The 144,179-nt window shown below is 39.8% G+C and overlaps 1 protein-coding gene across 1 annotated transcript; it reads right to left on the minus strand.

Annotated features, from left to right (window-relative positions):
- Nucleotides 1-4,647: 4,647 nt before the first annotated feature.
- Nucleotides 4,648-120,295, minus strand: fndc5a (fibronectin type III domain containing 5a). The gene is made up of 5 exons (XM_028819515.2): nucleotides 119,584-120,295; nucleotides 46,354-46,469; nucleotides 35,775-35,973; nucleotides 7,130-7,219; nucleotides 4,648-4,810 (listed from the first exon to the last, which is right to left on the minus strand). Exons 1-5 carry the CDS (start codon nucleotides 119,651-119,653, stop codon nucleotides 4,671-4,673), a joined length of 615 nt encoding a protein of 204 aa, XP_028675348.1. The 5' UTR covers nucleotides 119,654-120,295; the 3' UTR covers nucleotides 4,648-4,670.
- Nucleotides 120,296-144,179: the final 23,884 nt, after the last annotated feature.

Below are 144,179 nucleotides of genomic sequence, written 5' to 3' on the forward strand. Positions count from 1 at the left end.
TACCTGCATTTTTATCTCTTTAATATTGTTTCTTTATCAGTATGCTGCTGCTGGAGTATGTGAATTTCCCCTTGGGATTAATAAAATCTATCTATCTATCTATCTATCTATCTATCTATCTATCTATCTATCTATCTATCTATCTATCTATCTATCTATCTATCTATCTATCACTGTAAATGTTTTAATATGAATGACATATCAAGATTTCCTTTTGTGCCTGTTATTTGCAGAATATGTACTACATTACCTTTCTTGTCGCCTGTTAAATTTTACATGTTAGAATTGTTATACCAATTTTTAATACCACTAACCTTGTTCCATTGCATAGTCCATCACTCATACATAAATTACACAATAACATTATGATACATCCTTCTTTCAACAGCAATTCGGCCGCTGGAAGACCGGACGGTGTTAGCGTTTGTAGATATTCTATGGGATATTGTGATTTGATGTTTTCATCTTCCACATGATCACCACCAACTGCTTGAGCATAGTGTATTGATACACATTAAATCAATTTGCCGTGTACCTGATTGAGTTTTCGTGTTAATTCGTTTGACTTCATTTCACGCTGCCATATTTAGATGAATAGGTGATTTTAAACTGAATCTTCGTTAAGTGTGTGTGTTCATAAGTAAGTCCTTTAATGGACTAGTGTCTGTCCAGGTTAAGTGCCGGAATGTACCTGATGACCATGGTCATATTTGTAAGTAGGGCGTGACTTGAAAGAATCTCATGGCAAAAGTTTGTGTCTCGCGGGACTTCCTTTCAAAAAGTCTCTTCAAAAAGTCCCGTCTCGTTGCAGGATTAGTCTCGTCTCGTCACAAGATTTTTTTTTATTATAATAGAGAGATGTAAAATGGATGTCTGTTAGCTTCAACTATTGATGTTGTGTTTCAGTTTAATGAGACAATGTACAGAATTGTGTGTGAGATGGTGTCAGTCAGGCTGTTTCTGCATTCAATTGAATCGACACACAGCACAGATGTGGTGTAGCTGTGCGATGCTTTTGATGGATTTCTGGGAGGATCAACAGTAACGCACTAGAAGCTGAGGGTGCATCAGCACCTCCTGTTTTGCATTAAGTGTCACTTTCTAGTCGCTTGTGCTCCTTGGTTCTAAAGGGGACTCCTCACACTCCCATCCCTTACCCCCTGCTGCTGACTGTATAATTGAAGCAGCAGTTAATTATCTTGTTATGTATTGCAAGATGCAGACTCTGAAACTGAACTGGTAAAAGTGGATTGAATTTAATTTCATTATGAAGTGCCCCATGTATCTTGGGTTTCTTGCTGACATGAATTCATTGACTGTATGAATTCTACATATTTTCAATGTAACTGGAAAAAAAAATGTGGAGGATGTAGGTCAGTGCAGCACCAGGGGAATATCTTGACCATCTGAAATTCCGAATTTAGGTAAAGTGTCTGAATATTTCAGTTGAAACAGCTACATTACTTTCACATTCTGTGCCAATAAGCACTGCTGTGACAATGAATATTCTTTACTAAAGTGTGGTATTATTAAATCATAATCCTTCTTTAATGAATTGATATTTCATTATGGTATTAACAACCTATGCTCAAACAAAACATTATGTGATTATATCTGTAACTGTCTTAATATTCACCTTTAGCAACCCCCAATTAGAAAAAGTTGGGATGGCATGGAAAATGCAAGAAACTAAACAGTTTCTGATTTGTTTTCACCTTCTTTGTGCAGATTTCAATTTTGCAGTAAATGTGGAATAATTGCAAGTGGCTAACTCTCAGTGGCTGACACTTTTTTTTTTTTAGGATATCACACATTGTCTTTGTATTTTTCTTTTTTCTCAAGACTTTGATGTTGATAGTTGCTATAAATGTTTCATACAACGTCATAGTTCAGAATTATGTGGCCATTACTTTTTTGATCCTAGCTGTATTTGGTACAAAAATGGCAACTAATTTTGGATGACTTGCCACTCTATTTCTAGGTGCACACTGTCTCAGTGTGTCAATTTAAAACTGCCACTTATTGATGTATCTGTGTAATATCTGTTCATTGTTTGTCCAAGTCGGGGTTCCAATGACAAGAACCCACTCAGGCAACGTCAGATGCAAGTGAAGAACCAGCCCCTCATGGTACACCAGTCCATCTTGGGGCACTTGCACTCACATTCCCAAACTCCCCCACTTGCTAATATATGGGAGATTTAGAGTTGTCAGTTCATATAATGTTGCACACGTTCAGGATGTGAATGGATATACAGTAGGAGTACCCAAGGAAAAATTCACAAATATGGAAGCGAGTTTTTACAAATGTTGAAGGTGGATGCCACCTTTTTTTTCCCAGCATAGCTAGAAACGACAGCATTTTACAATCTTCCTCTGGCTGCATTGCTAATTAAATGTTAAGATCAAAAGCAGAAGAATGCTGCTTATGTCATATTTTGCTAGCACCTTAACAATTACAAACACTTTTGCTCTCATGTTCCAGCTCCATGACCTTCATGCAAGACCTTCTGCCTACCCACCCATCTTCTCAAGTCCTGCTGTGCTTACGTTGCTTCATTATACTCACAAACCGGTAATTGCTGTCATCAATCTTACAAATGATAAAGAAGTTAAATCTTGACATTCATCGAATTTTAAATCTAAACTTGTAGAACTCATTTTATTTAGTGACTTGCTGCCGAACGTTTAATTGTATCTTTCCTTTCTGGATTACAGTCTCTCAACAGTATAGAGATGAACTTACTGTACATGTGATAGGCGTGAGTCTTGCCTTACTGCTGATGCAGAATTTCTTTCTGTGTCATCTTCTTGACCTCACTGCTGTCTTTCTTTGGATTGTCCACACATCCCTTCATTTTCTAAAACTAAACCGTCCTTTGCTTTTGATCATTTTACTTGACACCAAACAGGCCATCATTTTGTTTGAATTATTAAGAGTTCTTGCCTTCCCCACCCAGTGTGGTGGCATCTTGACCTCAGTGATGTCTTTGTCACAATTGCCGTCGACTCCCTTCTCTTGTCTAGTTAATTACAAGTAAGCCCGCGATTCGCTAGTGAGTCGGAAATCCAAGAATGGCAATCAGTTTTTGTTCCGTCCGATATCTGGTTGGATGACATATTATGGAGGGTGGGTGTGTCTGGGGAAATGTCATTTAACTACATAAGCATATCTGTAGTAAAGCGGTCTCGTTTTGTGGAGATGTGATTCCGTTGCCTTTGCTGACACCGACTGCTGGCAGAGTGGAGCACAGCAAGTTTAGTTTACAGGTTGTGGTGTTCGTGTGCCAGCCACTGAGTCTGGGAAGCCGCTGGGTTAGAGTCTGTAACCGTTATGTGGTCTACAGTATATTACTGGCACAGTGGATTAGAGCAAGTGTAGCTCACAGGTTGTGTTGTTTGGGCCCCACCTGCTGACTCTGGGAAGCCGCCGCGTTTTGGATAGTCGCTGCGTTTGACTCTGGGGCGGACGCCGCCGCGCTTTGGGAAGCCGCTGCGTTTGACTCTGGGGCGGGCGCCAAACTGAATGACCGTTATGTGATCTACATTACTGGCACAGTGGATTAGAGCAAGTCTAGTTTACAGGTGGTGTTATTTGGGCGCTTACTGGTTGTGTTGTTTGGGCGCCACCTACTGACTCTGGGAATTTGCCGCGTTTTGGGAAGCCGCTGCGTTTGACTGTACAGGTTGTGTTGTTTGGGCGCTCAGAGGTTGTGTTGTTCGGGCGCCACCTACTGACTCTGGGAAGCCGCCGCGTTTTGGAAAGCCGCTGCGTTTGACTCTGGACTCTGGGGTGGGCACCAAGGCCGCAGTGCGCATGAGCCTCGGTGCGTCTGCCGTGCATATATTAACTGTGGTTTAGTAAGATAGATAATTGACCTATTGAAATGAGCCACTGCTGGATGTTCTTCAGCCTCTCTGCTGGCATTGGTGGTGAATCAACATCTGTAGGTACACCAAACTTGTTTCAATTTTAATACTTTTACTGACAACCCCAGCTTCAATTCAAATGTTTTCCTGGGTGTGCAGGATGACTGCTTTAATGATATTTAAGACATCTGGATTACAGTATCTGGTGACCTCTTAGGTTCTTGGGTCAGTTTGTCCACAAAGTGGTATGCTGTGGAGATCCTATCACAATTGTGTGTCTTTTCATGTAAGAATTGCCAAGTGCTGTTCTTCAGCTCGAGGCCATGTGACTACACAATATAAGCACCCTTCAGTAGCCAAATAGCCCCAAATCTCCATATGTGTGACATTCTGTGAAGATGACTACACTTTGATCCTCCCCTTCCTCAGACTACTGCCTTTCTGAAGAAGGAGTTTCTTAATGCTTACTTGGATTTGGATCAGGACCCCAGTATGCACTTGTATGGTGCTGTACTGGGATGCTTTGCTGCCAATCATGGTGATTTTACCCAGCACCAATAATACCCTTGTGTAAATTAGCTCTTTTTTTTTTTTTTTTAATCATTTGCTTATACATCACCTGTTGTATTATTATTATTATTTTTAGACACAGCACTTCTATTGTAAGATCTGAATTTCATATAAAATTTACTAAGACTAATTGTGATTAATTTTTTGTTTCATTCTGAGAGTAAGCAAGTCTTAGAGCAAATGTGCTGTACAGAGAATAAGAGGTGCCTACCTGCACTTGCATGATGTCTTTTACACTTTGCTCCTTAGGAGCCCACCAGTTGGGTGCTCAGGTGTGCTGCATTCAGATGAATTCTTGGCTTTATCCTTGTTGTTATTTGGTTCATTGTCTTTGATGATGTCATATTGCCTACAGAAAAGGGCAATCACACCTGCACAAAAGATATGAATTGCTTTAGCTTTTCATTTAATTATGAGACCTGTTAATTTAAATGTAATTCTTTGAAGGGAGCCTTTCACACTAGAAAAGTAAACTGAACTTCTAGTGCCTCTCAAGGAAAGCTGCCTTTCATTTTATTCTGCAGTGCATTTGACCGTTTAGCTGTGGTCTTACATACTTAAAATTGACCTCAAATTATTTCATTCAGTTCATCTAATATTTACATCTTATGACAGATTTTTTTTTTATCAAACACATACTAAAAAAGACTGTATGAAGACTTTAATAAAATAAACAGAAGCAGTCGTTCAACTGTAGGAAATATAATCCAATCACAAATCTCTACATAAAACTCAATGTTTAAAATATTTCACAACATACATACATTTACAGAACTGTTTAATAAACCCCGCAAGCTCCAAGTTGGTTTTCTTGACAGAGTTTCCCACAAGGAGAAAGAACAAATACAGTAACCTTGCATGCCCAAGAAAAATCAGTCCTACAAAGCTTATCATCTTCAGAGCTCTAGTCTCTCTGGAAAGTTTTATGTTTTTGAAATGTTAATGTGGAAAACGGGTTAACTTTTGAAGCATTTTCCTTAAAATGTCTTAATAGCAATCCCTCACATGTGCAGTTAGTCCCCTGTTACTTGGGTTATGTGCACAGCCATTGAACCTTTTTTTTAATAGAGGTTATGTCTTCAGTGGCTTCTTGTTTCTTCTTACAGTAGCTCTTGGACCAAATGCAATAGTCCAGTGGAGTCCTCATTTGTCTCAGTTGGTACTTTATGTGAATGTGTCATGGTTCTCAACATAATGGGCCTTGTTTCTTGAAATGATCCAGAGTGTGAGGTTCAATTAAAATGTACCCAGAGGTAAGTGACAGTTTCTGTCATATATTTAAAGTAATTCTAAAAATGGTGTAATGATAAACAACACTTTACCGTTAGTAACATTTACATGTGTTTTCAGTTAGATTTACTAAAAAGAGCTCTGAAGGTAGTGTGATGAAAATATTCTTCACATTTGGTGTTATTAATTTTTAGACAGTGACAGTGAAGGAAAAATTTAAAACAAATATAAAGTGTTAAAATTGCAAGGTGGTAAACAAGCTTTATTAGTGTGAGGTCTGGTTAAATTAAATTAGTGTTTCCATAGTTTAAATGTTCATTAATAAATCCCACATAAATTCCTTGGAGAAAACACTTTGAAGACCATGCCGAGAACAAACAAAATGAAAATATCACAATGGTTCTTTATTCACACACACAAGAAGAATCCCTATGTTTGGATTGGACAGTTGATGATTTATGTTGATAATATCAAGAGTTAGCTGTGGTCTTTTAGAAGCATCTAGAACAGAATGATCTAAGCACCCAATTGACAGACCTATTACTGGAAAGGTGTGATAAGAAATCCGGATCTGGATTGAATTTAACATCAAATTCAAACTCTTTGTAGGACAAGCAAAGTACTCAGTGACTTCATCGAGTTGCTCAGAGTTTTCTTCATTGTGTGGATTAGGACATAATATTGACTTGTCACAAGCTGGGCCTTCCACATAGAGGGGCATTTGTTGAAACCCCTTGACTATAGACACATCTTCATTGAGCTAATTCTGTGACTTCTATAGCAATGGCTGTACCAGTGATGATTGAGGTGTGTCATATTAAAGGGGATGAATGCTTTATTTTGAGTTTTATATTTGTAATTAATTTATTGCTTTAGCTTTAAGGAGTGTTTTTCTGTCTAACAGTTTCAAAAAAGCCAGATTAAACATGCAGTGATTCAATGTCGATTAACAAATTGTGAAAACTTCCCAGGGGGTGAATACTTTTTATAGACACTGCATTTGTACAGTAGATTTGCACTCATTACAGTTTTCTGTGGTGGTGGTCTTGCACCACTGCCATATATACAGTATGTATTAATATGCTGTTCATATCAATGTTTTATTGCTTTTGCCAATGATGCCACCTGTAAATAAATACCAAATAAAAGGCACAGAACATTAATACATCTTTAGAAAATGTTTCCCACCTAAACAATTCAATTTTATTAATTAAAAACGGGTAAAGAATGTTAAATGGTTTTCCATCCAAAAATGATAGAAAGTACTTTGAATCTAACCGCTGTAATAAATTCATACAAATTTAACTTGTGTTGTAAAGTTTTAAAATAGCAAATAACAGAATGACTGTGTATAAGGTCTTAAATGGAAAATCAAAATACATTGGGCAAATATCTGACACAACTGTGCATAACAGTATTTTCCAAAGCCAGAGGAGATTGATCAGTTGACCTGGACTCACCTGCCCACATTATTAAGACAACAACGATGATGATCATTTCGCCTGCTCTCAGCTGTGTGCTCTTTCCAACCTCCTTCATTGTCACCTCATCTAATATAATAAAACAGAGAGTGGTGCTGTTAAGTGGCCATAAGTTTGAGAATAATGAGAGTGATTTTCACAGAACTTCGATTTTCATGATGATTTCTTGGTAATTAATTGTCAGACGCTGCACAAGAAGCTATGATACAACTTCACAGAGCTGAGCAGGTTAATCCAAATTAAGTCTGGTTAACTTTAAATGCATTTCATTTTAATTTGCACAACTTCATATAGACATTCCTTTAGATCTCACACCCTCTCATCTCCACATCAGTGTAAATTAGAGGTGCGTACTGCACTGAATTCAGATCTTTAGTCTGTGGATAAAACCTCCAGCTCCTGGAGAAAATGTAGGGATGGTACGTCTACACCAGTGCTACTTTGACATGAGCTTGCTTGCCATTTCTACTCTTTGCCCATAGCAATTAGCAAAGCTGTTAAAATTTCACTGTTGAATTCGGATTTTCCCATTTTCCACCCAAATCCTAAAGCATTCCACTTGATAGTTACAGCACCACTGACATTGAAGTTTCTTTTATTGGTGGTCGGTTGGGCAAAGGCCATTGTCTTTTTGCTGTCCATATGCCCGTGGGTGGATTCATTCTTACATGCTTGAGCCTGTTTATGGAGCTCATATTTGTCACATGATGAGCCTGTGATATTTCTTTTGCCCCTCTATCCTTTCAGACAAATGGTTGTCATATGCTATGATTTTGTCTATCAGTTCTTCAGCTTGATTGCTTCAATGTGGAACATACACTGCATGGTTCATCAATAAGGGCTCAAAATACTGAAGCAAGACTAGATGAGGTTGAGGGAACAGTGAAAGGAGAAAACTACAGAGATGCCCTTAACAAAAACCTCATCCAGAGTGCTCTGGACCTCAGACTGGGTCAAAAGTCAGTCAGTCAGTCATTATCCAACCCGCTATATCCTAACACAGGGTCAAGGGAGTCTGCTGGAGTCAAAAGTACACCCTCCAATAGGACAATGACCTTAAACATAAACCAATGACAACAGAGTGATGGCTTAGGGAATATCCTTAATTTGCTCAACCAGAGCCTGGACTTGAACCCAATCAAACATCTCTGCAGAGACCTGAAAAAGTCCATTGAGAGCCATTATCCGACCTGATGGAGCTTGAGAGGGTCTGCAGAGAAGAATGGCAGAAAATCCCCAAATCAAGGTGTACAAAACTTCTCACGCCATAATCAAACAAATTTCAGGCTGTGAAGTACTGAATAAAGGATCTGAAAATTTGTGTCCAATGTGATATTTTAATTTTTTATTAAACTCTCTTAACGTTAGATCCAAGCATCACTCGGGCTGTAAAAAGAGCGCTAAAAGCATTATTCCCAATTGTCACTCCAGCAACGGTATAGACACATTTCACGTAAAGCCCAAAGACTACTCGGGCTGTAAAAGCGCTAACAGCATTAGTGCCGAGTGTTACTCTGGTAACAGAATATTTGTGTCCTGCGTAAGCGTCAGGCCCGAGCATTACCTGCACAACAGTGTAGATGTGTCTTGTCCTAGCCTCATAATGGCATCTTGTAAAAAGCGGCACTCATCAGCAGTGATGATGAAGTGAATCTGTCTTCAGGCCGTGAGATTGAAACGATCAGTGAATCTGAAAGTGACACGTTGCTCACACATGTGCTTTGTGATGTTCATATTATTATTATTAGTGTTGTACACATTTTTGCACATTTACACATTTTAAATCATTTCTCAAGCCAAAAAATGCAGCGCTTTTTACATGTTTTTGAAGGAAAAAGTAACGCTAAGGAGGCTAATAAATTTGCAAACATTTTTAAATCCCATTTTTGCTATGTCATCCTATGGTATTGCTTGTTGCTTGATGTGGGGAAGAAATTTAAGTTTAATTTGAATTAAATGATTATAGAACAAGCCTGCAACATAGCAAAATGTATTAAAAATGGAAGGGTCTGAATTCTTTCTGAACCCACTGTTATGTAACTGCAGTGCTTCTTATACACTTTTTAAATTTTTACTTATAATGTTCCAGTGGACAATTTCCATTAAAATGTAAGAAAAGTTTGAAACATGACATTTTATGTTTTGAACATATAGTAAATTGGAAAGAGCCTCAGCTGACAGAATTTAGAATTTTTACCTTTTGATTTTTTTTAGTGTGGAAATAAATTCCATCTATGTATTCTGTATTCATGCATATGCTAATAGGGCCCTTTTCTTGCTACTTTGTTCTACCACAGGGTGCCACTTAGCAATCAGCATTCATTTTCTGAACCTACCATTTTCAAAACATTGCTGTAGAGCACTAGGCCTATCCCAACAGGAACCTAGTTGAGAAGCCAGTCTTTTGTAGGACATGCTCTCGGCATACTCACTCATTTCAGATGTGCTCTAGGAAGCTCACACAAACCTCAGAAGAACATGTAAACTTAGCACAGACAATCCTCAAGCCATGTCCTGGGGCCAGACACTGCCTGCTGCACCGCCATTCGGCGTTATAACAAATTGAGATTCATTTAAAACCATTTAACAAGAGATTGTCGTCTAGGCATGTTACCTTCTGGAAATATTATGATAAATGATAAACATACTCATTCATATACAGATAGCTCAATGGAAAGAATGAACATAAAGTAATAAATAAAAATTTAAGTAGGAAACATAATCCTGCTGCCTACTGAGTCTGCATATATAGGGTGAAATTACTGTCCATGGATTGAATATCTCCTCCGCTTTCACCATCTATCTATCTATCTATCTATCTATCTATCTATCTATCTATCTATCTATCTATCTATCTATCTATCTATCTATCTATCTATCTATCTATCTATCTATCTATCTATCTATCTATCTATCTATCATAAAAGCCTTTTCTCTGGTGCCCCTTCTCTCTCTTGCTTCCTCTGAATCTTTAGCCTTGATGCAAGTGAACAGTCATTCAGCTCTCGTCTTGAATCTAGACTACGTGTTTCACTGGGGGGGGGGGGGGTACCAGACTTTAAACTGTACCCTTAGACCTGGCTGTACAAAGACTTCCCACAAACCTCTGAAGTCTAAAGGCCCCTGAAATATTACACCATAGGGCTTGAAGAACCTTTGATAAGGTTAGGTCTCAAATACAGTACCTCCATGGCCTCACTCTGTCTATTAATGACTTGGATACCTTGGCTCTGGAATAGGTTACCCAACTTATGAGTGTGCTGTGTATTGTTGGGCCCCCTCTCTCTTTCAAGTTTGTACACTTACATTGTGTATTTATTGACCTGCAAAACATCCATCCATCCAATTTCTAAAACAATTATCCAGTTCAGAGTCATAGGATGCAGATACCAATCCCAGGAACACTAGGTACAAGAAAGGAGCCATGCTTGAAAGAGCTTCTAGTCCATCAGCAGGTGTACTCGCTCACACACAACATCTTGTTAGTTTGGATTCATCCAATAATGTAACATAAGTTATTGTGAGACCACAGCACTGAACATTGTGTTAATGTGTGGCCCCCTGAAAAACATAACTCTTTTGATTTTTTTTTCTAGGGTGTGATGAATGTTTTTACAACTTCAGGTTGTGGTAGCACAGGATATGAATAAGTGTTTCTTCATGGTGTACCAAGGAATGGTCTAACTGACCTAATACAAAATGTCTTTTTAGGTCTTAAAGAGCCTAACACTCCGTTTCAGATACCTTCGTTTTTAACTATCAACTGATTTGAGTAAAGTAAAACAATCCTTTACAGCTCTTAATAAACACAATATCTCACCCAGTGTATATTAAGTACACATGGCCTGGGTAGTAACCCGATGATCAAACCCACTAAGATCTTCTATGCTAAACTTGAATGTAAAATGGACATAAACATTCAAGTGTAATGTGAATCTAAAATATGTAAGACACAATTGACCAGAAGCCGTTTTCACAATTACTGAAATGATGTTTAATCTCACTTTCATATGACAGTGTGGTCAGGTCACTGCTTTACAAAATATTAATGCTTTGATTGTTATTAACGTGCTCTTTCTGACACATAAATTTTGCCTTTTCTGTTACACTTTTACAGTTTTTCAAATAGAAATACCCAGTCTTCACCGGCAAAAGAAAGGGGTCGTTCTGATTTGCAACATAGCTCACTACTTCCATCTTTTCTAAATCAATAACAACAATCACATTACATGTATGGATTTCATTTTCCATGTATCCTTAATTAAAACCAATAAGGAGTTATTCAATTAGTATAGTTTGCAACAGAAAGCTTCTCTTTATTCGGTTTCTTGGGATTATTAGGGTAATTTTGTTTTATCTGTAAGTAATACACATATAGTACCTTCAGAAAGTATTCAGACACCCTCACTTTGCTCACATTTTGTTATGTTGCTGCCTTGTGCTAAAATCATTTAAATTGTTTTTTTGCCCTCATCAAACAACACTCAACATCCCAGAATGACAAAGCAGAAACTGAATTTTAGGATTTTTTGCTAATTTATTAAGAATTTAAGGCTTAGATGTGACATTGACACTTGTTTTCAGACCCTTCACCATGAAATCTGGCTCAGATGCATTTGAGAAGTTTCTACACCTTGTCTGGAATCTACCTGTGGTCAGCTCAGACGATTGGACATGATTCGGAGCAAAGCACACCTGTCTGTAGAAGGTCTAACAGTTGACAATGTGTATTAGAGCAAAAACCAAGCCATGAGGAGAGCAGAGACTGGGAGATTAGAGAAGGTGAAGGGAAAGCAGAATGGAACAAATGACAGAGGTATCCTTAGAAAACCTTATGCAGTTCACTGTGGGCCACAGACTGGGCAGAAGGTTCACCTTTGAACAAGACGCTGACCCTGAGCACAAATGAAACGTAACACAGGAGTGGTTTAAAGACATCTCTGGCAATGTCCTTGAGAGCCCAGACTTGAACCCAATCGAGTATCCCTGGAGAGACTTGAAAACTGCTGTTCACTGACAGTTTCCACCCAATGTCCCAGAGCTTGAGAGGATCTGCAGAGAAGAATGGCAGAACATCTCTAAATCCAGGTGTGTGAAGCTTGCCATGTCATACCCAAGAAGATACCAGGCTGGAATTGCTGTCAGTGGCACTTCAACAAAAGTCTGAATACTTGTCAATGGCATATTTCTGTTTTTTATTTTGAATAAATTTGCAAAAATCTTTAAAATCTTGTTTTCACTTTGTTATTCTGGGGTGTTTAGTGTTGCTTGATATGGGGTGTTGTGGGGGGAAGAATTTAAATGACCAACACCAGGCTGCGACAAAACAAAATGTAAAATAGTGATGGGGTCTGAATACTTTTTTTAGGGTTCTGTAATTTGTGACCACAGTACATGCATACATGTGTCAGAGGGGGACATTTTTTGTGCACTGGGTGGTTCCATTAGGCACCCATTGTTGGGACTGAGGGGTGAGAAGTTCAAAGGCTTTCTGCAGGACGTAGGTATTTGCCGTATTGCAAAGGAGTCACTTTGGCTGGTTGAGATTATAAACAATACCAAGTTGTGATAACAGAACCGCTCCTTCCTTGGAGGATGTCTGTATTTACCTGAAATTAACATGTTTGGCAATATTGGTTTCTAATCAGCAGATCTGTACTCATTAATGGTTGGTAACAATACATTTTGTTAACTTGTGTTTTCATTAATTGTTAAACCCAAGAAATTTAGATGTGCCATTGATTAAACTGATTGTCCAGGACTGACAACAGCAGGGACTAAAGGAGATTTAAACTCCTGGGCAGCAGAAGGAAAGGACGAACGGTCCACTAAGAACGCTGCCAAGATACTCGCAGAGAGCACAGGGGCTCGCTGGCAGACTGGGGTACGTGGCTGGTACGATGTGAGAGCACAAGGACGGCAACACTTACTTCCAGGGAGGAAGAGACCGCTCCACAAGGAGACGCCAGTTGTGAGTCCAGCGAGAGAGGGAAGCCGCATGAAAGGACTGAGCAAAGCTGGCGGACAAGAAATGAGGCGTGCCTAGGTCACAGCAACATAAGGAGTGTGAAAAAAAAGAACGACGAGGAGACGCTGACAGGGATTCCACGATTTGACAAAACGTCTGTTGGGAAACGAGTGTCCTGTGAACAGAGTGCATCGGTGGACAGTTGGACGATTAATTGTTGGGGTAACACAGTGCACAAACTGGACTCGGCACCATTAAAGGTTGTATCCTCCAATTCTTGTTTTTAACGGACTTTTAGAGTGTGGACTGTGTGTTTTCCTTTTTATAAAAAAAGGAAATTCGTTCCTGATATTTTTAGATTTTGTTATGTTCGTTTATCTTTTTAATGTACTTTATATTGTCTTGTGTAATAGAAGTTACTGTTGCTTTTCCTGAAATTAGTGTTGTGTCTTTCATTGTGTTTTTACTCACCGCCCAATTTAAAGAAACCTGTGTGCTATTATCAGTAAATTTCAAGAGTTCCCAGTCACTTAATAAAACTGGGTGGCATAGTCAGATATTTTAAAGGTGTCTAAGTAAGATTACCTGTAAGTGTGACCAGACACCTGTCACACATATAGCGACTTGAAATATGAACACCATCGCAAGACACTGTACACAAGGGACATCAAAGAAAATCAAATTTTATTTGTCACATATAAATTAAATGTAGAGTACAATATGCAGTGAAACACCTAAACGCCTTCTTTAAATATGCCTATACGAGTAATAGCATATTGCAATAAATAAGCTGTCTCACATTTATGAAAAGGGGCAGGCTGGGTTGCTGCTAGAGCTGAGCTGCAAATGTAACTTGGTGAGATACAGCAGTTTGTGTATTTCACAGTTTCAGGGAATTACGATTTATTAAACAAAATCTTTTTTCTATTTTTAAATCACTACTGAATTTTCTTGTTCCGCCCCATGTCTTTTACCTACATTAAGATATTGAGTAGTAGGGTGCCCTACCACTGTAAATTTCTCCACTGATGATATTCTAATAAAAATTACATTTGGTGGAAGCTAAATAATTAAGATAATCTGATTCTACCCATTTCATTGAGGATGTTAAATGCTTTTTATGGCTTTTATTTGAAAGTCCATCTATTAATTTTTTGAACCCACCTTCTTTCTTACATCTTACATCTTTCTTACGTTGTGCATTTGGATGTGCATCTCAATGGGTCTTGTGATGGACTGGTTCCCTTTAATCTCTGGGGCTGGTTCCTGCCTACAGTTCCCCATCATCCTAAATTGGTACAGAGTGCCTGTGAAACTTATGTTATGTCATTGAGTCATATTTTGCTGTAGAATTACCTAACCAGCTGAAATGCATACACCTTTTAATTGCTTTTGCTAATATTAACATAGGTATGCTATCCCATAAAATGTAAAAATAATATACTACTTAAATCTGAACCAGTCAAATTAAGTAGACTTGAGAGAGCCAGGAGTGGTCCCAAGTGATTGTGTTATTATTGTATAATGTTTCAATAAAGTATGTGCGACTGCAATAAAAAAAAGATTACCCTGCTGTTACACTTGAAATATTATTCCTTCTAAAATGTAACATCTAAAGTCATTTTCTTTTTTATTGCATACTTTTGCCTTTCTGCTTACTAATATTGCTTTAGTAGAATATATTCATATTTCATCAGAGATGTCATATAAGCCTGTTGTGATACACCTGGAGTGATGTACTTCATATCATAAACTCCACTCACAGTTACCAGACAAGAAGGCAGGGCTTTGTCTTTGGTGGGACACATGCAGCTATGTACTGTATGCTTTTTTTTTTGTTGGTGGACAGTTAATCCTGGAATAGCCTAAATGATTTAACTTGTTTCACATGTACACCCCAGAATACTTAACCTCTAGAATCCTTAACACTAAACCTCTGAGACACCTTAACAATGGCTGAGATCCACTTTGTTTTCAGGTTCCCCCACTGCAAGGCCATGATGGAAAGAAAACGAAGACCAGCAGCATCTGCTGAGTGGTGAGCAAATCACAGAGGCCAATAATGTGATGAAGAGCACCATAATATGAAGAAGAGGAAGATGAAGAGCAGATCATCTGGTGAGCATCTAGCGCAGGATACAGAATGTAAACATTAATGCCTACTGGAGGTCTGTGTGTTTCATGAGATTTAAAAATGGAATCTACCACTCCTCCATTTTTCTAATTTATGGAATGCATATACACACACATATGTGTAGCAGTGCTACTATGAGTTAAAACTAAATCTCCCAGCAGTCCCTGCAGGAGCTGTTGGGGTCAAAGGTGATCAGAGGGGTTTAAAAGGAGGGCAGGTGTCCGAAAAGAAAAAAGAGTTTTTTGTTGTTGTATTTGGTGTTTCGTTTATCTGTCGGACTGCCTTCTGTTGAATAAGCCGTATTTAGTTTTTGTGTCCTGGATTGTGTCATTGTTGGGGTCTGGATCGTCTTCTGTCTACCTGTGTGCTGAGGACTGATTGTGGATTCATTGGCTTCCCCACAAGAAAAGGAGCGCTCCTGAACCATCCATCCGTCTTCGCCCTTACAGTGTCTACCAGTAGGACTGTTTTTCATTCCCTTTCAGCGTGCAGATCTCTGGACTCACTGTCGTCATCTTTCATTGCATCCGGTGTTGTTTCCATGGACTTTGCTGTGTGGAGTTGTTTGTGTTTATATGTTTAATGTAATATCGCTGTAGGGGTACAGGTGTGGTATTATTGTTTTCATTTATATTATTTAATTTCATTATATTGTTAATTGTTGTTAGTTCCCAGTGTGCTTTATTTTGTCTCTGTTTTTGAATGTGTGCGGGTTGGGCCAAGGCTGGGGGCGTCCCTGGGATCTCCTCTACAAAATAAATAAATCACCATCATATTGATGGTGTGAATCTTAGCAGCACCGGACCACCCGCTGTGTTTGAGAAATATGTAACATAGCAACATAACATTCTCTAATTTCCTTGTTCCAGTTTAGAGTTGTTGGGGGTAGGATCACAGAAGAATCAGACTCAAAGCAACAACCATCTCTAGGAAAGGTGCCAGTCCACCACAGGCCCCGTCGTACACACTCATACGGGCCAATTTAAAATGGTCAGTTAAATTGTGTCTTTAGGATGTGCAAGAAGAGCTAGTGTACTCATAAGAAAAATACAATTTCACAGACAATGTAGAGAACATTCAAACTCCACAAGCCGCACTTAAGATGCAAGATATGTGAGGTAGCAATTCCAACCACTCCACCTTTGAAATAACAAGCGGTGTGGCAAGTTAGAGCATTATCAGTCATGTTTTCTGTATTTCGTTTCTCACATTTTCTAACTGTCAGCAGCTAGATTTTCAGTAGAAGGCCTTTCAGCTACTACTTGATGTCATTTTAATTCCAGCACCTCATTTACACTGATACAATTAGGCCTCTAATTAAATGACTCACTCATGAGACAATGTGCTTTTTTTTGTCAGTCTGACCTTATTTTGCTTAGCTTCGCCATTGAATGCATGTGACATTGAATTCCCCAGCAGCATACTGAAATGCATGGTTTTAATATTCAGTTTCTAGTCCTAAATTAAAGTGGCACTTAATAACCCAACATGACAGAAAATTCATCTCTATTATCTTTGATTCATAAGATGATCTTGACATGAAATGCACTGAATATTTAACTTCAAGCTTTGAATATGAAATATTATATTGCAGCCACAAGGAAAACAAATTAGTAGTCTAAACCTTCATGGTCTTTAATTTATAGGCTAACGTTACAATGATAAAAATAAGCAAAATCACGTATGCTACTCACTCGTAGGCTTTCTTGTATTTATCTCATTCCACAATGAACGATAAGCTGCTATTATTGGTGACATCTATCCTTCAATCTATCTTGTGAACATACTTGTTTCAGTTTACATTTACTTATTTGCCTGACTCCTTTATCCAAGGCGACCTGCAACATTTATAATTCAATTGGTTGCATTACTTTTGGTTTTCCAATTGGAACACAGGCCGGTCAAGTGACTTGCTCATGGTCACACAGTCTCAGTAGTGAGATTTGAACCCACAACCTCAGGGTTTGAAGTCCAAAGCCTTAACCACTACACAACAGTGCCTTCTTGTTTAGGGTTATTCTGGGCCAAAGCCTATCATGGTGGGAACAGTTTCTGCATGGGGTACTACTCTGTTCCATTTTGTTGGCAGCATTTCATACAAAATCTTCCTAATGATGCTATTGACCCATAGTAATTGCTCAGTATCTACCCTCACAGTTAGGGCATATCTTGACGTTTTTAGTGTGTCAGCCAGATAGACCATCATAGGACACTCTCATTTACACATCCTCACTCTCTCATACACTCAATCAATTTAGAGTTGCCAGTTAACTTTACCCTCACGTCTTTGGATTGTGGGATAGCATCAAAGTGCTCCGGGACAAGTCCACGCCAACAAGCATCCAGGCTGTCAATCAAACCCAGGAATAGGAATTTGTGAGTCAGCAGTGTTAAGCACTGGGCATCTTTGTAAGCCCCTTAAAGCATATTGAAATAGTAAACACCAAAGGAAATCTTACATTTAGAGGCTCTAGAACATGTGAAGTGGAATGTTGCTCTCCCGAAGATCGTCACAGCTGGGGAAAATGTTGGCCTCTTATAAATGAACAGTATGTTATTTTGAGTTATTCATTTCACATTCTTGATTGGCCATACCATACGGTGAAAATCCATGTTATTTTGCTTCTCTGCATTGAGTTAATTTCAATTGCAGTTAAAATCTCATTCATGAACTCACACATGATTCTACACTACACCTCCATTACTTCTTAGATGAATTAGTGCCACTCTCTCCAAGTGTTTCACCAGTAGTTGGGTATTTGTCTTCCTACACTGGCTACAAGGAGTTCATAATGTTGCTGCCTGCCTGCTTAAATTTCAGAAGGTATAACACCTTTGTTTGAGGTCATCCACCTGAAGCTAAGTATGTTTGGGCCCGACCTGTACTTGGGTTGGAAGAGGTATTAGTGAAGCCAGCAGGGGGCGCTTACCTTGTGGCCTTTGTGGGGAATCCTAATACCACTGTGCTGTAAATATGGAACCATTCTTTGGATAAGATGTAAAACCAAGGTCCTGACTCTCTGCTGTCATTAAAGGTCCCTGTGCATCTTTTGAAAACGAGTAGGGTGTAGCCTGACGTCCTGGCTAAATTTCCTCATCCATTCTGGCCCTCTAATCATCCCCTGTCTCTAAATGGCTATCTCTCTCACACCCCTTCAGCACCTAATAGCTCATCTGTGGTGAGTATACTATACTGATGCAATAGTGGCTGCTGTCAGATCATCGAGGTGGGTGCTTCACAATGGTGGTGGTTGAAGTGGTAGCTCTCTGTCCTTGTAAAACGCATTGAGTAGCAAGAAGAACACTATATACATGTAATTTATCATTTCTACAGAATGTTCCGTTATATAGCACAATGTGTAGAGTGCATGTCCAAGGAGGTTATGGTCAAGATTTATAACACACTGGTCAGGCCTCAACTGATGTTGTCCAGGTTACATAAAGGACATAGCAGTGCTTGAAAAAGTGCGCAGAAGAGCGACTAGGCTGATTCCAAGGCTACAGGGGATGAATTATGAAGTAAGGTTGAAAGAGCTCCAATTTTTAAGTTTAAGCTAAAGGAAAGAGAAGACCTGATTGAAATGTTTAATATTATGAAGTACATTGGATCGAGACTGTTACTTTAAAATGAATTCAAGAACGTGGGGACACAGTTGGAAACTTGTTAGGGGTATATTTTGCACAAACATTTGGAACTTTTCTTTACACAGAGAACCATAGACATATGGAATAAGTTAACAAGTAGTGTGATAGACAGTAGGACTTTAGGGACCCTCTAAAACTAGGCTTGATGTTATTAAGGAAGAACGAAGTGGATAAGACTGGTGAGCTTTGTTAGGCTGAATGGCCTGTTCTGATCCAGATTGTCCTTATGTTCTTAAAAAACTTCAGAAGCACTGCCAATGTCCATTGGCCTGGGCACATGACCACTAGCAGGCCCTTTGAAGGATCCTGGCTTGGATCGGTGTAAGGTGCAGGGGAATGCGAGTGCCAATGGTATTACCTTTCACCCTAAATGAGTGGTGCAAAGTGGAACTAATTGTGTAAAAGTGCAGACAGGCTAGCAGTGCACAAGGCATATGAGAGAGAATGGAGCTGCATGGAAGTAGCTGTGGACAATCAGGGCATCATTGGAAGTAGGTGACAGTGGTTTTGGCTGTTAAATGACCCTTAGGAAGCAATATTCCTTACTTTCCATCCTCAAAAAACTTCAAAAGGTTACATTTTGGTTAAAAAAAGGTTTGATGTGTTTTTACTCTAATTCACATGCTGTAGTGCACAGCAGGATGAAATTGTGTTACCTGGCCTAATTATGTGTAAGAATAGTCAACAAGAATATGTAACAGAAAATCACCAATTTACATGCTTATATACAGTACATGCAACCTACATTACAGTACAGTATATACTTTTACTGTAACTTAATAGACAATAACAGAAGTTAATAATAGAAGCCAGCAAAAGTAACAATTGAAACAATTTTTGAAACTGTATCTGAGCTGAAACCCTGATTTTTCATTCATCACTAATGATAACATTATTATAACAAGGAAATTTATAAGCAACAGGTACTGCTTGCCAAAAGCAGGCATTTGTAGACTTCTACAAATGACTAGATGAAAATTGTGATAAATCTGTACTTTTTTTTTTTTAGTGCATTTCAGACCAATACAAAGTGGATGATTACTGTTACTGCGGTGGGTTGGCACCCTGCCCGGGATTGGTTCCTGCCTTGTGCCCTGTGTTGGCTGGCATTAGCTCTTGCAGACCCCCGTGAACCTGTGTTCAGATTCAGCGGGTTGGAAAATGGATGGATGATTACTGTTAGAATTGTACAGGCAGTTACTGTTCTATTGCAGTTTCTTCCAAAATAATCAAATATGATCCGTCTATTGAAATGCACACTCATTGACAGAACCGTGGAGTCGGTACACAAAACCTTCGACTTCGACTCCAACTACCCTATTTGTAATTAGACTAATTACTGCGCTGACTGAAAGCACACAACATACAAGATACAAGGCTTTTTATCACCTCCAGCGTGAATCATCACGCTACATTTTAGCGCTGTTAACCTGTTAAAGTTTGGATTTAAAGGCTGTAGCAATGCCATTGTGACAGTTTTATATTGTTAATTAATGAAGTTACAAACATTAAGTAACATTAAACAAAAGAAAGAACTTCCTAAATTAAAAAAGGTGTTATTTTTTCAAAAGGCTAGAAAAGTAGTGTAATTGAATCATTGTGTGCGAAATTGGAAATTTAATATTACAATTTACATTTAGTTGGATCATTGCTGATGGTGCACCAGTCAGTGTTGGGGATGAAAGAGCTCAGCTGAAAGGCAAAGCTCTTGATTTACTGGTCGAGTTTTGTTCCTAAACTTACTTATGCCCACGAGCTTCAAAGTAGTAACAGGAGAACACAGATACAAGCGGTGGAAATGATCTTCCTTTGTTGGGAGTGATATGGTGAGAAGTGCAGACATTCAGGAGAAGCTCTGAGTAGAGCCACTGCACTACTTCATTGAAAGGTGCCAGTTGAGGTAGTTTGGGTATCTGATTAGGATGCCTCCTGGGCATCTCTCTGTGGAGGTGTTTCAGCCATGCCCAACTGGGAGGAGATCTTGGGCCAGACTCAGGATACACTGGAGAGATAATATCTCACAACTGACCTGAGAACAGGATGTTGGAAGGGGATAGTGGGGAAAAGGGACACCTGGGCATCTTTGCTTAGACTGCTGCCCCATGACCCGGACCTGGATAAGAAGTAGAAAATGGTGAATTGATGAATTCTATTTACCATTTTGTTTCTGGACTTGTAAACTTATTTTACCATCATTATTTTTCTTCTGTTACATTGTTATTGTTTTTGTTCTGGGCACCACCATTTTGTGGAGCAGTTTATAGGATGCTTGAATCCATTGTTAATTTTGCACTTCCCAAAAGTCAGTATTTGTAATGTCAACAGCATGATGATGTATAAACCAGAGCTGTGTGGACATTGAAATCCAAATTTATGAAAAATTCTTAAAAATAAAAATTAACTTTTTAGAATTATTAGAAAGATTTCTGGCTAGGGTTATTATGATTTCATTTCTGGTTGCCATTTTAGGGTTTGTGTGCCAGTGAGGGGCAACTCCACACTCGCAGTTGCTCTAGGGAGCCTCTTGAACCCGCTACCGCCTATAATGTACCCGAAGAATGAGCTTAGCAGATAAGGATACAACACACAAACATAGCAAGGGGTATGTGAAATAGTGCCAGTGCTTTTATTTAATATCCAAACAAAAGTGCAAACAGTGCAGTGCTCCATTAGTCAATAAATACTCCATAAAAATGGTGTAAAGTGGAGGTTAAAATAATCCATTACATAATCCAATAAAAGCAAGTTAAAGTTACTTTGCAGGAAAGTGTCCATAAAAGCCATGAGCCCTGGTACAACCCTTGAAAAACTGACACCACCCCATCTTACTTTGATCGAGCCTTGCAGCACATAGAGACATCGACCAACAGGCACAGACACCTTTCTGTCCTGCTTGGGCTCCCACCACCCATCTCATAACATTCCACAGGGTGCCCTTGAGCTTTCACTCTCTGACTCCCGCTGCCTTCTCGGACTTCTGTGGCAAAACATCTGGAGTAAGTCGGTTACTCCTGCTTCCAGGCTGCTCAGCAGGAGCAACTCACAACCCCCTCAAGTGTCGGCCACATGCTTCTCTCCTAGGGCTCCATTCCTGTCCACCTCCTTCCTTTCTTTCTAGCACTTGCTGGCTCACTCCTGTCCTACTCCTATCTATCCATTAACCTCCATCATTTCTTTTTCTCTTTTTCCATTCTCTTTTTTTTTTTTGATACCCCTTTTCCTTGTGCTGGCTCCCCCTTATATGCCCTCTATATGGCACAGTATCCCAGTTGCACACGGCAGAAAGCCATTGAACCAATTGAGACAGACGGCACCTTCACGTTGAGGTGTGTCTCGCCCCAATTACCTCACTAACCTCCCGGAGCTGCACAAGCACGCACACCCACAGGGATCAAGCCAGCCATTCAGTTATTTCTTTATTTAAAAACAGTCCACTAATTTCTCAGCCATGGGCCCGCTATTCCACAGTTTGTCCCACTTTCCTGGTTTTTGACCTACTCTGGGATTTTGATAACGATTGTATTTCCTGGTCCTAGTTTGGTCTTTGCCTTTGTGGCCTGCCAATGATTTTATTCCTCCTTGGCAGAACAGCCAGTTTCATGATTCTTTAATTATCCCTCAACTGACAAGGTTACCCCAGGTTCCTGTTTGTTTCAGAGTTCTCTTCAGGACACTACCATATGCTTACAGCCCTGGAATGAAGCCATCTCAGTTGATATATATATAACACCCCCCCCCCCCCCCCCCCCCCAACTCAGAAGATCACATTGGTCCTTGAACCTACTCTCAAATGCTGTTTCAATGTTATATTTGTATAACTAGTTGTGTTTAAACTGTATAATCTGTCTTGTTAAATGAATAGCTGGTTATCTTGTACTCTGCCTTAGTAAGACACTTTGTGGTGATATATATGCATTCTCAATGCTTGCTCCATTGTACACTCAAATTACAAAACTTTTCCACTTGGGCTAATGACCCACATGCACAGGTAAAGTCTGAATGCCAACAGCAGATTAGTCATTTTACTGCAGCTTGTCATTCAGTAATTAAGAGGGAAAGCTCCCTTCTCTTGAAGCAAAGATGGACAACTCTGGCTTTTTTTCCTTCAGCACTGTTACTCATTTCTTGTTCCATTTCCATGTGCACAGCATTCTCTGTAATGACGACAAAAATATATATAACTTCAATGACTTAATCTTGACATGAACCAAGTATACAGCATTCTCCAGTCCGTTGACAGAAATATATTTTATTTCAATACCTGAGTCAAGTAAATATTTTAACTGAGAAGATGCACCACATGATTTCAAATGTGATAGATTTCTAGACACTTTCTGCTGAAATGAGTCATATTGTAATTGCCTACTAAGAATGGCAATGGGGACATTTCATAAAAATGGCCTGCCTGGTAATGAGTCACTGCAAATGGCAGCATTCATTTGCTGAACTAATTGGTGGCTATGCCTGGCAGTATGGTAAAAAAATCTGTAATTGGTCTGGTAGCCATCCTTAGGTTGCATTAAACAAGTCTGTTCATTCATCAACAATTCAAAATTCTTGTAATGAGAAAGGCTCTACAGTGACAAAAGCAAAATCTGTCTAAATGGTAATGCAGGGTTCCTGCCATTTTTTCACTTTTCAGCAAAACCAAAGAAGCGCAGAAAGGAACAAAATGTTCTGTCCTCATTGTTCACCAGCTTTGCAGTACAGCTTTATTTACAAGAGCTGATAATTAACAAATTTATATGCTAATGTGATTCTGGCAGCCCTTAGCACCATGCTGGCTAGTCATAGCGTGTGGTGATTGTGTGACTGTCATTGCTAAAATTGTCCTGACCATTCTGGCCTATTAGCTTCTGGGCTCTCTTAGTAGAGCATCTCCTGATAAATGCATACACTAGAGTGTGCTTGTGTGTGTCCCAGGACAGACTGGTGTCCTATTCAAAGCTGGTGCACCTGATGTAGCTCTGATAAGCTCTGGCTCTGTGCAACCCTGTTGTGGACTATAGTAGTTAAGGAAATGGAAGGGCAGACAATTAAAAGTTGGATGCAATCAAAAGTGATGTCTATGATGGGTTATCATTCCATGCAGGATTGTTTTGTGCCTTACACCAATTACTGCTGCTATAGTTTTCAGCTTCCTCTGGCCTTTCGGTGGCTTAAGTATGTTAGGAAAATGGATGGATGAATGTATTGTATTGTACTTGAATCCTTGTTTGCACACTTGGAAATTTCATAGGAGTTATATTTGGTTTTGACCCAGGGAATTGCAGGGATATCTTTTCCTTAATTCAGCTTACTGGGAAAATTCTGGAATAGCCTGCATGTGTAAAAGAAGCCCACATTGCTGGGAGAAGCCATTGCTTTCTTGACTTTTGTGGACCTTTATAAGGAAAGCACAGCAGAACTCCACTTTCTCTGCAGGCTGAAGAGGGCAAGCCTTCTATACCATGTCCTCACCATCTTCTATAAGGGCACCATCGAAAGCGTCCTGATCAGTTGAGTTACTTTCTGGTATGGGACTTGTAATGCATCTAATCGCAAGTTCATACAATGAATAGTGCATAATGTGGAAACTGCCATCAGGACATCCCTCCCTACCATCATGGATATGTTCACAAATTCCTGCATCTGTAAGGCTTCCAACATTGTGGGGGACCCACCCATTATCTCAATTCCCTGCTTCCTTCCAGCAGAAGGTATCAGAGTCTGCATATCAATACTGCCAGACTGTGCCCCGACAAAATAGGCTCATATCTAATTGGTTTTATGTTCTGTATTCTTTCTTCATTGTGATTAATAAAGTATCTATCTATCTATCTATCTATCTATCTATCTATCTATCTATCTATCTATCTATCTATCTATCTATCTATCTATCTATCTATCTATCTATCTATCTATCTATCTATCTATCTATCTACTGTACATCTCTTACCATCGTTTGTTGTTGTTTGTCAGTATGATGTTGAATTGCACAGATACAGTTCTTTGTTCTTCATTCCCTCATGTAAAATCACCCACCCCGTCTATTGCTATATTGTCACATTTATTGTCTAAACATTGCACTGTGACCATGAAAAACATAATTTCATACCACTTGTGACAGATAGGGGGCGCTATCGCTCCCTTGAACCCTCAGATCAGACACCAGATAAAAGTCCAACAATTGTTTTTATTTGGACAATAATGTGCACAAATCACCCTCCACTCCACTATTCTCATAAATCAACACAATAATCAATAAACAATAATAATCCTCCACTCCCAGACGCGTTGCCACCCTTCCTCCCGACTCAGCTCACCCATCTGGGATCTCTCACAGTCTTTTATAGTCCTTGACCCAGAAGTGCTTCTGATTCCTCAGTCCATGTGACTTCCCAGCACTTCCGGGTCAGGTGAAAACTCTTCTTCATCCCCGAAGTACGTCATTCCCTCTGTCGCTGTGACTAAGACGTACTTCCGGGTTATAGGGAACATACAAGTCATTGAGCCTCCCTGTAGCGGCCTCTGGTGGCCCCCACGGTATCCAGCAGGGTTGTGAATAGAAACTCCATTGTCCATGATTCCCTGCTGGCATTCGGGGCACCTCCATTCTACAGGGAGGGCTCCATCTGGCGGCCTGGAGGTATTGGTCGGGATGAATGGCCGGCCATATCCCACACACTGTAAATTATATAACAATGTATGAGTATAAATGCAAGTAAAGCTCACTTGAACTTTACCTTTTTTTATCTACTTATTCTTAATCCAGGAATTTTCTTTTGATTTTGATTACAGGGATAGTGCAACTCTGAGAACTATTTAATTGGTGTACCCACTGGCACTACTGTTCCTTGTACAGGCCAAATATGGATTAACGGTCAACTCTTAATCGTCTCTTGTGAACATGAGTAGTGGGCTTCTTTCCATGGTTTGTTACTCAGAATGCTGCTGGGTTAGGCTGTCTACCTTTTCATCCTGGAGAAAGGAAGTTTAAACAATGGAAGGAAGTCTGAATCTCACATTAAAATATTCAGTTGTAGTGGCATGGATAATAAGAAACATTTCCTCAAGAAAAAGCCAAGCACCAGTTCCTATTAAGTTATTATTTCCAAAATCGAGAGTCGAGGTTTAAAGGACTGTAAAGTGCTACTATCAATGATCCTTCTTGCTAAGTTATTCCATGTGACTCCAGGGCCAACATTTTTGCAGAGCTAGGTGAAACTACAAATAGCACCCTGCAACCCACTTTGCTTTGAGTGGAATCATCACTGCTAAACCTTTACTTAGAAACCCGGAGACATGAAAGAGGAGCCAGGAATAGTGAGAGTGAGATATGGAGGGTTTGAATTTAAAAAGGTGAGTTTACAATTCTCCATCGCATAGTCAAATGGTTACTTAATTAAACTAAGATTATTTTCTGTAGCTCTCTATTAATCTGCCAGTCTAGTAGGTAGCTTACAATGATGATGACAATTTAGTAAACATGTTACCAAGGTAGCTACATTTCATTTAGGCTATTGAAATAAATTTAAAAAATTAATATAATCACAAGATTCAATGAAACTGAAGTATAATAATTTTCTTTAACATTTAATCATGATTCGTATTTTAGGTAGTCTCGCTTCTTCTTCCTCTTCATCTTTTCCCACTTATATGTATGTTGATGTGCTTGATCAGCTTTCTCTATACATCTCAGTCCTGCATCATCTCCCCAGTCAAAACCTTCTCCTTCAGATCTTCTTTTACTTTATCCATCCACCTCTGCTTTGGCCTCCCCCGCCACCTCTTCCACTGTACTTCCATTTCCATTACTCTTTTGCCCATATATTCAATGTTTCTCCTCATTACATATCTGTACCACTTCAATCTACTTTCTTGTAGTTTCTTAGATATCTCTCCCACTTTTGTTGTACCTCTGATTGTTTTGTTTCTTATTTTCGGTATCCCCACACATCCAGTTAAACATTCTCATTTCTGCCACATTTAACTTCTCCTGTGCTCTCTTTGCTGCCCATGTCTCATCTCCATACATCATGGCTGGTCTTATCACTGTCTTAAAAACCTTACCTTTATACTTTGCCTTGATTCTTTGCTCACACAATACTCCTGATACCTTTTTTTTTTAACTTTTCCACCCACACTGCACTCTATGGTTTATCTCTAATTTTAATTTTCCGTCTTGGGCTACCACCGATCCTAGAAATTTAAATGTATCCACTCTTTTCAATAGCTCTCCCTGCAGGCTAAAATCTAAATCCTGATCATTATTAGACCTAATGTATTCTGTCTTCTTCCTATTTCTCTTCAGTCCTCTGTCTTCCAAAGTCCTTCTCTGTTCTTCCAGCGTCCTCTCCACATCCTCCTTTTCTGTGTTACACAACACAATGTTATAAGCAAAAGCATGCACTAGGGGGATTAGTCTATTCTATGATTCAACACATCCATAACCAGATCAAAGAAGTAAGGACTTCAAGAAGATCCCTGATGTAGACCTACTGTAACTGGGATTGTTTCTTTTACCCCAACACTGCTTTTAACCTGAGTCATCTCTCCCTTATACATATCTTTGACAATCCCACATACTTCTCTGGTACTTCTATCTCTCTCATGCACCTCCGGATCTCTTAACATGACACTCTATCATAAGCCTTCTCCAAATCAATAAACACCATATTCAAACCCTTCTCTGCTTCTCAGTGCTTCTCTATGAGCAGTCTCAATGCAAAGACTGCGTCAGTTGTTCCTCTCCCCTCTCTTGCAAATATATACAAATAATTCCATATAACTCTCCAATCAAGGCACAACCTAAGAGAGACAAACTATGGAGGAGTTTTTCTAGCATGCCCAGAATGGATGTCGTAGATGGTGGTGAACAACAATGGATGATATCTGCCAAGCTTTAATTCTATTTTCAATGTAAACTCACTGGGAGATAATTATAGTTTGAATTAAATCAGCCTTTACAATGCATTGAAGAGCTGCAGTTCTGTTCTCATTTTGTTCAATTTTATTTTGTTGCGGCTGTATGTCTTATGCTACACCAGTCTGAGGATTATTATTTTTATTATCTATGCTGTAGCCTATGATTTTTTTGCCAACCGAGACAACCACCCCTTTTGTCACGTTTATGACAAGCCAATACCCATGAAAACAAAACTCAAACTACAAACCTGCTCCTGGAGAAAATAGAGAAATGAGAACATTCCTCGTAAAGAGATGCTCTGAGAAGTGAGTACAGTACATCTGAGGATTTAGAAGACCATTCGTGTAGGTTGTTTGACGATAAGACTAAACATCATAATATAAAACAATATATTCAGTTAATTGAAATTGGACAGTTGTATTGAGTCCAGTTGTTCTAAAGTGAGAGTCTATATTATTTAAAATAAAAACCCCACCCTCAAATTTAGCAACTCTGATTGGCCGCCTAGTTCATCTAAATGGTAGAGCTGGCCCTCAATGAAGAAATACCTCATAATAATTGTGTGTAATTTACCCTTAACTAGCTTCAGTCTATACTCGCTGTGTTCTTGTTGAATTAACTTCAAACTAAGAGCTGATCCATTTCATGTAGTGCTGGAGTCAGTCTGCTCACTACTAATAATGTCATATAGTTAGGAAAAAAATACATTAAATAAAATGAATTGGATTATCTTCTTATAGTCAGGATGTCAGTGGTTAACAATGTTCTTAGAGATGTTCTTTCTTAATTTATACTCACCTTAGTAGCGAAGTCTGCCTCCACATTCTAAATCCAAACATCACATGGGAAAAGTTTCACTCGGCAGCTACCCAAGTGCAGGTGTTTGGACTGTGGGAGGAAAACATTTAATGCTAAGGACTCTGCAGGCTATTTTTATTATTCATAAAGGGATTTATTTTTTATTTACGAAGTTAGATCCTCACTGTCAGTTTTGCTGTACTGTGGGTTCATCTTGCCAGTTTTCAGATAACTCCATTTCAACTCTAAAACCGAGGGACTCCACATCAGCTCTGTGGTAAACAGTTTATGAGCCTGCAGCATTTCTATGCTTCCTGACTCCTCTGCATTCAAGTCATGTTGTTGGCGGCTGAAATCATAATAACAACCGCACTTCTGAGACTACCTTGACATAACCCGTGCCAAGAAGCCTTTGAAAAGCAGTCAGGTTCTGCAAAGCACTAATAAACTGCACAGCTCCAGGGGATGGCGGACCTGCTGGGTAACGAATCTTCCTTTTGGACTCAAGGGTACTTCCGTCAAGTAATTGTGGCAGAATCAGCAAACCAAAATGATCTGGGTCTTTGCTGCGCTTTGTGTGGGGCCGCACCTGATCTACTTTTGTACTAGACATATTTTTGATAATGCTGACTCGTCAATGTGTGCTGCTTCTCTGTGAATTATTAATAATTTATATTGTTAGTGAATAACACAAAGACATAATAATCCAGCCTTACAAAAAATAAACATGAACAAAAAGGTGGTTCAAACAAAGGCATTATTTTTATGGGGCTGCAAGCTTCCTCAATATTTTTTATTATGCTAACAGATATTATTTGCAGTTTGTTCAGAAATTATTTATTTGCCCAGTACTAAGGGAGCTGCATGGTGTATAAAACTCATTTACAGTAGGAAACAGATGATGCTTGCTGAGGTTTTGCTACTTTAGCTAAAAGCCTAGTTGAGCAGCTGGAATAATGATGGCTGTTTGATGAGCATTACTCTGACATCAGTTAAGTTTATCTGAATATACAAAATAATAAAATGTCTGGTGTCTGGAATCTCTGCGGTAGTGTAATGTCATCCGGCATCCATGAGAGGGCTGGAATGTCTGAACAATGGCAACAAGAATGACAAATAAAGATGAATGTAAGGGCTAGAATGTCTGATGAATAGAAGTTACTAAGTGTATGATGTGATCAAAACAGACAGACTTACCATTGTGTCCATTTTACTATACCACATGAACTTCAGAACAAACCAGGTCGCCCACCTGACACTAAGCATGTTGAGATCTGGCCAGTACATAGATATATAGATAGACAGGCAGATCTTCACTTGTCCCCAGGGAAATTTGACATTTTACAGAAGCTGTTTAACTAGTAGTGAAAAATGTGGAGCTTCTGTAAAAAGGATGGGAGACTATCTAGGAAAATCTTGGGTTGCTGATAGAAGAGGTGCTGGTGAGACAATCAGGTAGCACTTACTCTGTGGTCTATGTGTGGATTCCTTTGCTACAATACATTGATGGGAATACTGTGCTACAAAAATGGAGCCATCCCTAGGACAAGACAAAAATCCCAGTTCTTGACTGTCTGTGGTTATAAAAATCCCTGGGCACCTTTCGGAAAGAGTAGGATTTATCTAGATGTTTTGGCTAAACTCCCCATAATGGCTCCAACCATTCTGGGCGCCTAATCATCTCCTACCTCTAATTGCCTATCTCTCTCACCACTTCACTGACTAATAACTAATGTGTGGTGTGCATACTGGTGCAATAATGGCTGCTGTCGTATTATCCAGGTGGGTGCTACACATTGGCGGTAGTTGAAGTGGTTCTTCCTCTATCTACTGTAAGCGCTTTGAGTAGTGAGGAAAGTGCAATATAAATATAATTAATTATTATTATTAAATGGGCATTTCACTGTGCTAGCATTTACATAAGGTTTACACTTTTAATGCAAGAATTTTCATTTGTACCTAAAACATACTGTGAATCCAGGAAGTTTCCTGACCCCTTCACTTTATCACACATTTTGTTATTTTTCTTCTTTTTGATAAAATCGTTTAAATTATTTTTTTTCTGAAATCTGATGGTGCTCAATGCCCTAGAATTAAAAAGTGAAAACAGGATTTTAGAAATTAAGAAATATTTCGGTGACATGACCAACAATGTGCAAATTGCCTACAGAGCTTAGAGCCAGGATTGGGTCGAGACAATGCTCTGGGGATGGCTACCAAAAATTCCTGCAGCATTGAAAGTTCCCAAAAGCACAGTTGCCTTTATATTTCTTAAATGGAAGAAGATTGGAACAACCACAGCCCTTCCTAGAGCTGGCCATCCGGCCAAACTGACCAATTGTAAGAGAATGGTTAATATTTAAGAACACAAAGATCATTCTGGCTGAGCTGCAGAGAATCTGTGTGGAGATGGGAGAAACTTCCAGAAGGACAACCATCACTGCAACACTCTTTAGGGCAAAGTGGCCAGACAGAAGCTTTTTCTCAGTAAAAGACACAAGGACACCTGCTAGGAGTTTGTAAAAAGCCAGCTAAAGCACTTCCAGACTGTGAGAAATAAAATTATCTTGTCTTATGAAACCAAGATTAGTGTCATGTCTGGAGAAAACCAGGCACCACTCATCACTTGTGCAATGCCATTCCAAAGATGAAGCGTGGTGGGATGGACTGGGAGACTAGACAGAGTTGAAGGAAAGAAGTAAAGAGATACCCTTAATGAAATCATGTTCCAGAATGTGCTCGACCTCAAACTGGGAATAAGGTTCAACTTCTATGGAGCAATGACCCTAAGCACAAAGCAAAGACTACATAGGAGTAGCTTAAGAACAACTCTTGGAATGTCCTTGAGTTGCATTGCCAGTTTAGCATCTTTGGATATGCATGACAATAGATGTCCACTGATGTTCTCTATCGCAAGGCTGCTGAACCTTTAACAGCTTCACAAATCTTTTCTGTGTCTGTGTTATGTTATGTCATCAGTGTGAGCTTCTCCGTGTTCATTGTGTTAACTGTGAAAGGAGGAATTGTACCGACAAGAGTTTGTGCTCTCGTATGTCTTCCATTTTAACATTTCAGCTTGTTAATAATAAACATTAGCAAATAAAGTAGTTCAGTGTGGTTTCATTACCCCTTTATGGTGGTTTGCACAAAGCGGCAAATTGCAAGTCACAACGCAGAAGCTTCAGAGGTTAACCAAATTCAAAGCCAGAGTGCAGCAGTACAGCACCGGTTACAATGGGATAACTTAAAGTCATATGCGATTGCATTCGCTTTCTTTCGTCTCTCATACTGCTTGATCCCCTTCATTTTGGTGTCTACATCAGTTGCCTTTTTTGCTGTAAGTGAAAGACAAATGTAACAATGTAGTCAAAAAGGTTACAGGTAATAAACTGAGATCAGGGTGAATGAGTCATGGCACGCAGAGCTGGTGTGGCAAAGACTGTCATTTCCCTGTAAGACACGTAGGTCATAAGTCAACATCTACCTGTAGCATATACTATGTGTATCTCAAAAGCCAGGGACTTGATCTGATGCTAATCCATTTTAAAACACACTGCTACTCACACCCACAGCAGGCCAATTTAGAGTTCCCATTTGACCAGATATGCACATTGTTGGGATATGAGAGAAAATCTGAAAAAAAACACGCAAATTGGCAATGAATGGACATGTGTTCACTACCAGGTCCCTGGAGAAGCAGCATTAGCCATTGCTGCACCTTACTGTCCATCCAGCCACTATCTGAATCTGGAGTCTATTTTCGAATCATGGGCACGAGACAGGAGCCAAAACTGAAAAGCCAATCCATTGTAGTGTTCCTTCAATTGCATCAAGTCATTTTCAAATAACTTAACCCTTAACTTTAGACATAAGAAAAACAAACAAAAAATGGACAAACTGCAGAGCTCCTAAAGGGACAAGAGCAAAAAATAATCTTAGTTCTTATGTGCATGAGAAAGGTTTGCGTGCTCCCAGATCTTTTCACATGTGCAGGTGTTCTTTTCGTGTTCACACAAGATGTATTTTGCATGCGTGTCTTCAATGTCCATAACCCATTTGACGAAACAAGCCTCTAGAGCTCAAAATTCATGTCAGATGTTGTTTGGAAACGAAGTACCAATGTTAGGTTTCAAGTACACAAGTAGCGCCTTTATAGGAAAGATCCAGCTTAAAATATAGGTCTGTAAATTCCATGTCAACTTTCCAATATGCTACACAATAAAACTGTTAAAGTTACATAAGCAGAACATGTCTAAATGGAAATATATGGAGCTATAAGGGTTACGTGTATCCCACAATCACTATCACGTGCATATGCAAAAAAATCTTGTGTGCACACAAAAAAGTTATCATGAGCTCAAGAAATAATTTGCATTTTTGCTTATGTCCCTTTAGGGGCTCTGTATCAAACTTATTACAGTGACTGCCATTTGAATCCTGGGTCCTAGAGCTGGGGAAGCCACCACCATGCAACTAAACCCTTATTGCATGAATCAAAAATGTGTCTTTCTGAGCTAAAGGACACCCATTCAAATAATATAATGTGATACTTAATAAGACTAGAAAAAATCTGAAAGTACCTTTCATGCCAGCCGATGGAGCATGAGATAAAACTATCAAAAAGTGCTTTGCAGTGCTAATATTGTAAAGCTTGACAAAAGTACCCTAATTAAGAATATTTGGTGATTCAATAAGGAAGTCAACCCAACCTTACATGTGGTAAGCACTCTGGTTGCTTGATTGCACAGATATGAGCTCCAACTCAGCAGCGTGGAGTGAGCAGCATGGAGCCTCTTAGTCTCTCATTCAGGCCCTTTACTTAGGCACCTATCAAAGCATATGCGCAATGCATCAGTTCTCTTAACTCAAGCATCAAATCTAACGTCCATAACTGTCATTGCAGATAACCGTGAGAGGATCTATAGAGGTGGGGCGGCACGGTGGCGCAGTGGTAGCGCTGCTGCCTTGCAGTTAGGAGACCCGGGTTCGCTTCCCGGGTCCTCCCTGCGTGGAGTTTGCATGTTCTCCCCGTGTCTGCGTGGGTTTCCTCCGGGCACTCCGGTTTCCTCCCACAGTCCAAAGACATGCAGGTTAGGTGGATTGGCAGTTCTAAATTGGCCCTAGTGTGTGCTTGGTGTGTTTGTGTGTGTCCTACGGTGGGTTGGCATCCTGCCCGGGATTGGTTCCTGCCTTGTGCCCTGTGTTGGCTGGGATTGGCTCCAGCAGACCCCTGTGACCCTGTGTTTGGATTCAGCGGGTTGGAAAATGGATGGATGGATGGATGGATGGATCTATAGAGGTTGGTTTCCCTCACTAGGTTTTACAGAAGACTGCTGATTCATGACATGTTACAGATCCCAAACAGTCTGAAATTCTGTTTTTATGGGAAGAGATACAAGGCTGAGTGCTTCTTGACTGAAACACTGTGTTTTATAGTAATGAAGGAGAAATCCTTGGTTGCTGCATTTGAGAAGATTTCTACTTCAGTTGAGTATAACTTGTATCTTCTTTTACTTTTATGCAATTTCCAAAAGTAAATGGATACTTTTCCTTGGATATATTCTGCTATTCGTGTCTGTTACTGAATTATCAAACCAGAAAACAAATGGGCTATGCACTTATGCAAAATGCTTTGCTCAGTCCATTATCTGCAATACAAGCTTCTGCTGCTTTAGGAAAATTCACATTTCTGAAGAATCTGGAATGATTTTCAAATGTGTGCTGCTGGGGCTAACGTCTACAGAGTAAACCCAAGTGGCCGGGTAGCTGCTGTTAGAGTTTTGATTTCTGTTTTTATTTTTTATACTTTTATTCCCATTGGTTTCTGAGATCAAACACTAATTTTAGGGGTTTTCTAAACTCCTTAAAGGATTTTTTTTCTGAAAATTCCAGTCACTTAAAGATCCATCAAATTACTTAAACATTTTAATCTGCCGCTTTGTGTTTTTCATGATCACCGCTGTATTCCTGTTGTTATTACCATTTAAGAGGTTCTGCAAAAGTTATGACCTTTAGGCATGATGCCAATGGATAAAAGGTCTTCCAGGAATTCACTTCCTTATCCCAGTTGTGGACACCCTTCTTCAAATTGCTCTTTTCTAAAACTCTTCTGGCTTTTTCTTTTGCTTTGAAATTTTGTCCACGATATCTTGTTTCTCGTTTTGGCCTTGGTGTTAATCTTTTTTCTGTTAACTCAGCTATTCTCACAATCATTTCTCAAATCTTGCTAGTTCACTGCCATAACAGTGGTAGCCTGCAGGACAAGATGGGGCTGGATGTTTGAGGGCGGGGCTGGACGTTGGTGACACGCAATCCCAGTCTTAGTCCTGTCTTTAGCCTTCCAAAATGGAGCGGAGCTGATCTTTAGACTGCAGTGAAGCGTACTTGTCCGTTCTCACGTGAATGCACGAGTATGTATGTCGTCTCACATTATCCCAGGCATCACGCTTCCAAAACAGATTGTCGACTAATTGGAAAAACCCATGGAAAAACAATAGGACATTCTTTTGAATGTGAAACTGGAACTTATAAAGTGTAAGTACAGTGCTTTTTTAAACATTATTTAATGAAGAGTAATGACACTTATAAGGGTTTGTTATGCTATGATTAAACTAATTCTGTCCATTTCATGAGATTTCAGCAATAGTCAGGCAAAATAAGGTCATTTTTAGTGCCAAGGAATGTTTAAAATGTTTCCACTTAAATGAATTGTAATTTGATGTTCATGTTATGAAAATTCATTTCCTGAAGGTTTCCAGGATTAAATCCTTTTTAAAGCTGGGACTCCTGCACGCCTCCTCTATTAGTGCCTACTCAACTGATTTATTAAGATGTCCGCTAACATTTGACTGTCACTGCTTCAAGTTGCAGTTACTTGGCTTACATTGCAGAGGTTGTAATATCACACATATGCAAAATGAAGGTAGCCTAACTTATCTTAAGTTGTTAATGACACATTATGGCTGTATATAAAACAGGAGAGATTCTACATTTACTTGTAGTTTTGATATATACGTAAGTCCCCTTAAAATCCACACTTCTTGAGTGGTTTTGTCAAGGGCAGGTTTTCCCAGAAAGATGACTGGACCTTTACACAAGTATGGCTGTTGGTTACTTTCTACAACAGTGCTGAAAAATAAGGAGCAATCTGAGTTCCCTCCCACCATCATACCTTTGCTTTTGGAAGCCAACTTTTCAGCTTCTTTTGGGGTCTTGAAGAGGACAGGCTCACTGGCAGGACTAGGTCCACTCAGGCTGATGGACTGCACCTGGACAATATATTCGGTGTCATCTTCCAAATCCCACAGTGCACAGGAGCGGGTGGTGGTATTGACTTCCTGGATGAACCTGAGCATGCGGACGTCTTTCTTCTGTTGAGAGAGAAAGCAGTTTGTAGGGTGAGTATTGGTATAGAAAACGACAATTTACCTCAATAGTAAAATTGACTCATTTGGAAAAAATTAGAAAGGTGGTCATGATGGAGCTCTCGGGGAAAACGAAAGGAGGCGGAATCTGTTTCTACATAAACGAAGGTTGGTGTACAGATGTCACAGTACTAATCAAAACATGCAGCCCTCACTTAGAGTCTTTTTTCATTGACTGTAATCCGTTCTATTCACCGCGGGAGTTTTCCTTGTTTATTCTGGTTGGTGTTTACATCCCACCTCAGGCCTGTGTTAGTGAAGCATTTAAACACGTGGCTGACCAGATAACTAACATGGAGCACAAACACCCGGACTCCCTGCTCATTGTTCTTGGTGATTTTAACAGAACAAACCTCAGGCAAGAACTGCCAAAATTCAGTCAGCATATTAAGTGTCCTACCAGGGACAAAAACACACTGGACCACTGCTACACTACATTAAAGGATGCTTATCTCTCTGTCCTTCGTGCTGCCCTGGGACTCTCTGACCACTGTTTGGTTCATCTTCTCCCGACTTACAGGCAGAACTTAAGATCTGCAAAGCCTGTGGTGAAAACGGTGAAGAGATGGACCAACGAGGCAAAGCTGGAACTACAAGCCTGCTTTGACTGTACTGATTGGAGTGTTTTTGAGTCTGCAGCGACAGACCTGGATGAGCTTACTGACACTGTGACATCCTACGTCAGTTTTTGTGAGGATATGTGTGTGCCCATGAAATCTTTTCCCACATACAACAACAACAAACCCTGGTTTACTACAAAACTCAGGCAGCTTCGTCAGGCTAAGGAGAAGGCCTACAGAAGTGGGGACAGAATCCTGTATAATCAGGCCAGAAACACATTGACAAAGGAGATCAGAGTAGCAAAGAGGTGCTACACTGAAAAGCTGGAAAATAGGTTTACAGCTAACGACCCTGCATCAGTGTGGAGAGGTTTGAAAGACATCACCAACTACAGGAAACCATCCCCCATACTGAAGAGAACCATCAACTGGCCAACGAGCTGAATTTGTTCTACTGCAGGTTTGATAATCTCTCTTTCACACCTCTCACCCACGCCAATCAAAATACACTCCCAGCACTCACTACCAAGCCCCTGCCCCTCCCCACTGACACCATATCTGCACTCAGGATCTGTGAAGGGGACGTGAGTCAGCTCTTCAGGAGACAGAAGATCAGGAAGGCACCAGGTCCAGATGGTGTGTCACCCTCCTGTCTTAAAGTCTGTGCTGATCAGCTGGCCCCCATATTTACACAGATCTTCAACAGATCCCTGGAGCTATGTGAAGTTCCCTCCTTCCTTAAGCGGTCCACAATTATCCCGGTTCCAAAGAAAACCTCCATCGCAGGGTTAAATGACTACAGGCCAGTCGCCCTGACGTCTGTGGTCATGAAATCCTTTGAAAGACTGGTGTTGACCTACCTGAAGGACATTACAGGCCCCCTGCTTGACCCCCTACAGTTTGCTTACCGAGCAAACAGGTCAGTGGATGATGCAATCAACATGGGACTGCACTACATCCTGCAACATCTCGACTCTCCAGGGACATATGCTAGGATCCTGTTTGTGGACTTCAGCTCGGCGTTCAATACTATCATTCGAGAAGTCCTCCACACCAAACACACTTGGCTCACTGTACCAGCTCCCATCTCCCGGTGGATCAAAAACTTCCTGACAGATAGGAAGCAGCAAGTGAGACTGGGAAAAATCACATCCAGCACACGAACAGTCAGCACTGGCGCCCCCCAGGGATGTGTCCTCTCTCCTCTGCTCTTCTCCCTCTACACAAATGACTGCACCTCAAGAGACCTGTCTGTTAAAATCCTAAAGTTTGCAGATGATATGACAGTCATTGGCCTCATCAAGGACAGTGACGAGTCTGTATACAGACGAGAGGTCGAACAGCTGGCCCTCTGGTGTGGTCAAAACAACCTGGAGCTGAACAAGCTTAAAACTGTGGAGATGACAGTGGACTTCAGGAGGAGCCCCCCAGTGCTGCTCCCTCTCACACTACTCAACAGCATTGTGTCTGCTGTGGAAAACTTTAGGTTTCTGGGATCCACAATTTCCCAGGACCTAAAGTGGGAACTAAACATAAACACAATTGTTAAAAAGGCCCAGCAGAGGTTGTACTTCCTGCGCCAGCTCAGGAAGTTCAACCTGCCTCAGGAGCTGCTCATCCAATTTTACTCTGCAGTAATCCAGTCTGTTCTCTGTTCATCTATCACAGTCTGGTTTGGCTCAGCCACAAAACAGGACAGGAACAGACTTCAACGGACAGTCAGGATTGCAGAAAAAATCATTGGTGTTGATCTGCCCTCCATTCAAGACTTATACAGATCTCGAGTCAGGAAATGGGCAGAAAACATCATTGCAGACCCATCACACCCTGGTTACAACCTTTTTCAACTTCTTCCCTCTGGTAGGCGCTACAGAGCACTGTACGCCAAAACTACCAGACATGTGAACAGTTTCTTTCCTCAGGCCATCACTCTCATGAACACTTAAGTCAATCTCACAGCATCAGGGACAATACTAGGTAAAACCGGAGTCCAATTCCTTGTATGTGTACATATACTTGGCCAATAAAGCTGATTCTGATTCTGATTCTGAAAATTTAGGTGAATTCTGTTGCTTAGTGAACTGTTTTTAAAGTTGGAAAATTTTAATTTTTGTTAATTCATTCATCAGAGACAGAGATATCACATTTTGGTTACTAAACATTAGGTTAGGCTAGGTTAGATTAGATGAACTTTATTAATCCCAGGAGGATATTCTGTAGCAATAAGTTGATTGATAAATAGCAATGAGAATAGAATGTAATTTTATGTGAAACACATTTTAATAGCATTTTACAGTGTCATGTAGTTCAAAACTGAGATAAAATAGGCTTGTGGTGGCTGAAAAAGCTTTCACAGACAGCAGATTCCAACTCAAATGATGTAAAAAATTATATCGGTCAGTGTACTTTTGTTAAGGCCATGTTATGTTATATGATTTTTCCAGAAAATTTCAGTAATAGATTTCAGTGAGTCATGTTCTGGTGCCCAGTCTTGTCATGTGCCATACTCAGTGTCAAACTACTCCTTCTAAAAGTTTCTCAGTACATTTCCTCATTCTGACTTTTGTCTTAAAATTGAATTCATGATTCTTGTCTCTCATTTTGGCCTTGTTGCTCCTGTTTTTGATTTTCAGGTTTCGCCCCTTTTTTTGTTAACTATTATCATAGTCATTTCATAGTTCTTGTCATTTCATTGACCTAACAGCTGCAGCCTGCAGAACTGGATGGGGCTGGATGTTTGGGGGCGGGACTGGACACTGGTGACACGTAATCCTAGTCTCAGTTCAAACGGAGGAGAGCTGATCTGCAGACTGCAGTAAGGTGTACTTGTGCGTTCATATGCTGCTGTTCACTCACCTTGTCATGTGAACGCACAAGTGGGCCTGTTGTTTCACATTATCCCAGATATCATGCTTCCAAAACAGATTATGAACTAGTTGGAAAAGCCCATGAAAAAACAAAATATCATGCCTTTGAAATTGAAAGCAGAAGTTATAAAGTGTAAGTAAAATGCATTTTTAAACATTACTTAATGAAGGGTAGTGCTTTATTAGGGTTTATTTTGCTAACATTAAACTATTTCTGTCCATTTCATGTGGCTGACAAAATTTAAAAAGATTTGTCTTAAGTCATAGGAGTGGGCTATGTGTGCCTGAGAGTTGACACAATGCAAAAAAAGCAATGAGGAATAAGGAAGCAGGTGTATTGGACCTCACAAACAGAAGGGGGACTCATTTGTCTGTGTTTTATGTACCACGACAAATTTGGAAGAAAACAGGGCTAACATTGTGTCTGAGATCAATGTACCAAGAAATGTACATGCAGCACCAGCTCTGTCAGAAAGCACGATAATTGTGTGTTAGAAAAAGAGACTTTGGAAGTGTGGGACTGAACTGGAAAGTCAACATGGAATCACATAATTTGACATACCCTGCAATTTTTAGTCACATAAACTGACATGGCCTGGTGATTAGATTAGCAACTGAAGTTATCAAGTTTGACATCCCCTCTGACTAGAAGTTGTGTAATGTGACATCAGCTTTAGTTGTTGGTTGTGGAGGTTCTTATGTCTATTTTCAGTTCATATTTCATAAACATTTAATTTCTAACAGTGGTGCCTGACAGAATTAGAATCTATGTTGAAGTCTTGAACTAAAGTTGTCAGCAGCAGCTGTGTTGAACGTGGTGCATAGCAGGTCATTGCAGTGCTTGCTGGTAAATGATATTGTCAAAGAAGTGTTGAATTGTTATAATCTGCTGGTAATACAGCCATGAGGCTGCTTTTAGAGTAACATAAGCACATGATTATTTGTTTATTCACTTGTCTTTCCTCTTCCTTTCTCTTCTAGGTAAGTAAAGTGAGTTTTTGATTCTCTTGATTGTATTTTCATTTTTCTGTCATGAAGATCATTAAACTTACCTGACAAACCTGAAAACAGAGTTGGTATTGCAAACGTTTAATGTGACTGTGTTGCCACTTGCACATACCAGTCTGCTGGCATTTCACTAACTTTAATTGAAAATCTGTTTTGCCATCAGGAGTGTCTGTTGAATGCTAAATATACAAGCTGAGATAGTGAAATTTGAAAACATCAATAATCAGTAATTGCAGTTGCTCAGAATGTCTCTCAGTTTCAAGGCAGACTATTTTAAAAATTCACCAATGCTTTTAAAAAATCTGTACAGGATAATCTATTCATGGTCTCTCAATGAAAATTAAATAGTCTTGAACAATTTCCTTGAAGAAAAAATATACCAAATTTCAAAGAAATTGGTCCAATGGGAGCCAAACTATAGAGATATATAGACATGAAGACGACAAGAGCAACAATTAGGTGCCTTTTGCATTTTTTGTGAATGCACCTAAAAAAGAATATAATGTCTTTGGAGTGACACGATGGCACAGTGGTTAGTTCTGCTGCTTTATGGGCCCCGTGCCTGGTTGTTGTTGTCTTTACGGAATTTCTCATTTTCCTTCTGCATTTCTAAAGAGGTGCAGGTTAGGTTAACTGCCGACTCTAAATTTGGCCCCGGTATGACTGAACAATGGAGTGGTGCACCATGTAGAGTCAGTGTTGTGCATGAATTAGTTCAAAAGAGTGTGTTCATTGAACAAACTCATTTTTCTAAGAACGGTGAACTTAATGTAACATTTGCAAGTGAAGAACTTGAACGTGAGCTAGTTCAGTTTTATGTGAGATTCTGGATCTGGTTTAGGTCCAGATTAAACATTTTTCCTTACCTTGTAATATAGGGATGGAGCCGAATCTGAATGCGGTATTCGGATAAGCACAAATGGTGGATTTTTACGAATATTTATTTTGTATGAATTTTTTGCCATTTATTTGTATTTGGAAAAAATAACATAAAATCAAATAGGCACTGTCTGTGTGTGCCTGCTTATGCTTAAGCTGACACAAGCATGCGGTGAAGCTCCACTTTTGCTTTTAGGAAAATGTTGTACTTCACGAGGCCACTTTATACTTTTCGCCATTGGACATGCAATATGAGACGCGAATTTTGACCGAAAGCATAATGGATTAGTTCACCTACACGCTGGATCCACAGTCACCATATGTGTCACATGGTTGGAAATAGAGCAGTAATTTATATGTATACTTGCATCTATTTAATTTCTTTTTTGATCAGGAGGAAATTAGAATATGTGGTTATATATATACAGTGATCCCTCGCTATATCAAGCTTCGACTTTCGCGGCTTCACTCTATCGCGATTTTTTCTCATACACACTTAAGTCACTACGCGTGCTCTTTCTGAGAACTTTTATCTAAGCCCCACGATGGCTCCTAAACGTGCAGCTTTTTCTAAGCCTTCTGACAATGAAACTAAGCACCGGAGGAAGATGCTTACCATCCAGGAGAAGGTGAAACTCTTGGATATGATCAAAGATGGCAATACCCTACAAAAGCCTCCTCACACATATGAAAAGACAGCGCCAGAAACTGCCTATCAAGATGTTCTTCAGCCGCGCACCCAGACACCCACTGCCTACACCTAGTACTCCTTCAGCGGAAGAAGACAACGACGCACCTGCTGAAGATACTGCACCACCTTGTCACGCTTGGGTCACAGATTTGCACAGAGACACAGGAGGTTGTGGAAAAAAAAGAACTTTATTCAAAGTACTGCAAACAAACATTTGTCTCTTTTCAAAAGTTTAAACGTGCTCCATGACAAGTCAGAGATGACAGTTCTGCCAGGAGCAGAGAATGTCTGAGAGAGAGAGAGAGAGAGAGAGAGACAAAACAACTAATTCCAAAGCTGAGAGGCGCTGCACAATACTGTTAAGTAAGCGGAGTACCGCGTGAGAGGTTTATTGCAAGTTATAGTGCAAGTAAGAAGGGTAAAGAGCAATGTGAAGGTAGACTGTCAGCTGTTTCAGGGGTTTTCCCAGGGGCGTCTGTGTCCTCTGAGGGTGCGATCAGCGCTCCAGCTTATAACCTGAAGACTCTCCTACTGAGCTCGTGCCTTCATAGGTTAGTGGTTGTGTGTAAGAACTGTGTGTGTGTGTGTAATTAAATGTACAGTACAATAATAATAATGTGATATTTGTAATGTCTAATATGTCTTATTTTGTCTAATATATTGGGTAATACGAGTGTAATGGTGACTAAAGGGTGTTATTTCATGTCTAGATGGCTCTAATAATGTTAAAAAACGTATTTAGAAGGTTGTAAACAGGTTTTCTATACTCTAACTGCGAAAATATTCGATTTATAAATAAAGAATCCTACTTCGCGAAAATTCATTTATCGCAGTAGAGTCTGGAACGGATTAACCGTGATAAACGAGGGTTCACTGTATATTGATATATGGTTATATGTGTCTGTTGCTGGGTATAACTCAAAAAAGTGTATTTAAATAAAAAAGTCTTCATAATTATTGTGTTTTATTCAAGAACACTGTAATAGCCTAATATAAGGCATGCAAAATTGAAAAAAGTAAACTCATGGGTCATTTATTCTCACTCCTTAAAAAATACAAAGTGAACTGAACATGAACTAGTTCAAAATTGAAATGGTGACCTATGAACGTGAATTTATTCATTTTAATCTGTGTGAACTGAATTTAGAGCTAGTTCTTGTGAGGTGTGAACTTGCACAACACTGTGCAGGGTCAGGTCCTGCCTTGCCTCCTGAGCTGCTGGCATAGGTTCTGGCTCCCCATGAATTGGTTTAAGCTGTGTTTAGGGAGTCCAGTGCTTCTTTATCATTGTATTCTTGCTTCATCTACTTATTGCAATTATTCATAGAAACACATACTGTTCTTTGCCAGTTAGATATTTAACATTTTTTTCTCATTTTGTGAGACTCAGTCCTCGTTGTTGATGCCTCGCTGTTTCTTATAGCATCATTCACAGGCGACTGGTTAAAAGTCTTTATCGCCACTAAACAAAAAAAGTATATTGAAAGTCACCAATTTATTCCAAATTATTTTTCATTCACTAATGATTTTATTTTAATTTTATTTTTCCATGATGGTAACTAGTTTGAAAATAACATCTAAACTGTGATCATGAATCTACATTACACTGATTTTAGATGGCAATATAAAAATTTGCAATGTATGGCTTTCAGAAATGTATAGATGGAGTAGAGCTAAGTGTTGCTTGTGTTTAGTAAGAATATTACCAATTGTCATACACATGCACTTGGGAGGCAGCCAAATGGCTCAAATAGGGGTGTTGACAAACCGGACAGAGGGTTGGTGGTGAGTACTAGTGCCTCTTCTTCTCTTCCCCCAGACCTTCAGAAGGGAACACCACCTGACTGCACCACTTCCGCCTCCATTCCTGACCTCACTCCCAGTACATACTGATGACCTCATTCCACTTCCTGTACTGCAAGCACACCCTTCCTCCCACTATAAAACCAGTCAACAGCCACAAGTCAAGCAGCCAATACACATTCTGTATAGGCTCAGTCTGAAGAGATTACTTTTTTTTGCTTTGTAAAAGGTTACTTTTTTTTCCCCTGCACTACAAAGTAAGGGGTAGATCCCTTGTCCAGTTTAGGCCTGTGGGAATTCAGGACCAGGGCCTCATTTATGGATGGATTTGAATGAGAAAGTATGTACACGCCAAAACAACAAGAAAATACTGCACAAAAAGTCAAATTTATAAAACCTGCTGTACGTACATTTCTACTCAGTTTACAATTTATAAATCACAATCACCTGCTAATCACCTCATACATATGCAATAAGAATGTCATTGGCTGGTAGAGCAGTTCCCTCCTGAAGTGTTGAGACCCCGCCACTTGCATTCAAGAGTATCTGGCTGTGCTCTACAACTGAGAAAGCAAGATTATTCACGGCAGTGTAGCACCTCTCCTCTGAACTCTGGGGGTCCAGGAAAGGCTCCAGACACCATCATCTGATCGGGTAGCCGTTATTGCACATGAGTGATGTGATTGCTATTGCAATGTATAGAACAGGCCAAACGAAACACTGAGGGCTCAGCCAATTGCCTTGCCAACAAGCCAGCCACCACGTACAGTACTGTATGGCCCCCAAAGCTACTTTACCTCAAAATAAATGAATCTCGTGTTGACTCAGGCCACTGAGACGCAACTTTTGTCAGCCACATCTTGGATGACTTGTGCATTAATGGAATGCAACTGCTTACAGTTAACAAAAGCAGCTTCATTCTCACTAGGTGCCCTTATTGGATTTTGAGTACTGTAAAATGCTCTTTTTACATTACAAGTACCAGACACTGGTGCAAATGGCCTTTTCATAAAGGCAAAAACCTGCTTTGTTTAATGAATGCACTCCACACCAATCAAAAACTGTATGTAATGCCTCGATGGTCAGTTAATGGTTTTCAGCACAACAGGCATGATTGAGTGAAGCTTCATTGAAGTACTGTTGATCTGTCAGCCAGCTCCATGAGAAGGGACAACAGGTAGCTGATATAAACACATTTCATTGTATGTTGACCCTGTGTTAACCTATGTATGACAAATGACAAATAAACCTAAACCTAAACCAATGAAAAACCAAAAATGTTCTTCAGTGCAAATGTGTCTCTGTGTCCCTCTTCAAATATATTACATTCGTCATTTTGAGGTGTAATATGCTTGTCATGTCAACACACGTTATAATGGCTCAGTGATATGAATTATTGTGCATGTGAGTCATCATTTAGCTGGCTTGGCTGCATTTCCCTGATCAAGGGTGTCATCATTTCTCAATTTCTCCAAAATGGTGCATATGCATACTCAAGTTCCACCATCAAGTTTTCTTTTATAAATCCTGACCTTTGAGGGAACTTGCATATGCACATTTTGCACCTCTTTTTGTGCATACGCAAGCTTTATAGATGAAGTCCCAGTGAGACAGGAACTAACCCTGTGTGGGGTGTCAGTCCGTCATGCTTACTCACACATGCATGATGATCATTTCAGAGTTGCCAGTCAACCTAACAAGTACAACTGAAGTATCTTGAGGAAACCAACATGGCCATGGCAAGGGAATGTGCAAACTCCACATAGAAATTGATTGAGGATGACAGCACTAACCCGTTCATCACTTTGCCCCTGATTAGGATATCAGTAGAGGATAAACCTACAGAAGACATAATAAGAAGGTTGGACAGCTCAATAAATTGTGGCAACCTTAACAGGGTGGCCAGAGGGAATCAATGAAAATCAATAGAGCACACAGGGATTTATAAGATCCTGATGGCTGAAAACAATAACTGGTTACATATAACACAGTTGAACAAACCGGAGAGAAGCTACCACTCAGTTTTCTTTAAACTGCTTCATGTTTGCTCATCTTATGTATTTATGTGGTAGGATGCTCATTGTATTCTTTTTACTTCTGATGACATGCTCTGTGAAGTGTGGTGGTGGAGATGGTGGGCATGCACTGAAATGCTACAGAAAATACTGATTGATTCAGGTTTATAATGAATACACCTTTTATTCACGATCTGTAAACATGAATGACCTTTGCTTTTCAGAACCCAGGTGTCTAATGGCTTTCGCTGCTACTATTTATGTTATAATAGGCACTCCTAGCTCTTGGTATCAATGCAGTATTTCCATAGCACCCAATGCACAAAGCCATTGGTTACATGTCTATACTCTGGTTTTCTTCATTTTTTTTTAAATTAATAATCAGCTTAAGAGCTCAACAGCAGAAATTATGTGCCCTCTTGTTCAAGCCGGCAGCCATTCTGCAAGTGTACCCCCTAGCTAAGCCTGCAGGTCCATGTCACTGTGTACCATGTCCTGCTCACCTGCTGTGTGATTGCAAATCCGATGACAACATCTCCGTCCGGTACATCCCATGTCACCACAGCCGAGTTAGACTTTAGAGACTTGATTGTTACATTGACAGGTGCAGGTGGTCTGTCTGAAAAAGAAAAAGAAAGGAAAATAAAGAAACTCTCACATGAAAATATTGACAGGATCTGCAATGGCTAACTAGCAAAAGTAGGTTCCATTGCAGAGTTACTAGTCTGTTTTATTATGCATGCTGTCTTTCTGGGGTGTATTAGAGTCACTAGTGAGCCTCTTATTGAGAAATAGGAGGCATCTTAAATAGTTGGAAAACATGCAAACCCCACATAGACAGAGAACGGTCCGAGAATCAAAATGATGCTGCTGGAGCTGAAAGGCAGCAGCTCCAAAGAGAAGTGCAAATCTCCATGACTTCAGACTATGCAGAATTAAAATGGCTTACAATATATCAGAAACCTCAGATATTCTTGTTTTTTTTTTCTAGGATGTGAAATAAGTTAGGAGCTTAAAACATTTTCATGGGATCAGATCATTCAGCATAACATAACCTTGTCAATTCTTATTCACATAACATCTGCATAATATTAGGACCCCAAAGCAATATTATATACTGACTTATTCCATGTATCCATGGTTCTCTCTGAAAGAAAAGGAAAAACTTTCTAATATTTATGTGAACTTAAATTCCAGCTTCCATCCATACCCCAGTTTAGTCGAAATTACTGATTTTAAAGTAACAGTTAACACTCACCCTGCAAAATACTTTCATCATTTGAAACTCTTCTATCATGTCAAGCTTTTATACTGTAAAGATTTAACTCCTTCCGTGTTTCTTCAGACTTCCAACTCTGCAGTCATTGAGTCAGTGTAGTACTTTACTTTGAATTTTCTCATTTTGTAGTAAGGTGATCAAAACCACACGATAATAATAAGGATTAATTAATTAATTAATAAGGATTCGCCAGTATGTTATACAATGTACATTTGTGCTATGCTTCTTGGTTTGAACCTCTCTGCATCATAACCCAGTGTACTATTAGCCTTTTTAATTGTTTTTGTATCCTGTCTTTCTAACTGCCCATTATGTACTTAAGACCATTTCTACTTTTTTAGCATTTTATTCATGTCTTTTTCCTGGTGAGTGTAATTCCAGGATGTTATGTCGGTACATCACAATTCATGATTGCTCATATTGGATCATTTTAGAGTCACAATTCAATCATTCTGGTTAAGCAGACGCAGAGTGTGAATATTTCCATCATCCATCCATCCATCCATCCATCCATCCATCCATCCATCCATCCATCCATCCATCCATCCATCCATCCATTATCCAAACTGCTATATCCTAACTACAGAGGCAATCCCAGCCAACATAGGGCACAAGGCAGGAAACAAACCCTGGGCAAGGCGCCAGTCCACTGCAGTATTTCCATCATTTAAAGGAATAATTTAATAGCAAATATTTATAACTTAATATATGTAGTATGTTTTCTACACTTGTGCCAAATGCTGCCAGAATAAGCTCTGGTTTCACCAGAACTCTGAAATGGATGATGTGGGTTTGAGAGTGTTATTTTACAATATATTTATAAATGTTTTAAATGTTGGGGCCCCTGGGAAATGTCCTTCAGACAATAATAAAGGAAAACACAAAATTGGTGTGATGTGCCTGGTTCAATAGGCTAAAGTTTCTGTAATCTTAGAATGTTTAATGTTAATGACTTAATTTCTGCAATAGAATATCAGTTTCTTACAGCTACCTAGAATACGGTATAGTCTTCTATGCCCGTAAGTTAACATGAAATAGAACTTATTTTGCTTTATCTGTAAAAACTGAGTATTAATTAAGCCAGTTAGGAAATCATCTTATTGTTAGCATGGACTATTAAATGCGTTTGCAAATAGCAGACTGGCATATAATCTTCTGACTGTTTTGATATTAATAGTGGAAAGTACAACTTTATAACCAAACAAGATAAGTAAGCCTTAAACAGAACATTTCTTAAACAAGAACTTTTCCTTTCTTTAATACCATGTTTCTCTCTATTTTTATGTCAGCAGTTTTGCTTTGAATTTAGTAAAGCTTTTAAAACAAAGATATTAGATCTGTGGAATTATTTGAACACGCATCACCCTAGTGCCAGAACTATCCTATGAAGCAAACTAAAAGCTGCAGAAGTTGGGTAATTTGGGACAAACGCAGCTACAGCTTCTTTCTGTCAGGAGCTCCACCCTTTCTGGAAGCTGGTTTATGAATGAGCACTGACGTCTGGTGTGGGGTCTGGTTTTATACCCTCTGATTCAGAAGGGATGGAGCTTAGAGTGTTTGATCATCAGTCATCTTCTCCTCCATTCTAGATACGAAAATGGGTGAATGGTTAGTGGCTGCATTACACCCTCAGTCTTCCAGCCATTTTCCCATAGACACTCCTGAGGGTCACCTTCCAGACTCATCCAAGGTACACAGTAGCACCCCGGAAGGAGAGGAGACACTGCTGCTAATGGTCTTGTCTCTTTTCTCACAGTGCCAAGAAGCCATTGAGATCAACGGAGCCCGGGAGGCCATTCTTCTTGATATCAAAGCAGACATCCCTGGAAAGCAGGGCTGTATTTTGGACCTGAGCGCCCAATGAAGTGGAGGTTCACCACAGCCTGACTTTTTTTTTTTTTTAACACTGCTAGAGGGTGACTGCGATGTGATTGCCTACTTTTTTATGTTTGATTGTCATTAAGGGCCTGTTGCTTTACTTTCTGTTCTAGAATAAAATTCTAAGGTCTGTGGCTATAACCATGATCTTAGTCTTAATCTAAAGCTTATGATCTAAGATGTTCCAGAAATTCAAAACATTTCTGGTAGTGGCAGTCTTGGCGAAGTGCCATTTAGTTGTGAGTGTATAATGGCATAGTGAATGCAAAACCAAGTGACATGACAGAATTAAAATCAACAGCAGTGACATCAGCTGAACATCCACCAAATTGCAGTGGACGATTACAAGATGAAAAATGCCAAGAAGAAGAAGAGTGGTGCCATCTGCTGAGCATCAGCAGATCCTGAGATGGGGATGCATAGAGCAAAAATAACAAAGACAGAGAAATGCCTGCTGATAACCCCGTGGAGAGTTTACTCTTGTTTATATCTAGCCATTTGTTGGGTTACATAACCATAAAACCCATAAAAGGATAAGACACTGAAGTAATCCTGCATATTCAGCAGTTGAGCAGCAGATAAGCATGATAGGCATGCAAAACAATGCCCGGGATGCATAATGCAAGAATAAGAAATACAATAAAGACGAGTGTCAAATAGTCAAAATTTTCCCACCAGATGTAAGTTTTGCTTTTACTTCTTTACATCAATATTTATTTAAAGCCCACTACTTAGCAAAGTTATTTCAGAGATCTCATCAATGCTAGGCTATACTTGTTCAGGTTGAAAACAATGTGTTTCCAAAGCAGAAAAGTTCACTTTGCTGTAGATGAGACAACTGAAATAATAAACTGTATTTTCACTTCTAGAGAAACTGAAAGAAGTAACTGTTTTGAATACACAAGACATATCAAAACTCCTTATCTTTGACTTGCTTTTTATTTACATTTTATTATAGGACTGTAGGCCTGCGTGTTTCACTAGTATACATACGGTATATTGTGGCCACTATGGGGTGTCTTAAAGCCCCAAAAGCTTGACACAACTACAAGTACACAAGTCCCTGGTTCAAAAGACCTTTTATGCTAGTCCTGGGAGTGCTTTTGGTGCCAAGGAAGCACTTGTGAATAAGGTGTAAACCCCTCTGAATAGGGAAGCCCAATCTTAGCAGCTCCTCCTGACAGTACCCATGGCACCCTGCAGGTCTGTCCGACGGGACTACAATTCCTGGATTATCCTGTGGTTGTGTGCATGGATGATCAAGCCAAAGGAAGCCAACACCTAACAGCTTGGAGGCGATAGATAGATAGATAGATAGATAGATAGATAGATAGATAGATAGATAGATAGATAGATAGATAGATAGATAGATAGATAGATAGATAGATAGATAGATAGATAGATAGATAGATAGATAGATAGATAGATAGATAGATAGATAGATAGATAGATAGATAGATACTTTATTAATCCCAAGGGGAAATTCACAAAATGATGACTGAGTTTGTTTGAGGTATTCAATATTTCTGGTGTAGCTGTGCAAGCATGTAGGTCGAGTCGTGGCTCTGAGGCTAGAGATTTGCACCAGTCCAAATCCTGTAAAACGCCAGAAGTGACTCTACTCCGTTGGACCCTTATATCCGTCCTGGGTATGACGTTAACCTGCATGCAGCACTACAAGCAGGTCCTCCAACTTGCAGGGAAAACCTGGGGGTTGGTGGCAGGATTGGCTCTCTAGTCACTGTAAAAACTTCATGCTCTTCAGTGTGGGGCTGAGGTGTCTCCTGTTGCACGGCTGCACTTGGATGTCAGTCCAGATGGTTCATCATTTGGTGGGTGCGGCAACATACTGTAATCCGCGCATGCTCCCAAGCATAGCATATAATTTCACCCACAATGCCCGGTGTCTTTATCAGAGAAGCGAGATGTGAACATTTGTGAAGAATTGCAGGATGTTTAGCTTCTCCTGGTGTTGCAGCTTTTTCTCACCACCTCCCCCAGTCCTGTCTGGAGAAGGGAACACAAACCATCCTGGGTTGGGAATTCCATCCATCTGAGTCCTCATATATATATGAGAGAGAGAAAGAAAGGGAAATTGTGAATTGTTTGGTGTTGTAGTCTTACAACCTCCCCAGGAAAACTATGTACATTTCCTAGCCTGGTCTCTGGCTATGTAAATTCTGCATGTTCTCCTTGTTGGTTTTCTTCAGGTGTTCCAGTTTTCTCCCACTTCTATGTGTAGAACAGGTTACTTGGTGATTTACAATTGTCCCAATATGAGTAAATGTAAGTACCTGCAACACCACTGCCATAACAGGCTTGGGCTACTTGACACTCTGAAATGGAAATGATCATACCAGTATCAAAAGTGAGTTAAAAGATAAGGATGCTTTGTAATAATCTTTTACAATCGGAAGCCCGAATGGTTAAATGGCGTGCTTAGGGCTACACTATCAAAGGGCAGATTTCAAAATCCTCCTTTTAACATTTAAAGCATTAAATGGCCAAGGTCCGGCTTACTTCTCTGAACTTATCATGACTTACAAACCAGAGTGCACATTAAGATCTCAAGATGCCAGTCTGCTTATGATTCCAAGGAAAAATAAAATAACAGTGGGATGTCGAGCTTTTAGTTACAGGGCCCCTAAACTGTGGAATGATCTGCCTGCTACTATAAGAGATGCCCCTTCGGTCTCAGCTTTCAAATTCCGGTTGAAGACTCACTACTTCAGTTTAGCATATCCTGACTAGAGCTGCTGATTAACTGTACAGATTGCATCTCTGTTGTTAGTCATTAGCACTTAAACATAAGTAACATGATAGTTATAATTTGATAGTAACCCTCACCTATCCTGTTTCTCTTCTCGGTACTCAAATGTGGCACTTGGTGCCACGGCCCACCTGCCAAGTTGTTTTGCTTGCCTAAGGTAAAGTCATCCCTGATGAAGGATCACAGGAATCGTGGGGTAGAGGGGTCCTTTCATCGGACTGTTTCAGCTGTGGAATGGCCAATAGGGGGAGGCAGCTTGATGGCTGAGGTCTCCAGGATTCTAAACAAATTCAAATCATATTATGTGATATCATCTACTGTTAAAATCTGCTCCGTACTTGTTAAATTTTTATTTTTATACTGTATTGAGGATTACTTGTATTCTGTGTATTGTATTGTATTGACCCCTTCTTTTTGACACCCACTACACACCCAACCTAACTGAATAGGGGTCTCTTTTTGAACTGCCTTTCCCAAGGATTCTTCCATTTTTTTCTCTACAAGGGTTTTTTGGGAATTTTTCCTTGTCTTCTTAGAGAATCAAGGCTGGGGGGCTGTTAAAAGACAGGGCATGTTAAAGCCCATTGCGGCACTTCTTGTGTGATTTTGGGCTATACAAAAATAAATTGTATTGTATTGAATTGTACTATGAGTGAGTAAAATGGCAGATATTGACCCAGAGCCTTCTCTTTATTTGCCACCACACCATATTGTCAATGAGTTTAGTCAAACCTTTTGTGTTTTTTAACAGCCCTTCCCAAACTCTTCTTCCTTTGGCACCTTCTGGCATAGCCACCTATGTAACTCCCTGGCTGTCCCCATACCAGCACTCTGGTCAATAATGAGGGTCTCTCTCTCTCTTCATCTCTGTATCTCTCTCTGTCTTTTTTAATTGCCTCTGGTGGTCCACTTCTTTGCCCTGTTCCTCTTCGACTCCTTTTAAACACCTGGCAGGGCAGCAACTTTTCATCTGCCTAATATTAACACGGGTGTGTTAGGTGGGTTTCTGTTCTTTCTGTTATCTGCATGTATGTCAGATTTGCTGTACTCTTAACCAGGAGACTCGACATTTCATAATAACAGGTGAACAAGACACGCGTTTCCCATCCCATGGGCTTTTCTGATTGATACTTACTACTTCTGGGACAGGCTGCATTTGATGGATAATATTAACACCAAAAACGAGCAGAATTCTACTTTATTTACTATAGTAGAATTGTTAGGCACAATTTTTTTACTATAAGAGAAGGCAATGGGGAGGGTAAGAATTTGAACGGAGTACACATTGGTGGTTTGCCTTTTTCTCTTGTTAAAGTCTTGCCATCCATGTATTTGTTGGTGTATCAGTCAGTCTTTCAAATTTCCGATAGTTGTCTGAAGAACAAATAAAATGTGCTTTACAGTGTGTGTGACACACAAGGCTTTGTGAAGTATGTAATTACCAGTGTAGCTCATATTTTAAGGTTTTCAAGAACTACTTATGCAACTGTGTTTTTAGACAGAAAACATTAATCAAGTCTCCAGGATTGCAGAAATTTGACAATATTGAGCTGGCTGAATTGCAAAAGTCAATTTAAATTGCTGGCAGTAAGAAAATAATTTATGCTATCCAGACAGTGATGGCAAAGATTCATAGACTTTGAGCAAATCCAGGACCAGGGCCCCTGTTGAAAATCAATTTAGCTGTCATTTAGGAAAGTGCTGATTTAAAATCAATTTTACTATTGTGTGTTAGTGTGCCCAATGAATTTTCCTCTGCTTCCTGTCTGTATTTTTTGTCCTTTCTTATTGATGGAAAAGGTTTCATTAAGTGCAGAAAATTCATGGAAATGAGGAATGGTTACGCTAGGCTATAATCATGAAAAAGGATGGTTTTCTAATAAAAATGCATTCACATTTTTGGATTACATTATTAATTTTGTTATAGCGTGTACTTGCTGGAGGAGTGATCCTTCTAGTTATTGCCTTGTGGACTTTTTCCATTTGGCTTTAGTGGATTTCATAGCTTTTTGTCAATCCATTCATTTTTGTACCCTGATTATTCCATCACAGGGTAACTAAGAGCCAGAACCACAGCACTGACGCAAGACAGGAACAAGCCCTGGAGGGAGCACCCTTGCACCCACACCACCCACACTCACTCACTTAACCTGCATATCTTATACGTACACTGACACCTGACAGGGATAGTGTATACGCAGACCTAGACTGGATCGGGATTGGGAGGTGAACACGCATCCCGGCAGCTAGAAGGCAGCAACACTAATCTGCTTTGGCGCCCATGTTCTTTCTAAGTACAGTAAAATGTCTGGATTTGTATTCATCAACCTACCTTCTTTTCTGAAATGTCTTGCTCCAGTTCAGGGTTGTATGTTGCCCAATCCTGTTCCACGTGCATCCATACCACATACATTCCAGAACAAGCAATCCACCTGAAGCTAAGCAGTACTTAGATACGAGACCGTCTAGAAAAGGAAGAGGTGTTGGAGAGGTCAACAGGGGACAATTACCCTGTGTGGGGATCCCAATGCCCCAGTGCAGTAATGGGGTGGGACACTGTGCGGTAAAAATGACGCCGTCCTTCAGAAGAGATAAAAAACTGAGGTCCTGACTCTCTGTGGTCATTAAAGATCCCCGGGCATCTTTCAAAAAGAGTAGGATGTAACCCAATGTCCAGCTTAGATTGCCTTCCATGGCCTAGTCTGGTCTCCTAATTATCCCCTGCCTCTAATTGTCTGTCTCTCTCAAAGCTTAACCACCTAATAGCTAATGTGTGTAGAATATACTGGCACAACATGGCTGCCGTCCCATCATCCAGGTGGATGCTGCACATTGGTGTGGTGTTTGAAGTGACTCTCCAATCACTATGCAAAGTTCTTTGAGTAGTGAGAAAAGCACTATATAAATGTAAGGAATTATTATTATTATTATTAGTAGAGGGCAAAATGCATAGTCAAGCCCTTTTCCATCCTTTGCTAGACACGTTCGCACAAATACCTCGGCTAATGGTCATAATTTTACCTAACATCTTTAGACTTGTCCCAAAGCCACTCCATCGTTGTCTTGGCTGTATGCCTGGAGTCATTGTTGTGCTGACAAGTAAACCGCCACTCCAGTCTAAGGTTGTGGGCACTCTGCAACAGGTTTTCTTCAATGGCCTCTCCGTATTTGTCTACATACAACCTTCCCTCAGTTCTGAACAGTTCTCCCTATCCCTACCACTGCGAAGTCCCCCCCATAGTATGATGCATGCTTCACCATAGGGATGTTATTAGGTAGATGATAAGCAGTCTCTGGTCTTCAGCAGACACAGTTTTTGGAGTTCTGCCCAAAGAGTTCAACTTTTGTCTCATCAGACTAGAGAATGTTTTTCTTCATGCTTGCAAACTTTAAGCTGGCTGTCATTTGCAATTTCCTCAGGAGTGGCTTCCATCCAGCCACTCTACCATAAACATCAGACTGATGGAGTGCTGCTGAGGTAGCCATCCTTCTGACAGGATGTCCCATCTCAGCAGAGGACTTCTAAAGCAATGTTAAAGTGACCATTGGGTTCAAATTCTTTTTCTCAAGATTACTCAGTTTGGCGAAATGGTCAACTCTAGGAAGAACCCTACAGTATCCAAACTTGTTCCATTTCACTGTTATTGACACCATTGTGCGCCTGGGAACACTTAATGCTTTAGAAATGGGTTTATCCCCTTGCCTTGATCTCTGCCTCACCAAAGTTTGATTGTGGGAGTTCCTCAGACTTTATGGCTTAGTTTCTGTATGACATGCAGTGTGAATTGTGGGGCCTTATATATACAGGTATACACATGTGCCTTTCTAAATGATGTCCAGTCAATTTGGTTTGCCATTGGTGCCCTCCAATCAAGTCCTGGACACATCTCAAGGAGAATTAAAGCCAGCAGAGTGTACATGACCACAATTTGGAGTGCCACAGCAAAGGGTCTGAATGCTTATAAGAATGAAAGATTTCAGCTTTAGATTTTAATAGATTTGCAAACCTTTCTGAACACAAGTTTTCTCTTTGTTATTATGGGTTATTAAGTATAGACTGACAGGCACAAATGGCAAATGTATTTGTTTAAAATTAAATCTACAACAAAATAAAGAATGCAGAAAGTGATAGGGTCTGATTGCTTTTTGAATCCACTATTTAATATAATAATACTAGGGGGTTTCGCCCCCCTGCTTGCTTTGCTCACCAACCCTCCCGCCTGCGCTACGCGCCAGCAACTTTGCATGTCTGTTGCTCGTGTATGTGGATTTCACTTTCGCCTATCAACAAAACTTTTAATTCTTACGGATAGGCCTCTTCATTGGGAAGAAACATTACTTTTCCCTGATGGCAACACGAATTAAATGATCTACAAGTCTCCGACTTAAAGTTTAAAGCCAAACAATATCTACATACTGTACTTCTGTCATATCACCTATGTCCATATATTCGATCTCTTTTCACGTTTACCTTTCCGTCAATATCGCACTGAATTTTGATTCCGTGTTTGGAATTACATCGTGACAACGCAATGTATAACTGCCCGTGACTGAATATCGTTTCTTTCTGTCTACATGAACTGTGTCTGACAATAGCATTCACACAAATGAGAAATGATTGAACTGTGTGTGTGGTTGTAAATGTTTTAGATGTGGGAAGGACTTCTCCAAATCTCTTTGCATGAAGTCTTGTCTCGCAGGGCTTGAAATTTTCTCTCGTGGCATTTCACTTTCACCAAACAACAAATCTTTTAATTCTCGTGGATACGCCTCTTCATTGGGAAGAAACACTACTTTTCCCTGATGGCAACACAAATTAGATGATCTGCAAGTCTCCGACTTAAAGTTTAAAGCCAAACAATATCTACATACTTCTGTCATATCACCTATGTCCATATATTCGATCTCTTTTCGCTTTTACCTTTTCATCAATATCGCATTGAATTTTGATTCCGTGTTTGGAATTACATCATGACAGTGCCTACAAGGAATGTGTCTGACAATAGCATTCACACAAATGAGAAATGATTGAACTGTGTGCATGGTTATGTAGGCAGGACTTTTGCAAATCTCTTTGCATAAGCTCTTGTCTCGCGGGGCTTGAAATTTTCTCTCATGGGATTTCACTTTCACCAAACAAATCTTTTAATTCTTGCGGATACGCCTCTTCATTGGGAAGAAACACTACTTTTCCCTGATGGCAACACAAATTAGACGATCTACAAGTCTCCGACTTAAAGTTTAAATCTGAAGAATATATTCAATCTCTTTTTGCTGTTCCGTTATTTCACCGAGTAATAATTTCCATTTGTTTCTGGCAATGTGATCTTTACTATCCTTTTTTTGAGACTTTCAAATTTATGTACTTCCATTATCTCTAACCTGCTCTGCATGTGTACCGCTGCAACATTTTTGAATTCTTTACAACGTTCCACTTTGTTATCTACTCTTTGTCTTTTATTTCCAGCCTCAGGCGTGGTTAAATCTCTTGGCACAAAGTCTTGTGCAACGTTAAGTGTCTCTTTGAGAAAATCACGTCTCATCTCCTTCCAAGATTTTATATTATAGAGAGATATGACGCTAACTACTGTGTGACTTCTGTTACTGTAAAGTGTGTAATGGCCGACAGCTACACTACCAAGACCTGTGGCCTGGATAAATTACTGAGATGAATCTACATATACCAAGCTGTACCTCTAACAAATAATATTTTCCCCTCAATCGACGGTGAATCACAAGCACACAAAAGCAGGTATGTAAAGTAAGTGACTAAATATATTAAATGGAACACGATAACTATGGAAAATAAGAAATTAGTATATTCTTGTATTAGCATAAATAAATATAGAAAAACGTATAAGCATTAACCTTAGTGCAAATATTAATGCAAGTCAAGCCTGCTAAACGAATGGTTAAATAAAGGCACATGCCATATTTCTTTTTTAGTAAAGCTTAGCTCTAGCCACCAATATATTATTAATTTGAGGACCAAGGAAGAAGGAATGACAAGATAAGACAACCCAAGAGTGGAAGAGGGGGAACATCTGCAAGCTCAAGGCCGACAAAAAAATAAGCGAAGCAGAAAAATAAACAATAGACAGTAAAAATACCGGTGGCCACCTGCAGAAGGGAGTCAGAATGAACAGCGAATAAGTGGTTTTGAGCGAGGTCAGAATGATAAGAAATGATTATATAAACTGCGATTTTTGGACTGTTCGGGGCTCAGCTTGATTTGGCCTAATTGGGTTGAGTCTGTGTTATTGTTTTATTGCAATAAAGCTAAAATACTCTGTTTGCCTATCCTCTGACTCCTAGAGCCTTCATTTCAGGTGAAGACCTTTTGGTGCGTCTTTTGCTCCGAGGATTTTGCTTCATCATAACAAAACAATACTGCACATTCCCCCTGAAAAATATATATATATGTATATCCCTCCACCAAAGCAGCAACGTGAAACACCATATATACAATAACAAACCCTCCCTTGCCCCTGTAACGTATAACACAAATAACAATAATGAATGAATACTGAAATGACAATGAATGTGAACTTGAGTCTGGGTATATTACTGTCCTGAATACGGATGACTGATCAAGAAAGAATGGACGTGTTTGAATCTCCCGGAAAAATGGAACAATCTCACCGTGTTTCCTCCGTGTATGGTGGATAATAAAGTCCAATCCCGGGGTTTCTGGCAATAATTGAGCTGAAGTGAATCCGGAGGAATGAGAAACAAACTGGATACAAAGTGCAATGTGAAAAATAGCAGGAAATGATGGTCTGTTGTCGTTAAATGAAATCTCCATCTTTCTCTTTCCTCCTCTCTCCTCCTCTTTCCCTCCTGATCATTTAAATAGTAATGAACCAGATGTAACTGAATGTGAACAGGTGCTTTCCATCCTGGGGCTACGGTCTCTCTCCCTCATCCGTCCCCTCTGTACTTACGGGGACAACATTTACTGACGTACACATAACGAACAGTAAACGGGACGATGGAAACAACATGCACTCAGCACATACATCGAATACACTATTACTATGTAGCCCCGCTACAAGTGGACTGCTTCATACAGATTTTATTTCATTTTTTTTAATAACCATTTATCTTGTGCTTTGTCCCTTGTGCTTTACATGTCAAATGGTAAAGCAACAGCACTCAGATAAATAAGCCATACTGACCTTTTGTGTGTTAAAGAGTTAGAGAAGGGTTATATTTTAAGGGCTACATTAGCATGATTAGGTGCAAGAAAAAAAAATGAATGATAGTTTTGAAAAATACACATACATTTATAAACCTTATTTTTATTTCTCAATGTGGAATTAACTTTTGCCACTTTTAGTCTCAAGCATTACATAAATTGAACTTGAGCAATGGAAAGTGTAGGTAAGCCTGGAAAAGTTCATTGCTTAATCGTACAAATGGTGACAGACTTTGTCTGAGGATCTGTGGCAGTTTGCATATTGATAGTGATGGCCGTCGTCTTCTCTCCCAGGCTTGCAATAACAGAAGACATGCACAGTGACAGCTGGAAGAGTTTGCGCTCCTTCCTGCCGATGGCACGAAGACCGCAGGAGCTGAGTCGTTTGTCATTTTGATAGCGTTTCATTAAGTTTTACATGCGTCATGACTGAATGTTTCACTTAAGACAGTTCAGACACGTTCCTGTCTCTGTAAAATGTTGTTTTGCAAGGTGAAGCTATTTTATGGTGAGTAGCTTGCACAGAAGAAATGTTAATGTGAAAAAAATAAAATTAAAATAGTCCGTATGTCCATCCAACTATGCATTTTCATGTCTGCTTATTGCAGTTGAATTTCAAAGCCTGTCCATGAGCACCACCTCCAATGGAGGGCATACTCGACCACAAACTATATGGAGTCCGTATGAACTCAAAAATTAATGTGATTCTACCATCTTTGGAATGAGGAAGGAAAACTGGTGTGCCCAGAGAAAAACCCACTTGAACATGGAGAAAACATGCAAACTTCAGACAGAAATTGTAAGTGTGTACCGTAAGTTAAATCTGTGTTAAGTGAAATATTGTTAGTATGTTATTTACTTTTGTAACCAGTAGAGGGTGCCACTGAGCCACATGCACACCCAATGCTGTCAAATGAAGGCTTTTGTTTACTGAACACAGTACCTTCACACATGAACAAGACCCTCTTTTACAACCACAGATAATATGCTGCTCTTTTCCTTCCTTCCACTCCTTCCTATCATCTTCTGCCTCCCAACTCTGACTCACCTGGATGAGGTTAAGCAGTTTCTTTTATGTTGGACCCAGGATTACTTTGGGTGCCATAGCACTTGACGGCGGATGCACTCCTGAGTCACACAGAAGCCCCACGAAACAGGTAGTGCTTCTCCCTGCAGTGCCCTCTGGTGGCACCTAAACAGGGATATTACTCAGGACTGCAAATCCCATGGATCCCTGAGGGTGTCCATACTGGGTTCATGCCAGAGGAGCACTACCATTGATTGTACTGGGAGAGGAATACTTCCAAATAGACCATCTCCCCCTGTCCATCCACTATGGCCTCCTGACCAGGAAAAGCACCTACAATCAACTGGGATTTCTGCCCATCCATCTTGGTGCCTACACTTTATAATGCAACTTGCCTTCTGTTATTAAAAAATACAAACTTTGATTTATATATATTTTACTTTCTCGTATACGAAGTATAGGGAAAGTATTGTAATTGTCCAAAAATTAGATGTTGAGATTTCGATGAATCTTGACGTTTTAGACCTCCCTGACTTTCACATATACAAAATATAGGGAAAGTACTGGAATCCTCCAAAAATTCCATTTTGAGATTTTGATAAATCTTGATGTTTTAGACCTCCCCGAGTCTGAAAATACCATTTTTGGAATTATGTCTGTGTGTCTGTCTCTGTGTATGTGCTGTAAACACGATAACAGTGGTACTTTACTTTTTATTCATGCAGCTGCAGAGTCTAATTTATTCAACTTTACTTTTATAATAATTGTTCAATATATTATTAATTTGATTTGATACGTTGTTGATGGTTCTTTAATCTCCCCGTGTCTGCGCAGGTTTCTTCCGAGTGCTCCAGTTTCCTCCCACAGTCCAAAGACATGCAGGTTAGGTGCATTGGCAAACCTAAATTGACCCTGGTTGTGTGTGTGTGTGTGTGTGTGTGTGTGCGTGTGTGTGTGTGTGTGTCCTGGCCCGGGGTTTGTTCCTACCTTGCACCCTGTGTTGGCTGGGATTGGCTCCAGCAGACCCCCGTGACACTGTAGTTAGGATATAGCGGGTTGGACGATGACTGACTGACTGACTGACTGGTTCTTTAATGTACATAATATAAAAATACAGTAGAACCTCTGGTCATGAACATTTCTGAACATGTACAAATTTGGTTACAATCTAAAAGTTTGCCAAAATTTTGCATCTGTTCACGACCACACGGTCTGGTGGCGAACAAAAACACTGGCGGCCAGTTTCCCTATGCACGTTTGTACGTGCCAATGATTTCCCATTCTCCATTTCCCATTTTATTTTGTTTGAGTATACAGGGCCTAACAAAGCAGCTGATGTTGCAAAAGGAGTTACAAAATTAACCAAGCAGAGGCCTCAAGTGCTAGAAGAGGTGGAAAAACCATTGCTAGTGTGGTTGAATGAGAAGCAACTTGCAGGGGATAGCGTAAGCGAGGCAAACATATGCAAGAAAGCCAGGAAGATTCATGGCGATTTGCTGAAAAAAAAATCCTTCTAAGAGTGGCAAAGGTGAGGAATTTAAAGCCAGTAGAGGATGGTTTGAAAGGTTTTGCAAAAGAAGTGGCATTTAATTTTTTTTCCCTGTGCTTAAAACTCATAAAAAAAGTGTTTACAGCGAGCGGTTCGTAAGGGTCTAGCACAAACTCTTACAATGTTAGTTTTCTCTGTTGTTGAAGGTTTTCTCAGTGTTCATCAATGTTTTTACATTTAGTTTACTATTAAACTGTGCATTCTATGGTATAATTAACTATTTTCGAGCTTAAAATGCACTCAATATTCGCAAAGCATACAATTTTTCAACTCAAAATTATATATCGAGCACATCTGTCTCGATTAAAACTGTCCAAAATGTTTCCAGGGCAAGATCCAACCTGTGAACGCTACAATCAAGTTCCAGCCTCACTGGGTCACATGTTTTGGGCCTGCACCAAATTAACATCATTCTGGACCAAAATTCGCCTTTCAGACAGCCTTGGTGTCACAATCCCTCCTAACCCATTAACAGCTGTGTTTGGTGGACTACCAGATGGGCTTAAAGTGGAGAAGGACAAACAAACTGTGATTGCCTTCACTACACTATTGGCACGTAGACTCATCTTGCTCAACTGGAAGAATCCTAACTCCCCTATTCTAAGTCAGTGGGTAACTGATGTTTTATATCATTTGAAATTGGAAAAAATAAAATTCTCACTTAGAGGATCTGTGCAGAAATTTTTCAAAACCTGGCAGGATCTAATCAACAACATTTTAGAATAAGCTTTTAAAGCACTGAGGAAGCAGATTCTGTCCCTATTCTCCTTTTTTTTTTTCTTTTTCTTCTCCATTTATCTATATTCACTTATTAATTTATTTATTTAATTATTTTTACTAGGTTTAAGTTTTATTCTGCTGTCCTTGCTCTCTTTCTCAGGGGTGGGAGTTGATTTGTTTTCAATCCTATTCTTGTAAAATTGATCTATTTGTATGGAATGTTGTGTGATTTCAATAAAATCAATAAAATTATTTAATATATATATATATATATATATATATATATATATATATATATATATATATATATATATATATATATATATATATATATATATTTACATACAGTTCGTATGGTCTGGAACGGATTAATTGTATTTACATACAATCTTATGGGGAAATTACATTCGGGTCGCGTCCAGAGTTTTGGAACGAATTACAGTTGTGACCAGAGGTACCACTGTATAATCATTGTCTTCCGGTTTACTCCTCAAATATCCATCCCCATATCTGAATATACGAGAAAGTCTAGGGGAGACCACTCCCGGCTTTTATATTAAAAAAGCACACAGTCATTTTTGCTAAGCTTTTCATTTCCCCTTCAGTTTGGAAATAATTTATCCTAACCCCGCTGGTCCCAGCATTCCCAACTGACTGTTACAAATGGCTACCTCAACTAATTTGTCTCTGCATTTTCTGAAACCATTTTGCCCAGGTCATGGATGAGATGAAGGCTGACACCTCCCATTCAGTGGATTCCAGTCCATCACAGGATGTGCACAAACACTGCAGGCCAGTGTCACCTGCATTGAGGGTGTGAGAAGAAGCCCACATGACAGAATTACAACATGAAAAAAAAAATCCTCAGAAAATGCTCCCGGGTGTTAAAATCACAACTAGCTGAACTGTTTTATGAATTCATTAGCTGTGTGTGATCTTTGGGACAAGACTCCCCAGCACTTTTACTATATTCGTGAACATGGAGAGGTGTCAGCTAACTCTTAAGAATTACCCAGGGAAGAGGACGTAGACCCACCTGTGCTTGCTGCCCTACTGGCTTTTGTAATAAGACACTGGCAATATCATATCTTAGCCGTATCGCTGGCATGTGAGTCCTATTAATCTTTGTCTCGAGAAATTTCCTCCAAATAAACAATGTTTTTAGTGAAAACTTCAGGCCTTGGCCTCTGGTGCTGAGGTGATCACGTTTGCATCGTTTCAACGTTGTGTCTCTTTGTTATGTCGTTGTTACATGGCGGCGTTTGCTGCATACGAATCTTTCGTAGTGAGAAGTGAGGTGCATGCAAGCACTGAAAAGTGCCTGCATGCGCCATCTAATGGCTGTGGTTGAGCGTGAGCAGAGCGGTCTGCTCCATACACACACAAACACAAACAGGTCTTTTGTTTATATATGTTTAATTTTGAGAGGAGGGGGACCAGTAGGGAATAGAAGGAGCTCAATGCACTGCAAAAAATGCATATACAAAAACTAGATAAAAGAATAAATAAATTAAATAGGAATCGTTTTGATTTTATTTAGCAAAAATATCTGCCAAAGGATTAGACAAATTTTACTTGACGAGATTTCTTAAAATATTTTAAAAATCGTAAATATACATTTTTTGGTAAGTCAATAATTCGTACACTAAGGAAAACAAGATTTAATGTCTTGATATGAATACTTTTCACTTAGATTTCATTTTTTGCAGTGTGTTTGATTTGGGTGATTATTAGTCTAGCCAAGAAGACAATACAGGATGCCAGATGTATTCTAATAAACCAAAATATGACCAGAGGTGTGAAGTTGGTACAGAAGTGTTCGGAAAAGGAGATGAAAGTAAAAGAAAAGAGAAATATTGAGAGGTGGGGATTCACCTCTGCTAAGGAAAGATGGAAGAGTTTGTGGAAAGTGAGGATTTACTTAATGAGTGTCGCCTTCTGCCTCCCGACTTTGACTCACCTGCATGAGGTTAAGCGGCTTTTTTGTTAAACCCTGGATTATTGCCAGTTCCATAGCACTGAATGGAATTATAATTCCAGGAATTCTTTTTTTAAACAAAGAAAAATGTAAGAATAAAGATTTTTTTAATATTTGGGGAAGAGAATGTTTGATTTATTAAAAGAAAATTTGTGAATATAAATGCTTTGAAAATCTATATAATGGAATGGTAACAGATATGACATCAGCAGTTTTTGTTAGATAGTATTGATGGCAGTGACGGGGGATGTGAAGGAGAAAAAATCTTGAGTTTTATATCTTGTACAGTGTAAATAAAATATTTTTTATTATTGGCATGAGGTTTCTGAGAAGCATGATGACTGAACCAATTTTAATTTTGAGTTTATGCAGAGGCATACCAGTGGCAATAAGACTGCTAAGAAATTCTTTGGGGAATGAAAGTTGATCTGTGGGATCGTCTGTGACTATGGAGTCAACGCTGATGAAAGTTACTTCGTTGGTAGAGATAAGTTTCAGTACTTGTTCATTAAAGTGTAGCAAGTCTTCGTTGATGATGCTTAACGCTTGAGTTGTTCCGGAGTTGAGAAGTCGATGTCGCCATATAGTTGTTGAACGGGATCATAAATAAAAGGAAAATAATGTGAAGGTAATGTTACAGGTGTTCCGTTTTTCCCATCGCCAACATCGAGAAGCCATTTTGCAAAATCTTGTTCATGAGGAAGAGCTCTCATATTTGTTGTCAGTGTAAGTACATGCATGTGATGCCACAAAGGTTGCTTATTAATGCAACTGGCGACAGTAAGTGCTCGGGAGCCACGCATAATGACGGGGAGTAGTTGTTGGAAATCTCCACCCAATAGTATTATTTTCCCTCCAAATGGCTGCGTGTCACCCGTGAGGTCACATAATAAGCTGTCAACTGCCTGGAATGCGTATGCATGTGTCATTGGCGCCTCATCCCATGAGCAGGTAGTGTGCATGCCTCGAGAGCGATGGTGGACACGGGAGGAGGGTCAGAGTTGACGGGCAGGGCTCTGTCGTGCATACCCCATGGTCAGGCGACTTGGTCGATTATATATATAGATAATATTTCAATCAGATTCTGATACCTGGTTTAGATGCTATGGTTCTTCAGAGAGACATTGAATTTGCAGAGTAAGGATCAGTTTTGTACATTTTTCTCAGTTTCTGGGTATGTTTTGCTTTGTTTTTGGAGTACGGACTGGACTTGTTTGCTCTGGGTTCCTTTTATAGACAAACCCTTTTGTCTTGTTTTTGTTCTTTTTTGCCTCTCCTTGTTGTACTTCCTTTTGATTATTTCAATACATTCTTTACTCATAAATGATTTTGGTTTGCTTTTGTCCTTTAAGCCAGAAGTTTGCGATCATCCTCTCTCCTAAAGGATATTTTTGAGCACTTTAAACTTTAAAAACCTGAGCCCCATTTTGGGCCTCCGAAAGCTGGAAAGCCTGCCTTCTGATTTTGGGCCAGGCTGCCTGTGGTGAGACCTGCTCCTGAGGTCCTGACCTAGCAAAGTCCTGGTTTGCTTTTTGTTTATTTTGAGGCCTGCTTACCCACAGCTGAAACGCAACGTAATGTACTTACAGGCATATAACAGGAATATTATGAACATCACATGATGGGCACCCAGCATTTTGGCAGAAGTGAGAGGATAACAGTCACAGAAAGAAAATATGTGGGGATGTGCTTAAGATGCAAAATACAGGTTGGTGTCCTGGACCCCATTAAACCCTAAAAATCAAAATTGTAGGGAGTTCACTAAAAATAGTTTTTAAAAAAAATGCTATAGTGTTAAAGATTGCTCAGTGGCCATTACAACATTTGAGGGAAGATATTGTAGCAGCTGGCTTTTCACAGGCATGGTGGGAAGGCAGCTGTTTGATGCTTCAGGAACAGAAGCCGTCCAGCAGTTAAGAATGTTTGCTATTTAAGAAGCCCAAGAAATGTTTTAGAGTAAAATTACCAATGGAGGTAGTTAGAATTTCATATTGGTCTCAGTGATGCTGCAGAGTGTGACAGTGGATAGCAGAAAGTGATGAAGATTGCTGATACTGTGATGTCAGTATCTACAACATTGGACTCTGGCAGGTTAGTTATAGTGTAGAGAAAAGAAAAAGTAATATCTAGCATTATCAATATTTTTTCTGTGTTTTTACAGTTATATACCTTTATTTTAACTTTTAATTAGGTTTAAGCAGGCCCATTTAAACCTTAAACTGCCACATACTGGAGGGGTTAATGCACCCCTGGACACTAAATACTTTTTTGCTACACTTTTTAAAGAAACATCACAATTCACCAAGAAAAAGTGAAATTTTAATGGAACACCTATTTTTTCATGCAAAGAGCATCACAATTACTGCAACACTGATCATTTTACACACTGCCAATGAACTGCAAAAACTATAAAAATAAATACTTTCACAATCAATTATTATATGTACAAGGTGCAACTTGACGGCATTGATGAAATTCAGTAAATCACCGAGCCAACTGAGCTTGAACTGACTTCACGCAAACACACAGAGGCAAGCACTGATGCTTGCAGGCTCCTCTAGTGCAGCGGCTGAATCCCAGGAACAGTGAGGCTGCAGTGCTGCAGGGGGTGGCAGTGGTCATGAGCTGGCTGCTCAATAAATGTACGGTAATGTAGGGTTAAAAAATAAGACTTTTCTGGTAGCCCCTAGCTGAAATTCCAAAACAGGAACTGACCGGCCATCTGGCCTGAGGGAATACAGGTGGCTGAGATGGAAGAACATGAATGGGGCGGCAGCTGGATTGGAATGGGTGGGGGGGGGACTACCTGAGCAGAGTCATTGGGAACTGCACTTCCACTAGTGCAAGAGGTGTGTCAAGAACCTTTAGAAATAGATAAAATTGAAGCTTGCACAGGCAAAACCTCTCTCAGATGTTCTACCACCATGCTGTCTGTCTCTGCCACTGCATTCAAAGGCCATGACAGACCACATCAGGCCAGAGAACAATCAACATAGTAAGACACAGAGCCACCTGGTTGCCTGTTATTTAGGTTGTAACTGATAGTATTTTGCCAACACTCTGCTTATATTGTAGGTATATTTTCTATAATACATAAATAAATGTGTAACTTTTTCTCCTGCCTGTTCTGGTACTCTGTCTACTTTCTACAGATGTAAAAAAGGGTGGGTGGTATTTACTTAGAATATCAGTCAACTCTAACTGTATTGAGGGTGGTAAGAACAAATATACAAGACTATAAATAGGAGAGTAATAAAACAGAGTCATCCTGGGACACTACCAGAACACAACAGTAGTGAACTGGTTCAAGACATGCAATTACCTGAATCAGAATGATGAAATTGTGATTTTAATATTGCCAATGTGCCGTGAAAGTGCCAGTTCTTAATGATATTTTGAAGTACAAAGTGGCATGGCTTTTGTTTGCATAGGGCATATCTATGTATGATGCAATTCCTCAGTTTATGACATACATATTCTAACTGATAGTGTTCTCCATAGGTATTTTAGTCTATGTTCCATTGTACCAGTGATAGATATCATTTAGCGTTCATTTAGCAAAGGCGCAATAATGTGATGTCAGCTGTGGTGTTTCTTTAGAGTCCTGGTGCTTTAACCCTGGGGGCTGCTAGGTGGAGGTCTTCCCTGGTGCTCCTGGAGCAAAGGAAATGCCACCTCTGACTCTAGAAATGAGTGTTTAAAGCCTGCCCCTGTATTATTATGACGTTGAGTGTGGAGTCAGAAGGCGATTGAAGTAGAAAGCACTCACCCGATAGAAAGAAGAAAAGTCTGAAATTGAGAAAACAGAGGATTTTGAGGTAAAGGAATAGTTCAATACGTTGACATGGAAAGTGGATGAGCCACCTCACAAATGCTTACAGAAAGTAAATAGGCCCCGAGTGGCTGCGGGAATTAATTATTTTACTTCTGTTATGTAGCCATTGATTTCTCACTGTGTTATTCCTCAATATGTATATTAATATAATAAATACCTTTATTTTTTAATCTCTTGCTCTCCCTGACATTATTTTCGACTCAGGGTTGCTTTAAGAGAATCTCATAGCATTTGTGATAAGTGTAGTCATAAATAGCTTAGTTTCTTCATACCTTATAGAACATATTAATATCTATACTCCAGTAAGCACACTGTAATCATGGAGTGCAGGTCTTTTTAAAATTCCCAGGATAAATAAAACTGTCATAATATGCAGAGCCTTGAAGAATAGGGCTTGAATACCCTGGAGTGATCTGCCTGCTGAATGTAGGGAGGCCTCATCTGTCTCAGCATTTAAATCAAGACCTGACTTCTTATTTTAGAGCCATCGTGGACTCCATTCAGGGTACTTTGTAATAATTTGTAAAAACCGTTTTAATTGACTCTTACAGTCTATCAAATTATCTTTCTCCTTAGAGTCTCTTGGTGGCACTTGGCGTTAGCTGCATTTTTGATCAACCTACTCTAACTGATCTTGTAGTGAATGTGTTATCGCCAAAAATTAAGCTGACATTGGACTGCCATAACTCTTGTCATTTGCCTGACACTTCATTAGACTGGAGCGTGTTAGCAATGTCAGATTAACACCAAAAACAAAATCAATTAAGGAGTCAAATATTGATTTGATTGATAAAATTCAATAATTTAAAAATGTAAGCCACTTCGAACACACACTTTGATAGCATACTGGAGCCAGTAAACTTTGTTCTGTTGCCAATATCAATCCACTTCTTTTATTACTCTAGTGGGCCCTGTGCTCACTGCCCGGCACCTTGGAGGTCGATTGGCATTTGCCATAGAATACCAGAATTAGCAGGTCCACCACCAGCGCCCTGTGCTTTTCACCGATGACAGCATCTTCACCCTGAGCACATGTGACAGATGTGAAAGGGTCTGGAGAAGCCGTGGAGAACATTATGCTGCCTGTAACATCGTTCAGCATGACCAGTTTGGTGGTGGGTCAATGATGGTCTGGGGAGGCATATCCATGGAGGGACACACAGACCTCTACAGGCTAGACAACGGCACCTTGACTGCCATTAGGTATTGGGATGAAATCCTTGGACCCATTGTCAGACCCTGTGCTGGTGCAGTGGGTCCTGGGTTCCTCCTGATGCACGACAATGCCCGGCCTCATGTGATGAGAATATGCAGGCAGTTCCTGGAGGATGAAGAAATTGATACCATTGACTGGCCCCCATGCTTGCCTCACCTAAATCCAATAGAACACCTCTGGGACATTATGTTTCGGTCCATAATCTTAATAAATCTACCTAGTTGATATATATTACTAATTTTATTTCTGCTTGGTGTAATAGATTTTGTTGATTTACTTGAGATGAGTTCCTATAAGTTCATTACTCATAAAGCTTCATTAAAATATTAGAGCAGTTTCAGGGAAGACTGTTTTTTCACCCATTTTAATGCAAATCATGTGAAGTTAGCAAAATTTGATGTAAGGTCAGTTTATCTCCAGCTGACTGGTGTTGTACCAATTTATGTGGGTTTTTAAAGAATTATGTGCTAATAAATCTGGCAGAAGTGATAATCTACTTGAAATTTGGAAAAAGGATTTTAAAAAGTTAAGCCAAGTGTAATGCTGCCATCACAATCTTATATATAAACGTCTACGCGTGGAAGTGTGTGTGTCTGTCCAGCCCATAAGTGAGAGGTGGAGTCGGGGTAAGCGCTCTGCCTCAGAGGAAACAGAAAACTCACTTAGCCAGTAATAACACAAGCGAGGCCAGCACATCAGCAAAACAAAACCTCAGAAGAAAGACAAAGTCGCTTAGCTGCTAACATCGGCAAAACGGTATCCCTTTTATTTTTCCTCCCACTGCTAAAGCACAAGCGAGGTGAGCGCGTCTGCAAAACAAAACCTCCTAGGAGAGAGATGCCCAGAGTAGTTCCTTTCAATCACCTGACATCTCTACATTTCAGTTTTTTTTCTGACGATTTCAATAGTTTCTAGGACCCCGGGCTTTTTACAGCTTGGGCATACGCAGCTAGTTAACCACATAAACAAAAAAAACAGTTGAAGCAGTTGTACGACTGATGCTGTCACAAGGAACTGGAGTAATAGGCTCTGCCTGAGTGGAATCTACACGTTCTCACGGTGTTCATGTTGATTTTGTTTGAGTGCTTCCGTTTACCTTCCCAGTATCCCAAGCCCAGGCACGTTTCTTGTGTCCCCATATCAGTGGATGCGTGTGAGCGAATGTGCGTTGAGATAGACTGCCGTCCTCTCAAGAGATAACTTGTACTGAATATATTTGGACAAAATTTCCGTATAACATACGGAAAAAGCACATTCAATTAGAGAAGCTAGAAAGTAAATAAGTTAAAGACAAATACTAATATCAAGATAGTCATTGTTTTCATAGGGCAATGTGATGATAAAAACATACTAGCACTGGAAGAACCTGCACACACTACACAGAAAGGACCTCAGTCAGCAGTCTAGCAGGACATCAGCTCCATGAGGGGTCAGAATGCCGCAGTATGCATTGCACAGAGAAGGTGACTGATTTTGTTAATGCTACACAACATTGGAATCCAAGGATGATTCATGAATAAGATGTCTTCTCAGTGGAGTCGATATTAAAGAGATGTTTTTCTGTTGCCCAGTGTCAAAAAGCCAAATGAAATCTACTGTGATTATGTAACAATAAAACATCACACCTTCCAAGGGGGTGAACACATTTTATTAGCACTGTAATTCTCTTTTACAGAGTGATGGGGAGTGAGAGCCCACCCCAGCAGCAATGGGTCCAATCAATGATGACATGATGTCGATTGATGCGCACACACACACGTACCCACATTAATATAGACGTGGCATGTCTTTAGGGTAGGAGGGGTTTGTGCCTTACCTTGGGAATCTCAGGGACGGCATCAATTAGGGTCTAAGCACAGGTGGGCGACAATTGCTGTGCCTCTTTGATGACCCATTATGAATTTATTAGAATTAGTGCAACAATTTTGAGCTTGCTGCAAAGGACCCTTCAGTGTTGGGTCCTACTTTGCACCCACTACTGGAACCGCCACCAGCTCCTCGTGACCCTTTTAAACAAAAGAAAAGTTTATAAAATGGACGGCTGTGTTTGAAGTGTGTTATAGTAAAATAAGCCTCTGTGCTGGCTGGCACACAAAGTGGACACTCATTCTAATGTTTATTCAAAAGCTTGATTTATAGTCTGGTTTAAAAACCTTGTCTAATGAGCTTTTATCATTTGTAAAAGTGCAAATAAATCTAGTCCCCTCTCTTGGAGGCAAACATAATAATGATCCGAGGCAGATCAATTATTCGGTAATGTCTTTAACATGTTCACTGTGCTCTAACAATAGAAGTGCATTATTTATAAGCTTTTAGAGAGAGCTGCCTTTGTTAATTCATAAATGAGTAAAAGAATACGGCATGAAAAGCAGCACGTAGATGTTTGCCAGATGGAGGTCAGGTTTCATCCATACTTGATTCAATTTTTTCAATAAATAAATTTAATTTCACAGCCGTTTGCTTCATAGCATACAGTTGTGTTTATAATATTGTACTGGAAGCCTGAGGTAATTGCCATCATCATTATTCTTTTAAAAACAAAGAAATGCTTAACATCTTAGTTGAAGGGATGGTGGAAGTGGTAATTTAACATTGTAAGTGCCAGGCAGGATTATCCGGCATCCCCCTGGGGGTTGAAAAAGGAGAGACCCTTGCTGAGAAGGGGGGTTAGAATGGAAGGAGAGTGATGGGCTTTTATAAGATTTGTTACACACTAGTGAGGCCTCACCTGGAGTACTGTGTGCAGTTTTGGTGTCCATATTACAAACTAGACATAGCAGCGCCAGAGAAAGTCCAGAGGAGAGTGACTGGGCAGATTAGGACTAAGAGGGGAGATTAAAGGAGTTGAACCTTTTCAGTTTAAGCAAACGGAGATGAACTCCTTGAGGACTGAATATTTTTTTCAAAAAACTGTGGAGACTGCACGTTGGTGGCTTGACGGTGGGTAGGAATGCGTGGTGGGCCGGCTGTCTGGCTGTCTTCACGTGGCAGGTGGGTGGTGGTGGAAGCCGAAGTGTGACGCAATCTGGTTTGTAACTCCTGTTATCGTAAGTGGTGGTCCTCCCAGGTGAGCCTACCATACAGTAGGTGCGTCATCTACACGAAAGTGTTCAGCACCACAATCAGCTTGGGAGCGATCAGCTGCTGCTGGTACCTCACTTTTCATATTTTCGATCTCAATCTCCAGATTACTTACTTCAAAATCAGAATCCAATTCAGCTATAACACGCAAAACGTCACCCATGGAGTATTTTACTTTGCACATTTGCTTTGGTCTCTTGCCAGATGTCAATGCCATTTTAGAGGTCGTGTGCTCTTCGCTACTCGCGCATGCACAGGAAATCAAAGTCAAATCAACAAAGCTAAATTTACTTCTAGGAAAGAGAGTCGAACTAAAATGTAACATTTAGGGCCGATTACCATCCTCTACCCCTGAAGTTTGACAAAAGTTGACGTCCGCTCTGAAAAAGTTAAGAGGGGGCATGATCAAATTGTTTAAAATTATGAAAGGAATTCGTACAGTAGATCCCAATTGTTACTTTAAAATACATCATGCAGTAAGAACACAAGTTGTAAACTTGTTAATGGCAGATTTTGCACAAATACTAGAAAGTTTTTCTTCTTGCCAAGAACCATAGACACATCGAAAACATTACCAAGTAGTAAGTAATGAGGTGGAGAGTAGGATTTTAGGGACCTTATAAATTTTGACTTGATATTATTTTCGACAATCTAGATCGGGGTGCTTAGTTATGGTGCTGGTGGTTACAGAATTTACTTTGACCAGTTTCTTAATTAGAACCCAATTATTTACTAATAAAGCAATATTTTGGGCTCAGTTTTAGCTAACTTGCATGTTGCAATTTAGAACCCTTAACCCTTAATCTGTCACATACTTGGGGGTTAATGCACCCCTGGATGCCAAATACTTTTTTGCTGCGCACTTTTTAAGAAAACGTCACAATTCACCAAGAACAAAGTGAAATTTTTTCATGTAAAGAGCATCACAATTACTGCAACACTGATCATTTCACACACTGCCAAGGAACTGTAAAAACTATTAAAAAAAACAACTGCAACAATCTATGATTATGTGTACAAGGTGCAACTGACACCATTAATGAAATTCAGTAAATTGCCGAGCCAACTGGCTGCACACAAGCACACAGAGGCCAACGCTGACGCTAGTCTAGTGCAGCGGCTGAATCCCAGGGACAGTGATGCTGATTCGCTAGGGGGAGATGGCTGCTCAATGAATGTATGGACGTTACTGACTGATCAGCTCCGGCGTGCTGGCAAATTCCACTGGGAAGCGACTATAGCCGGTTCTGGCGGTTTAAGGGTTAATTACCTATTTTGGTTTTAATTGTTGCCTGTTTTCCTAACCAGCCATCATTTAATAATGAGGTGCAAATGACAAAGAAACCACCAGCTCTCCAACTCATGTGCTACCATTTAAACTTGAGAATATGCATAATGAAGTCTGTATTAATAAAATGTTATGAAGTAAATGAGAGAGAAAGAATGGACCACAAAACATATGGGTAAAGTTCTCAGGAAACAAAAAATATACAATTATTGTCTTAGAAGAATGAAAGTACTAATGAGTTATATTGTTGAATACCAAGTGTCATTATCTATTAGGCCTGTCTTCTAATTATGAAATTAGTTTGAACGAAAACCCGCAGCCACTGTGGACCTCCAGGACCGTGATTGAGTACCCCTATTCTAGAAGAACAGGATGGATGAGCTTGTTGGACTGAATGGCCTTTTCTCGTTACAACTTTTCTAAAGTTTGAATGTTCTGATGTGTAGTGGTGGTGCTGCACATAACTGTAGGAGTTGTTGTTGGTGTAACAAAATGAAGCTTCTTCTCATGGCCTTTGTAATCCAGACTGCTACCAGCAGTCACCACAGTTCAAATGTCCAATATGAAATGGATTGTGGTGTGATTCAACAATAAAACACCATGTTAGACAGACTGCCACTTTATTATAGAACCAGAGTACAGTTAAGAAGTAAAGTATACCTCCTACTTGGCCCAGTATGCCAGGTAACTGACTGGTGTCTTTTTCAGGATTTGTTCCCAGTTGTGGGGAAAATGGGTGCAGTAAAGAGATGAGCGGATGGATCGATCAACAAGTCTTTGTTTTATACATGTTCTTTAGCAGAGCTTGTAATCATAAAGCATATTCCACAGTAATTTAGTAGAAACAACACATAGAATTCAAGGAGGATGTTAGAGTAGCAGAGTGTCTAATGCTGTGACCTGTATGCTCCAGGGATCTGGGTTCAGTTTCCAGACTGGTCCCAGTCTGGGTGAAGTTTACCTACACTGAAGAGGAGGTGCAGTCAACATTGTAACCACAGATGTTGGGTTCCCCCATTGCTTGGAGTGGATATGCCGGTACGCTTTGTGCAAGACTGATTTATTCTGTTGAACAGCATGGAGCAGGAGCTTTGAGCGCTACAGTACATTAACATTCTGACCTAACAGTAGGCGAGTGAGGGGGTGCAGTCCCTCTTGGAGTTTTGAGCACTACAACGACAGTCGATTGAAGATGGTGCACCAGCTAGAAATGTAGAAGTACCTATACTCTGTGCCCCCCAATTGTACATCAAAGGAAGACTAGAGGATAATTTTGGACCCTCTGTGAGGAATGGACAACATCATAAATGATTCCAGAATTATTCAGAGATGTCAATAAGTGATATTTAATAGTGTCTTTATGACATTACTAGTCTATCTACCTGTCAAAGATAGGTAATAGAATAAATTTAAAAATATATGATATTTCTTGCTCCACATTTTAAAAAATATTGGCTTTTAAATGGCATTTTATGGTTCTTTACTGGGTTTTTGTTTTTTTGTTCTTTTATTTCGCCTTATACAATTTCTTGTATTAGGAATTTGTTGGTTTTCACATACCCCTTGGGGTCAGAGCGCAGGGTCAGCCATTGTACAGCACCCCTGGAGCAATTGAAGGTTAAGGGCCTTGCTCAAGGGCCCAGCAGAGAAGGATCTCTTTTGGCAGTGACGGGGATTCGAACCGGCAACCTTTGGGATACCAGCGCAGATCCTTAGCCTCAGAGCTACCACTCCGCACCTGTTATGGGTTATGTGGTTCCTTGTCTTTGGTTGACAAAATATTCATTTCATTTTGGGAAGGGTTTGTTGCATATGAAGTTGGTTCTTTGTGCTTTGAAAGTCTTCCTAATATGTGGAAAAAAGGCTGAATGTATGGTAGGCTACCTAGCTTGGATGCTAACAGATTAAAAAACCTGGACTTAGCCTGTAATACTGGAATAAGACTCCTTTTACAATTGTGACTTATTGGTATTTCACAAATCTGTTAACATCTGTTTATTGTTATTGACTGTGTGGAGCCTGTTATGGATCCAAATATATAAATGGTTCTTTCTAGAACCTTCACGTGGATGAGTCCTTTGAAAACGAAAAATGGTTCCCTTCTGGCACCGCTCAGAAGAGCCACGCTTGACACCTTTATTTTTAGGCGTGTACATGGACCTTCAGCACCTTTCCTCGGTATCCTTCTGAGTTTGAACCTCTCTTTCTCGAGAGCGTATACCCGTAAAGCCCGCTTTGCAGACTCTGTAGTTTCGAGCTATGTTGCTCGCCTGCTGTCCGCTTTTACACTTCCTGTGTTTGAATGGCGACTTTCAGCGTGCCTCCTCTGCTTTTACTCCTCCTTGTGTGTCTCATCTCCTCTTGCCAGGCCCCTCCCCTTTTGATCGCATCACCAAAACCAAACTGACCAGTCAGATTGATCGGAGGGCCTGGATGCACACACAGACCTTAGTGGTTCATTACACAGTAGATTGTCTATTTAAGTTTAGATTTTTAATGTTAAATCATACTAGGCTGATGCTAAAATGCTGCAAAAACTCAAAAAGTGCTTTTTATTTTTTACCAGCATTTTACAAGTTTTATTATTCATTTAATTGGAAGAAGAATTTGCCTAAAATGTCTCAAAAACTGCTGCTGATGGGAGTTTTCTAAACCGCTCCTTTCTAAAATGCTTAGATATGAGAGATGTCATTGAAAATAATAAGAAATAACTTTACAAAACGTAGACAGGAACACTTTTAGGAACATTAATATATTTAGGGGTTAATGAGCCCTTAAAGAGAGGTTGAAGGATGTGCGCCCTTTCCTTTAGCACCATGTAAACTGAAATAACAGATACAATTATTAAGATGTCCGCTCACTCTGAATGTCAGGGCTTCAAGTTGCAGCTACTCGGCTCAGAATTTAGTGATTGTAATATGATTTACATGCAAAAGAAATTTGCCTCAGCTGTTTCAGGTTTATGAAAACTTTTGTTGACAATATGGAAAACAGTACTTGTACTTTTGAATGACTTAATGTCAGATAATTAAAATCTTCCACTTCAGTATTTTTCCCAAGGACAAATTTTCCTTTTACTTTGGTCATTTTCCAGAACGGTACATGTACTTTTACTCAAGTATAGCAAACACTCATGAACACTGGGTACATGTTTTTTTTACGGATGACCTTTACCAGCTTTATGTGTCACGCATGAGCATTGGAGGACTCCTCCAAGGGCTGAGGAAAGGCATGTGATATCCCACCAAGATGAGGGGGGCTACCGCCGACTTAGTCCTATTTCTCTTCTTTCCTAACAGTTCCGAGAAACCGCCCAGTAAGGGCACTTAGCCCCGCCCCTTCCGGGACTTTCACCATAAAAGACGAGCAGCCTAAAGAGAAGACCCGACTAAGCCTCACAGCGGAGCACAAGATTAAAACTATAAAGAAGTAGGAACCCCTGACCGGGGAGCAGCACATTAGCACGTTTTCTCTTTTCTTTTATTTTGCTCATTTTGTCTCGCAGTGAATAAAAGAGACGGCCCGGTTGGCATCCCAACCTTTTAACTGATTCCAGTCTGTCCTTCCATTGCCTGACCACAACTGTAGTACGCAGTCAGTAGTGATATATCAGTTCTCTTTCACTGCAGAACAAGGAGAAGCCCAGAGCAGCCATGCCTCAGAGAGAATAAGCACTGGACTGGTGACATTAGTGCTCTTTTACGAGACCAGCATTACACCGTTTTTGGATATAAAAGAGAAAAATGAGACGCACCACCAGGGAGGACATCTTGCTATTTTAGCTGGTACACTCCATCCATATTCCCCAAAACAGGCGAATACAAGGAAACGATTATCAGATGCTTTGTTTAAAGAATGAGTGCCAAACATTAGGAAAGCATTGGGTAAGCAAGTGAGGGGTGGTGTGTGGCAATATCTGCATTTGGCCGCGTTCCCATTCTGCAGAGTTCGTCTAGGCCTGTGATTTCATGCATGTGCTCACGATTCCTCCACACTAATCAAAAGAAAAAAACCCCGCTTACATGCAAGCATGCAGAAAGAATGTCACAGGACTTTTGAAGAGAAACAACAGAAGTTGTGCAAGTCTTCATTCCTCAGCCAGCAGATCAGGTGGCGCCTCTCTATATATTAGCGCAGTGTCTTTCAGGGTCACAGGTGCTCTTAATGACTACCATCTGTTTGCACAGCTGCCTTTAATTTATGCACTACGTCCTACATTTGTGCTTGGGGATCTGCCTGTAGGCCTTACTGCAGTACAAGATGAGACAGAATTAGGAAATGCTTTACGAGGTGATAGTCCTTCTCACCTCCAAAACAGCACCCGTTCTGGCAATTCGGAACATTTTCTTCATTATCGCTTACTTTTCATTGTGTACAAACATGCAGGTCGATTTACCACTCAGGTCTTCACAATATACAGTAGAGGACAGAAGACAACTGCTGTTGTGTGAATGGAACAGCAGAATTGAAAGGTATAAGATTTGAAAAATGCTATTTGGCGTTACCCTTGAGTTCACTAACATAATACAATGGATGAAGGAGCCTCATCTTCTCTGCAACAAAACCAATCAGAATAAGAATTTCTACACCATCCACCATCCATCAATTATCCAACCTGCTATATCCTAACACAGGGTCATGGGGGTCTTCTGGAGCCAATCCCTGCCAACACAGAGCGCAAGGCAGGAAACAACCCCCGGAAGGGTGCCCTCCCACCGCAGGGCACACACCCACACACCAAGCACACACTAGGGACAATTTAGGATCACCAATGCACCTAACCTGCATATCTTTGGACTGTGGGAGGAACCCGGGGCACCCGGAGGAAACCCACACAGACACAAGGAGAACATACAAACTCCATGCAGGGAGGACCCGGCAAGCGAACCCAGATCTCCTTTACTGCGTGGCAGCAGCGCTACCACTGTGTCATCATGCCGCCCCTCCAACATCCACACATTGATGAATTTTGAGAAAATGATGAGCGTGAAACTTTCAAACAACAAATCAACAAGAAGGTTTATTCTGTGTGCAGTATTGAGTGGCACGACTGCAGGTAAGTCTCTGATCAGGCAGGGTAGTGTAGTGGTTAAGGATTTGGACCTCAAACCCCAAGGCTGTTGGTTCAAATCCAGCTACCAAGTCTGTGACCATGAGCACGTCACTTCATGTGCCTGTGCTTCATTATGAAAAAATAAAAGAAATGTGGACAATTGTATCCAAAATGTTGTAAGCTGCTTTGGATAAAGGCATCAGGTCAGGTCAGGTTGGGGAGTATGAACTGGTACAGCATGTTGCTACACTCACCACACGACAAAACAACTCAGGATCCTGGTTGGCAACCCCCCAGTCAGTCCAGTCCCACCCTCTGGAAATGACCCTCTATCTGCCACAGCCAGGTGTTACATGGGCGTCCCCTTGGCCTGGTCTAGCCACTCAGGTCCTCAACAATGAGGATCCTGCAAGCCAGATCACCCTCAGGGAATCGGTTCACGTGGCCGTAGTGCCAGTAATGTACCTCTTTCGGGACTCCATGAGCAATCGCTCATTCAACACAAAGTCAAACCAGCGGTACCCAAGGATTCTCCCTAAGAGACAAACTACCGATGGAGACCAGTCTTCATTTCAGGTCATTGTGTAGCGTCCATGTCTCGCAACTATATAGATATTGGGAGTGACACACCCCTTTCCAATGACCTCTCAATGCTCTCCCAATCCATCTACTGACTTCATAAAGGCATCAGCCGCATATAAATGATCTCCTGATGTCAAGTCAGAAAATAGGCTCTGTTGACAGTATTACAAAGAACAAGTCATTGCTAACATAACACTGCTGAGGATGCCCTAAACATCGGTTTGCTTATGTTCTATGCAGTGTCTGTGTTTGCGTGTGTTTTTCTCTGCATGCTTTTCTTCGCAGATCCCAAAGATGTAGAGGTTGGGTTAACTGACTGGTGTTTGATTGGTTGTGTCCTGTAATGGTCTGGAGACTAGTCCATGGATGATTGTTGCCAAGTGCTCATTTCTGCCAGAAAAATATTAACCACCAATGAACTTAAAGGTAAATAAAGTTAGTGAATGGATGTGTCCAATTGGATGAAATGAAACCAAATCTTTCAGCCCTGAAGATGACATTATGGCAAACCACAGTAGTCCTGACACAACTGAAGAAGGTGAGCAGCCAAATGTAGATTTTGGAATGGTCACCTTAAGTGCAATCCCATGTTCATAGCCATTACTACTAATCCATGAAGTATGTCATCTTTCTGTAACTGGTGAAAAAATGTTAACAAAGTGGCCCTCTATAATTAGGGTTAACAAATGGCTGTTTTTATTTGTTTGTGATTTGTGATTTTCTTCTTTTCTTTATATTGATGGCAAACCTGAAGTTAGTGATAATGATGAACGTTTTGTTTTCGAACTCTCCTTTTCTAATTTACACAAAGGTTTTTCTGAAATCATCCTTTCCAACGCTGTTATATCTGTATTTCCAAAATGCCTAAGCTGTAATGGACAGGTGAAACACAGACCCTATGGTTCAGATGATTAGCTGACACATTTTTGAGGCATTCTTGGTATGATGTAGCTGTGGTACAAACATTCCAGAGACACCAGCATTGCAGGGAAGTCACTTTTTGATGGCAAGCCTGATGTGTGGCCTTCTAGCAGAGGTCATGAGCTAACAGATATGCTGACTTAATCGTGTATAGCTATAATAGCTTTGTTGATCTCTCATGTCAGTCTGAGTGCAAAATAAACCACTGCTATGTAAAAACAGTGTCTAACTCTGAGCTTCACCATCCCTCTTACTAGAAATTCTTGGAAACAAAAAATTTTCTTTTTCATTTCTCTTGGCAGACTCATAACCATTTGCCTGTCTATGTGAAGGTGCCATATGCCTTTTTCCTACATCCCAAAGATAGCAGTGTTAAGTTTATTAGTGACTAGTCATCCCCCACGGCTTCGCCCACGTAGTAGTGAAACAGGACAGTAAGGAGGGCCCCGTCCAGCTCCCTACTCCTGACGTCACTCTTCCCACTCCCCTCAGCCCACTGCCTCTGTCTCGGATTAGCATGAATATATCACTCCTGCAAGCGAACTATGATTCTTAGAGAAGTTGCAAAATCAACTGAAATGTTCAAGCAAATTATAGAAAAAAAAAGATCTAAATCCGTTAAGTAGTTCTCTCGTTCACTAACTAAGCAGAGTTAAGGTTATGCCCCTAGGCAGACATGTGAGTGAGGAGGACCCCGCCGCCCTCCCCGCTGCCCGATGAGTCTCTCTCGGATTTGCGCTAATAAATCGATACCGCAAACAAATTATGATACTTAGTGCAATGAGAAAGTCGCAAAATCAACGGAATGTTAAAGCAAATTATAGAAAAAAACCAATCTAAATCCGTTAAGTACAGTAGTTCTCTTATTCGCTAATTAAGCGGAGTTTAGGTTACGCCGCGAGGCAGATGTGTGAGTGAGGAGGGCCAAACCCCCCTCCACACAGCCTGATGAGTCTCTCTTGGATTTACGCTAATAAATCTGTACAGCAAGTGAACTATGATTCTTAGCGCAATGATAAAGTCGCAAAATCAATGGAATGTTCAAGCAAATCATAGAAAAAAACCTGATATAAAATCCGTTAAGTAGTTCTCTGGGCGGCACGGTGGCGCAGTGGGTAGCGCTGCTGCCTCGCAGTTGGGAGATCTGGGGACCTGGGTTCGATTCCTGGGTCCTCCCTGCGTGGAGTTTGCATGTTCTCCCCGTGTCTGCGTGGGTTTCCTCCGGGCACTCCGGTTTCCTCCCACAGTCCAAAGACATGCAGGTTAGGTGGATTGGCGATTCTAAATTGGCCCTAGTGTGTGCTTGGTGTGTGGGTGTGTTTGTGTGTGTCCTGCGGTGGGTTGGCACCCTGCCCAGGATTGGTTCCTGCCTTGTGCCCTGTGTTGGCTGGGATTGGCTCCAGCAGACCCCCGTGACCCTGTGTTCGGATTCAGCGGGTTGGAAAATGGATGGATGGATGGATAGTTCTCTCGTGAAAAGCAGACAGACATACAAATGGATTTAAAAAACGATAAGAAAATTCGCACTTGAACCATGAAATTTTTAAAACCGTTTCTTAGTGAACACCTATGGGCCAAAGGTCACCTACATTCCAAATTTCAAGTCCCAAGTCCTCATGGTTCGGGAGATTTTGTGATGAGTGAGTCAGTGGTACTGTATTTGGCTTTTACAGTGGACCCTTGACTTACGAACTCAATTCGTTCACGAGGGCTGGTTGTAACTCAAGCTGGTTGTAAGTCAAGACTATTTTTCCCATAAGAAATAATGGAAATGCCCTTAATGTGTTCCGAACCGCCCACAGCAACACTTACTTAACTTTTTTTAATAGAAAAGGGTTGTATAATGTGCATAATTTACCAAAAACACCAATACTTTTTCTAATGTACTAACTAAAAAGTTATAAAAAGTGCCTAGCCTACCAGAAACAACAATTTCATACTGTATTCAACATTTAAGTTGACATCTTTGGCTTGCAAGAAGGAAGGAGGAGGAGAATGAAATGGAAGGTGGTTATTGTTTGGAAGGAGTTTCCTTATACAAATCTTTTCTTTGTAAAATTGTCAAGATGGTGGATTTCGACATGCTGTACATATTAGCGAGATCGGTCACACGAACGGCACGCTCATATTTCCACACAATTTCCTTCTTCGTTTTGATTGTGATCGCTTTTTTTACCTTCGTTACCTTTGCTTCCTTCCTTAGCAATTATCGAAATAAATTATATAAATCACTGCACTGACCAAAATTACGTCCACAAACACATGTATCTGGGCTCTGACTGACGCTTACGAACGCTCTCGGCTGTTTGTTTACAATCGCACAAGCCGATACACGTGACCGCATTCGGGTCGTAACGCAAGATATTGGTCGTAATTCAAAACAAAAATTTTGGTCGTAAAGCAAGTTGTTCGCATGTCAGGCCGGTCGTATATCAAGGGTCGACTGTATATGTATAGATTACAAATTGGCCCAATGTGAGAGGTTTTCGGTTTGAGGGACATTCAATGAACTGACACCTTGCCCGGGGAGGGTGTCTGCTTTATAACCAATGCAGCCAGGGTGAGTTCCGCCACTTATGTCATTTTTGTATATGTAATCTCACACTCTACTTATGTCTTACATTCACATCTCAGTTCCTGCTGGAGTAATTTGAAAAATGATGGAGAAATGAATGTCTTTTTAATACACACAAAACTCATTTTAGAATAATGCATTTCAAATGTGTGTTCAAAAGTTAGCAAAATGGGGAAGAAGGGCTGCTGTATGATATCACTCTCTGCACAAGGTCGGGTGTTCATCAAGCCAGCCAGCTTCTGTCTCCTTTGATGTGGTAAAGAAACTTTGGTGTCCGACCCTGAGGTCTCAAGAATGATCTTGAAGCTGCAAATAAAGAACACTCTGAGTCATATGTTCTGTTCATTTTATACTTTATGGGAAAATTAATTTCAGTCAATGTAGCCTTAAAAAATATGCACTTGTGTGTTGTTTTGCATTTTGTTTTGCTCTGCACCTTCTGTATCTGCACTTTGCATTATATGTTGATGCTGAAGGAAGTTAATGTCCCCCTGAAGGTCGATAAATTATACTGTGCTTTCTCTATCTATCTATCTATCTATCTATCTATCTATCTATCTATCTATCTATCTATCTATCTATCTATCTATCTATCTATCTATCTATCTATCTATCTATCTATCTATCTATCTATCTATCTATCTATCTATGTCAGAACTGATATGAAAAGCAGCAATTAAAATAAAATATTTTAAAAGCCCTTTACCTCTCATATATGAGGATATTAGAGCATTTTTCTTTTATTCTGAGCAGCTCTCCACATGTGATGTTTCAAGCCAGTGCTTATGTGCCCATTGATCAGATTTGCTCAGTTAGTGTGGAGACTCAAGTGGCTCTTAATTAACTGGTCAGCTGGTATTCTGGGCATGTATTCTGTTCATCTGATTGGTTCACGAGGTCACTAGTGGCTCCAGTCTTTTCACGTATAAAGTCTCTTAATGAATAGTAAGGTCCTATCTTTAATTAAACTCAGGCCTTATTACTAGTAGGTACTTTGACTTTCTATTTGAAGATATTCTCTGCTGACTAGGAATGACTCTGTTATATGAAATATGGTAAATTTTGTGACTTTTAGGTTCAGGAACATTCTCACTCTCTTAGTACTATGAAGCCCTTCAGAGAAACAGAGCAAGCCAGATCTTATCCCAGCAACTTCAGGTGCAACCTTGAAGAGGTTGAGTCCATACAGGGCCTGCTCTCGCATCCATACTCACTCAGGGCCTATTTAGATACACCTAACAGACCTAACAGACATGTCTTAGGAATGAAATGCCAAGTACCTGGAGAAAAGGCTACACAGACATGAGGAGAGCATGCAACCTCAGCACAGATGGAAACCAGGATGCTAGATGTGTAGTACTTGACCAGCACGCTGTTTTCTTATTATTACCCGTTACTGATTTTTTTATGTCTTATATAAAGGATGAGTCACAGAGGTGATTATTAAAGCAAGTGTGGTGCCCTTGCAGGACACATGATGAAGTGTTCCTGCCTTCATTGATTTACATTATTCAACTACTAAACAAGAGAAGAAAACTTAATAAGCAAGTCAAGGAACACACTGAAGCTCAGTGAATTACATTTTACATTTTTCACAGATTTCTTACACGAACTTTAGAATCAACTTAAGAAATATATGAATATATATGACATGAAATATAAAAATGGGCCCAAAAGTTAGAAGTTATTCACATTGTACCTAAAACAAAATGTTCAAATCTTTTCATCTCTTGGTTAAGCAAGGCAGAATGTGGGCAGAAAGCTGCCAAATTTGTTGATTGTCAATGCCGGGTGGACAGGGTCATCGACAAGCCTTTTATTTAGTTAATGAGTCACGAAATAGCCATCTATTTTTAATACTCCCTTGCTCACATTCAAGTATGCATCATGTTATGAGCCTTTCCTAGCAGAACACTCAATCAGAGGACTGCCACCAAAGGCAGGCGCGTAAAAACAGCCTTAACTCTTCAGTAGCTTAACAAAGCCGTCTGAGAAGCAGTCTGGTTCAAGACAACACAAATGGACGTGAGTCGGTTACAGCTTTGTATTTCAGGAGACCTTTAGAATTATGGCCTGGTGAGATTCCTTTAAAGAGATGCGACACTCATTTGAAAATAACTAAACAAATTAAAAAACACTTCTGTAGAATTCTTGTCAAAATTCAGCCAGGGCTTTGTGCTCAGGAAAGTGTACAATATAGCAGAATATTAATATAAATAACATTTAAGAGCATTGCTGGGTGAGTGAGGGAGGGTAGCCATGAGCTGAACGTGTTGGAAGTCTGATGAATCTGCAATTCATTGTTAAAATGCAATTCCTAAAATCAATAAAGATTATGAAAGAAACATGAGACATTTTTATTTTCTTTTATGGTATGACGTATACTGCAAAATATTGCATTTCAGATTACCATTGTAACATATATATTGAGTGGTATTTCATAAGGTATTTTGAAACAATACTAATACTAATACTAATATTAATAAACTGAATCACCGCATATTCTAGTAATGGTGACAGTGGGCTGCGTGTGCTTTTGTGTACCCTGTGATGTTTTCTGCCTGTCTGCACCCCTAAAACTGGAGTCCCTGAGATCAGCAAATGGATTGATTGGCATTTTATAAAAAAGTAATATCTGTGACTTTTCAAAATAAGGGTTGTAAGTGCTTTCTTTTCAGATATGCAATTTTCCTATTTACTATCCCCTTATAAAATAAAGAGTCATTGGAAACTAGATCCTGTCATGACAACATTGGGATCAAATTAAGAAACAGTCATTGAAAAAGTGCCAGTCTGGTACAGGGCGCACTCACACACTCACTATACTGTAAGCATCCACCCGTTTAAAGGGACGAGGTGCTTATGTGCTGCTCTGTCCAAATGGCAGATAATAGCAAACAACATTATTTGATAGCAAATCCTCCCCCTGGTGTATTTTTATAAGAACATTAGAAACATTGTGACAAGACAAACCTTTCAGTCCAAACCTTTCATCTCATCAGTCCTATTCAGCTTGATTGTCTAAAATAACATCAAGTCAAGATCTGAAGGTCCCTAAATTCTTACTCCTCATCCTAAGATTTGGTAATTTATTCTATGTGTCTATACTTCTTTGTGAGACATCCTTCACATCTTCTACATTTCTGTGATGGCCAGTGCAATTTTCTCGATTGTGGTGTCCTGGGCTGGTAACCTAATTAAAAGAAAGCCCCACTGAATCAACAAGCTAGTTAAAAGGGCAGGCTCAGTTATGGGATATACTCTGGACCACCCTGGAGGTCGGAACAAAGGAGAGAATGAAAACAAATCTGAGTGTCGTTATGAGCAATGCTGCACATCCTCTTTCTGACACACTGACACTGAGGACTTTCAGCCAACAAAATATTCAGCAGAAGTGTGTCAGGAAATGCTACTGGGGCTCCTTTATACCAACAGCAGTATGGCTCACTGGGACTGGGACAGCCAAGTCAGGAGTTTATTTCCTTTCAATGTTCTTACTTTTCAGCCAATCTGGTGTGTGTCTATATAAAGCCAAATTTCCCTCTGGGAACAAATAAGTAATCTATCTATCTATCTATCTATCTATCTATCTATCTATCTATCTATCTATCTATCTATCTATCTATCTATCTATCTATCTATCTATCTATCTATCTATCTATCTATCTATCTATCTATCTATCTATCTATCTATCTATCTATCTATCTATCTATCTATCTATCTATCTATCTATCGGTGTCCTTAACAAATTTCCAACCATGTCCCTATGTTCTTGTTGAAGAATTTATTATCAAGTAACAACTGGGACGCAGTGTACAAATTCCTTTCATTATTTTAAACACTTCAATTTGGTTGCCTCTTAATCTCCATTTGTATAAACCGAAATGGTTCAGCTCCTTTAATTTCTCCTCATAGTTCATACCTCTGAGTCAGGAATCAGCCTAGTTGCTCTCTCCAGGTTAGGCCTCAATAGTGTATTAAGCATAGCCTCCCTTGACTTGCACTCCACACATTCTGATATATAACCCTAACATCCTATTAATATTCTTCATTGCTTCTGTATACTGTCTGGACAAAGATAGTGATAAGTCCACTATGACTCCTAGATCTTTCTCATAAGGTTTACTTTCAAGTTTCAGACCTCTCAAATCTAAAATGCTTTCTTCCTACATGTAACTCCTTACATTTACTTACATTAAACTTCATCTGTCACAAATCTGTCCAAGCCTACATGTAGTCCAAGTCTCTCTGTAATAATCCAGCTGATTTTACATTATCTACCCTTCCATCTAGTTTGGTATAATTTGCAAACTTGCCCAGCTTGTTCAGATCATTTTTGTATATCAACAGGAGCACCAGCATCAGCACCAGCATCAGCACTGTACCGTGATGGACATCATTTTTAACATTGCCTAATTCTGAAAATGTTCCCGTCACCATAACCCTCTTCTTTCTGCATTGTACTCACCTACAGAACTCATTGTGAATTTCCCACTTGTTTTATTTTGATCACTAACCTTTAATGTGGTAAATAATTAAAAGCCTTCTGAAAATCCAAATACATAACATCATATTCAGCTCTATGTTCGTATCCTTTTGTTGCTTCCTCATAGAATTCCAGCATATTTGTGAAACGTGATCTTTCCTGTCTGAACCCATGTTAGGTATTTGCTAAAACTCCTGTTCTAGACATGTGCTGCTTGATCTTCTACCTACTAATTCCTTCCATTAATTTACTTGTAATGCATGTTAAGATTAATGACCTATAGTTATTTCGTAAGCCAACGATCATTTTTATACAATGAGATAATACTATATTTGATAGCCTTCAGACTTTAGCAATTTCCCCAGTCTGCACTGGCAGTGCTCCAGGTGGCTCATTGGCAAGGTCTGGAATCACTCCCAGGTGAGGTGAAAGCCCCACATAGCAAGGCTCTGCTGTCTCTGCAGCTCCCCCTAGTGGCAGACATGGAACCCAACAGGGCTGCAGCAAACTCCAACTCCCAGCATGCCCTGCGGGAATCTGTGTTGCACCCTGGGGAAGGTAATGCCTTGTGGATGATCTTTTCCCGGGAGGCACGGTGGCGCAGTGGGTAGCGCTGCTGCCTCGCAGTTGGGAGATCTGGGGACCTGGGTTCGCTTCCCAGGTCCTCCCTGCGTGGAGTTTGCATGTTCTCCCTGTGTCTGCGTGGGTTTCCTCCGGGCGCTCCGGTTTCCTCCCACAGTCCAAAGACATGCAGGTTAGGTGGATTGGTGATTCTAAATTGGCCCTAGTGTGTGCTTGGTGTGTGGGTGTGTTTGTGTGTATCCTGCGGTGGGTTGGCACCCTGCCCAGGAGTGGTTCCTGCCTTGTGCCCTGTGTTGGCTGGGATTGGCTCCAGCAGACCCCCGTGACCCTGTGTTCAGATTCAGCGGGTTGGAAAATGGATGGATGGATGGATGATCTTTCCCCTGGTCCTTCCGACCAGCTGGAGTCCCGGCCAGGCAATAGCCCTGTAGAGCTGCCCCCTAGTTTGATGCACATGCTGTGACAGACCCCTACAACTCTAAAATGGATTAAGTGGGGTTGAAAATTAATAGCTGGATCTTTCAAATTAAAAAAAACAAAAAAACAGTATAATCTACTTTTGTAAAATATTATTTTCCAGATGCCAGACTGTGTGTGGAGTCTGACCTTCTCCCTGCGTCTGTGTGGGTTTCCTCCCACGCCTCAGTGTGGAGTGGATGGGTAAAATATTTCCAAATGAAATGTCCTCCAGGAATTGGCTGATCTGACTTGGAAGATGAATTTGTCCTTTTTTCAATAGTAATCTAAATATATGCAACATGTTTCTCTATCTGGCTCATGCAAAATGAATCAAAGATAAACATTGTCCATGTTAATTGCTCCCTGAAAGGATAAGAATGCTCTTTATGTTTCCACTAGCCCTGCTTTACTTGCCTTGAACTCAATTTTCAACTGTCTTTATCTTTTCTTTGTTCAGTTTAGAGCGTGACTTGCAGTTTTAGTTACCTTGGCGTTTAAATGCCCTTGAAAACTTATAATAACTGCACTCATTTCATTTTTCTTCTCAGTCAGACTCCTGTGCACACAGTGCAGTAAATCATTTACCAAGAAGGCTCACAGCCGTATGCTCAGATTTGTTTTTTTTTTTTTTTTACAGGTTATTATGTAGACTGGGCCATTTGAAAAAGCGTCAGGCCAGTTTGTGGAAGAACAGGTCATTTGCACAGCAATAATCAAATGCTCCTCATCCATGCATCCATCCATTTTCTTAACCTACATACCCAGGGCAGAGTCACAGGGCAGCTGCAACCTATCCCAGCAAGCAATATTTGGTGCCAAAAGCCACAGCAAAAAGTAAAATAATAAGGAAGAATCTCCTGAGCGTTTAAAAACACAAATTAATTTTAGGAGATTGTGTTGTGATAGAGAGAAGCCTCACAACATCAGGGATCAGACATCAGTCTGCAGCCTTCATGACGTTTCTACATCTCAAAGACAACCTGGTCACTCTCAGCTGGCCCAGCATGAGTGAGCATGAGAGTGCCCAGAGATAAATTGGGTTTTTGAGAAATGATGTTTAGGGTTAATGTTATGGTTTCAAAGATTCTTTACAAATATATTTAAGCATAAAAAATGGAGCACAACATGAACCCTGGTTCAGTTCTTGTCTGTGGTCTCCCCTGTATGTAGTTCACATGTTCTCCATTTACTTGCGTGATTTCAAAGACCTTACCTAGTGACGTGTTGTGAGAATTGGTGTGTGGCCAGGTCTGATTCAGAGGCAGCCTTGAGCTTGTACCCCCTGTCACATACGTGCTCATGGGAGATGGCTCACATAGTGTTGTTTCTCAGTCGGATCAGGGGTTGCCACTGTCATCTGATCCTCTCTCCTTTTGTCCCTCTTCAGACAATTGAAGGCTGTGCCTCGGGCCCACCCACTGATAACATCACTTCTGGCACCCTCTGATGACGTCACCTCCGGTATCCAGAACCCACCCACTGAAGACATCACTACTCATTCCGACCTCCCTGATCCCGCCCCTTCCTGTTCCTTCCATATATATAGACCAGACTCACCCTGTATGGGCAGTTCTGTTTTGAACTCCGTTCTGTAAAGACGTGTTTTCTTTTGCTCCGTATTTTTTGTACGTCTACTGCCTTTTTCTTTTCACACCACCCTAGGAAACGACTATAAAATAATCTTACTCAAGATTTATTTCAGTTAAAAATCATACAAATGAATAAAAAGAACTCCTTATATTTTGCTTTCTAGAAGAAATACTAAAATTAACAAAAAAAACATAAATAGCAATCAAAGACCCTGGATAAAATGGGTTTTTGATCCCTTGTGCTGAGACCCAGAGTAGCGACGTGCATTAAGATTGTTGCCTCACAGCTCAAGGAGTGAGGGCTCAAATCCTGGCCCCAGCTTGGCCTTTCTGCTGTCCATGTTGGTATTTTTTTGTTTATTCACACACATCTCAAACACGTGCATGCAAGGTGATTAGTGACATGAAGGCGATTTCCTGCCTTGTTCTAAACACTCCTGGGATAGGATCTGTACTTTTCGCCATGAATTTGGTTAAGCTGGTTTGGGCATAGCAATTTTTCTTTTATCCCTGCAGTGCAATCGGTCCTGCTCATGCTTTCAATCATTCGATAAAATACAAATTAAGGAGAAAGAAAGTTTTTGTGTTTTGTAGCAAGTCTGTAGTGAAAAGTCAAGCAAAATAACACCTTTTATTGGCTAACTAAAAAGGTTACAATATGCAAGCTTTCGAGGCAACTCAGGCCCCTTCTTGGAAAGATATAATATTTATCAAGCAGCTCAAAATTTCTGCTAATTTCTTACTTCGACCCAGTCACTAGTGCAACGGAATGGCTCAAGGAATTTCCAACATCTCGTTACAGAACAACTGAATACAACTGGCTTGACAATGTTGTGCATCTCCAAGCCGAGCGCCTGCCAAAAACTGCAGTGTACTGGAAGGCAAGCAGAAAGTGGGCAGCCCAACAAAGACATGCCGTGCAGCATCCAGAGACGATCTCCAATCTGTCAATATTAAATGGATGATAAAAAAGACATAGCGTCCAATCGAATTCAATGACATGCATTAATTGAGTAATGTGAGGGTTACCAATTTTCCTGAGCCAAAAAAGAATACACAAAGATTCTTTTATTTGAACTCAGTATGAGTGGGTTTGGTGGGTATTGGAGTAATTACTGCCATAATGTGCGCAGTGCACCCTTTGAGAAACACTAATCTACGATAGCGACATTGTGAGTCCATCTCATGATGTTTGTTAAGAAACATAAGGTAGATAAAACCTATAAAAAAGGATGTGAATTAAAAACAGGTAAACTTGGTCGGGAACAGTGAAAAAACAGAAGTAAAATGATCGTTTTGTAAAATCTGTCTGGGCGCCTGGATAGGCACCCTAAAAAGAGGATATTTCGGGGGAAACACAGACGTATGGTACATGACCCTACCCAATACACCCAACAGCACAAGAGGACTGTGACCAAAAGGTGGTACCCCTGAACCCTAGACTCCAGACACAACCACACAAACACAGTCTGGGATAAAAATGAAGTGTATTTTTATTATACTAAGTATCTTTCAAAGGCTCTTCATCCAAAACCAGTGTTCACAATAACAAATCTCTTCTCTTCCTACAGGCAAGTCTTGTCCTCTACCTCCTGACTCCAACTCACCTGGATGAGGTCAAGCAGCTTCTTTTATGTTGGACCCAGGAGCACTTCCCGTGCCATAGCGCTGAATGGTGGAAGCACTTCCGGGTCACACGGGGCACAAAACAGAGTTCTTTTCCCTGCAGTGCTTCTTTATGGCACCCAAGGGTTCCAACAAGGTTGTTCTCTAGGACCATGAATCCCATGAATACCTTTGGGTGTCCATACCTGGATTATGCTAGAGGAACACTGCTATCTATTGTACCGGGGAATGAACTGCTCTTGACAGACAACCTCTCCCATCCATTCATTAATTTTCCATCCCGACTGGGATAATAATCAAGCACCACGCCTTCATATATAGTGTCCATATATTATAGCTTCCCGTCCGGGATAGGAATTGCCCTTCATCCCAATTTGGGTGCCAGTCCGTCCCTTCGGGCACTTACAGGAACAGTAAGTCTAAGTAAGTAAGCTGTAAATTTCTAAAAGTGAATAGCTTTTCCATTATGGCACATCACATTACATGCAGAAAAGCAGTCGAAGGTGGGAGATTGGAAGTGGTGCAGAATTATGTATTTATTTATTTTAAATTGTATTTATTCTTTATTTTTATTTTACCTATGAAAATTGATTTGTGATGGACTGCCTCCCCATTCTAGGTCAGTTCTTGCCTTGCATCCAGTGCTACTTGCACCCCTAAATGTGTAAAAGAGAGTTCAAGAAATAAACAGATGGATGGGTTCACCTCTGATAATTTATACAAAAGTAATTTCACATTTCAATAATATTCAGAGAATATGAGGTGGAGGCTTAACTGTGTAGATTTTCTACTGTAAAAGCATAATTGTTTGCCATCGAGGCTCCTCTCCTTTGCTCACTCCTGCTTAGTCGTTAACGGAGGCCTGGATTTTCTACACAACTGGAGTCTTTTAGATAGGCTTTCAATATCTCAGAGGCTCGCTTCCTTCCACTTACCGTTTATTGTAAAATTTACTGCCTGCAGATCAATAGTTTCACATAGATTGTGACCCCCTTTATTAAATTATAGCAGTGAATTGACTGCAGCACACTTTGTGTTTCTCTCTTGCCCTGCTAAACCAAGCAGCTTCTTCAGAGTTTGATTTTAACGGATTTAAGACTGAAAAGAATATAACCTTAGGTCTTGTAACTGTTTCTAGGTCTGAATAGTATGTATCAGATGCCCCACTTCTTTCACTGCTCTGCTGTTCGCCAGCAAAATGATGGCAGTGCAGGGACTAGTGCTATGGCCTGACATCTGTTTTTGTTTGTTTGCACTGAGTTTCCTATATTAATGAAGTGTGGGTTAGCTTCAATGTTCAAAGACATGTTCTTCAGAAAGAAAATGATGCTAAACTAGCTGGGTATATGTCATCTGATCAATGTATGCCTCATTCATGGGCAAAAGTGGGCAACAAAAATAAATATAGTAATACAAATTTCAACAATACAGAGCAACGTTTCCAGGGAACCTTTAATGCAGATTTATGGCATCGGGGAGGTTGCCATTGTTTATCTGAAGTGCATAACACATTTTCTACAGAGTATTAATGTGATCTGAATAGTTGTATAATATTACCTTGTTTTGTGGAGCTCTCCAGCCATTATGGAAAAGTAAAGGCAAGCAACAAGGCATTTTAATTATTATGCACTAGGAATAGAGGCTTTCTTTAAGGGCTAAACAAAAGAGAAACCAGTAGCCAAACTGAGGTCAAAATAGAACATTAGTATAATTTTGACATGAACAGGCAATTAAGCCCAACAAGCTTGTCCATCCCATTCACCTAGATTGTTCAAAATAACCTAAAGTCAGGATTTTAAGGTCTCTAAAGTCCTCCTCTCCACCAAACAATCTGCTAATTTATTCTGTGTGTCTATGGTTGTTTGCAAAAAGAACAGTTTTTTAAACATTTTTCCATCCATTTCCCTGTGCTCTTGTTGAAAAATTAATTTAAAGTAAGAGCAGGGATCTGCTGTATTAATTGCCTTCATAGTTTTATACACTTCAGTCATGTCACCTCTTAATCTCCATTTGCTTAAACTCAGACTCCTTCAGTCTCTCCTCACAGCTCATATGTCTTAGTCCCAGAGTCAGTCTAGTTGCTCTCTTTCCCTAATACTGATAAACATGTTTAGTAATATCTGTAAAGAGACCAAAACTGTACACAATACTGTAGACAAAACCTCACTAGTGCCACATACTGTCTAACTTAAGCATAACCAAGATCCCAGCACTTGACTTGTACTCCACACATCGTGATATGTTATCCGACATCTTATTAGCCTTCTTCTGTATACTGTCTGGATATAGAAAGTGACGATCCCATTATGATTCCCAGTCATGACTACTCCTGCTCATGGTCTACTCATGAGGCTTGCTTTCAAGTTACAGATCTCCCATTGTGTATTCAAATCTAACATTTTTATTCTCTACATGTAATAACTTTTATTTACGTACATCAAGTTTCATCTGGCACAAATCTTCCCAAGCTTGTATGCTGTCTATCCATCCATTTTCCAACCCGCAGAATCCGAACACAGGGTCACGGGGGTCAGCTGGAGCCAATCCCAGCCAACACAGGGGGCAAGGCAGGAATCAATCCCGTGCAGGGTGCCAACCCACTGCAGGACACCCACACACCCACACACCCACCAAGCACACACTAGGGCCAATTTAGAATCGTCAATGCACCTAACTTGCATGTCTTTGGACTGTGGGAGGAAACCGGAGCACCCGGAGGAAACCCACGCAGACATGGGGAGAACATGCAAACTCCACGCAGGGAGGACCCGGGAATTGAACCTGGGTCTCCTTACTGTGAGGCAGCAGGGCTACCACTGCGCCACCATGCCGCCCGTATGCTGTAACAAAGCCCTCTCTTTAGCTGATTTTACATTATCTACCCTTCCATCTAGTTTAGTATCATTTGCACACTTAACCAGCTTCTTATTTATAATCTTGTCCATTAGTGTTTACGTATCTTAAAATGAGCAGAGGCCCCAGCAGTAAACCCTGATGGACACTACTTTTAACATCACCTAATTCTGAAAAGGTTCCTCTCACCATAACTGTTTGCTTCATGTGTTTGAACCGATACTGAACCTCACCTACACTCCACATCCTAAATTTCCACTTGTTTTAGTTTGAAAAAATACATAGAGAAATACAAAAAAACCAATTGTTAAACTTCAAAAAACACAAAAACAAGAATCACTGTTAGAAGTCAAAGCCAAAAGTTAGACCCTAGTTTAACAGTTCTTTTCCCTAAAATCAGCTAACACACATGAGTTAGTTTAATATTGACTGAAATAGATGAATTGGCACTGGTAAACTGGACCTAGGGAGTGACTGAGTGAGTGAGTGTGTGTGTGTGTGTGTATGTGTGTTCACCCAACAAGTACTGGGATATACTCCCGCTGACCCTCAATCCTGCCCTGCATAAGTGGGGTAGGACAATGGATGGATGGATGAAGGCAGCATGCTGACTGCTGTGTGCCACCATCTTATATAGGCAGGTCATAATAAGAATTCTATTAGCACATTTGTCTGAAACTGTTCCACATAATAATTATTTTAAATATTACTTTCTTAGTTAAACTTGTTCAATCCACCATTTTTATATGGTTGTTTAGTGAAGTTCCAGAAGAAGCATACTATCACCTCCTTCACGTTAAGCTTCATAGAAGATCACATTTAAATAATTGCTTCATAAATGCTCGCCAGGATATTGAATTGCCACAGATAACTGATTTATACATAAATGTGTTTTTGAATTGAATGATTCTTTGCCGAAGCGTTATACTGAGACTACCCTTTGCATTGTGTTTTATAGTTTTACACCAGGAATGAAGCACTTGCCAGTAAAAATGTTGACACTGAGCAAGAAATGGATTTACCAGAGTTATTATTCACTATCTGTCTAGCTTTGTGCTGACATTCATTTACCAGGGGACAATGATGACGTCACATCAGTGACTAGCATCAGTCACGGCAACCATAAACAAAATGGCGGTGCCTAAGAGAAAACAAAACAAAATGGTGTAATCCAAAAATAAAACTGATAATCCAAATGGTGACATACTAGAACTAGTAAATAAATATAAAAAGGCAGAATTAGCATAAGTCACACTAATTCAGGGTATTCATAAGAAATGTACTGTAATGTGTGTGCTTCAGTTAAAATGTTTAAAGTCTAAATTATCAAAATTTGTTATTTGTCAGCTGATAAGAGGGTTTAATAGAGGGCTAGATCCCTTGTAAAGGATCAAAACTCAAAAATAACATCATATTCATAATCACTGACCTTGAAAGTCTAAAATAATACCCCACATGCTTACATTTGAAATTTGTCATTTTTAACCTCCTGAGAGTGGCTCTTAGAGGGTTAAGACAACCAGTTAAACACTCAAATATCAAAAACGTTATCTTATTTGTGATCAGCAACCTCGAACTCCACACGCCTATATTACAGATGGTTTTGTGACATGGAGTCACTTTGACACTTCAATGCCCCACTGAAAAGAGAACTCCCGGGGTCGGTTGATGTGGCAGCCACAAGTTCACAGTCCTTCTGATCATTTTTTTCTGAAGACACCTATTGGTTTAGTTTTTATCCTAAAAATAGCCTTAAAACAAGGAGTTTTTAGGTCTAAAGGTTCAAAAACAGGAGGAAGTAACCCTGAAAAGCTCAATGTCTTTCATAACTAGACAGCAGCAACATGTGTTAAATGGCGTATCATATGTGAGGGTTTTCTTATACTGATGAGTCAGGAGGCATGGGACAAAAAAAACCTGACATGACTTTAAAGTGTTTATAGCAATGAACACAAAAATGGATGAAAAATGTCGGTGTGCTTCTGATACCTGCATCATAATGGGAAATTAAAAAATCTGAAATGAAGGAAGGAAAAGGGCATTTAAGAGCTGGTTAACCTGTAAATGCAGTTTGTTGGCATTCTGTCTTTCCTCTGATGTTGGACTCATTACCAAGTGTTCGAAAAGGAGACATGATAGTTGTGATAAATGACTGGGAGAATTAAAATAATGCCGGCTGTTAATTTAAAATAATGAGTACAACAAGGAACTGGGACATTTCACACAAATGCTAGAAAATGAGTAGCAGTGGCCAAAATAAACACTTTGAGATTTTAACTATTTACTTTCTTTTAGGAATTAGGAGGCCTGCTGGACTATTTTTCTAGTTTTGCTTGTGTTCTTTGTACATATCAGATATATTTAAACTCTTTTCTCACTTTTGTCTTTGCTAATTTTGAGGCAGAATTAAATAGTGTTTTCAAAAAGTGAGAGTTAAAGAAAATATTTTAAGATAAAAACACTCAGAGGTGAAATGATGGGAGTCTAATAAAACACAACTGCAGCCCGCCCGTCTCTGGAGTCGGTCAAGGCTGTTGTGCACGTCTGTCCACTGCTCTCAGACATCACCATTACCATTCACCCCCCCTTCTATGTACAAAATGATACGTCTCCTGTCCATGGAGACGTACAGAAAAGGTGTCACCAGTTCAAAACACTCTGAAAGGTTCATCTGATTGTAAGGAGAGTTTATTGAGCTTTCAGTTCAGTGTATAATGTAAATTAAATGTAATTAAAGCAAATGAAAGTTGGTGAAATTCCATCCAGATATACCGATGGGTCTCCGGAGATGATTTCACTTAAAGCATGAGCAGTGCCACTGAGAAATCTTGTCAGCACCGCTCTACTGTAGGGTCTACCGCTATGAATAAAACATTGGATGCAGCGTCCACGATTAATCTCTTTCATTTGCCACCGAGAACTGATTAATGGTGAGCAGAGAGACATGTGGTGCTGCCTTTAATAAATGAAAAGTCTACCCAAATTGAGTAATGTTTGAAAGTTAACTTTCTGGATCACTTTAATTCCATTTTTCACAAAGCTCTTCACCTAAAAAAAGACAAATTGTATAACGTATAACTTTTTGAAAGATTGATTGGCTGCCTCTGTATTCGGTTTAAAGTGACAGGCCACAGTTCTCTCCAGCCTAAAAAGAAGTTCAAGTATCGTACTCTTTCAGGCCTGCCATGTTGGCACTGCTGCCTCACAGCTCCAGGAGGCCTGGCTATGGTGACTGTCTGTGTGAAGCTTGCATGTTCTCCCAGCTTGTTTTACTCCAGTTTTCCTCGCACATGCCGAAGAGATGGCTAATCAGAGACTCTGTGAGCCTGAATGTGACCTGTCATGGATGCCATCCACTGAGGCCTGTTCCTTCCGTGAGACCAGTGCTGCCACCATAGCCTGCAGCTCCTACACATCACTGTTAATGTTGATGTTAGGGTTTAGGTTAGATGTTGATTTAGGATAAACTGATATATGAATCCAGATATTCTTAGGGAGAAGCTTCACAGGACATTACTTCCTGATGTCTTGATATTAAATCACTTAAATGTATTTGCCTGGTGTGGAACAACTTCTCTGAAAAGCCCTCATCGTGTTCTCTTCCCTACAAGGTAATTCTGTGATTTACAAGGAAGCCATCAATCTCAGCAGTAGCTGCACTTATCCCTCAAAGAAGCTATGCAATCCAATTGGTTTCAATGTTTGCTTGTCTGAAGTGAATTTAAGCCACGCTGGTGATTTCTTGTTCCCATTCTGAAGTGGGCCAGGAAGCTGACCTCTACCAGCATGTTCTTTGCCAAGCCTGGTGTAAATCTCTTTTCCTCCACAGCTCATTCAGCATCTTGTATTCAAGCAGACTGTGTGATTCGTGTAGGGCTGCGACAAAGATGAATTCAGAAGTGGAATCGGCTCTCTGAAGGTTCTTGTTATTCTGTAATAATTTAATCAAAGTGTTATGTCTTCAGAATCCTTCTGCTACAAGCACGCCTTGAAACTTGTAGTTTGCCGAAGCTTTATTTGTGATAGACAGTAGCTGCTGGGCGATAGCTACATTAGCTCTAGAGATTGGAAATTTTGAAGATGCTTTTATCTTAAAACAAATAACCAAAGCCAAAGCTATCATTCAGAAAGTATTTACGTCTCTTTGTATTGATGACTCCGTACCTTCTGCAGGCCTGCTGCTGAATAAAGCGGTTTGCTTTTAAAAATCAATTTCCTAAATCTATGAAGAGTGCAATGGTATCCTTGGAATTAGATTTACTTTTAATTAAATGTCAAAAAGAGGAGCATAGAAATCAATAGCATTGCCAACAATTTCACCGAGGTGTGAAAGGTGCTAGCTGGGCAATACAAGAAAGCAGCGGTGTTTAGGTGATTATTTATCAGTCCATTAATTTTATTCTTAGTTGAAGAAATCTGTGCTAAGCAGTGCCTGGTTTTCAATTGAATATGCCAGTTGCATTTGTTTGTTTTTTAGTTTTAATGGTCCTCATTTTTATGTGACTGTAGAGGTAAGCATAAATCTAAAAGTAAAATGAGTCCGTATGCAAATCTGATGCCTGATTTAATAAACGAGTGTACTGCACACTGTTGAATTTGATTGTGCTATTTGATGTTATTATTAGGGTAAAACATTCTAATTGTATTTGCATATTTAGTATTCAGTCACAAACCATAGACACTATCTTACAATGATAGCTTACTTACGGCACTTCACCATTCCTCCTTCCTAAAGATTGAGTTTATAGAAAGTCGATGTAGTCGGCAGGAAGCAGTTGCTACTAAACAGGCATCTATAATCCATCTGGTTGCACTGGTGCTTTGTGTCTCATCACTACGCCATCTCATCACAGATTGCTTTGAATGAGACTTGGACAGTATAAAGTACAGTGAAACAGTACTGGCCCACTGCTCAATTCCCTTCACCTTGAATCTTGTAAGATCTTTTTAGCCTTCCTTTACCTTGCTAAACACATATACTCTCGAGCATACGCTACAATATTAAGATACAGGTCGTTTTTGAAAGTCTCAGGATAAATAAAACGACTGCAAGTGGCAAAGCGCTCAGCTACAAGGCCCCCAGTTCTCCAATGATCTGCAGTGCCTGTCAACATTAGACAGGCTCCATTGCTCTCAGCCTTTAAGTCGAGGCTGGAGATTCATTAGGGTAGCATGGAGTACTCTGGCAGGAGCTGCTGCTGAAACACTTCATATTCATTCATTCATTCATTCATTCACTCAATTTAATAACTTCTGGCAGGTCACATTGTTCTTTTTTTAATTTTGGCTAATCTCATAGTTATTAGTTATTGATATTTATCAATCTTTTCCTCATCTTCATGTTCATTTGCACCTCTTATGGTCACTTTCAGCTCATGTTTAAATGAGACCTTGGAATAAATTTTACATCCTCAGTGATAGACCAGACCTCAGAATCAGTTATGTCTTTTGTTTGCTGACAATGATGTCCATTGTTTGATTGCCCAGGGGGGCATTGGAATTGTCATGGGTATCTGTGTAGACTGAAATTTTGTTGTTTTCTTTTAAATTGAGATTCTCATATAAATGTTATTATTTATAACCAGGCATTTACATAATCTGTGGCTCTGAGGATAGGGATCTGTGCTGGCAATTGGAAAATTGCTGGTTCAGATTCTGTAAATGCCAGAAGTGACTCAGCTCTGTTAGGTTCTTGAGCAAGGCCCTTAATCTGTAGTTGCGTTGTCTTGGGTATGACGTTAATCTGCAAGCAGGTCCTCCAATTTACAGGGAAAACTTGGGGGTTGGTGGCAGGATTGGCACTACTGCCACTGTTAAAAACCTCATAATGTTCCAGTGTGGTGCTGAGGTGTCACCTGCTGCACTTGGGTCCCAATCTGAGTGGTTTAGGGTGTGGTGGGTGCAGCAGCACACTATCAGCACATGCCACCAACCAACCATCTTATGTAATCCATCTTAATAAAAGGATACGTGTCTGTGTGTCAGTCTAGTTGCTATGTCTCTGTCATTCCAAAAGATGATGCATCACAAACATTTTTAATAATAAAATGCATTGCATTTTTCATTCCAACAGATGGCTCATCACAAACATTAACAGTGCTTTTACAAATCGCATACTAAACAGCATTTAAGAGAGACATATGCATCACATGGTGCACTGCAAAAATTAACGCTGACATGTACGTTGATTATTTACATTTCATCCCATTTTAGATCGGTACCACAGTCAGTTAGAGAATAGAATAGAATAGAATTAGAGAATATTTCTACTACTTGAGCTTAAAATGTTCTGTCTACTTTTACCTTTACATTACTAAATTTCCCAACACAAATGGTTACTTTTAATCTAATATATTTTGCTGGATACACTATTTACTGTAATATTAAACCAAAAAACAAAATAGCTATGCAAATATGCACAATGTTTTACTCTGTCAATATTTTTAAATTACAGGCTTGCTCCAGTTTAGAAATATTCACATATATTTTTTGTGACCAAATGTTTATTGAAATATGAAGAATCTGGAGCAATTCTCAAATGTGTCTAACACCCAGTCATCAACGCACTGATTCCAAGTACACGTTGTCGCAGCCACAGAATGGCTGGATGTTTGGGGTGGGACTCAATGTTGATGTGCAATCCCAGTCTCAGTTATTTCCACAGATGAAGCTGCTGTGTTCATACACTGTTCTGATAATGGAAACGCAGAACAAGCTGACCTGCGGGCAGCAGTGGGGTGTATCTTTGTGTTTACATGCTGTGCTTCACTGACATTGTTACGTGTGCTGCTCACATGTCTTCTCACATTGTCCTGGCCATCATGGCTCCACAACAGATCACTGGAAAATCCTAAGAAAACCGTAAAGGCTAATTCCTTACATGTGAACCTAGACGTGGTAAAGTCTAGCAAAGCAGTTTATTAAACATTAGTAGGGTTTGTAATGACGACCAATATTATTATTAAGCTAACTCCGCCAATTTCCATGCAGTCTAGTGCTGTTTGAACATAAATGGTGGTCATTTTTGGGGCCAGGAAATGTCTAAAATATTTTTCATTTAAATAATTGTAATTAGGTGTTTGCATTAGGAAAATGCATTTTACAAAGTAGTCTTGTAGGAACAGATCAGCTTCTTCTTAAAGAGGGGGAGGCCTGCAAACCTCTCCTTTTAGCACCTACCCCACTGAATTAGGATACAGTCATTAAGATGTCCGCTCAAGTTGTAAATATTGCTGCGGTTACTTGGCTCATGCTTTAGTTATTGTAACCTGATTCACGTGATGCAATAAGAAGGTAGCCTGAATTATTTTAAGTTTGTAAAAAACGTTTTTCTTCAACAATATAAACAGGGGCAGCACAGTGATGCTGCTCCCTTACAAAAAGGTGACCACGGTGCTTCCTGCATGGAGTTTGCATGTTCTCCCAATGGTCACATGGATTTCCTCAAGGCATTGCAGTTTCCATCCAAGGTCTTATGGGTTGGGTGAACTGGTGATGCTAAATTTGCCTGTAACTTAGCACCCTTTCTAAGACTTGTTCCTATAGAATAATTAATATACGGCCCAGAAACCTGTAATATTAATTAGTGTACCTTTAATATGAATACTTGTGCCATCTGTAACACCTGTAATATTACTATAATTGTGTTCTAAAGACTTCTTCCTGCCTTGTGCCTGATGATTGCTGGGATAGGATCCAGCGTCTCCACAACCTTCTGCAGGATAAGTGGGATTCAAAGATGGATAGATGGATGGATGGATGGATGGATGGATGGATGGATGGGTGGATGAACAGAAAACAACAAGAAACTCTACATTTACTTGTACTTAAGAACACATTTGTTTTACTTAGGTATGAACTTTACTATTGTAATGTTCACCAGAGTATATATTTTGTGACATGTTATATGCCTTGTTTTTAAATTCATTATGTTTGCAAATGTGTGAGAAATCCATACAAGCTGGACTAAACCTTATTATGAGGGCAAGGCTGTCCACTCCAAAGTCCTGCTCACTGTCTCATCTCAGTCTGGGTTTTCTAAAGCCCTCCTCTCTTTCTCCCAAATCCCTAACATACAGTAAGTGTGGATGGACTGACTCCCTGTCCTGTGTTGGTTCCTGCCTTGCACTTAGTGTTGCTGGGATAGGTTCTTACCACACAACCATGAACTAGTATTAATGAATTTACTGTAGCAAATAAGCTTATGAATGGATTAATCTTTGTTTTTGTTTTTTTGTGGCATATAGGGGAGGGCCATTTGATGCTTCATTCATTTGTTATTATTGTTTGGTGAGTGTTATTCTTGTATAATTCTGTACATCAAAAAGAGAAAGGTTCAGTGCCAATAATCAGAAAGCAGACTTGGATCAATAACATATATAGCCAAATAACTGATAACTTGAATGAGCAAACCAAAACCTTTGGTAGTAAAACAGATCAAAAGTAAATTTCTAGAAATTTCTTATTAATTTAGCATTTCGAGCAATTTTCCAGATTTTTTTTAACCCACCCTTCTGAGCAAATTTGACGCAAGCTCCAAACGCTGGGGTATGCATACACATCTGTCCAGCTGGTGACACTTAACCATCCAAGCATACAGTAAACAAAAGAAAATGAACATCTGGGTAAATATTGACAATAAATAATAACATGTGAAAAAGACACTGATTATTCACATAACCAAGCGGTGTGTAAACTAATCGAACATATTGTAAACGAGTTATTCCTTCACCCTCCAGTGAATTCGCTTCAAAGGGATAATTAGGCTGTGCTATTTAAATGCTTTAATTTAGGCCAGCCCTACCCAGTACAAATCTGACTGACTTTAGCGTTAACCATTAGAGTGGTTTTATAAGCACAAAGGCTCTAAAGCTACATCACACCACAATAAACATGTTCTTGAAGATCTCTGGAGAAAGCCTATCACTTTGAAAAGAGATTAAAAATTATTTTCCAAGGCACTGGAGTTCTACTGGGGTGACATGGCAGCATGACATTTAGCACCGCTGTCTTGTGAATCCATCATTGTGGCTTACCCGTCATGTAAAAGTTGTATGTTCCCTCCATGTTGGTGTGGGTTTTCCTCCAATGTCCTCAAAGATATACTATTTAGATGAATTAGTTGGTTTTTGTTTGTAAGTGGGCACTGTGATGGTCTGGTGTCTCATGTTCAGTGCTGCAATGCTGCCCCGAATAAGATTAAGTCTGTGTAACACTTTTGCATCTGTCATGGAGTTCATGACATTGTCCCTTTCATCACATATTTCATAACATTCACTGCTATCAAATGTAACACAATAACGTAGAATATGTGACATTATTAAAAAGAAATCAATATTTTTGCACATATTGTTCATTTTAAGATATGTTTGCATATAATGTGAAAAGCACCTATTGCAATAGCCATGTCTGTCTGTACAAATGAAGCATCTCAGCTCCCAATCTACCAGTTTTGTTGAAATCCGACATACATACAGTATTTCAAGGACATTTGTCAAGACTATTCAATGTTCGTTGAGATATGTTCAATTCATCGCGTTGTACATCTCTCTATTATAAAATAAAATCTGGGAAGGAGGCGAGACACTTTCACATCCCGCGAGATGAGTCTTTATGCCAAGAGATTTATCCACACCCGGGGCCGGAAATAAAAGACAAAGAGTAGATGACAAAGTAGAACATCATAAAGAATTCAAAAACATTGGCGCAGTACACATGCTGAGCAGGTTAGAGATAATGGAAGTACGAAAATTCGAAAGTCTCAAAAAAGGGATAGTAAAGCTCGCATTAGCGCAAACAAATGGAAATTATTACTCGGTGAAATAATGGAACAGCGAAAAGACATTGAATACTGTATATTGTTAGGTTTAAACTTTAAGTCAGCGACTTGTAGATCGTCTAATTTAATTTGTGTTGCCATCAGGGAAAAAAAAGTAGTGTTTCTTCTCAATGAAAAGGCGTATCTGCGAGAATGAAAAGATTGGTTGTTTGGTGAAAGTGAAATCCCACAAGAGAAAATTTCAACCCCGTGAGACAAGAGCTTATGCAAAGAGATTTGGAAAAGTCCTGCCCACATAACCACGCACAAAGTTCAATCATTTCTCATTTGGTTGAATGCTATTGTCAGACACATATCTTGTAGAGAGAAAGAAACAATATTCACTCATGGGCAGTTATATGTTACGTTGCCACGATGTAATTCCAAACACAGAATCAAAATTCAATGCGATATTGACATAAAGGTAAAAGCGAAAAGAGATCAAATATATGGACATAGGTGATATGACAGAAGTATGTAGATATTGTTTGGCTTTAAACTTTAAGTCACAGACTTGTACATCGTCTAATTTCTGTTGCCATCAGGGAAAAGTAGTGTTTCTTCCCAATGAAGAGGCCTATCTGCGAGAATTAAACGATTTGTTGTTTGGTGAATGTGAAATCCACAAACATGTGCGGCAGAGATGCGAAGCTGCTGGCACGTAGCACAGGCGGGGGGATTGGCGAGCAAAGTGAGCAGGGGGCAAAGCCCCCTAGTATTTTTAAATTTCAAAAATATTAATGAAAGCATTGGAAAATTTGTAAACTCGTCTGTCTTAAAGTAGAGAAACATTCTGTACAACTTCAGGAATAAATTTGCTTACGGTGTCAATTTGACCTTGACAGAGGTTTACTTTGGTTGGAATATATTTTTTTTATTTTTTCTTTAACTTTTTCGACAGCTGATCCTCGACAGTGAAACACTGGCAGTGATTTGTGCAGAAGCAAGTACACCTCGCGGCAGGACACAGGAAGGGGCGGGGTCAGAGGTAGGCGGTGTTGGCTGACTGATCATTAGCATATAAAAGAGCAGGACATTAGATGTGTAGCAATTTATTCAATTCGCTAATAATGATGTTCTCTATTCATTCAATATAACAGTAACAATATTGTATATTTAATCATCATAGAACAAGGAAAGTGTCTATTCTTACTCTTCCCAAATGTATGGGGGTCTTGTAACATGCTAACAATCCGCTTGTGCATCCACCGATACCACACTGGTCTCTGCAAGTAGCCCTCGCTGCAGGACATGAACCTCAGTCATAATGCCTGCTTGAAATTGAAGCATGTAAGAGACAAAATGGTTGTGTCTTTAAAAGTAACAAAATAAAAGCACCCGAACTTATGAAGAAGATGGCTCAGTGGTGCTTTATACTACAATGACTACATGTGTACTCATTGTTTCTATTACATCACGGCTGTTTTATCCATCCATTATCCAACCCACTATATCCTAACTACAGGGTCACGGGAGTTTGCTGGAGACAATCCCAGCCAACACAGGGTGCAAGGCAGGAAACAAACCCCAGGCAGGGTGCCAGGTCACCGCAGGGCACATACAGACACACCAAGGGACAATTTAGGATCGCCAATGCACCTAACCTGCATATGTCTTTGGACTGTGGGAGGAAACCGGAGCACCCGGAGGAAACCAGACATGGGGAGAACATGCAAACTCCACGCAGGGAGGACCCGGGAAGCGAACCCAGGTCCCCAGGTCTCCCAACTGTGAGGCAGCAGCGCTACCACTGTGCTATCGTGTCACCCACGGCTGCTTTATTTAAAGATTATGATTCAATATTTCTCTTATCGGCAAAGTGCCCCAATGATCTCTTATCTATCAGGTTTGGATGTGGCAAACAGTTTTAGCTTGAGACTTTAGCAAAGAGTTTAAATTTCATTCAGGTACCTCTTTGAAAAAATGTTTTTAGAAATTTGGACTACAGTCGGCCACAGAGCCTCCACATCTGGCAAACAACTAACAGCAGCACATGAATCTTTTCATCTCCTGATTAGGAATCTGCTGCCTACAAATCCAATTTTAACTGCATGATATTACAAAATGGTATGAAAAAGCATTTACTTACACTAAAAATACATGTAATTGCATTCTATTATCTATTTCAAACTCAACTCACTGTAACAAAAACCTAAAATAAACCCAATTATGAAAACCCTTTGATGCAGTGACTTTCAAACCCACTAACCAAGTCTCTGAATGTACCTGAATGTTACATCATGCATACATTTTCTTACTTTCTTATTGTAGTATCTGCAAGGTTGTCTTTTTCCTGAGTTTCTAATTGTCAGATGTGCAGATTTTCATGGGGTTTGACCTAACCATTGGTCGTGTTCGTTGCCTTGTTGCTGCCTTCTTCTTTATTTACTGTTACAGTTAGTTAATTACATCTTGCCATGAAGAAGGGGCCTCAGTGGCCTGGAAAGCTTGCATATTGTAATCTTTCTAGTTAACCAATAAAAGGTGTAATTTTGCTTGACTTCTCACTACATTCATAATGGCTAACACGGTACAACACCCTAGTATTACAGTTAACCCTAAATTCATCGGGAAGCCATTTATGAACATGGAGACATCAGCCAAACAACAACATTTATTGATATAGCATATTTTCATACAAATGATTTAGCTCAAAGTGCTTTACATGATGAAGAAAGAGAAAAAAGACAAAATAAATATGAATTAAAATAAAGGAACACTAATTAACATAGAATAAAAATTAGGTCCGATGGCCTGGGAGGACAGAAAAAACAAAAAAACTCCAGACAGCTGGAGAAAAAAAAAAAATCTGCAGGGTTTCCAGGCCACGAGAAAGATCTGGTGACATTGTTAATCAACAGATTAATATAAAAGAGATAAATAGCCGGACACATTGAGATATGATCAACACAGAATAAAGTCATTAGCCGATCAGTTCAAAGTAGGCATTAGAAAGCCAGCAAAGACAGTTAAAGCATTTATGGCAAGTCAACTACAAGTAAAAGGAAAAGCCATACGTGGGAAGAAACTTTACATGGCAGGTGGTGACGGATATATAAAGAAGCGAGCCATGGCAGTTCATAATAATTGTTCAAGGAAATGAACATACTCTCACATTTACCGCAAGGTTGTTTGCAACTGAACAACAGTGGCCTTTTCTGTAACAAAATGTACAATTCAGTCCATAATCTTAGTTTTTTGCTGTAGTAAGTTACAATAATACACTTCTCTGCATCCCCCATTGGGATAAGTATAGCAGGCTGGAAAATTTTGGAAGGAAGAAATAAAGAGTTTTAAGCTTTTTTTGCTTCAAATCAATCAATCAGTCCTAATTCAGTACCTTCCAGCAGGGACCCTTTTCAAAAGCATGTCCAACAGCTATAATGAAGCTGTTCTGCAGAGCTGATGGACTATGAGTAGCGCTCATACGTTGGTGTGTGCCCTTCTAAATAGAGCTAGGCAGCGTGCAAGGTCTTCTGATCACCGATGCTTAGTGGTCCAGTCTTTTCTTTTATATATTAAGAGAAAGTTTAAAAAAATAAATTCAAAACATTTTTCATAAATAAATGCCACAGTTCAGGTCACCTTTATACTGCACTGCTTTTAATAAATTAGCCTTATACAGTGTTTGATCAAAAGAATATTCTTTTTTTGGGCTGAAGTGAGGTATGAAATCACCATATTGCTGTCTGAGATAAATAAATGACTGCAGTCTAAACAGTATGACATAATGCAGCAGGGGACAAGGGATGTAAGTCCTGATTGAAAATATCTCTTCCTCACCGTTATATGCTTTTAATTATGACAAGCAGAAATCACTATGTTTTACCAGCAGGCGACTAAGGGATATGAACAGGACATGTAGCTGTCAAAGACCATTCTCATTATGTTTAAATGCTCACCAAAGAAATATAATTAAATTAGCCAGACACAGAACAGCTATTTAAATTGACAATTCAATGACTGGAAGGTCAAGAATGTTACTAACCTCTTAGTGGTGGGCTGGAGTGTGGCGGGGGAGGTGGATGGAGGGTGCAATAGCTTTGCATGGTCATTTTCCATTGTCTTATATTTAGAGGCAGATAAATATATAAATAAATAATAAGGTGACAGCTGGTTTAGACTGTAAGAATCCAAGCTGTCTATCAGCACTTTTGTTCTTCTTCCCTTCCCTTTGTAGTTAATGTCTAGTCTCTGAAGACATCTTCCTTAGCTTAAAATGGAAGCACTGCCTAGTTAATCTTTTTTTTGACAACTGGCAGCTTCAATGTTTTTTAAAGTGGAAATCACCTAACTATTCACCTTTCCTTAATTATGAATTTATCTTACTGTTTTGTTAGCATTTGGCTGCTAGTGATTAATATAGCTTTGGCACAATGTGCCTTACCGCCTTTTACAATCAAGGTTATTTCTTTGGACAGACGTAAAGGATATTTTTCTTCCCAAAATGAGTTGTGACCACAATTTGTTCTCAAAATTAAGTTTTAAGGATTAAATTACTCAATGCCAGACAAGTTGATTTGTTGTAATTCTCATACAGAATCAATATCTGGAATCATTTCTACCCAGGATATTAAAACTAAAGAGAAAACCTAGATTTAGAATTACTAAATTTGGTTTAATAAAACGTTCTCTTTATTTTTATTTGTCTGCAATGCATTTCTGTTTGAGGTAATTTTAAATTCCTTTTGAAACCAAACTCAGACAAATGCTTATATAAGAAGGCTACTGTCTGGTCCCATGAAAATGTGAGTGCACATTGAAATGAGGTCCCTGATACTAACAGAAGGAAACTAACAGAATTATTATTATTATTATTATTATTTAAATAAGTATAATATTATACAAATCCAAAATTTCAAAAAAGAAGTCCTGGCCAAAAAATCTAATTACAGCCAAGAGTCAGACTCAGAATCAAAAAAACAACAAGGTCCAGTCCATGAATGTCTAAATTATATTGCCACCAGAAAACAAGACAGAGTTTTTACTTCTGTGTCCAGCTGCAAGATGGTGAGAGGCCAGGGATCCCAGGGATGGGTTCTGTAGAAAGAGTTCTGGCAGTTTCAGTAGAAGCATATTTGGAGCTCTAGGCAGGGTGGATGGACATCACCCCTCATCATAGTGGGTAACTGGTGATATTAGATTTCAATTACCTGTGGTTGGGGGTCCCCCTCGATCCCCGGAGTACATGCCCCTTCAGTTGCCCAAAAGCCACGCCTTTGTATGTATAACACAGACTTTAAAGAGTGCATATACCTTGGTGTATGGAGCTTTTAGAAACAGCATCCAGCTGATAACAGCACCCACTCAGCATCATCAGAGTTTGATGTCCATGGGGTCTCTTTCAGTGTCCAGAGCACACACCCCTTAACTTTCATAAATGGCATCCCTCAGATGATAGTGCCCTAGGCACTGGATTGACTGGCTCTGAGTCCTGACAAAGAACAGAGGCAAACTGGCAGCAGGAGGAATCCTGTAAATGCCAGGGTGGAAACACAGGGGCTTCTGAGGCCATCCAGTTTGTATGCAGTCTGTGTGCCCTGCAAGCAGGAGATGGGACATCAGATGGGGCAATCCATCATGGCTCCCTTCAGGTAGCTCCAATGATCTTTTCTGTGCTCTGTCCCCTGCCTGCACTTTCCCACTCAGATCTAGTCGGAAGGAAACACACGCTGCACTCATGAGCTGATCCAAGCTAGAATTCTCCCTGAGATTGCTGGTGGCCACATTCCCAGGCCAATGGAGTTAAGCAGAAGTATTGGCCTCATAAGTTCTGCTCTTTAAGTATTTGACTTTCTCACTCTGTCACTCAGTGGCTTGCACAAACACACACACACACGCACACACCTTCTACACAGCTTCTTAGGGTGGCTCTGTCCCTTCTGGCAGTGTCTCTCTCCCAGATCCATGTGGTCAGAAAATGTCGCTGCTGGCCACAATGAAAACTTGTCATTATTTCATTCAACTATTATTAATTAATTAATACATTAACTAGTAATTCATAATTTAGTAGCTTAATTTTAGTAATTAAATAATATTCAAAACAAATGTAATACACAAAGGTCTAAATATGAAATTAAGACCAAAATTAATTAATTTTGAATTAGAATTAGAATAGAATTAATTAAGAACAAAAAGTTAAAATACAAAATCTTAAATGCAAAATCAGGAGTAGTCTCCCCTAGACTTCCTTGTATACTCAATGTGGGGATGGATATTTTAAGAGAAATCTGCAAGACAATAATTATATTTTTATATTATGTACATTAAACCCATCAACAACAGATCAAATCAAATAAATAATATATTGAACAGTTATTATAAAAGAAAAGTTGAATAAACTGGACTCTGCAGCTGCATGAATAAAAAAAAAATGAGTGCGTGTTAACAGAAATAGCCCAAAAGTTGATAGATATCTACTTTTTGTACCTAATACTTGAATGCAAAATTTGGTTGACCTAAGTGAAAGCCTACTCATGTTATATCGTGTTTACATACTCACACACAGACAGAGACATGGAGTTAATTCCAAAAATGGTATTTTCTGAGGTCTAAAACGTCGCGATTTATCAAAATCTTGAAATGGAATTTTTGGAGAATTCCAATACTTTCCCTATACTTCGTACATGAGAAAGTAACAAGAATAATTAAAAACAAAAGAAAAAAACATAAAATGTTAAAATTCTGTAAATAAAGCCAAGATTCCTGAAATTAACCAAACAAAGACAAAATCCAAAGTTTTGCATCCTAATACAAAAGACCAAATTCTAAGAACCCAAATTCCTAACTGATATACTGTAGTCAGAAACTGCAAAACTAAACAAAACACAAGGAGTGAAATGGAGCAGAAGAACACAACACAAAGTCAGTGCCACTGAAATGTGCAAGTGTACCCTGATGCTTCACTTATTCCACCTCACCTACAGTCAGTTCCTCCAGCTCCATAACTGATCTAAGTAAGGACCCTTAGCATGGAGACACTCCGGCAGCCACACACCCAGACTAATAGATTTTAGCAGCAGGGAAGAGCCGCTGTGCCCCTTTACCACGATCTTCACTGGAGTAAATTTTAATCCAATGACACAAATTTATCTAGTCATGAAACATCACTTATCTTGTTAATTTTTTTCTAAAACAAAATTTCACACAAATTATTTAGCTTATCACTAATAGATTGTAGATCCATTATTACATTTAAATGCTTAGGTTGATTGTACATGTTTACTTATTTTTTATTATTTGCAAGTAGAGATGCAAATTTTGATTACATTTCGTTATCATTAATAACCATTAATTATTTTAATTGTAAAGAGAGACATCCTGCTTAATAATAAAACTAACTATAATGCAAGAACGATTCCAAGGAAAAGTTTTTATTGATTCATTACTCATATAAAAATTGGTTTTAGGTATAAACATATCACAAAATATCAATATACATTACTGGAAAATGTTTTAAATTTTATTAATGACCAGGCGCATACTGATGTGCTTTAAATCCAGTAACGTGCACAGCCTGTTAAAGGTGAGAGGACCACTTCTCTCCTAGGACAGAAGTTCTGGATATGCTCAAGTAATCACAGTTAAGGAACATGTGAAATCTGTCATTGACCACGAGTTGTAGGGTGCAAGCGAAACTTGCTGCAGTACCAAGGCCTAATTTATGTAGGTGGGTGAGTTTATGGCCGGAATCTTTAATGTTTTGTCATGAATGTGTGGAATCATTTTGCCTGGGCGTCCGCAAGTTGACGTAATAAAACTCAACTTCTCTACGAGGCAATGTGTTTGACTGGAAAATTTTTCTGTAGTACCACCAGTTGCATCTGTTACTCTTTATCTTAGTGGCATATTATTGTGATACAGTTAATTCAAAATGTTGTTTCCTTGCTCAAAGGGAAAGAAGGTTGAAGACACAAATGTTTTGGCTGCATAGCCTTTATCAAGTGTGCAACTGAAAAGGAAAAAGGACTATCTCTGTGAAGTCAGCTGTGGACGAGAAGCTTGTGTAGGTTAGGTGGTCGACAGAAGGAGACCAAGGGAAGGTTTGGGAAAAAGGCTCCTGTTGAAGGATCTGTCTGCAAAATCAGGACATTTTGTTGGATGACCTTTGAGAGAGATACAGTGTTAGAGTGGAATGAGAGGACCAGCAGCATGTGGGTTTCATTATTGGGGTTCCTCTTAAAGTGGAAGGAACAAGTTCTTATTCTGGCTTCATTGAGGGCTCTGCTCACAGTATAAGAAGGGAATCCTATATCAATGAAGAAACTCCTCATTCTGAGAGCTTCATTACCAAAGTCACAATCATCACTGGAGAGGTGGTGGAGACTAATGAACTGTGGCAGAGGGAAGAGAGTTTTAGCATGCCAGGGATTGAAGTAGTTGTAGAGAATGTAACTGTGTGAGTCAGTTGGCTTGAAATAGTCAGAAGTCCTACAAAACTGGTAGAAGGACTCATATCTAAAAATGCCTCAGTTGTGTTGGAAAACCTAAGAGATGGATGGAAACGAGTCAAATCATATTTTGTTTAGTTGATAGCACAGTTTAAAAGTCAGTTAAAAGTGCATACTGGTCTACTGGTACCAGCTAGGTTTTAAGCTCTTGAATCTTCTTGAGAAAATGACTTTCTGTAAAGCCGGTGACAGTAACTACAAGATCAAGTGTGCCTTTCATCTGTCTATTTACATGAATATTAAGTCTCAAAGTAAGCCAATTAAATGTTGCAATGTGGCAACGCAATGAAATTTTATACCTAAAAGTTACATTAATCATATAAACGATTAATTAGTTGATTAGATGGTTTTAAAAAACGGCAAATCATTAAAATTCTATTTATCATGTATTATATAGTATTGTATTGTATCATATATTGCTATATTAAATCAAAAGGTCATGAACATCGGTCATCCTGACAGCCCTCTCTTGGGAGAACCTCTTTCATGTGTCTAGCATGCTTTTTGTTAACAGCATCAGTTCTTAATGTCCAAATAACACAAGAGAAATAAAATCTGCCTTGGAACACCTAAGGACATATGAGGAAGCAGCAGCCACATCTCGTCTGTCTGAGTTTTTCTGTGTGAGAATATGTAAGGCTTTGGGCACAAATTATACTGTTCAAATCTACTGATTGTGACACTAGGATATTTAAACTGGAATTTGTGGAGGCAACCAGTAATTGTTTCATCATTCTGGTGTCAATGCATGGATAGCTGCACAAAGCCACTTCCCATATGGATTTTCAGCAGCAATCCTTCGTGTGACTTGGCAGTGAGACAGCTGTCCTGGAAACGTCAGAGGCTTTTTTAAAACACCCCCAGCATGTTTGTGAAAGTGGGATGGTCGCGGATTTACGTTCTTCTGGTAAAACTGGTAGGAATTCAATGGCTGGCTTAACACAAAGGAAAAAATGTGTCACCCTAATAGTCTCTTGTTTCCAGGCATGCCAGAGGGCTGCTTGGCCCCTACAATATTGCATTTACATGAATGTGATTAATATTCTGAGAAGAAAGGACACTGATTGACAGGATCAGTGGGTGGATTGATAGACGAAGAGATGCCTGAGTGAATGGCAAAGTGAATGAGAGCCTAAAAGAATTAAACAAATTCAACAATGAATAATTAAATAAGGAAGGCAAGCGGAAAGATGTAGTGTTATAATTATCTTGTACAAATGTTGGAACTGTGGTTAGCGAATCTCCTAGGTGTTTAGTTTGTGTAATTTGCTATTTATTATTGTGAAGGGAGATTCAGAGGGAAATGGTACTGCAGACAGGGCCAGGTGTCGTGCTCCAAACATTATTATACTGTGGGCACAGGAGAATGTTCAATATTTAGATGTGCCTTTGAGGGAAAGATGGTAACAAACAGCTCCTTTAGGGAATGTGTGGGGCTTTACTGCTTAGGATGGAGGACAGACTGGTCCTTTAAAAGGGAATGAGGGGGACTGCAGGACTGGAAATGACAACCTAATGGAGTTTTAAGAAGATGGTCCTATTATTGAGAATGCCCCAGTGACTGTAGATCTTCACTGCAACCAGTTTCACAATCAGTCGTTCTTATTTTTAATTTATCTCATTATTCCATTGGCTATCCTTTTTTCTGCTCTTGTTCTTTATTAAAAAGGGCCTGGTAGGTGTAACATATATTTACAAGAGTGTCTTTAGACTAATTTACTTATTTGTTTTCAATGGAGTTTTCCTTGTATAACTGTATCCAAATGCTGACAATCATCATAAAGCCAAGCAGACCAAGGCGCAAACCACATTGACTGCCAAAGGGACCACCTCAGTGTCACACCCACCACTACAACCAGAACATTAAACACAATTCATGACAGCAACATCTGAAATAGCAAGGTAATGAATCCAGCCATGTGTAACACACAGTTATTAGATTCCTACAAATTTATGACCAGACCAAGTCACAGTTTTTTTTTAGATTTACACAGCTTGTTTAAATAAGGTAGAACTCCAGTTAAGTATATTAGAGCAAATATCTGCAGCCTCTTGGATCACCCAGGACAAAACCTGAAGAGCTCTAGGAACACTATGATGTAAAAAAGTGGCAGCCATGTTAAGTACCTAGAAAAATAAATAAATACATACAGATCTACAAATATATATATATATATATATATATATATATATATATATATATATATATATATATATATATATATACAGTATATATGTACTAGGGGGCTCTGCCCCCAGCTCACTTCACTTGCCCATTCCCGGGTTTGGTTTACCGGATATACAATTTAAAGGGATTGTTATTTTCATGGGAATTGTTACATATGCACTATTTTTACTTTTACTTTAAAACTTTTGTAAAAACAATAGTTGTCCTTTATTTCCAGCCCCGGGCGTTGTTACATGTCTTTCTCACAAGACATATAACGCTGCTCGCGTTGTGAAGGTGGTGTGGCTGAACGCCCCCTAAGGAGATGCCATCGGATCATCTGCTGTCTTTCTGCTTCTGGTGGGCTGCCTGATCATTTCAAAGCTTGTACAGCAGCTGTCCTTTTGCCACTTCATGTCTCTGCCACTCGTGTTGTGAAGGGGGTTGGGGGGTGGGGAGGGTTTAGGGTGGCTGAACGCATGCTAAGGAGAATTATCTGCTGGCTTTCTGCTGCTGGCGAGCTGCGTGTTTTGCTTGTCACTTGTCATTTTTTTAGAGCTGGGAGCAAGTTAAGGTGTCTCTCGTGGGACTTCAAATTGTCTTCCGAGAAGATCACGTCTCATCTCCCTAGTCTCCCCTGAACTTGGTGAATAGGATGGCTGAGGGCCTGTTCTCTTCACATCTTTTCTTTATGCTCTAATGTGTCCTTAGAAGAATGTATTATTTATATTCACATAAGGCTAGCAGTTACTTTCATGAAATGAACTAACACACTCCATGACTTCCTTGAAAGTGTTAATTTTTATATTTTCTTCAGACCAGAGAAGCTGCATGGCATGGCTACAAATCGAAGGCTCACATCAAGACTTTGACTGATTTGTGTAGTTTACCATTAGAGTGTTCTGTAATTGAAAGCCTTAATTTAATACCTTATGTATGTCCCAGCTGATGGTCTACTTATTCAATGGTTTTGCACAAATAAAGGTACTTTGTGAATGAAATACAACAAAATTGGACAGTGAATTGAAACAAAAGCTACAACAGTGCTGGTAAAGCTAAAGTTTGGCTGGAATTCATAAAATACATTTTGCAAAAGTAAAAGCCTATGTGATCAGAACACAGCTTTAAATTTCACATATAAGAGTATATCCTCCTTTACTGGCAGAGTATTTCAGATCTCCTAAAGAAGCCCAGAGTGGTTTGAATAGTGCAGCAGGAATTTCAAATTGATTTCGCCTACGCCCTTCACTTGCTAATTCACCAAATTTTAAGACACTGTCTATATTTACTTTTGTAATCTTTATTGATAATTTATATATTTTTAATGTTTACTATACTGTTCTTTCAGTTTGAGGTGCCATGTCATGGTGCTCACAATAAAAAATGCCATATAGTTTGAAGATCAAATTGTACTTCATATGGTAATATAAATATATATCATGTTTATTTTCACTGAATGCAGACATGGGGAGAGACATTTTTTGGTCTCTTAAGAAGAATATTCAATACATTAAAATCAAGATCTTGAATTTGTCTTATATACTGTATGTATACTGTAATGTATTTCTTCAGGATTACAGTTTAGTATATAAAAGCAAACCTATGTGCTTTACTACATATTCTATAAAATCTAAAACAAATGTGACAATACTCAATCAGAGACGTCATGACAATTTTATCTGCCTTCCAGTAATATACGGCAGATGAAAGCATGTCTAATAAAGAATTATGTCTTCTCTAGTAAGTAGATTTCAATTAAGTGCTATTGCCAGACTAATTTAAATGATTTGTAAACAACTCTTGCAGAAAACCTCTGCTCTGGATATTTATGAGCTAAACGATATCTGCCTCAGGGTAGGCTATTGGTGAAAAATGCATTGATTGTGTCATTGATTTTGGGAAATGTTGTAAAAGTTAGCTCAATATAGTTCATGCAGATGCTATGTGGATTAAAGAACCTTGGTCTGAACTAGATCAGTTAAGAACAATTAATTTTATATATATATATATATATATATATATATATATATATATATATATATATATATATTATACATACATACAGTAAAATATATGTTTATGTATTTTATTTGATATGTACATACAGTATATCAATTATCTGTATAAACATATGCATATGAGATATAGTGACATACGGTATGTATATGTGTAAAAGTGTGTCTGCATGCAGTATACACACATATACAACAAAATATAAATATAATATTTTATGTGTAATTTGTTGCATTTATATTTTGCTTATATGAATAGGTGCATATACAGTAATACAAAACTAAAACCATCACTCTTTCTTTAAAAAATGATGTGTTTTTTCCAGTTTATGCATGACAAAATTTCTTAATAGATTAAAACAGAGATCAAACGTCACATAAAGATTTGTTCGCTAAATTAAATAACTCCATAAATTACATAAATCCATAAATGTATTATTTCTTGCATACTGAGCTGGCATTCTGTAATAAAAACCCTCATGAAGGCTTTTTGAGATGGAGTCTTTAAGATAATTTGCAGCCTTTTAAATGGTCAGTATCTGAAATCTAACAATTGAATTATTCACTAGTCGAGTGGTATCTGCCTGAAATAAAGCTGAACACAGAGATTCATGCTGGCCTAAACTCAGATTTTCAAAATGTTTCAGATATGAGTAACCTTGGCATTTCCTTTTTTGTTAGAAGTTTTCATTTATAGCTCTCGCAAATCAAGTCGGTAATAAAAATAACAATGCAAAACATAATTATTCCAATTCAAGAGGAGACTTGCTCTGCTGCTTTACGACTAGGGCTGCTATAAATATAAATGTCATTGCTTGACATGTTTATTCAGCTAGCGACAGATTTATGGGTTTGGGAGCATTTACTGATACTTTACTGGTTGTTGTTGAACTCTGATTATTAACTTTGAGTTTTCAAAAGTCCTAAATATGGAGAAAATGGCAGTTTGCCCAAGAAAGAACAATTTATTCATTGTATTGTCTTCAGCGAGGCAGATTTGTTTCTGCCTGGGCAGTGAGCTTCACTGTGGATGCAGGTTTACTGACAGAATATTTGCAAGAAAAGAAATCTGCCCGATATTTCTAACTGAAAATGTAAATATTAAAAGGAAAATACTGACAGAACCTGTCATCTAAAAGGAATGCATCTGCAGTATGAAGTACCCGCTGCAACATTCTCGCTTTCAGAGGAGCTTCTCCAGTGTTCAGCGCTTCTGTCTTCCTACTCTCACCGTGAGAATGGATACGACCGCAGTTGGAAGCGCTCATGAAAGGCTAGACGCTTGATGCCAAAGAACTAAGATTATTGCATTTGAGACCCACTGCTACTTATCTGAGATTTAAATCTACAATTTAAAGAAGACCATAAATAATTTCAAAAGAGAACAGTCAGTATCATATTAATGTATTAATTTCTAAACGCAACCTGATTGATGTCAGTCACTGGTGTAAATCTTACTACAGCAGGTTGTACTATTTTAATCGAGGTAGGGTCACGAATATATATATATATATATATATATATATATATATATATATATATATATATATATATATATATATATATATATATATATGTGTGTGTGTGTGTGTGTGTGTGTGTGTGTATGTGTGTGTGTTACGGCCATATATCAATATATTTTCGCTTGCATTTTTTCCTTTTTAGTCTTTTTTATGTTTTTGCTTTCTTGCCTTCTAATTTTAACATTCATTGCAAATCCCTCAAAAAGCAGAACATCAACTTCACCCCACAGTGTTGTGGCGATCTCTAACCCATGGTTTACGAGGGAAAAAGCGCACACCCTAAAGATAAACCTTTACTGGGTTACAGTGCGTTGACTTGAACCGTATAAGCGGATAAAACATGGAATCTGCATGCCTTGAAAAATGCGCACACACTCAACCGTAACAGAACTAAAAAAAAAAAAAACTTAAGAACGCAAAGCTGTTACAGTTAGGTCATTTTATTTTTTATGTCCTTCTTGTTAGCAGTTTGGATGCAAACACAACACAGAGAATATCCAGTAATCCATCTCCACCGAACTGCGCGGACACTTCGATCTCAGAAAGCTTCCAGATGTGCACTTTAACCGGGGTTGCTTCGATCACACGTGACGGTGGATCACAGACCGTCCTGCTGCCACTGACCACTTCACCCCGCAGCTTTAAAGCTACAGTACGCAGACGGTGCCGGTCTCAAAGATGGGTCAGCTAAAGATCATTCAATGCACTTCCTCCGTCATCTTTGACAATTTAATACACATAGGCGCATACATACAGTATTCGAAATGACTGTAAAGCGCTGAGCGCTGGAATCACCAACACAGAACCTTGTCGGCCAGGTAATGCTTTTAAGATGTCAATGCCAGTCTCCCCTCTACAATTTTAAGATTTGTAAATGTACTGTACTTCGATTCTCACATCATGATGCAATTCATGGAAATTTCACAGAAGGATTTACCTCATAAATGTCATGCAGATTGGGTTAGATTAGCATCCTCAAAAAATGAAAGCAACACACGTACGCGCGCTGGTTGTATAATGCCTGTTTTAATGTGCCCGGTGTCATGCACACCTCTCATGGTACTGTGCATTTAGTGACACATGCATGTAATGCACAGATCGCGCTCACGTACACAGACGCGCATACACTCGCGCACATAACAGAATTCATGCAGTCACACACATTGTAGCTTTGCAGTTCGACAGCTTCAAATTCACCCAGAGCCATTTTAAACTTACCCGCTTCAATCTGCCAGACACCTAAACAGCTCAGAATTAGCGCTACAGTAGAGATGAAAAAAGCCTCCATCCTTTGAACAATCTTTACATTCTTCTTCGAAAATGTACAATCCCATTTATTCGGAGATGTGTTCGTAGGTGCTTAGCTCCCCTTTGACAGTCCGCTCCGCTGTCTTCGCGTGTTACAAGCGTGTTAAAGGACTGCGAGACCGAGCCGAAGCCGACATCACCCAGCATTGCATTTCAGCACGCGGGACAGTTCTCCGCCTCTGGCTCTAGTCAGCCAGACTGTGGTCGTTTATTATTATTTTACTCTTTGTATGTTGTCATCTTTTTTTTTTCGACGTCAGGCTAGAACAAGAGCAGCCGACATAACAGTCTAGCTGAAAACAGTTCCATGGTGTGCTCCGAGTCAAGTCGCTCCTGTCAGTTGCTGCCCGATCGGTCCAGCTGTGCAGAAGTCTATTTAAAGAGCTGCTCAGGAGAGCCGAGTTGGTGCAGAATGAAACGTGTTCTCTTTGACAGAAGTGAACATCCAGCCCATCGGGTTCACCGCCGCCGCAGCGGACCAGCTTGAGGGCTCCCCCAGCCTGTCAGTCAGTCCTGTGCTCGATTCAATAGGCGAACGCGCTCGCCACGCATTCTACTGTAAGTTACGTTGCAAATAATGTATGCTAATATAACGGCTGTCATTCATAAATTAGTCAGCATCTTAACAGCCTGATCGGCTCGTCTATGGCTTAGTGCACGTTGCATTTGTATCTTTTCTATAAAGAACACGTTATTATCTTCAAATGAAACAGCAACAGGAATAATCAATTAAATGCTATTCCAATAATAGAACTGATCATCGAGAAATCCAGGTTTTCCTAACTTTGAACAATAATATAGTTCCTTTGATTGATATCAAAATGAATTACACGATGATGTCAATCCTGAAGTCCGTGCGGTGCGTAGCCATGAATGCTGTGATGTAACGCGATTCAATAAGTACCACTTGGGTAGATGGAGCTTACGTTACACAATAGTGCCCAAATAATGTGGTCGCCTGACGCGTTCAGATTTACAACAAAACCATTCTCAGGCCTGTTTAATCCATTTTAGCGTCGCGGACGGCCGAAGCCTATCTCTGCAGTGTTATGCACAAGGCAGGAAACATGGGGCCTCACCTTCACACAGCGGAATCGGCAGTCAACTTCAGCACCTGTTTGTAAACGTACAGTGAAAACCAAATACATCTCATTCAGACACCGGCAGATCTTGTAAACCCCACACAGACAACGACCTGAGACAGAATTTGAATTCAGGAAGCTGGATCCGCGAGGCGGCAACCACCGACTTTCATTAGTGCTGTGCTGAGGAAGTCCGGCAGAGCCGTCGCTACGATAAAGCCCAGCAGTCTGCCAATGCCCGTCTGTCGGCAATAAGCACAGCCAGTCGTGCTAAAAGAACTTTGTGAGTCTGAGCGATTGAGTCAGCGAAAACTCGCACAAACTTGCAGATTTTCACCGTGAGACTCGTGCCCTTTGGTACTCACACGTGGACTCCACGGGTGCCCCGAGTGCCAGAAAGAAATTCCACTTTGAAACATAACGGAGTGTCACACACTTACTTGAAATGACTGCGACAAAAAAAAAGCTTTCCACAGTTTTAGGACAATTAGTACATTTACTGTATTGCTGAAAAAAGGGAGATCACTGAAAATGAATATAAATGTTTTTACTCTAAACAACAAACATAACACACTTTTTGCAATGTGGCGGACAGCCGGGTCCCATACCCGGCAGGGACGCCCCTTCTGCATCTGTTCCGGGGGAGCAACCATGGGCAGCTCAATACCTCCCGGGGGACGCTTGGTGATAGCCTCCCTGGCGGACAGTGATCCCCCAACCTGTCGCATGGCTCCATGGGAGATGGAGTCCTCCACAGCCTGGTTGGGGGCTCAGATGGCCGCTAGGGGGAGCTGCATGGAGTCAGCATCCGGGCTGGATGAATCTTCAGCCCCACCCGGAAGTGCAATTAGGACCAGGCGGTCAAGCACCCGGAATGCTTCCGGGTGGGCTATAAAAAGGGCCAGCCACCACCACTCAGGGAGCCAGAGTTGAGAGGAAGGAGACGAAGCTTCAGGAGGAGTGGTGGTAAAGGAAGAGAAGAGAAGAGTGTTGTGTTGTAAAAGTGCTTTATGGACTGTGTATTGCCTGTGGGTCACGGGGAAGACGTGTGCCCACGGATGAAGAAAATAAAAGTCTTTATTAGTTTCATACGTGCCTCTGTGTCTATCTGTGTCTGGTCGGGCACCTATATAGCGCCTTTGTTACAGTAAATATGTAGTGATTTAAATACAGCACAAAAATGTGCTTCTGATTTTCCTAAAAATAAAGCTTCAAACAATAATCTGTTTAAAAAGATTAAGTAAATGTTTGCCAAAAAAATGTTTTCTGGCTTGAATTCATTTAAAAAAGCTGAAAATTTTGTAAATAGCGGGGACAGCAGTTTTTTCCATGGTTGCCACATGGATTTGTATTAACGGAAATGCCATTTCACACTTACAAAGTTACCTTAATGAAATTCACACAGTTCTCAGTGCTTACAGTTTATAATCCTCTAGCACAGCATGTATAAAGTCATGACCCAGCCAACAAACAAATCCTATTATCCACTGACAAGATTTTATGAGCAAAAGAACTTTCTTAAATAAATGAAAAAAAAAAAAAATGATCATGTTACAGTTGGGCTTCTTTAATGTATTCTTTTAATTATAAAGCATTATTAGAGGGAACAGCAAAAAAAAGTACTCATTTGTCTCCTAGATAATAACACCTATATGATATAAGTCGGCATCAGCCTTCTTCTGTAAGGACAGTTTGTTTTAATTCTTGTAATGACTTCATATTTTACTGCACCGATACTCAAAGTCGAGGGCTACTTCTGGAAAGTAATGGTGGGCCAGGGGGCATACTTGTAATTACTTTGTCAGTCAGTCATTTTCTAACCCGCTCAATCCAGACCAGGGTTGTGGGGGTGCTGTAACCAATCCCAGCTAGCATAGGGCAAGGCAGGAAGAAACCCTGGACAATCCGTCACAGGGTAAACACACACACACACACGCATACACACCCGCACACACACACACATATACACACACATACACACACAAGCCAATTCAGAAGAAACCCACACAGACACAGCGAACGCATGCAAACTCCATGCAGGGAGAACCCAGGATGTGAACCCTGATATCCTTACTGCAGGGCTACCTCTGTGCCACTAATTACATTGTAACAGCAGTAAATTAATGTTCTTTTTGTCCACTATGTTGCCCATCAAGTCCACACTTACTGGGAAAAGTATTAGGAACACTTGTATACCTGCTTATCCTTGCAATTATCTAATTAGCCAATCAGGTGGCAGCAGTGCAATGCATAAAGTCATGTAGATACAGGTCAGGAGCTTCACTTAATGTACAGTTTACATCAAACACCAGAATGGGGAAAATATGTGATCTCAGTGATTTCCACTGTGGCAAGATTGTTAGTGTTAGATGGGCTGGTTTGAGTATTTCTGCAACTTCTGATCTCCTGGAATTTTCATACAAAACAGTCTGTATATCTACATACCCAGCATATCCAGTGGGCAGAGGTTCTTCAGATGGAAATGCTTTGTGGATGAGAGAGGCCAAGAGAGAATGGCCAGACTGGGTTGAGCTGACACAAAGGCTACAGTAACGCTGATGACCACTCTCTACAATTGTGGTGAGCACAAAAGCATCTCAGAATACCCAACATGTTGAACCTTGAGGTGAATGCGTTACAACAACAGAAGACCAAGTCAGAATCCACTCCTGTCAGTGAAGAACAGAAGGTTGAGGCTGCAGTGGGCACAAACTCACCAAAACTGGACAGTTGAAGACAAGTTTGATGAATCTTAATTTCTGCTGAGGCACACAGATGGCAGAGTTAGAATTTGGTGCCAACAGCAAGAATCCATGTGCCCAACCCTCCTTGTGACAACAGTCCAGACTGTGGCTGGTGGTGTAACGGTCTGGAGGAATGTCTTCTTGGCACAGTTTGAACCCATTAATAAAAATCAATTAGCACTTGAATGCCACAGCCTATTTGTGTGTTGTTACTGACCATGTGCATCCCTTCATGGCCAAAATGTACCCATCTGTAGTGGTTACTTCAAGCATGATAGCGCACCATGTCACAAAGTAAAAGCCATCTCAGACTGGTTTTATGAACATGAAGATGAGTTCATTGTGTTCTTCAGTGGTCTCCCCAGTCACTGGATCTGAATCCAACAGAACACCTTGGGGATGTGGTAGAAAGGGAGATTCCAAGCATAAAATCTGCCAAAATTGTGTGATGCAATCATGTCAACATGTACCAGAATCTCAAAGCAATGTTTCCAAGACATTGTGGAATTCAAGTCACGAACAATTAAGGCTGTTCTGAGAGCAAAAAGAAGTCCTATCCAGTATTTGTATAATGTTCTTAATAATTGTTTATTTTAAATTTGTGCTTTTTAAAATGTATTGTGAAGTAGGAGTGAACCTTCATTAGCAGTTATGGCTGTAAGTATAATGAGTGTTGCATGTCTGCCTTTAAAGTGGGACAGGTGACCATGCAGCTCCATGGCGCTTAGTGAAGGCAGGCTAGTGGGAGGTCAGAGTAAGGTGCATGCACTGGCTGAGATGATCACCTTCAGTTTTTAATAATATTCACAGGCAGAAGTAAATCCAGATGTGATCACAATGTAAGTGGCCAGACTGTTAACTTCCTGCTCTGCAGACTGTGCCCAAATCCTAATCTGTCCCCCTCATTGGATTTCACTTTGATTACGTTGTTGCTGTCGAGCTGGAAGGACACCAAACTGATACTGGCCATTACAGGTTGTGGCTTAACAGTGGCAGTGACCATGAAAGGGTGTCAGTCAGGTAAGAAGGCCTCATTCTGGATTTTGAAGTTGTCAGACTATGTCTTGAAATTCTTAACAAGCTTGATAAGCAGTGCCTCCATTTTAGAAGGTGCCATCTCATTGATATCCCACAAAGTGCAGGGAAATGCAACATGCTCCACTATAGATTAGTGAGAAATAACACCAAGTGTGCTTATGCCCCATCCCTGCATTGAGGCTGTCTAACTGATGAGTCGAGTAGAAATGTCGCTTGAGTACTGCATTCTGTATTAAAAGTAATCACATATGTGTGTTTGACTTGAAAACAGCTTAGACATCACTATCTGCACTTTAAGAATGTAATAGACTAGGGGGCTCTGCCACCTGCTCGCAGCTCGCGTATGGGGAAGAGAATGTACAATTTAAACAGATTGTTATTTTCATGGGAATTGTTACATATGCATAATAGGCCTAACTATTTTATATTACAGCGAGTAATTAACCATAAAAAGAGTAAAAACTAATAAATTGCCAGAAAATTATGTTTCATGTTGCATTAGAGGTATTTGTTGCATTATAAGTTTTTGTTCTGTTTGGTTTTGAAATTAACATGCAAATACTTTGTAAACTTACACTTTTACTGTAAAACTTCAGTAAAAACAATGTTTGGAATTAACTTTTCATCAATATCGTATTGAATTTTGATTCCGTGTTCGGACTTACATCTTGACAACGCAACGTATAACTGCCCGTGAGTGAATATCATTTCTTTCTCTCTAATACATACACCAACGTTTTCGAATGTTTTTCCCTGTGATTTGTTAATTCTCATAGCAATGGAAAACTGTAAATGTTTTAATATGAATGGCATATCAAGATCTCCTTTGGTTTCTAATGTTATCCGCAGAAGATGCATTACATTACCTTTCTTGTCACCTGCTAAACTTTACATGTCAGAATTGTTTGACCAATTTTAAATACAACTAATCTTGTCCTATTGAATAGTCTATCACTTGTACATAAATTACGCAATAACATTACGATACATCCTTCTTTCAACAGTAATTCAGCCAGTGGAAGACCGGATGGTGTTAACAGTTGTAGATATTCTTCGGGATATTGTAAGTTTAAGTTTTCATCTTCCGCACCATCACCACAACTGTTTCAGCATAGTCTATTGATATGCATTTAACCAATTTGCCATGTAACCGATCAACAATTTTTGCATTAATTCATTTGACTTCATCGTTTCTCTGTGCTAGGATTGCCCGTGTACTCATTTCTTCTGTTGATAACCCTTTGGGATGAAATTCTTCAACAAGATTTGGACATAATATGTCTTCTTTAATTGGGAATTTAAAGTGAGGAAAATGACAAAATTTATAAGAGCTGAGAGCGCAGGAAGTGTGTCTGACAAAAGCATTCACACGAATGAGTGGTGAGAGGACCGTGGGCGTGGGCCATTAACAGGAAATGGTTGAGAGGAGGACGGGACTTGAAATAATATCTTGGCAATAGTCTCGTCTCAGGATTTTCTTTTATAATAGAGAGACAATTTAATAAATTGCATAAAGCGTTGACCGGCCCACGAACCAGACTCTGATTAATGGTGTTATACTGTACATCTAAAGCGGCAGGCAGTGTAGTGCAGCAGCTAAATCATAAGGTTACCAGTTTGGCCTTTTTCCCCTTGTTTTGTAGGCCTTTTTATTTAACAGAGCACAACTTCTAACTCCATGACTTGAACTAAGAATAAGGTCACCATCCTACTCGTGTGTCATAAAACATGACTAAAAGAAAGAGGCGTTAGGATGGCTATCCGACTGTAAAAACGTCAAGTTGAACAACTGCCCGTCATGGGTGAATCCAAAAAATGGCCCTTAAACCGCCAAATAACATAGCATTCTAAAACCCACTTAATCCAGATTGATTAATTTTTTTTCAAATATGATCAAATAGTCCTTCATCCAGAGAGCACAGTAAGAAGAAGACTCCATTTGAAGCCATCATTTAAAGACAGTGAAATATTCAAATGGCTAACAGCGGTTCGGTAATTTGAATTAATTGATGCTAAATCAATTGAATTAAAAATGGTGGACACAAATCAAAAGACCTCTTGTACAGTTCATTATAAAGTGCATTTTCTTAACCTACTTATTCTTTTATAAGATTAATGGTGCAACTCAAGAAGCAGCTTTGGACATGGTGGCAGTCCATCACAGATCTTTTAAGTAGTTGGTAGTATCAATATTTGTTCATATGTGTATTATCATCTGTTTTGAGCTTTTTAATCATGAGGATTCTGTTTCTGTTGTTATGTTTTGTGATTTAAAAGTTAATATTCATTAACACCTTAATTTTATTTATGTACGAGGAACTGTTTTGAACGTCACATGGGTTCAATTTTTCATGCTGATGACTTAATGGAAGCTACAATATAAATTTGGCAGCAGTTCACTTTGTTATCCCTTACTGAAAGAAAAGAGCTATTTGAGCTTCATAGCTATGGTTCGCTTTCTTTTATATGCCTCTATGACTTTTGTTTTTTGTTATTCCCTTTCATTCTGGTAAGTCGTTGCTTTAGATTCTGGTATTCGGACCCTTGCTTGTTTTTTGACCCCAGTTTCTCATTTCTCAATCATCTGCTGGTTGTTTTGTGCTCACAATAATCCTCTAACCCTACCCCTAACCCTAATCCTAATGTATCCCAATCTTGTATTTTACCAGAAAATTCACTCTAACTGGTTTTGAAAGATGAAGCAGGCCGCACTGATCAGCACTTACAGTATATCCTGTATGAGTGAATGTGTTGAAGTTAAGATCACATAATAACCTTTGAAATTCCAGCAGTCGTTTGCTTCGCTTTAATTTTATTACTGCTGTCATTTCTTTTCGTAAATGAAACAGAGACAGTTAATTAATCATATTCATTTTGCAGGACAGACTTGTGGACACCGTTTCTACTTCTAGGAATTACACTGTGCGCCTTTCCTATTCTGCATTTCATTAAGTCATATTGTTTCGTACACTTTCTTGCATCAGTCATGTCTAAAGATGTTTATCAAGATTACAGCTATTGATGGAATCTCGCATATCAAGATTAAAAATGTAAAAGGTTTAAGAGTAATTAGTCTTGTATTTAAAATATGGAGAAAGAAGCTGTAGATGCAGCAGCACCGTGTCAAGGATTTTAGCCACTGAGCCGCTACTTTCCGCTCTTTATAAAGCAGTGGAGGCAAAGATTAACACCAGGCACTGTGCTCTGTAGGTGGCAAGCTCCTCACTTCAGAGGCAAGGGAGAGAGGTCTAAAAGGCTGTATCCATGGATTCTACCTAAAGCCTGCTGGGTGACAGCTAAGCAGAGCTCACATAGGAAACGAGGGCCAAGACGGCATTGTGAAATATGGCTAGCAGAACCACGAAGATAATAAGCTCTGAGTTAGCACTCAAACTCAGTTTCACCTTCATCTCTTCATTTGCACTGGTCATTTCTGTCAAGCCTACCCATTTTTTTGTAAACCAATAGACTTCAATGACCAGAGGTGGAAAGGCACCCAACAGCTTATGAAACTTTGTGAAGTGTATACTGCACTGGCATTAATAAATAAGTAATATTATACAGATTTTAAAGGTTATTGATTACTGCAGATACTTATATTTTTGGAGTTATTCCTATTTTCTTATTCCTATTTTTCCTATTTAAACCTTGCAGCATTTATATTAAATACATTATCAGATAATAAAGATGTGATATTTTAGTTATCTCATAAATAAGATCATATGATATTTAAGTATTTATATTCTTCCAATAGCCGTGGCACCATATGGAGGAATTTTTTGGATTAATAATTAAATTAAATTTAGATTAAATTAAATAAATAAATAAGCAAATGAATGAAAGCACTTTGGAAATGTGACAATAAATAAAGAAAAAGCATGAAATATGAGTTTTAACAAATAAATATTTTGCAAAATATGTTTTTTTGGTGGCTTATATATTTATTTACCTTTGTCCGTAATATTCCTCCAAGTACAACATGAAAGTTGGCTTGAATATAAAACTGTCATTTTCACCCATCAAAGCTGAGTGGGCGGGCTCTAGCAAGTGCTGTGTTTTAATTGGTGAATTGTCGGGAGACCAGACTTAAAGGCCATCAAATGCCACATTTACAGCAGACACTTCAGATGCAGGCTCCTAATAATGAATTTGGAGTTTGTAGAATTAAAGTCACCACTTCACACAGTCATTCTGGGTGACTTTTTTTGCACTTGTAGTCGATGTGCACAGTCACAGCTCTGAGCATGTGCATGGGCCAGAGGATTCCTAGGTCAAGCAAAGTATGTGCATCCAATCAAAACACAGCACTCACTAGAGCCCGCCCTTTCAGCTTTGATGAGTGGAGGTGACAGTTTTAAATTCAAGCCAACTTTCATGTTGCATTTGCAGGCATATTATGAACACAATTAAATGAAAAATTAGACGAATAACCAGCAATTTGCATACTCTGTGACACATTTACATTTTATGCTCTTTTTCTTTTTTAATCATTACACTTCACAGTACTTTTACTTGTTTGCGTATGTACACTTGTATACATTGTAAAAATAACACAAAACACAGATAAAGGTTTCGGGTGGCCATTCTGTATACTTGAAAACTATGATGCAAAAAAGGTCTTTATGGACTGGGTCCAAAACATAACTGAATACAACAGACAAAATGGCGGTTATATGGTGAGTTGGCAGGAAAGGGTGGGTCCAGAGGAACAGGAACCAGAAGTGCTGTTACTGGACTAGAGCTTAGTCTGCTGGTCTGCAGAAGGAAAAAGAGAGAAAGGCTTAGTGGACAGTACCAAGCCCTGGTCTGATGGGTAAATACAATTATTCAAGCTCCTAGGCTGTCTCCCATGTGCACGTGCGTGACAATATGTATGAATGTACATGCAAGTATGTATGTATGTATATATTTATATAATTTTGTCCAAAATATTCCTCCATAGTACCTGGTGATGTATAGGATGTGATAAAGTGCAGGTGTGGTCACTAAATAAAGATTTTGGCTCCAATCTAAAATTTGACTGACTAAACCCATCATGCCAAGACCAAGAAATGTCTCACTGCGATCACTAAATAAAGTTACCTCAGGGGGAAAACTTTCAGAACAAAATATAGCCGATGGTCTTACCCTGTATAAATGGGGAATTGATGCCAAATTGTGTTGGAGGTTCAACAACGCTGATTTACATATTGGAGAAACATGCTTTCACCTTTATATTTTAGACTAACTAAATTTTAAACTCACTAAATAGAAATCTAAACAGAAAATAGAAATTGCCTGTAATGATACTCTAGTTCATTGAAATGTGAAACGAAACCCACAGGAGTATGGGGAGAACATGCAAGCTCCAAACTGGAAATGGAAGCAGGGCCCAAGTGGAGACAGAAACACAACTTACTTCATGAATGTGTTTCTATACAGTGGAACCTCGGTATGCGAGCATAATTCGTTCTGGAAATGTGCTCGCAGTCCAAAGCACTCGTATATCAAAGTGAATTTCCCCATAAAAAATAATGGAAACTCAGATGATTCGTTCCACAACCCAAAAATATTCATATAAAAATGATTAATACAAAATATAAAGATAAAAATACATAAAACAAATTACCCTGCACTTTACCTTTGAAAAGAATCACGGCTGGTGTGAGTGAGTTTCTAAACTCTTGTGGGATTCCACCCAACAGGACGACACGCAGAAGAGCGTCCCAAAGCAATCGCAGTCTCCCAGTGCTGTAGCAGTTCGCCGTAAAAGCGAATCCGAAAAGACTGCGGACATGCTATAAGCGCCTGCCATCGATGGGTGATACAAGGAACAAGGAACATTATAAATGCGCAGGGCACAGTACTACTTGGCCACGACCCTGCCTGACTGCTGTCTGTGTATAGGAGAGTGGCAGATCCCGCTACAATAAATAACCGCGCTGTTGCTGTTTCAAGCTGAATAAAGCTGGTGTTGCTAAAGTACTGAGACTCAGCTTTGTGTTTTGTGGTGCAAGACGGGGACTCGCACGTCACAGCACACATGCACGCACACACACACACACACACACACAGAGTCACAATGCTGCAGTAAACAGTATCGCTCGTACGGATGTTAACTATATGAGTGAGGCACGCCGACTCAGACGGAGAATAGAAGACGATTGCCCACAATCCCGCAGCGAGAGACAGAGAAGAACCATCAGCTCAGTTGTGATCACATGACGCTCAGCGAACAAAGCGTACACATACTACTCATTTTGCAAGACCTCCCTTGTTTATCAAGTTAAAATTTATTAAAAATTTTAGCTCGTCTTGCAAAACATTCGTAAACCAAGTTACTTACAAACCGAGGTTCCACTGTACTTCCATTCATATATTTTCTTTTCTTAACCTTGTAGTATATACAGTACCTACAGTTAAAATTGTTTTCTAATCCCACTTCTGAGGATAACTAATTGCATTTCATTGTGGGTCTTTCCTTGGCTTTATTCTATGCTGTGTTTGTATGAATTAAATCTCTTAAAGATTGTTACAGCATAAAAGCACTGCATTATTTGTTTTTTGTAAACTATTGGGGAAATTCTGTTTAATTAACAGTTGAAATCCCCATTCTAATGTTTTTAAGATGGGTGTCTATTATTACAACAAGCCTGAGGGAGTCCCACATGAGAACAGCTCAGTTCTCTATGACAAGACTGACTAAGATTGGGAGAGCATTTGGTTAAAAAAAAACAGGAAATTTGTATAACACATTAGGGTGAACCAATCAACATACAGATAAATAGTATAATCCATAACACACTGTATATCTTTACAGATGTAAAGGTCACAAAACAGTTTGATAGATTACAAGTCTTGGGCAAACATCTTATCATTCAATAGGAAATTCTAATGTATAACACCCCATGTAAAATGTTTAAATGACATATTATTTTATCATCTTCATAGTAAATGTACTGGAAATAGAGGGAACAGAAAAAGGCGCTCTCAAAAACACTCTTAGATGTACACAGAAAGTTTATCCCTTTCAGTTTTGGGGGTACACATGATCATTCAGGGCAGCACAGTGCCATAGTGTTAGCACTGCTGTCTTGCCGTAAGGAGACCAGGGCTTGTGTTCTGGGTCCTCCCAGTGTGGAGTTTGCATGTTCTCACCGTGTCCTCCAGGTGGTCTGGTTTCCTCCCACTGTCCAAAAACATGCAGGTTAAATGATCTGATGATGCTAAATTAGCCCTAGTGTGTGTTTGCCCTGTGATGGATTGGCACCCTGACCAGGGTTTGTTTCTCCCTCAAGCCCTATGCTAAGTGGGATAGGCTCCAGCCCAATCAGGACTCTGGTTTGGATTAAGTGAGCTAGAAAATGACATGAGATATTCATTCACTCCACTACCTGCACCAGATAAAGCTGGATCTCAAATAGATGTGTTAACATCTTTGTACCCCAGATCTGAGTCAGATTGCTGGCTGTCCTTCCCTATAAAAAGAATACATCCTTGGTAACATGGTGTGTTAGTGTTAGCTCCCAGATATGTGAGTATAACACAGTCCTGACTGAGGCAAAGGGGGGCACAGGGAAAGCATGTTGGTGTTACACCACAGCTTGCCTGTTTGTCTCTTCTTCTTCCAGTGAAGAAGATCCAGGCTGATACCACTTCTGATGATGTCTCCATCCTACCTACACCTCCTTCATTATGGTCAACAGCCTTTAAAAACAATGAAGCGACCTACGCTTAAGACTTAGACTTGGACTTGTTGAAGATGGCAGGTCTGTTGCCTAACACATTTATTTTTTACCAAAAACTTATTTTCTTCTGGTCTGATGGCAAAAAACAGGACAAGCACATGGGTATTCCAGGTTTTTGCAGCATCTCTTTTTTTGCTCCCACTATGCAGCATAATAAATACATTTACAATTTCACATCATCTTTGATGGATTGATTTATGTTAAAGTGTATGTGGGTTCTTCTTCTGCTTTGAAGCTTTTCATGTTTGGGTTACGGAAAACTAAAATAAGGTCTCCGTCTATTCATTTTTCCACCAATTTATTCCGTGGACCTACTTCAGTTTAAGGTTGCAGGAAGTTCCACAGTATTCAAGCAGCATAAGGCAGGAAGTTTCTGTCAGTGTGACATCAGTCCATCCCAGGACAACCAGACAGACATACTCGTCATATTGAGTGAATGTAGAGTCACTAGTTGACCTAACTGTCATGTTCTAGTGATGTGTGAAGACCAACCTGTCACATACTATAGCAACGAGCTCTTTCCGCTTATTCAGCAGCTCATTGTTTTGGTTACAGTGCATTGCTGTTGATCACACATAAAATGAGAGCTTTGTCCAAGTGCTCCAGGCCTGTTTTTTCTTTGCTAGTTCAATGCTCTCTGCTGCCACAGTCCATTACCTTAATAGTACATTTGGTTCATTTACTAATCTCACTCTCATATCTTCACTCATTGACAAGACACATAAGAAAGACAACTTGAAATGCGGAGGTATACACTGTACTTTCTCCAGTCTAGAAAATTCTGACCAGCCAGAGGTATTGTGATAATATGGTGGACTAACCTACCTAACCTGCTCCTTCCAGTCTTGCTGATATAAAAAGCGGCAACCTCTGGCCACCCACGTCATTCAACCAGCATTGTTCTTACTGGAGTGAACATTGCTAAAGTTTGATGGGCTTTCAGAAGCCAACCAAATAGCACTAAACAGGCAGTGTGGAGTACTGGTTTAAGCCCTGAGGTTGTGGGTTCAAACCCTGCTGCTGACATTGCGTGACTATGAGCAAGTCACTTTGCCTGCCAATTGTATTTTAAATGTTGTAAGTCTCCCTTGGATAAAGGCGTCAGCCAAATAAGGAAATGTAAACAGGACTGCCACTGGTGCCCAATATAAATATACAGGGAGATTCACTTGAAAGAAGCCCCGACTATTCTGTTGTAACTCCCGTTAGGATAAAGTAATCTGAACCAAAAAAACACACTATATACCTTGACGTATGTGTAATCGATTGCATTAAATGTGATGCTGGAAGTGTTTTCTGTTTTCTGCCAGACACATTTCAATGTGGCGCTGAACGTATCGGCAAGCGTCTTGGCGGGAATAGCAGCAATTTCATATTGGATGTTTTCTTTTAAATCTTCCACAGTGTGAGGCTTGTTCTGATAGACTTTTTGTTTGAGCATACCCCAAAGCAAGAAGTCTGGTTGTGTCAGATCCGGTGACCGTGGTGGTCAAAGCCTCTTTGAAATTACTCTGTTGCCGAAGACGGACTCAGTTTCTGCCATGCTCCTTGCCGATGTGTGACACGTTGCTCCATCTTGCTAGAAGTAACCTTCTGCTAACTCATGATCATCCAGTTGATTCTGACATCACTTAAACGAATTGGTGACCCAATAGGTTTGCACTATGAAGACGTGCTGCTCAATCTGTACACCACCATCTTGATGATGAGAAGTCGAGTGACTGAGTGAAGGGGTATGGGCGGTATGCACCCAGAAGTTGCAAATGGAGGTTAAACATCGTGACAACTGTCCGGCGCCTAACTCAACGCTCCAACACAGGGGCATCCCGGATTGTTTGAAGGTCCATATACTGAGGAGCACATTGCACATTGTTGCGTTCAGATTACTTCGTCCTACCAAGAGTTATTACAGAATATTCGGGACCTCTTTCGAGTGAATCTCCCTGTATAAGGAAGAAATGTTATACAATAATGACCCCAAAAACTTGTACTCATCCCTCACCTTCCTTGTGATACCTCAAAACACACAGTTAAAAAAACTGAAGGAAACCCTCTCCTGGAAGGGCCTCAGACAACATAATCAGAGCATCTTCTGAAGGCAAGGGCTCAGACATCCACACTGGAGTACCAGCTGATGACAACTTACTGTATGTGCTGCACTGGACTCCAAAACAGCTTTTTCAGGCACCTTTCTCAAGTAAAATTCAGGCAGCTACCCTGGTGTGCCCACTCGCAAAGATGCTGGTGACAGAATCTGAATGCCCCCTCGCTGTGACAAAAGCTTGAGCAGCAACACTGCTATTTGCCCCAGTGGGGTTGTGGGCAGTGATGCTGGTACACTCCTTACATGAGGGCTCAAGCACAAAGACTGACAGCTTGGGTGAGACATGTCTTTTGTGCCTCTGGCACTCTGCATAAATGTGTAGAAAGTTGAATAGCAAGATATTTTAACAAGTGATTAATTCAGAAGGATGCAAGTAATTTGAGAGAGAGTGTGGCATAACACTTTGCATGTCTGTGTGTGGGATGACTGACGACGGTCATCTTCCTGCATCCAAAAAACATGAATGCTAGCCTTATTGATGTTTCTAAAGAACATAAGTGTGCCTTGAAATGAACTGGCACCCTGACCACTGCTGGTTTTGTCTGGTGCCTGATCTTGCTGGGACAGGTCCCGGTTTCTCACTGTACTGTAATGATAAAGGTAAGTTCAGAACTGAGCTGTACATAATCAAGGCCAGCAGAGAAAATTCAGGTAGAATGTTTCACTTTGTATTAGTTTTCTTCGTTTTGTTTTCTTGGGGGGTATAGTGTTCTTTTTCTTATGAATACTTTAAAACTTTCTGCTAAATATGTAGAATCCTGGATCCTGCAGTGGTAGAAGAAATCCATGTTTTAGTTTGCCTGCAAATGAGTAGCATGCCAAATTTCTTATTTGTCTAAGTATAACCTGTATAGTTTTCATTGTCGTTCTCCTGAGGTACAGAAGCACTGGTCTGTAGTGTTTTTAGTAATTCAGTAATTCTTGCTGCGCTCATGCTGAGGTTTCAAAAAGAGACAAGTCATAATACTAAATAACAATGTGCCTTTTTTATAAGCAACTTAAACAACAGCTATTCTTACATGTGAGGTTTTCATCAGAAATGTAACATTGCAGTTCTGTCTAAAAAAAAAACTAATAATTTTGATTTGGAAAGTGCCAGAGCCTATGCCAGGAGTTTTGAGTGGTGCTGCTACCAATAAATAACTACCTTAACTGCGTGAATTTGTTTAAAATATCCATCCATATGACAGCCCAGGTTGACAGCAGCATCTTTGTCACTCTTGAACCCATGACAATCAATAGTCACCACCAAGATGAGCCGGGGCAATGAGGACACAAACAAGCTAGGAATGATGCAAAGTGCACATAGCACTTTTATACCACAAAAACAGAGTGCTCAAAACAAAGTGTAGTGCGGGTCTCCTCTCATCTCTATATACTGTATGTACTCGCAGATAAGTTCTCCAGCAGATAAGTCGGGACTTGATTTTATCGTCATGCCCTCCTTACTCACAAGCCAGCCTCCATTAAAATTGCTCTACCTCTGGCCACATTTTGGACCATACCTTAGCTCATCTTAGATAGTGATACCTGTCTGTTTATTGATTTTTAAAGTTTGTCCTGTTTCACGTCTACGTGGGTTGAGTCGCGGGGAACAGCTAGTTATACATATAAGTAAATGATCCATAATAAAAACAAGTGCTTAATGTAGGAGTAAAACCAGTTCACAAATAATCAATAAATATGTTAGAAGTCCAATGTGGAAAGGTAAGAAAAAAAAACAGAGTCTTCTTTCCATTTACCTTCCCTGGTCCATAATCATGCAACCTGCCAGTTTTGATCCACCACCTCCATTGGTGCTTGCAGACCTTATTTAGTTACGGCATCTCCAAGGGCACAGTGCCCTCACATGGATGCCATTGTGTCAAACCTCAACCTGCTCCTGTAGCCTCTCACACCCTCTGGCCAGCTCTGCCTCTTCAGCTGTTCAGCCAATGAGAGCATTGCCACTTCGTTCTGCGCCTTGTTCACTACCCAACATATCTTCCAGCATCTACCTTTCCTACTCTCAGTGATCACTTTCTGTTTGTTTCCCTTCCTTCCTTACGTCTCTCCCCCACACTTACCATCTCTTTTTTATTCTCCACGCTACTCTCAGCAAACACCTTCTGATTGCTGTGCTTCTCTTAGTTGGCAATCATTAAACAAAGCCAACATGTGCACGCTCCACACTTACATGAATGACAGAGGGATGTGCCGCCACTACAGGGATTAAACAATTAAAACCATTACCATCTTTCCTATACTCTTTAACTCTCTCATGACAATCCATCTATCTATCTGTCCGTCTTCAATATACACCTTTTCATCATTAGGGCTGAAGGAAACAGGAGCATATCACAGCCACGTCAGGGTACAAACCCCCCTTATCCAGTATGCAAATCTCTTGTAACTCTTTCTTCCCATTACCTTAGTCTCCATCCACATTCTATAGCGAGAACAGTGGTGAAACATGCTGAGTTGAACATACCAGGCTACTGCATGTTTAACAAAAATGCCCAGGTGTTTCTGGGTAATCCCCACCTGAAAGACAGAGTTTCTACAGCTTGTTCTGAGTCTGCTTGTGCTTTCCCCCAGTGGCTGTGCCTGTTACACCTTTCTGGTGGGAAGTACTCAGAGGTCATCTTCACTACTTCACTAATGCAACTTATCTGGAGAAGGAGAATTTTATCTTCAAGGTTCTCCAATATTTTGATCTCTTCACAACATCACAGAAAATGAACCTTGCATGAGAACCTCGTTCTTGCTACGTATTCCAGCAAACTCCTTCTAGTGGTCACTGCTCTAACATTGCCATTATAAGTGAGAATGGGGATAATAATAATAATAATAACAACAATCTTTGCATTTATATAGAGGTTTTCTCACTACTCAAAGTGCTCAGCAGTTGCAGGTTAAGGGCCCAACAGAGCAGAGTCCCTTTTGGCATTACGGGATTCAAACCAGCAACCTTCCAATTGCCGGTGCAGATCCCTAAGCCTCAGAGCCACCACTCCACCTATAATGTAGATGGGGATGTAGACTGACCAGTAAATAGAAAGCTTTATTCATGGATTTAGTTCCCTTAATGCTATTTCCAGCATTTTTGATAATGTGGATAAAGAGGGACTCAAATTAAACAAACAGTTCTTTAATAGCCTGCAGCCACCGAGGCCATCCTTCTCCATCACTTGCTGAGCTTTATGCAACAAGCCTAATCCTACCAATCAATACTTGTTACTCAGCTGGGTAATATCTGTAGACATTTTAGACTTTTTATCTTATACAGTATATTTTTTTTGCAATCACCCCAAGGGAACCCATTAGGTATATAATGTTCTCGATCCGTAGAAAAGGAGCCATTCTTTTACTTAGCATTACATGGAAGGGCTATGTTTTACAGGGGCCACACACTGTCTGAAAAAATAGGTTCTTTGTACTGAATCTCAAAAACACACACAAACATACTTCAAAGCAGGAGGAGAAGGATAGTGCATGAGGAAACATTACAGAATAAATAGCACTTTCTTTTCTTTTATTGCTGATTTAATTTTTGAAACAGTCATCTTTAAGACACTGGAAGGTAGCATGTTGTCAGAGCAGCAAGTCTCAGGTACAACTAGATGAGGGGCAACCTTCTTGTCTAAGTTCTTCAGCTAAGATGTCGAAGTTCAGATGTTTTCAGGTAACTGGATTCAGGCAAAACATCCACAGCAACACAGGGTGTTTTTGACTCAGAAGAATCCATTTTTGTCTAATGTTTGCTGCTTTTTTCCTGTTTCTGGAATGTTATTATTTTCTATTGTTATTCTGGTGCCATTTAGTTTTTTGCTTTGGTACGGTTACCACCATTTTATTTCGATCCTTGCATGGCAGATGTCATCATGCTTTGTAAGATGGAGGCCTATAGACCCTAGCAATCTAGCTTTAGATCTCAATTCTAAAGTCAAACAGTTGTTATTTATTTGTTGTATGGTTATTTTTCAATTATTATTTTTCATTTATGACATTTCTGTCATTTTATTATGATTTGATATTTATGCACTGTCACTTTAAAGGCCCTGAATTTCCATGTGCTTTGTGAGTGGTTCCCCAAGAGTTGGGGCCACCCTCCTGTTACTGCTGCTGAAATGGCTAATATTCTCTGTCCTCAATCACAGTTCATTGAAATTATCCTGGAGTTCTTTGTGAGAACTGCCTTTTCTTATGTTTTTTTTGGTCTTTTTGCTTCTGTTTCTTAATTTTTGAATACTAGTTTGTGTATATTGACTTGTTTGCTTTAGGATTGCCTTTTATGTAACTCCTTTTTGCATGTTTGGGCATTCTTTTGTTATCGATATATACACTGCTCAAAAAAATTAAAGGAACACTTTGAAAACACATCAAATCTCAATGCGAAAAGAATCCTGCTGGGTATCTACTGTATACTGATATAGACAGGGTAAAGTGTTAGGAATGAATGGATGCCACATTGTTTGATGGAAATGAAAATTATCAACATACAGAAGGCTGAATTCAAAGACACCCCAAAAATCAAAGTGAAAAAATGATGCAGCAGGCTTGTCCATTTTGCTGAAATTTCATTGCAGCAACTCCAAATTGTACTCAGTAGTTTGTATTTTCCCCTCACGTACTTGTATGCGTGCCTGACAATGTCGGGGCATGCTCTTAATGAGATGACGGATGGTGTCCTGGGGGATCTCCTCCCAGATCTGGACCAGGTCATCACTGAGCTCTTCGACAGTCTGAGGTGCAACCTGGCACCATTGAATGGACCGAAACATAATGTCCTAGAGGTGTTCTATTGGATTTAGGTCAGGCGAGCGTGGGGACAATGGTATGGTATCAATTCCTTCATCCTTTAGGAACTGCCTGCATACTCTCGTCACATGAGGCCGGGCATTGTCGTGTACTATGAGGAACCCAGGACCCACTGCACCAGCACAGGGTCTGACAATGGGCTCAAGGATTTCATCCTGACACCTAACGGCATTCAAGGTGCCATTGTCTAGCCATTAGAGGTCTGTGCGTCCCTCCATGGATATGCCTCCCCAGACCATCACTGACCCACCACCAAACTGGTCATTCTGAACGATGTTACAGGCAGCATAACGTTCTCCACAGCTTCTACAGACCCTTTCCCATCTGTCACATGTGGACAGGGTGAACCTGCTCTCATCTGTGAGAAGCACAGGCCACCAGTGGTGGACCTGCCAATTGTGATATTCTATGGCAAATGCCAATCAAGCCGCACGGTGCTGAGCAGTGATCACAGGGCCCACTAGAGGACATCAGGCCCTCAGGCCACCCTCATGAAGTCTGTTTCTGATTGTTTGGTCAGAGACATTCACACCAATGGCCTGCTGGAGGTCATTTTGTAGGATTCTGGCAGTGCTCATCCTGTTCTTCCTTGCCCAAAGAAGCAGATACCGGTCCTGCTGATGGGTTAAGGACCTTCTATGGTCCTGTCCAGCTCTCCTAAAGTAACTGCATGTCTCCTGGAATCTCCTCCATGCCCTTGAGACTGTGCTGGGAGACACAGCAAACCTTCTGACAATGGTATGTATTGATGTGCCATCCTGGAGAAGTTGGACTACCTGTTCAACCTCTATAGGGTCCAGGTATCACCTCATGCTACCAGTAGTGACACTGACCGCAGCCAAATGTAAAACTAGTGAAAAAGCAGTCAGAAAAAATGAGGAGGGAAAAATGCCAGTGGCCTCCACCTGTTATACCATTCCTGTTTTAGGGGTTGTCTCATTGTTGCCCCTCTAGTGCACCTGTTGTTAATTTCATGGACACCAAAGCAGCTGAAACTGATTAACAACCTCCTCTGCCACTTAACTGACCAGATCAATAGCCCAGACGTTTCATTGACTTGATGCTATACTCTGATTAAAAAGTGTTCCTTTAATTTTTTTGAGCAGTATATATACACTTTCTTTCTATTTTTGTGTGCATACTTGTTACAACATTAGAACATTTTTTCCATTAAAAAGGCTATTCAGTCCAACAAGTTGGTCCTTTTTATTCACGTAGATTGTCAAAAATGACATGAAGTCAAGATGTGAAGGTCCCTAAAGGTCCAACTTTCCACCATAATTTATTCCATGTGTCTATGGTTCTTTGCATGAAGAATACCTTTCTAATATTTGTGCAAAATTTGTTATTAGTTTCCAACTCTATCCATATGTTGGAGAATATATTTTAAAATTGGAGTATGGATCCACTGTACAAATTTTCTTCATCTTGCTATCTCTTAATATTCCATTTGCTTAGAACTCTTTCAATCTTTCCTTATAACTGATATCCTACAGTCCTGGAATAAGCCCAGTTGATCTCCTCCTGACTTTCCCTGGTGCTGCTACATCTTTTTTGTAATAAGGAGACCAAAACTGAACACAGTTCTCCATGGGTCTCATTTATAATTTTTTTTTATTTATTTGAAAGTGAAAATATGTGAAAAGCAAAAAAAATAATCCGGTGGGGACAGTGGTGCAGTGGTAGCACTGCTGCCTCGCAGTAAGGAGACCTGGGTTTGCTTCCTGGATCATCCCTACGTGAAGTTTGCATGTTTCCTCCGGGTGCTCTGGTTTCCTCCCACAGTCCAAAGACATGCAGGTTAGGTGCATTGGTGAAAAAAATAATCCAATTTATAAAACTTTGTATGGCTACATTTCCCCACAGTTTACCTTTTTAAATCACAATCATCTTGTAAATATGCATATGTGAAACTGCCTCGAACTTTACCAGCTTGCTGCCCTAAAACAGCCATATATGGACTACGCTAATCAACCTTATACAGTACATATGCAATCAGGATGCTGCAGCTCTTCATTAGCTGGTAGGGCAGCCTTCTTCATAACAAATCAAGATCCTGCCACCTTTGTTCTGGTTATGCGTCGCAACTGACAGTGTAGGATCTTGTGCTGTATTATTACTTCTCCTCTACATTCTTGGGATTGAAGGAAGGCATAAGGCACCAGCATCTGAGTGGGTAGCTGCCATCACCTGGCTCATGTAATGACATGATTGCTATTACAACGAAAAGTACAGGCCATATGAAAATCTCAGGGTTATCAACAAGCCAGCCACTGTGCCCTGCTAACATCATCTCTGAGTTTGCCTCAAAATGAATGAATCACAGGTTGACCCAGACCACCAAGCCACAGACTTTGTCGTTGTCATCTTGACATCACAGATGACCTGTCCATTAATGGAATGTAACTACTAATGGTTAACAAAAGCAACTTAATTCTCTCCTTATTGCAATATGAAGGATGTAAATTGCTCTGATTATGTTAGGAGAATTGGACACTGATGCAAACTGCCTTATTATGTGGGCAAAAACATTTTTATGTTTTCTTTATGTACACCCACACCATATAAAAACTGGATGTAGCGCCTCACCAGTTGGTTAATGGATTCCATCACAGCAGGCATGATAGAGTGAAGCTTAGCTGATATTCCTGACCTGTTGGCTAGCCTTCTATATAGTGACAACAGATAGCCAATATAAATGGACTAATAACCAAAAAAGTTCTTCAGTGTAAATATGTAGCATTGACCCTCTTAAAAGGAAACTAACGTACATCATAATTATCACTTTTGAGGTGTGATATGTTTTTCACGTAAACCACAATTTAACAATGGCTCAGTGATATGAATTATTATGCATGCACATTCTCATTGGATGCATTTCCCTACTTTTGGATTTGCAAATGGATGTGTCAGAATTGTCACAAATATATATTGTAAGGGACGGTCAGCAGCTCAGCCCAGCCAGGACACCCTGAGGATGGAAGGATGAGGGAAGGCAGCTACATTTGGACACTGCCTCCTCCAAAATGCTAGATGGCAGCTTCCCTACAACATAATGGTGCACCAGATTTCCGCAGGGCATCATGGACTTTGGAGTTTGGTGTCACAGCCCAGCTGGGTACCGTGGGCACCACCAGGAGATGCTGTGAGAAAACCTTGGGACTCTTATTTCCTACATAGCCAGGAAGTACTATCAAGTCACGAGGACGGGAGTCCAGAAGTACTTCCGGGCTAACGAGAAACTCAAGTTCTCCATCTGACCCGGAAGTGCTGGCAAGTCACGTGGATGGAAGGAAAGAAGCACTTCTGGGTCGGACCATATATAAAGGACTGCTGAAAACCCAGCAGGTGAGCCAGTCAGGAGGTAGTAGACAACGCTTGCTGGGAGGTGTGGCGTAGAAGAGAATAGTGATTATTGTATTTACTTGTATTAGTTGTGGCTGTGGTGCTTAGAGGCACAATTTATAGAAGAAAAGAGAATTAAAATACTTCTGAGTGCTTTTACCCTGTGTCCTGAGTGTCTGTCTGTTGTGTTTAAGGGGCAACAGTGCCACCTAACGTTCACAATATGTAAGGTCTCCCAGCCAGCTTTCTTTTATTAATCTTAACGAATGCATGGACATCTGTGTGTGTGCATTTTCAGCTTCTGCTTTGCGCTTATGCAAGGTTTATAAATCTGACCCCAGGTTAGGCCTCACTATTGCGTTTGGCTCACATTTTTATACTAGGGAGGAAGTTTGGCACAGAAATTAGCTCTGGTGCTTCACAGCTTTTAGAGACTGAGACTGAATCTCAACACAGTCGTTCTCTGGGTGGAGTTTTCATGTTCTCCCTGTGTCTGTATTCCTATTTTCATCATGTAAGTCAGATTATTGGATGACTCTAACATCCCATGAAAGGTCGCTTCTTCCCTTGCATCCATTGCTGTTTGGTTAGCCCCTGTTGATCCGGAAGTGTAATAAGTAGGTTTAATTGTATGTCATTTTGTGTCCTATTTTAACTATGGAATTAGTAAAGGACTGCAACAGCATGTATCTGCAAAAAGAAAACAAGATAGAGAATGTACTCATTGGCATAACATTCAGGGGACTAACTGAATTTATTTGAAAGATGGCACTTTAAATTTTTCAGGTACTTCAAAGAGTCAGCTATCACATTTTTGTTCATTAAATATTTTTGTAAGAGTAAGTCATGTAACAACAGAATGCAATTACATGTGCTAGTAGACGACAGTACATTAAATGCGAACTTCTTAAAGTAGTAAAAAAGCGTAGCCTAAATAGGCTTGTGGTGGCTCAATATCTTTCAGATACAGCAGATTCCAATTCAAGTGATGGAAAAATGGCATAGATTGATGTTGTATTGTTAGTGTTTGGTTCAGAAGGGTCTATGGCATTACATAAAAGTTTTGAAAGACGTACCCGAAGAGTTAAAATTAAAAAGGAAAAAAGTGAAATGCTCCAACTTTCAGATCAGTGAACTAACTCTGCTTGAATGTTATGTCATGCATACATTTTCTAACTTGATTCAGTGTGTTAATAGCTTTTACATTTTTTGACTGTACTACATTTGCAAGAGTATAGAGTGTGCTGGGCTTATAAATGGCAGTTCTGATTGTAAGAATAAAAATGAATTAAAGTGAGCTGAAATGTAAAAGTAAAATGATAACTCATCTCCCACAGGAAATCTGACATGAGGTTGGATATTTCACTACTTACCTCCACTCTGCTCTGTGATTGTGAATGAATATATCACAGGAGAACCCCAGGACCCCGCCACCAATAACACAGCAGTGCTTAAGATGGCCGTTTTCAGTTAACACTGCATGTCAGATTAATCAGAGTCTGAAAATTGTTACTTGCCAATCCTGAGAGCTGTCTGCAAGTGCAATGAGATGCTAACCCTGGGAAACCTAATAAAAGACTGATAGAGTAAAAAAATTAAAAAAGGAAAAGAAGATGTCTGACACATGGTACTGAACCTTGATGTAAATCATTACCATATAGCTACC

The sequence above is a fragment of the Erpetoichthys calabaricus genome, chromosome 14 (genome assembly GCF_900747795.2).
Source record: "Erpetoichthys calabaricus chromosome 14, fErpCal1.3, whole genome shotgun sequence".
NCBI classification, from domain to species: Eukaryota; Metazoa; Chordata; class Cladistia; order Polypteriformes; family Polypteridae; genus Erpetoichthys; species Erpetoichthys calabaricus.

Coding starts and splice junctions, on each gene's coding strand:
- fndc5a (XM_028819515.2), bottom strand. CDS start 119,653: ATGGAGGCTTTTTTCATCTCTACTGTAGCGCTAATTCTGAGCTGTTTA. Junction 46,470..119,583: donor TGTCTGGCAGATTGAAGCGG/GTAAGTTTAAAA, acceptor TTTCTTTTTCAG/ACAGACCACCTGCACCTGTC. Junction 7,220..35,774: donor GTTGGCTTCCAAAAGCAAAG/GTATGATGGTGG, acceptor TTATTATATTAG/ATGAGGTGACAATGAAGGAG.